Source organism: Crocuta crocuta, unplaced genomic scaffold, assembly GCF_008692635.1.
Source record: "Crocuta crocuta isolate KB4526 unplaced genomic scaffold, BGI_CrCroc_1.0 scaffold619, whole genome shotgun sequence".
Taxonomy (NCBI): Eukaryota; Metazoa; Chordata; class Mammalia; order Carnivora; family Hyaenidae; genus Crocuta; species Crocuta crocuta.
The window spans coordinates 3,276,666-3,407,040 of NW_027533395.1; the positions used below are offsets into that span (position 1 = coordinate 3,276,666).

At 38.6% G+C, this 130,375-nt stretch overlaps 2 protein-coding genes across 5 annotated transcripts; one reads left to right on the top strand and one right to left on the bottom strand.

The window, feature by feature from the left end:
* The first annotated feature begins 5,213 nt into the window (after positions 1-5,213).
* SFR1 (SWI5 dependent homologous recombination repair protein 1) lies at positions 5,214-9,118 on the top strand. 4 transcript variants are annotated; one of them, XM_077748391.1, is made up of 4 exons: positions 5,214-5,285; positions 6,025-6,149; positions 6,744-7,151; positions 8,464-9,118. In XM_077748391.1, the coding sequence occupies exons 2-4, from the start codon at positions 6,051-6,053 to the stop codon at positions 8,653-8,655; spliced, it is 699 nt and encodes a 232-aa protein (XP_077604517.1). In that variant the 5' UTR covers positions 5,214-5,285; positions 6,025-6,050; the 3' UTR covers positions 8,656-9,118. The 4 variants fall into 4 exon arrangements, with proteins under 4 accessions (XP_077604517.1, XP_077604516.1, XP_077604518.1 ...); XM_077748390.1 differs by having other exon boundaries at positions 5,230-5,300; XM_077748392.1 differs by lacking the exon at positions 5,214-5,285 and adding an exon at positions 5,408-5,627.
* Positions 9,119-13,984: 4,866 nt separating this feature from the next.
* Positions 13,985-119,660, bottom strand: CFAP43 (cilia and flagella associated protein 43). Its single transcript, XM_077748466.1, has 38 exons — positions 119,596-119,660; positions 118,175-118,428; positions 112,948-113,044; positions 108,305-108,472; positions 105,556-105,706; positions 100,034-100,196; positions 93,925-93,992; positions 91,822-91,953; positions 90,773-90,889; positions 87,888-87,968; positions 84,401-84,549; positions 81,853-81,956; positions 78,006-78,146; positions 77,018-77,190; positions 75,795-75,944; positions 73,357-73,487; positions 71,322-71,469; positions 70,213-70,314; positions 69,404-69,481; positions 51,599-51,724; positions 47,844-47,948; positions 46,539-46,655; positions 45,415-45,645; positions 43,004-43,210; positions 41,277-41,366; positions 40,898-40,978; positions 39,915-40,040; positions 32,610-32,729; positions 29,792-29,899; positions 27,996-28,082; positions 27,171-27,259; positions 25,426-25,639; positions 23,933-24,045; positions 22,814-22,973; positions 16,601-16,765; positions 15,185-15,265; positions 14,426-14,579; positions 13,985-14,225 (listed from the first exon to the last, which is right to left on the bottom strand). Exons 1-38 carry the CDS (start codon positions 119,658-119,660, stop codon positions 14,059-14,061), a joined length of 5,013 nt encoding a protein of 1,670 aa, XP_077604592.1. The 3' UTR covers positions 13,985-14,058.
* Between the last annotated feature and the right edge of the window lie 10,715 nt (positions 119,661-130,375).

A 130,375-nucleotide genomic window follows, 5' to 3' on the forward strand; every position in this document is an offset into this window, starting at 1 on the left:
AAAGACTGAAACAGTACTGAGAAGCAACGGTAGAAAACTGCATTGACTTCTTTGTCGGCACTTCAAACAGATTCAATACTGTGAAATTATCTTGGGAGTTGTTATCTCTCAAACTTCAGGTAGTTAAGGATGATTATAAGACATGTTCTGTTGCTTAAGGATTTGCTGACATCTAATGCCTTTTTTCCTCGAAATGAATGCAGCAGTGACATTTGAGTTAATAAAGGATCTGAGAAAGATGTGGCCTTTAGCTATACTTTTATTACCATTACCTTTCCACAGTCTTAACTCCTCCGCCACGACCCCCCCAGCCACCCACACCCTACCCCCTTCCTCACCATTATTAATCTAACCTGAATCACACTATTCTTCTCCAAGAGAACACACCCCAATAACAGCAGTGAATCATAGACACTCTTGGTTCTCCAGTCTCCAACAGACTTGACAAAATGCCAGATCTAATAAAATAAGACAGGAACTTCAGGTGAAAGGAGCTCTTTAAGGTTCTTGTTCAGTATACTACCCTCAATATTACCAGATGAGTTTTCTAGTTGTCTGGCAGTGGACAAGTTTTTATCACACTTAATGCTATTGACCCTCCCCATATTTTCCTGCTCTAAGCAGCCATCCTACTTAGTAAGGCAACCTCTCAGGCATGCCTAATAGCTAACTAAGTCAATGGCTCTTTCGTCTTGAAGTTGAAAATAAAATGTTTGGGGTGCCTGGGTGGCTTATTTGGTTAAGTATCCAACTTCGGCTCCGGTCACTATCTCATGGTTTGTGGGTTTGAGCCCCATATCTTATCAGGCTCTGCACTGAATGTGGAGCCTGCCTAGGCTTCTCTCTTTCCTTCTTTCTCTGTGCTCCTCCCCAACTCGCTCTCTCTTTCTCAAAATAAATAAACTTTAAAAAAAGGAAAGAAAATCAGTACTTGTAGGGGCGCCTGGGTGGCTTAGTCAGTTAAGCATCCGACTTTCGCTTAGGCCATGATCTCGCGGTTCGTGGGTTCGAGCCCCGCGTTGGGCTCTGTGCTGACTGCCAGCTCAGAGCCTGGAGGCTGTTTCAGAGTCTGTGACTCCTCTCTCTCAGACCCTCCCCTGCTCACGCTGTCTCTCTCTCTCTCCTAGAAATAAATAAAAAAACATTAAAAATTAAAAAAAAAAAAAGAAAATCAATACTTGCTTAATGTAGCTAAGGAATGTTAAACAGTTCTTCCACAAAGGTCACACTTTGATTAAAAAGTCAATTACGGGGTGCCTGGGTGGTTCAGTCAGTTGAGTATAAGACTTCAACTTCAGGTCATGATCTCGCGGTTTGTGAGTTTGAGCCCCACATTGGGCTCTGTGCTAAGAGTTCTGAGCCTGGAACCTGCTTCAGATTCTTGTCTCCTTCTCTCTCTGTTCCTCCCCTGCACACACCCTGTCTCTCTCTCAAAATAAATAAACATTAAACATTTTTTTAAAGTCCATAAATTACACATTATAGAGTTCCATATGTGATCTTTTGATAATAGAGAAAAGAAATAGAAATAGTTTGTCAGTTACTCAAAGGGAAATTTATAAGATGATAGAACACTAAAACACATCTTCTTTACCATGGATAAATCTATGAGAATCGAATTCATGGCAGAGGAGAGTTTTTGAAGATTTTCAACTTATATACAAATGTCAGAAGAAATATTGAAAGCTACTTAAGAGAATTTAGTAGACTTTTTGTTAGTGTTATAAATTTTTATTAAATTTTGTTTAACCTGCTCTAATGGACATTATAAATCAACTTAATTGTGTGGATTTTACACTATACCTCACCCAAATGGATTTTAATCCTGGTTTTAAGAATGTGCATTTATATTTTTCATTGTTAAAAAAATCTATAGATACTAGCTGTTTCTACATGATATAAAAAATTATGTTAACACACAAAAGTCAATGGAACGGAATTTAGGTCATCCTGAAATTACTGTTAAGATTTTTAAGATAATGCTATCGCCAAAAATTTCAAAAATAAACCCAGTGAAATGAAATTTTAAATTGTGGCTTAAACCTGTGTGTGTGTGTGTGTGTGTGTGTGTGTGTGTTTATATTTATTTATCTTGAAAGGGAGACTATTTTCTTCTTGCTATTAAAAAAGAATAAAAAAGCCTCATAAAGATTTTTAGGCCTATGTCATCATCCCACTGACAATAATCACAGACAAGAACTGGAAGAAGTATTTTACCACTCCCTGATGAATAACACAGTAGCTAACAGTAGCCTTGGGTATTGGAGAAATTTTAAAACACAGAGAGAAAGCCTGCCTTAGGTTAATAGTAATTACTATCATCACCGAATTCTATTGTTCAAATTGTTCTCTATGGTAGGGTAAGGAGTCCTCCTTGCCTTCTGGCTCTCAAGAGCAGTATTTTTCCCAGCCTGAAAAGTGTCAAGTAACATGCAATGTCCTGTGTCACAAAAGACAAACCTCTTATAAGCCAATTGACTAGGCTTTATCTAACGGTACAATGAAAACTATGGGGGCTATATTCCAGACTCTCCACACTAAGTTGAGAGTGGAAGGTATGTTTCTATTTGGGGATGTCATGAGAGTAAGTAAAACACCAAACTTAAACCTGGGAAGACCATTCAGTTCTAACAACACATGGAAGTCAGAGATATAGGTCAACAAACGTGCATTTCTGAAATACAGGTTTTCCTGAGTACTTATTCCGAAGTTCTTTGAAAATCTGGCCAAAACAATCTCATTTAATATACCAGTTCACATAATAAGCAAGTCAGAACATTTGCAAGGCAAGATGTTGTTTTCCTTTGTGCAGCCAGCAAAAACGCAGCTCTAAGCCTAGGCTGTCATGATAAAACGATTTTGGAGCAGCTGATTTTAGAGAATCATAAAAACAACCCAACCTTACGCCCCAAGGTAGAAAGAATATGCAGAGTCTGCACTGTGCTTCTAGCATCAGGACGAATCATTCTGCCTCCTTCAGTGCAACTGATGCCAATGGGTGAGTAAAGGGAGAAATAAATCTGCAGATAGACTTGTAGCTTGGTGAGGTAACACCTGTATCAGAAAATCATGAGCTCTCCCTTTCATTTTGTAACTTCCTTGAGGTTAGTCTATATAACTTTTGAAAAATTTTTAAGTGGAATATATTTTATTAATTATATATGGTGGCGCCACATTTTCTGCTATTTTTTGGCTTAAATTATGTAGGATCTTATAGATTATAGCATCTTTTTAAAAAATGTGGCCTTTGGGGGGAGATAAGTGAAAGGATGAAAGAATTATGTGATGCATACGTTTTTTAAGTTTACTTATTGTGTGTGTGTGAGAGAGAGAGAGAGAAAGGAAGAGGGAGACGGAGAGAGAGAGAGAATGAATGAGTGGATGAGGGGCAGAGAACAAAGAAGGGAGAGAGACTCAAAAGCGGGCCATGTGCAGTCAGCCCTGAGCAGGATCTGGAGCCTGAACTCATGAACTGGGCGAGATTATTACCTACCTGAGTGGAAACCAAGAGTCTAACGCTTAACAGATTCAGCCACCAAGGTGCCCCTATGACACACACCTCTGTAACAATTAGGGAATGGTGAGTACAGTTGCATACATAAAATAACAACTATTCAGTGCTTCCCCCACTTCATGAATTCTCATTTAATCCTCCAGTCCCCAGGAAGGCGGTACTATTATGCCTATTTTCCAGATGAGGAAACCAAGGCACAGAGACACTACCTTACCAAGCATATAAAATAATCTCAGGATTTGAACCAAGGCAATTTGCCTCCCAGGTTTGTATCCTCAATGATACAATGCACTGGGTTGTCTTCAGATTCTATATTTGACTGCTTAGGACTCAGTTAATTCCTCGGGGTCCTGGCTACTTCTAAGCTCTGAGACATTGGTAGAGACAGTGTCAACATTTACAATGGCCATTCATTAGGGTTGAAAACACCAGCTCCTTAAATATTCCCAACTTCCATGTGACTCAGAAATTACTAATGGTCTCTCCCCAAACCCAGTGCTCCACCCAAAGTATTTAACTTGGCTGTTGCACAGCAACAGAACCCCACCACCGGGAAGTGAGGATTCTTTTTTTTAACGTTTTATTTTTTAATAGTAACCTCTGTGCCCAACGTGGGGCTCAAACTCACCAGCGCGAGATCGAGTCCCCAGAGTCCCACGCTCTTCCCACTGAGCCAGACAGGCACCTGGAGGAAGGTTATTTTTTTTTATTTATTTATCTTGAAAACGAGAGAGATTAGAAACTCTTGACAGCAGAAAGCCACACCCGGGACTCGAACTCACGAACTGCGAGGTCCTGACCTGAGCCAAAGTCGGATGCTTAACCAACCCGAGCCACCAAGGCCCGTGGAGGAGGATTATTTTAGAGGAATGCCCTGACCAGTGTTCAGCAAGGGCCATATCTGCCTCAAAATATCGGAATTCTGGACCAATGGTCTGCCTCCTGTATAGCCCAAAGCGGCTACATTCTCACAGATTTGACCAGACTTGAAGCCAAGTTAAAGAAGTTAAATTTTTGAGGTTTTCAGTAGAAAACCCATGACGGAACCGCCGTTTGCGGCAGCAAAGGCTGGAAATTAGCTCCACTGCATCCGCAAGGCCTCTCGGGAGAGATTTCTAACATGTTTGATTCTCAACGGGCCGCGCTACCCAGCGCTGCTCTTTTGTGGTCTCCGCCTCAGGGGCGTTTGCAGCCGTCAATTGAACCCACAGCCGGCTCTGCGGCTTTTCGTCCGTCCCGCCACGTCTGAGGAAGGACGTTTCCTGTGGGGAACGAGGGCATAAACCAACGAGAGGCCGGAAAACGGAGGGGTGAGGGGAACAAAAACCAAAAAGCTAGGAAGCTGGAAAGGAAGGCGAGGCCACGCAAAAAGAGAGACAGGACGCCCGGGAAAGAAGCACCGCCCGCTCGGAATCCGTCAATCTTCCCAAGCTCAGCCCCGCCCGCCCCCGACGCCTGCGCAGGCTCGCGGCCGCGCGCGCACGAGGCCGCAGCTCTCTGGCGTTCGGCGGAGCAGAGCTGCGAGCGGCTCCGACCGGGCCAATCACGCGTCTCTGCCCGCCCAGCTCAGCCTCCACCCGCTTACAGGAGCTTGTGGCCGCGCGCGCGGAGTCCCGCCCCTCTCGGGCGCTGACCCGCGCAGAGCTGAACGCGTCGGTCAGTCTGGCCAATCGCACGTCTCTTCCGCCTCCCGTGCGGCCCCGCCCCTGGGAGGAGACCGGCTGAGGCCGCGACTGCGCGCGTTTTCTGCTTTGGGGGAAGGCGAAGGGAGGTAGCGTGCAAGGCGGCAAGTGTCGGAGAGAGGGGCTGTTTCGCGAGTCGGTTGTGGGGTCGAGTAGAGCTCTCTTTCCGCGGTCAGGGGACCTCTCAACCCCCCTCTTAAGTGAGGTCTCTCGAGGGCTAGTGTGGGTTTTCTGCAATGGTGGGAGGAAGGAAGAAACTCCTCCCTTTCCCCACCCCCCTGTAAATTTGATGCCTTTGTTTGAGGAAAGAAACTTAGGCCAACTCTCCTTTTCAGGGTCTTTTCGCTACTTGACACAGACGTATATTTATCTGCGCTTGTGTTGCTGTTCTTCAGGCCTGGTTCTAGTCACAGAGCATTTTAGCGTTTAAGGTAGTGTGACAGGTCTGATTATGTTTTTCGAGCCAAGATTTCAGTTGTATTTCCATTCATTATAAAGCTGGTGTTAAGAAACTAAAAGAATTCCTGAAGAATTCCAAGGTGGTGGTTCTCCCCAGCACCTATATGGGATCTTTGAGAATGGAGAGTGTTTATACGAGATGCTAGTTAATTTGTCCTGAAAAAACTAGTAGTCACCATGTGGACCAACACAGCCTTACTTGGGAAGGTAAATGGATAACTGCAGAAAGCCCAAAAATGAATCACAACTAAGTGAAATTGTTGCTGGCTTACTTGTGGCTGTTAGATGTACAACAATAAGTTATTTTTATAAAAATTGAGTACATAGAGGTACGGGTTAATTTTATTTACATTCTGATTTCTTTTTTAGAGGTAAACCAAGATTTAATTTTCAAGATGGAAAGCCCCTCCGACTCAGCTGCTGTGATTTTACCTAGCACTCCACAGAACTGTGCCAGTCCACCCTCTTCCCGTACAAGTAGTTCAAGAAAACAAGTATGAATATCTTAGTTCTTCCAGTGGAGCTAGTCTGTATTTCTAGGTATTGTGCCTGTAGTGGGTTTAATTCTGCTGAAGACTGTTAATTTGCATAATGTGTAGATCAATAGGTAGATATTTTAGCAGCTATTTAATAATTTTAGGTCTTTATCCTAAGCTTATGGATTTGACTCCCTGCCCCCCAGATTTTCATCTTGAATCAATTATTTTCATTTACTTTCAGATCAGGTTACTACAAAAGTCCAAATTGAGGAAGTTTGAATCTGCCGTATTCTGAAGGTCTTTGGTGGCAGGATCTAGGTCTTTTCCTTAATTTTTAACTCTGAAGCACTCAGTAGTGTCAGGCATGTGCTAGTCGCTGAACAAATGATTGGGAAGACGGGGATGAGTGTCTCAACACTAGAAGGGTGCTGACTTTGCTAAAATAAAAAGAATAAAATGGGGCTTGCAGGAATTAAAGACATTTTGGGATTGTTACTTTAGATATATGGAGATATAAAGCCATCTAGTGGTGTCTCCTGTAGAAATGTAAGGTCTTTGTTTATTTACACAAGAATGATTTTCTTAATTAAGGTTTTGTGCTTTTTTCAGCCTATGAGTGCAACACTTAGAGAACGATTAAGGAAAACTAGGTCTTCATTTAATTCCTGTGATAGTGTGGTAAAACGTCTTAAAGTAGAGAATGAAGAAAATGATCAGACTGTTTCCAAGAAGCCAGCATCTTCAACAGAAGAAAACTGTTTGGAATTTCAGGAAAATTTTAAACACACAGACCGTGAGTTTGAAAGTACATATTTAAAAAATACCTTCAAGAATATCAGTGCATCTGAATCTCAGTCACTTGATACTAAGTCATGCAGTGATCTCCAAAGTGACTTTGTGAATGAGGATCTTCCCAAACAAGGATTAAGTGAAGAAAGAGCAAAACTGGTGAAGCAGATTGAGGAGAAAGAGGACCTTCTTAGAAGGCTAAAACTGGTCAAAATGTATAGATCTAAGGTGAGAATAATTTTAGAACCATTTCTTTTTTTTTTTTTAGTTAAATGATAAGTAATTTCAGAGAGAAATAAGTTTATTTTAGCATAATGAGCAATAAGCCAAATATCCAGAAACCTAGCTTCTCACAACTGTAACTCAAATGTAAGTCATAGATTTAGAGGAGAGTTAGGTTTCGAAACACCAGATACAACTTTAAAAATTGCCAGCTCTCATTGAATATGCAGTTGAAGCTTGTCTCTCTAGTTGCCAGCCTGTAGTAAGTATTAGTACCAAATGATGCAAGTACAATGAGAACAGAAGTGACAGCTGCCAGTGAATGATTATAAAAGCTAAAAATGGGCCACAGGGGCGCCTGGGTGACTTAGTCAGTTGAGCGTCCGACTTTCGCTTAGGTCATGATCTCGCGGTTCGTGGGTTCGAGCCCCACGTCGGGCTCTGTGCTGGCTGCCAGCTCAGAGCCTGGAGCCTGTTTCAGAGTCTCTGACTCCCTCTCTCTCTGACCCTCCCCTGCTCACATGGTCTCTCTCTCTCCTAGAAATAAATAAAACATTAAAAAATTTTTTTAAAAAATGGGCCACAAGAGTACAATAAATGATACTTTTAGTAATAATCTTGTGTTCTTCCAAACTGTTAAAATGCTCCAGGTATTTTGTTTGGTAAAAACAACAAATATAAATTAGATTTTAGATTTCAGCCGAGATAGATTGAAATAAATAGAAGTTGGGCACTTGGAAGAAGATAACCTTTATTTACCTGGATCGCTCATGCGTATGTTGTTTTCTTCCTTCTTTCTCAGCACTGTGGAGTAAGTGGTGGGATAGTAAGTGGTGGGATAGTAAGTCTTATTTGCTGTCTTGAATTTTTAGGATTTTTCTAAATATAACTACTTGCGTTTTATGAGATAGTGAATGTTGAAAAATTATATTAAGTTGAGTATTTTATTTATATTCATTAAGTTGAATATTTTCATTTAAAAAAAATACAGCTACAATAGAAAAAGGTTTTTTTTTGTTTTTACCCATATTGTTGCTTCTCTACATAGTTTTTCCTTACTTCGTGATTTGATTTGTCGCTGAGGATAAGTAAGGATGATCTAGAGCTTGGACCAAACAGAATAGAACTCAACCTGAGTTGTCAATGTAACCATTCTACTTAAAACTATCCTGCTTTTGCTTGGGTAGAAGTCCCTATCCTGATCAAGTATGTTACCCCTTAAACCTACTCAGTTGACGAATATAACTACTTTAATTAAGTATGTTAAATAGGATGCCTGTCTACTTATTGATATATCTTTATTTTTTTCCTATTTCAGAATGACCTATCTCAGTTACAGTCATTAATACAGAAGTGGAGAAGCTGTAGCCAGCTGTTGCTGCATGAGTTGCAATCGGCTCTGTGTGAGGAGAATAAGAAACTCAGCCTGACTCAGCTGATAGACCACTATGGGTTAGATGACAAATTGCTACACTATAACAGAAATGAAGAAGAATTTATGGGTGTTTAATTCACAGTTTTTTTCCCCAGAATATTTTTGAGAATGCCCAATTAAAAGATACTTCATTCGTTTTAAGGGTAAAGTAGAAACCATTAGGGCTTAGAGAAAAGTATCTTGATGAATATCAATTTAGAGCACTCTTATATAAATCTAAAATAAGTTCTAAAATGAAAATGTACTATTTTGGATAAATTTGCCAAAGATAACTTGACATTTAAAGAAATGTGAAAATAATTATATCATGTTTAAAAAAACGGGCATTTCTGGAAGTAAATTTTAATACATTGTTTTGTTATATAAAAAAGTTTTGTTTTAAATGTTAAAAAATAGTTCAGTCTGGTGGATGTCAAAACCTAAAGTAGTCTAAAAATGCCTGCCTATCTCCTAAGTTTATGAACCTTGTTTCCATCCATTTGCCACATATTTCCATCTGGATGGTATAGCAAGTAATTAAACTTGTTCATATCTCCAATTATTATATTCTTCCTTGTCTTCAAATTTGCTTTTTGTTTTCTTCATCTCATTTAGTGAAATGGCCGTCTGTCTCTTGCAAAAAACAACATATCCTTATCCCCCACTTCAAGGCCTACAAGGTCCTTCACATCCATCTACCTTTATAGCTTCATCTTCTCAGTTTGTAATGACTCCTCAGCCAGAAACCCACCTTCATTGTGTTGTGTTTCTGGCTGCTGTGTTACCTGTGTCATTCTGTACACAGAATATGACTCAAGCTGGCCCAGTTGGAGAATTGGAATTAGGCTCAGGAAAAGAAAGCCCATCTCTTTTTGTGGCTGAAGCTGTTGTAGGTAAACTTGGAAGCAGAAAAGCTGAATATAACTAACACCAAGGTAGTGTGTGATCTTACGAAGAAAGGCAGAGATGATAAATGGAGAGAGAGCTCTGTAGATCAGTGGTTTGCTGGTTCTAGCTTCAAGTCCTTCCTAAGGGCCTTCTGGATTTTTGCTTTTGGATCCTTTTAAAGACTAAAACAGCTTTACTTGGTTAAAAACATCTTGAAAGATAGTACTTCCCTACTAGTAGGTAAATAGCCAATACCCTGAGGCCCTTTCTCCTCCAAGTGTACCCTATTTTTTAAAACTTGTAATTATTTATTTTTGAGAAAGACAGAGCATGAGCAGGGGAGGGGCAGAGAAAAAGGGAGTCACAGAATCTGAAGCAGGCTACAGGCTTTCAGCTGTCAGCACAGAATCCGATGCAGGGCTCAAACCCATGGACCATGAGATCATGACCTAAGCTGAAGTCAGATGCTTAACCACTGAGCCACCCAGGTGCCCCCAAGTGTACCCCATTTTTGACCGAGTCGTGCCCCATTATCTAACAAACTATTAATATTTGGCATAGCAGGAAATCTTCAGACCCTGGTCTTACAACCATTCTAATTGTTTGTGCCCACCTCCTTGCCACACATGTTTCTTTAAGCACACACACAAATCCCTGCCTTCCAGACACTGCCATTGTCATTAGCTGCTGTGAACCCAAGAGGACTGGCCTAGGCCTCTCATGGGCCTCCCATGACCCTGAGATTCCTGGATGAGCATCCCTAGGTACCTGTACTGTTTCGAGCCTATAAGCCTCCCCTGCTGCTTGCTGCTCAGCCAGAGGGCCTAAATGTGGCACGAGAAGCGGTTTCCCTAGCGATGGTGCTGGCATTTGGCTGCAGCTACTCTCTGTTGGTTGGCATGTCCTCTAAAATCACCCTTACATATCCACTTGGAAGAACTATAGCATCAGTGGGACTCTGGTTCTGGGAAAGTTGGGGAGAGCAGATGGGACATAGTAATGGGCGTTTCCAAGGCACTGGCTGGGTGCTCCGGGCTCTAGCAGCATAGTGGACATTCCTGCAACAGGAGGTGGGTCAAGAAACATGGATCAGGCTTATGGGACAGTTTGATGCCCTTGAGGCGGTACCCTTTTTGCTCATTTCTGTTGAATTTCACTTCTATTTAATGGGATATATTTATTAAAAAATCACTGAATACTATACTTAAAAATTTTTTTTAATGTTTTTATTTATTTATTTATTTAGAGAGAGAGAGAAAGACAGAATCCCAAGCAGACTCCTCCACACTCAGCAAGGAACCTGATGTGGGGCTCAAACCTCCAACTGTGAGATCATGACCTGAGCTGAAGTCAAGAGTTGGGCATTTAACCGACTGAGCCACTCAGGGGCCCCTGAATACTATATTTTTAATCATAAAAATGAAAGCTACCACTTAGCAATTGCTTCCTGCCAGCTTAAAAAATATATTAACTTGTTTGAATATTTAAATTATCAGCATCTAGGGGGCACCTGAGTTCAAGCCTGGCGTAGGGCCCTGTGCTGACAGCTAAGAGCCTGGAGCCTGCTTCCAATTCTGTATCTCCCTCTCTCTCTGCCCCTCCCCTACCCGTGCTCTCCGTCTGTCTCAAAATTAAATAAATATTAAAAATATATTTTTTTAAATTATCGGCATCCCAGTTTAAAGATGAGGAAATTTAAGACATAGTAGTTATTTAAAAACTAAGTAGTTATTGGGGTGCTTGGGTGGCTCAGTTGGTTAAGCATTCCAACTTCCTCCCAGGTCATGCTCTCACAGTTCATGAGTTCAAGCCCTCATGGAGCTCTGTGCTGACAGTGCAGGGCCTGGAGCCCACTTCGACCTCTGTCTCCCTCTCTCTCTGCTGCTCCCCTGCTCATACTCTGTCAGTTTCTCAATAATAAATAAACATTAAATTTTTTTTTAAAAACGACTTATTTAAAACCCTAGCAACAGAGCTCTACCAAGTCCTGTGCCTAAAACTGTGCCATATTTGACCCAATTAATTATCTTACTACTTTATAATATAGATAAATAATATTTTAAAGGACTAGAAAAATAGAATTGCCATTAGTTCAGCAGCTGAGCGGAATCAGTACCATGGACAGTATCAAGAGTGGGTTGGGGTAAAATGACCTATGTGATTTGCAAAGCCAACCCCCAAACCAGAAGATGTCTCCTGTTGAAAAGTGCTGCCACTAGAATATAGCTTGAGACCAGAGATTTCTGTTAATCTCCACTCTAAGCCTCAAAGCTGAGGCTTTCAAGCAAAGAGCTTGAATTTTAGTCACCCAGAGTGGGCACTTAGAAATAGGCTGTTAAGATCTAGGAATCCACAGTGAAATTTGTGGCAGTGCAGTTAATCTGGGTGACCTGGAATTGTATTACCGGGAAAAAGGAAAAAAAGAAGGCTAGTATAACCATGATTGACTCAGTCCAACAAGACAGAGAATTTCTGACAATCTCTTCATAAGTTATCAAGTATTTGTATTCTTTTATTCTTTTTTAAAAAAATTTATTTTGAGAGAGAGCATGCATGTGTGCTCGTCAGTGGGGGAGGGGCCCAGGTGGGGGGTGGAGAGAGAGGGAGAATCTCAAGAAGGCTCTGCACTATCAGCACAAAGCTTGATGTGGGCCTCGAACCCAGAAACCATTAAGATCATGACCTGAGCCGAAGTCAAGAATCACTTAACCAACTGAGCCACCCAGATGCTCCCCAAGTTTTTGTATTCTTTTTTTTTTTTTTTCTAGGAGAGAGAGAGAGACAGCGTGAGCAGGGGAGGGTCAGAGAGAGAGGGAGACACAGACTCCAAAACAGGCTCCAGGCTCTGAGCTGGCAGTCAGCACAGAGCCCAACGCGGGGCTTGAACCCACGAACCGCGAGATCACGACCTAAGTGAAAGACGCTTAACCAACTAAGCCACCCAGGCGCCCCAGGTTTTTGTATTCTTAACACACTTCTCCAGCCTTGGGTCCAGCCTCCCACCCCTACAATTACCTTCTCAGAGATAATTCTGAAGGCAAATCAACTACTTGAGGAGTCATTCTGGTACTAAGGAGGGGAGTCATCAAAAATGATGTTGAACCTCTGGGGTGCCTGGGTGGCTCAGTCAGTTAAGCATCTGACTCTTGATTTTGGCTCAGGTCATTATCTCACATTTTGTGAATTCAAGCCCCTGCATTAGGCTCTGTACCACACAGAGCTTGCTTGGAATTTTCCCTCTCTCTCTGCCTCTACCCCACTCATGCGCTGTCTCTCTCAAAATAAATAAACTTAAAAATAAACCAAAACGAAACATTGGGCCTACTATTTCTCTTACCATTCCCACTGATCAGTATATGGGTGATCAATTATGGTACTACCCTGGCAGTTTCTGAATAGAAAAATTTAAATCTCTTTAAAATTTTTTCTGTAAATAGGTTTTATAATAATAGCTCTCTTGCTTTACCTATACCAGTGCACATTGGATATGGTGTTGCAGATTAAACTTAACAATTCACAAATTTTGGAACAATGAAATCATGACATTACTTGGAGGTTGTAGTCAATGATCCCAATGGTATCATCTTGGAATGTAGCAGTCCACAGGCTATGGAAGGGCAAAGCAGCTTTCTGACCATTTAATCTTCTCATTATTTAATTATCACCTATTATAATGAATATGCAATGTAGAAGAATATGTTATGTTTATTTAGAAGAAAATATGCAGCTGCGCACCTGGGTGGCTCAGTGGGTTAAGCGACCAACTCTTGATTTTTGGCTCAGGTCATGATCTCACACTTCATGAGATTAAGCCCCATGTGGGCTTGTGTTGACAGTGTGGAGCTTGCTTGGGCTTCTCTCTCCCTTTCTCTCTGCCCTTCCCCCAACCCCTCTCTATCAAAGAAACAAACAAAAAAAAAATATATGTTGTACTTTTCAAATGATTTAAGGCTTGGTAAAAGTAAACAGCCTAGAATAGGATATGATCTTATATGTTCTGATAATTTTTTTTCTTTTTTAGAAAAGTTTATTTATTTTGAGAAAGAAAGAGATGAGCAGAGAGAGGGAAAGAGAGAATCCCAAATAGGCTCCACACTGAGTATGCAGCCTGATGCAAGGCTCGATCTCACAACCGTGAGATCATGACCTGAGCCAAAACCAAGATTTGGACACTTAACCAACTGAGCCACCCAGGTGTCCCCTGATAATTTTTTTTTCTGATTACATAAATGCTTGCTGTAGAAAACTTAATACAGAAAATATGAAAATCATTAACTCCTAAGTTTTATGGTAATTTCATAAAGTTAGAAATGCCAGTAGTGGCTAAGAAATTTTTGTCTTTATGACCAAAATTAAGACAAAATGAGTTAAATAGTAAAATAGATCTTGAATATTTTCAGTTCATTCTTTAGCAAAAACAACTCATGATACTTTAACATTCATGGAAGACAAACATTTTTATAATAATGAAAGTTAAAATTAAACAATTTGCTATTAAAAAATGCAATTAAGAAGAAACTCTACTTAAACGCCCTGATATGGGAGAAAAATCATTTTAATCAAATGAAATTATTTTTTAAATGACTGATTGTCGTTTCCCACCAGACATTTTTACATTTGAACAAAAGCAGGAAATGTCTTCATTCTTAATCGTTCAACTTCAGCCTGAAGTACTGAAAGCTGTTCAGCTTGTTGTTGTGAAATATTTGTTAACGCTTGTTGTTGCATCATGTTTTCATACCGTTCTTTAGCAATCTTTTCACAAGTCAGTTGAGACCCTATCCCAAAAATGAAGAAGAAAAGAATTCTTCATACTTTCAAATATAGAAACAGCACTGAGAATCAGTTAACCATGTGGAAGAAATGCTGGCAGCTTGATAACTACTGACCAGAATTCAGAAATAGAGATTACTTTTAAAGAAACTTAAAGTTGAGTAGGTTTGAGAAACAGTTGAGTAGTAAGAGAAACAATTCTTACCTATTGCATTACAGATGTCCTTTCTCTCTGAGACAGCCACCAGCTCTTCTCGTAAATTGCAGCTTAGAGTATAATTTGCTATGTCTTTTTGATTGCTGTACCTTCCCAGCTTTTTAAGTAGTTTTTTGCGGTTTTCCACATTCTTTTTGTGGGTCTGAAATTTTTGTTCCCATAACACCCCACAAAAATAATTGCGAAAAAAAGCATTTTATAAAAAGACATTTTAAAATTTAAATTCATTATCATCAAGATATCATCACCATATCCCTACTGCCTAACATAATGCCTGCACAGAGTAGTTAACTAAATTATTTGTTTAAAGATAGAATGATGCTTTAATACCAAATTTAAGAAAAAATCTAGTATATTCTTGAAAATGGGAGATTAAAACAAATCCCACATAACCTTGAGATTACTTTGTTTCCATCTTATATATACTATACAATCAAAACTGAGCATTTGTTAAGCAGTTATGAAAAAAGTTATGCCATGGAAAGACTATCAACACTTCTGAGAAATTGGAAATTCACGTACACTCAGGTATCTCCCACGGGGTTAATTCTAATATGAAAAGAATTATACCACACTTGTTATGGTTGCAAAGACACTATTTCAGGGGTCTCTAATGAGATCCTGAATATCAATAAAGGACCGTGATATTATTAGGTTCTGTTTGAATTCATGATTTGGAACACTATTACTTTGTTCAAATGATTCACAACTGTTGGGATTATAATGATCAATATCTTTCAGACCTACCTTATCCAAAACAGCAATGGTTTGCTCCATTATTCCAATCTGAATGGCAATCAGAGTCTCATAATTTGGTTCATTTAGGAACTTGGAGAAGACAAAAAACCCACAATATATGTAAGTATATTTTTCTCTATTCTTTCAATAGATAATAAAAAGTTCTTAGTTTTGAAAGTTACTATTGTCATAAAAGTTATCTAAGATTTGACTTTTGTGCCATAATATTTACTTGTATTTAGCTACCGATATATTCACATGTATATTAATAATTACAGATGCCTAGACATTATTTTCTCATTCATTTATTCAACTCACCAAATATTTATTAAGTATCTCATTTTGAGTCCTATATTAATATTGTCTGAATTAAAGATACTAAGGGAGATACAAAGATGGATAACATAACCTTAGCCTTCAAGAAAAAGAGAGCATGAAGATATGATTAGTTGCCAGAAAATAGATAAAGTGACTTACAAATTCAAAGGTGGCTTGAGAAGCCTATAAGAGGAACAGTGGGAATGAATTTGAAAAGTAGGGTTGAAGGATGTGGAATACCCACCTAAAGATTTCATAATTCATGTGCCATGTAAAAAGTTGCAGTTTAAAATGTTTGAGCAGAGGGGCACCTGAGTGACTCAGTCAGTTAAGCGACTTGGGCTCAGGTCATGATCTCGAGGTTCATGAACTCGAGCCCCACATGGGACTCTGTGCTGATAACTCAGAGCCTGGAGCCTGCTTTGGATTCTGTGTCTCCCTCTCTCTCTCTGCCCCTCTCCTGCTTGCACTCTGTCTCTCTGTCTTTCAGGTAATGAATAAATATTAAAATTATTTAAATGTTTGAGCAGAGTAATAATGTTATTGGAGGTGAATAGCAATATTAATCTGATAGCAGCATATAGTAGAGATTAGATAAGAGAAAGCCCCAAAGTCAAGAGACTAGTTAGGAAATTATTATACAATAATAATACAATTATTATACATGAAAAAGAAGAACTGAGCACGGGTAAAGGCAGTGGGGATAGAGAATGAGGGAATAAAGAAAGAAGCTAGGCAAGACTTGGAAGACAGGGGAGAGGGGAATCCCAGATGACAGCTGCAAGCCTGAGTGAGTGGTTGGGAAAGAACAGAAATAAGCACATTAGTAAGGGATGCTGGTGGGAGGTAGGAAGGCAGAAATAGAACTCAGGGAGGTCAGGAACAGAGAACTTGGATTGGACTTTTAGCAGTCATCACTGAAATTAAAAAAATTTGAGACCGTCAAAGGAGAGAGCATGGAAAGAAACTGAGCTAAAGGCAGCATCTTAAAACTACTGGCTTAGAATATGCTTGATATTACAGGGACTTCTGATTAAATACTGTTTGAACGAAGGAATGCATTAATGAATGAAAGTAAAATTATATGGTGGGGCAGGGAGAACTTACCTTTTGACGATCTCTGGAAAAAAATAGCATCTGAATATCCCAAGCCTTCTGATTTAGATCTTCCATTTCCATCTCCATTTTCTTATGTTCCCACTCAATCTGAAATATTCCTTTGTGGACATCTTTACTTTCCGTCATGCTAGCAACTTTCTTTTGTCCTTGAGTCTTGGAAAAAAAAAGTACATTCTGATATTCATAGGACTCTGCATACAGAATGCAGAATATCTGAAGCTGCTATTCTTAGAAAACACTTGGACCACAGAGATAATTGTATCTTCTTTTAAAAATGTAGCAGATATTTAAAAATTACTTCTTGGGCAAAATCTGATCACTAAAAAGCTTTATAGGTACTAAGTAGAAAAGATTATAAAATATATTTGAAGAGCATAGCCAGTTTACTTTATATGTTAAAATTAGGCAGGAACTCTCTTTTTGTTATCCCCGATAATGTCTACATGCATTTGTACCCCAACTCTCTGCCCTGCTTCCTGACACTATAGATAAAAGATTGTAGTTTAATGCAGCTGGGGAAAACAGTATCCAGTTGGTAGCTAGTGGAAAAGCAAAATAAATAAATAAATAAAGTGAGTTAAATATTTTTAAACACCTAGATATTTTGCACTTCACTTCAAATTGCCTATATTGAAGTTCAGGAATATTTTCATGAATTTGTTCTGCCAGATTGCTAATAGTGAAACTAGTATGTCTCTAAAATTAATTTGTCCAGGGGGTCCATCAGTTAACATTTTATATTTTTCCTCTCTTCAAAAATTAGCTTTCTAAAGTTCATGCCACTATATTATGCCATATGTCCTGGTCCTCTTTTTAAAAATTATTGGGGCGCCTGGGTGGCTTAGTCGGTTAAGCGTCCGACTTTCGCTTAGGTCATGATCTCGCGGTTCGTGGGTTCGAGCCCCGCGTCGGGCTCTGTGCTGACTGCCAGCTCAGAGCCTGGAGCCTGTTTCAGAGTCTGTGACTCCCTCTCTCTCTGACCCTCCCCTGCTCACGCTGTCTCTCTCTCTCTCTCTCTCTCTCTCTCTCTCTCCTAGAAATAAATAAAACATTTAAAAAAAAAAATTATTTTCATCTTCTATTCACTACTTAACCTCTCAATTACTTGAATTTCTCACTATCAGTGATTTTTTTTCTCCATCTCACTCAGCCACCCAACTCCCACAGTCATACCCTTGATCTTGTCATAACAGCTCCAAAATCTTAACTTCAGGCATTTCTCTAGAGCAGTGTTTGTCAAATATTGGAAATATTGCCCCGCCAGGGGAAATTAAATGATGTTTGGAGAAATTTTGGCTGACACAACTGGAGGGAGGTGTTGCTACTGGCATCTACTGGGGAGATGCCAGGGATGCTACTAAACTCTACGTTACACGGGACATCTCTCCATAACAAATGATCATCCGACCCAAAATGTCAGTAGTGCCAAGGCTAAGAAACACTGCAGTGGAGCTACCACATCTCCTCTCTACTCTCTTTTCATCAGTTTTTTCCCAAGATTTACTTATAGTCACTGTGTCTACCTCATTTCATATTATTTTTTCAACCATGGCCAGTTGAGCCCCTGCCCCAACCTTCTACTGAGACTGCTCTTGTCAAGTAATTGACATAGTACACAAGTCCCTTGTCCTTGGAGACATTTTTCTCATGGTTTTCAGGTTTCCTCTTTATTGGCAGCTCCTTCTTAGTAGTTTCCTTACATGATTCCTTCTCTGCTAGATCTGTCAAAGTCAGACTTGGGGCACTGGCCCAAACTCTTGTCTTCTCCTAAGTGGTCTCAAGCACTCTCATGGCTTAAACTATCCATTTGTAAATGTCTATAGGTAATAGTCCATATGTAGTTACCTGTATATGATGTATATAAAGAACACTCCTAAATTTGTATGTCAGCCCTTAAGTCTGCCCAGTTAATATTTCCACTGGAATGTTTTATGTGCATCTCAANGTCTTCTCCTAAGTGGTCTCAAGCAGTCTCATGGCTTAAACTATCCATTTGTAAATGTCTATAGGTAATAATCCATATGTAGTTACCTGTATATGATGTATATAAAGAACACTCCTAAATTTGTATGTCAGCCCTTAAGTCTGCCCAGTTAATATTTCCACTGGAATGTTTTATGTGCATCTCAAGTTTAACAAAGGCCAAAACTCTTTGTTTTATGTTATGAGCAAAGCTACATGTCTCCTGTTTTTCTCACATCAGTTAATCACACCATTATCTACTCAGTTGCTCAGAAGCCAGTGCTTTAGGATTTATTCTTGATCCTTCTCTTTACTACTTGCATTGAATCCATCAGCAATTTTGACAATGATTTTTGTACCTACACTAACAAAATATGAAGAATACTCTAAGAAAACAAAGCTGAGGGAGTCCATCATTACTGGACCTGCTGTACCAGCAGTGCTAAAGGGAGTCCTTCAACCTGAAACAAGAAGGCACTACACAGTAACTCAAAGCCTTAAGAATAATAAGAAACAAAAAAAACTAAATTAAAAATTTAACTACAAAGGTAGATATAAAAGTCAGAATTATTGTGTTTTGGTTTATAAATACTCTTTGTTTCCTCTATGATTTAAAAGAAAATGCACAGAGAAAAGAAAAAATGCACACAAAACTATAAATCTATGATAATGGACACATACTGCCTAAAGATATAATTTATGACAACAAGAACATAAAGAAGGGACAGAACTGTATAGGAGTTTTGTAGTTTTGTATACTTATTGAAATTAAGTTGGTGTTAATTTGGTTTGTTATAAAACTAAGATGTCAATCGTAATCCCTATGGTAACCACTAAGAGAACAACTAAAATGTATACAGAAAAGGAAAAGACAAGAGGATCAAAATGGTAGTCTGCAAAAAATCAACTGTATACAAAGGAAGGCAATAATGGAGGGATTGAGGAACCAGAAAATATAATAGAAAACAAATAACAAAATAATAAAGTCCTTTTTATTTTACCAGCAATTATTTTTATTTTTTTAAATATTTATTTATTTATTTTTGAGAGAGAGAGAGAGCGAGCACACATGCCCATAGCCAGGGAGGGGCAGAGAGAGAGGGAGGCACAGAATCTGAAGCAGGCTCCAGGCTATGAGCTCTCAGCGCAGAGCCCAACATGGAACTCGAACCCATGAACTGTGAGATCATGACCTGAGCCAAAGTCCAAGACTCAACCGATTGGGCCACCCAGGTGCCCCTCTAGCAATTGTTTTTTAATGTAAATGGATTAAACTCTATAAATAACAGGCAGATCCAGTGACACAAATATCTTGAAAGTGAAATGATATCATCCATACAAATTGTAATCAAAAGATAGCTGGGGTGGCTATCCTAACATCAGACAAACACATTATTTGCTGATAACAGATCATTCCTTTAAGAAGATACAGCAATTATAAACACATATGCACAAAAAACAAAGCCCCAAAATATATGAAGCAAAAATTGATAGAACTGAGGGAGAAATAGTATCAGGATCGTAATAGGAGATTTCACCATCCCACTTTCAATAATGGATAGGACAAGTATACAGATAATCAGTAAGGAAATAGAGGGTTTGAACAACACCATAAACTAATTAGACCTAAGAGACACCTATAGAACACACCACTCAATAACAGCAGAATACATACTCTGCAGGTACAAATGGAACATTCTCAAATGTAGACCATAAAATGAATACTAACAAATTTTAAAAGATTGAAATCATACAAAACATTTATTCTGACCACAAAGGAATTAAACTAGAAATCAATAACAGAAGGAAAACTGGAATAGACACAAATATGTGACTATTAAATAACACATTATTAAATAATAGGTCAAAGAAAAAACCGAAACGATATTAGGAAATACTGTGAAATGGGGTGCCTGGGTGGCACAGTTGGTTGAGTGCCCGGCTCTTTATTTCAGCTCAGGTTATGATCCCAGGGTCGTGGGATTGAACACCCTGTGTTGGGCTGCATGCTGAGAATGGAGTCTGCTTAAGATTCTCTCTCTTCTCCCTCTGCCCCTCTCCCCAGATCACACACTCACTTTCTCTCTCTCTCTCTCTCTTTCTAAAATAAAAAAAAAAGATTTAAAAAAATTAAAAAAAGAAAATATTATGAAATGAAAGTGAAAACATAACATACCAAAACTTATGAGATGCATAAAAAGCAGTGCTCAGAGGGAAATTTATAGCTGTAAGTACCTATGTTAAAAAAAGGAGAATTATCAAAGAAAAAAAAAAGAAAATAATCTCAAATCAATGGTCTAAGAAAATGGAAACCAAACTCAACCCAACTCCAGAAGGAAGGAAGGAAATAGGAAGATTAGAACAGAGATAAATGAGATAGGAAATAGGAGACCAGAAAGAATAAATGAAACCAAAATCTTTGAAATCAAAATTGACAAAACCGTTAGTTAGAATAAGAAAAAAGATAAAACACTCAATTTGCTAAAATCAGAAATGAAATCAAAGACATTACTACTAACCTGATAGAATTTAAAAAGATTATAAGAGAATACTATGAACAATAGTATGCCAACAAATAGATAAATCTAGATGAAACAGAAAAAATTCTAGAAACACACAAACTACAAAAACTGACTCAAGAAGTAACAAAAAATCTGAATAAACCTGTAGTAAATAAAGACTGAATCAGCATAAAAGACCTCCCAACAAAATAAAAAGTCCAGGACCAGAAAGCTTCACTGGTGAATTCTACCAAATATTCAAAGAATTAATACCAACACTTCTCAAACTCTTTTAAAAAATAGAAGAGGAGGGAACACTTCTAAACTCATTTTACAAGATCATCATTACTTTGACACCAGAGCCAGACAAGAACACCATAAGAAAATTATAGGCCCATATCTTTTTTTAAAAGTTTATTTATTATTTTCAAAGAGAAGGAGAACACAGGAAGATGAAGGAAAGAGAGAGGGGAGAGAGAAAGAATCCCAAACAGCTCTGCACTGTCAGATGTGCAAACTGATCCCACAAACCATGAGATCATGACCTGAGCTGAAATCAAGAGCTGGACACTTAACTGGCTGAGCCACCCAGTCATCACACAGGGCCAGAGCCTTGATAAACAGAGATACAAAAGTCCTCAACAAAATATTATCAAACTGGATTCAACACTACATTAAAAGGATCTTACATACATACACACACTCCTAGACATATGTTCAAACTGATGAAAAATTAGGATAAAGAGAATATCTCTAAGGCAGACATAATACATTAAGAGGAACAAAGATCTAAAAATATATAGCAGGCACCTTGTCAGAAACCGTAAGCCAGAAGAAAATGAACACCTTGAAAGTGAAAAGGATGAGAGAAAGAAAGAAACAAAACCTGCCAATCAGTGAACCTAGCAAACTATCTTTCAACAGCGAAGGTGAATCAAAGACAATTTCAGACAAAGAAAAACTTAGAGAATTCATTACAGGCAGATTTGCAATTCAATTCAGTTAAAAGTTCTTTAAGCAGAAGATACATGGAATAAGAAATTTTAATCCACACAAAGAAAGATCTCTTGAAATAGTGAAAATGAAAGGAAATAGGAAATGATTTTTTCTTGTTTTTCATCACTCTAAAAGAAAATTCTCTAAAGCAAAAATAGTAACAGTGCATTGTCGGTTTAGAATATTTGGAAAAGTAAAATGCGTGGCAACATTAGCACACAATTCCCAAATAGCATAAATTCCCCAAGTATTTGGAAATTAAATAACATTTCTAAATAGCCCATGAGTCAAACATGGAAGTTAATGGGAAATTAGAAAATATTTTGAATGGAAAGAAAATGAAAACACAAAATATCAAAATTTACAGAATGCAGCTAAAACAGTGCTTAGGGAAAAATTTATAACATTAAATGTTTATACTAGAAAATAAGCGAGGTCTGAAATCAATGATCTAATCTTATCTAAAACTATCATTACATGAGTAAATTGAGCCTAACAAAATGATAGCATATTACAATGAGCATTTAACCTTGTAGTTTTGAACTTCTTATACCTTAGAATCATCTGGGAAGCTTTTAAAAATACCCATGCTTAGGGGTGGGCCTGGACACATTTGTAAAGTTCTTTAGATGATTCTAATGTCTAGCCAGAGTTAGGAACCACTGACTTAACTGAATGAAAATGATTTATCATGGAAATGGGAAAATAATGAAAAAATTTGGTACAGTAGATTTGGGATTACCCGAATCACAGAATTCAAGTCTTCAATTATGCTCTTGTTGATGAGAATTGCATCAGGATACTCCAGCAATAATTGGAAATTTTCCAGCTCTACTTGTCCTTGTTTAAGGAGAATTTGGATTGTCAAATTCAACTGGAATCTCGCCTTCTCTTCCTGTAATCTACATTAAAAAGACTTCAAAGTAAGTAGTTATAATATACTTATATTTCAAATTTCATCTATTATCTGAGAATATAAAATCCAAACTTAATTTTCAACTTAAATTTCAAACTTAAACAGAAGGAAAACCAGCTGGAGATTAATGCAGAAAATATTTTCCCAATGATGAGCTTTCTTGGAGGTCTCTGTGATACCTCTTATTGATATGGAACTATACTGGGGCCACTCAAAGAATGGCATGGACAGAAATACATTCATAAAGCTATACGTTATGATTAAGAAAAGATTAATATGATTTTGGAAGAAAACTGAGATGCTACCAAATAACAAATCTATTAAAGTTCTGACTTCATGTATTGACTTCTAATGTTTCATTAGCAATGTTTAATCTATATGCTACTTATATCTATTTTGGGCAAATTCACATTTCTCTTAAAGCCTGGATCTGGAAATGATGTATAATGATGAATTTGGGAACATCAAAGAAGCATTTATCAAAGTGGCTGTAAGTTTGGATAAAGTGAAGTTAAGGACTTAAAACAGTATCCCAATCACTTAGCAAAATAGAATAAACTCTCCTAAAGAAAAAGATATTAGCTGGTTAGTTGTATACATGGAAAGTTCTTGGATATCTGCCCAATTTTCCACATTGTTTGTGTGGCTTGAGCCCAAAAGTGCTTATTAGCAGAAACAAGTTCTTTGTATTTTTATGTGGAAGGAGCAGATTAAAAAATAATAAGATTTTCCCCAAACTTGCCTATTTCTAATAAGAGCAATGGAACTTGTAGATAAGTTCCATTCTGAAGTAAGGTCTTTTGTAACAAAATGCACTTTTTAAAGAAGTTATAAAGCCCAGCAACCTAGACCATTCTGTGCCAGTTGTAAGCCATGATAACACAATCTAACTTAGCTTAGGCTTAGACTTTGTGTAAATGAACATGAATGAAAGGTTCAAATTACACAATGCGTTCGTGGAACACTTTTTCAATTTCCTGTTGTAACTTCTCGTCCTCTTCAGTTCTCCTCCGGAGGAAAGCCATCATTTCCATTAAGCCAGCCGCTTTCTGCTTTACCTGAAGGAACCAAACCACAAACATCTCAGTATATATGGAGCTTTAGAAATAAAAACGAACTAATTTTAAAGAACTTTGGAGGGGTGCTGGGTTGGCTCAGTTGATTAAGCATCTGACTTTGGCTCAGGTCATGATCTCAGTTTGTGGGTTTAAGCCCTATGTTGGGCTCTGTGATGACAGCTCAGGGCCTGGAGCCTGCTTCAGATTCTGTGTCTCCTCCTCTCTCTGCTCCTCCCTCAATCATGCTCTGTCTCTCTCTGTCTCTCAAAAATAAATTTAAAATGTTAAAAAAAAAAACTTAACAAAAAAAGAAAGAAAGAAAGAAGTTTGGAAAATATGTTTTAACTTAGCTACGAAAACTTAACAAACCCATTTTTCTAGGAGATTAACAAAAATTTAAATCCCTGCCATTATGTAATAAAAGACACCTAAAACTTACATGGTACATCCATGAATAATTTGAAAGGTATCCAATTTGCCTCTCACTGAAAATCAAATACTCAAGCAGCCACAATTTTCCTTATGTCTTATTTTAAAATTCATTCTCCTTATCTCAGATGAAAATATAAAATCATAGATTCTTTAGCAAAAATATACCAGTCTGATGCTTGTGGCTGTCAATTTAGGGAATTTGAGAGAGGGGATGCAGAGGGGGGTTAACAAACAATAAGAGGAAGGATTCTTCTCTCAAACATACCCTCAAATTGCTACCTTTGTCACATTAAAAGAATATTCTAGCAAAACTATAAAGTATGTTCTAGTGAAATATAATTCTAATCTTTGCAAAATGGGATGAGGACAACTCAAGACCAGGGTAGAGAGGAGAGGAAAGTTGTGTCTACAACAGTGCTGTCCAAGAGAAACACAATGTGAGCCATAAATGTGAGCCACACACTTAATTTTCAATTTTGTAGTAGCCACATTATAAAAAGTGAAATGAAACCATGAAATTAATTTTACTAATATGTTTTTATTTAATACAATATATCCAAAATATTATCATTTCAACCTGTAATGAATATAAAAAATATAGAGACATTTTCCACTTCTTTTTCATAACTAAGACTGCTAAATCTATATATATTTTCTACTTAGAGCATGTCTCAATGGGACTGGCCACATTATTTCAAGTAAACAGTAACCCCATGCGGCTAGTGGCCCCCATTTTGGGCAGTGTGGGCCTACAATACAGGCCTATACTTAGCCCTTAATACCACTATGGCTAATATTTTACCTCATTATTATTACTAACATTACTAACTACAATCATAACTGGAAAACCTAAATAATTAGCATTTCTGGAAGCCATGATCACTATAAACTATATATATTAGCACACTAATGAAATGAAATGAAAATGGAAGAAATGTTGTTATATACTTTCTGTTCATTTTCCACTTTCGCTCGTCTGGTTATGCAGAAATGATTCCAGACCAAGGGGTCCAAGCCTTCTGGCATGTTACTAATATTGTCCAAGTCATCCATGGCTTTCATTAACTGGGCAAAGGCATCCTTATTCAATTTCCCAGATTCTGGTCGCTCTCCAAAAGGCACAATACTGGATGTATCTGAGTGTATTTTCTGTTTGGGAATCCTGGTAATACCAATAAAAACCCATCAATCTTTTACATTTTCACACACAAGAAATCAATGTTAAATTATACAACCCTGAGCATCAGTATGACATTGCAAGACACTGTATTTTGGCATTTGGAGGCTGGTGGGTGGACTATTCCAAAGAAAAAAGCACCCACTTTGATCTTCTTGCATATTCCCTGGATACCCAACCATGACCTTGGCAGGACTACTGATGTTCTTAACTCTTGTCAGCACTGGTAGCTTTACCTGCACTGAAGAAGTCTAGCCCAAGAGGAGTGTGGATATTCCCTAGATATGTCCCATATATCCTCTAGCCTGGAATATTTCAGATATAAACTCAACTGGAGAAGTATCTTTTAAAATCTACATTAAGATATTAGTTTTGTTTCCCTGGGCTGTAGCTAGGAAGAAAAGAGAGATACAGAGATTTGTACCAGCCACTCACTATCAAGATGCTTTACAATATGATGTGAAGTTGTTATTGTTATCTTCTCTCTCCTGAGAGAAGCTGTTGGTCTAAGACCACAGGTCTGATAGATGGTAGAATTAGGACTTAAAACCAATTCTGTCTGACAATAAATCTTACGATTTCTCCACTGCTGCCTCCCATATGTAAGAAGTCTTCCTTCTTTTTTACAAGACTTACTATGACTCACTCCTTTAAAAATAGGGAAACCAAGATATGAGACCTGTTCTAGGTTGAATTCCTTGGGGTTGCATGTAACCTGCTAGGGGTGAGAGAATGAGTCTACATCTCAGACACAAATAGGCTTATACATTTGTAACAAATTACATGGTTTCTAGCTTACATTTGATTGAAAATTATGGAAATCTGTGGATTTCTATGGAAATTGTAAAAATTTGGAAATCTGTGAAATGTAATTCTAATGCTCCTCTCACTATAAAAAAAACAGATATTTTTAGAACCCTTTATGATAATGTTTATTTTCAACCATATATATACTGGCATTTTTCAAACTTTGTCTTAACACAATTACATGAAATGTTCTGAGTGCCAAATAAGTTTGGAAAACTCTGCTTATTCTGCTTTTTATACTTGGAGATCCAAAGGCCAAAAACAAGTTCTGAGAAGTTCATCAGTAAAGAAAACTGTTTAACTTTTTTTCTTTTAACCCAGTATTTCCCCCAAACTTATTTTGTCCTGGAAGACTTTTACATGCGATTCCAATTCATACCACAAGTTACTCATATTTGCTGGAAAATATCTTGGGAAAAACTATAAATCTGTATGCCATCTATAACTTAAGAGGAACTACTTTCATAGAACTAAAATAGCACAGTGCTTACCTAGGCATTTTCTGGACAAAATCATTATTCTTCATTGTTTACCTTAAGATGTAAGAATAATCTTTAGAAAACCCAGAGTTATGACACTTGAACATTTTCACATAAAAGATGTTATGCTGGATATTTCTATCTAATTGGGATTGAAAAAAATCTAATAATATTTCTCTTCACTTAAAAACTTTTTTTCTCAGAAACATGATGGCAAAGGAGAAACAAACCTTGGTCGGCGTTTAAAAAGTTTGTAGAGTATATCCACCTGATGACTGGGAATTTCAGAAAATTCTTTTTTAAAGCTGCGATCCAAAACCTAAGGACAGACATATCATTTCTGGGATTGCAAATGTGTTCAGAAGCCCTTTCTTTGTTGACAATACTCTTCAAAATATAGGATGGTATCACTGTGATTTTAAAAATCTATGAAAATTTGGTTTATAAAGTAGATTTGTTAAAGGGTTACCACTCACTCACTATGCAAGGATTTCTCAAAGATTTATTCTGAATCGGGAGTACCTCAGTGAATTTTAAATACTACTTCATATAAGGTTCTAGAAATCATTCAGAACCAAATTTCACAAAATAATATTTACCAGTAAAACATGCAAGGTATTCTATTCCATTCTATTCCATTCTATTCTATTCTATTCTATTCTATTCTATTCTATTCTATTCTAATGTTTTTCTATCCTGTTCTTTTCCATTACAAAACTATTGGTCAGGGGCACCTGGGTGGCTCAGTCAGTTAGGCATCTGCCTCTTGATATCATGACCAACTGATGGGGACTGCAACTTAAAGTTTGAGAAGCCCTAAAGTCTAGATGATCTCTCTCTCTCTCTCTCTTTTTTTTTTGTACAAGAAAATGTTTAAACCAGAGATGTTTTATACAATGATTATCAGAAATATACAATGGCACAGAATGAAGTTCACTGAGAATTATAGTAGTAGAAAAATCTATGAGGAAATTAAATTACATCCCTTTTAATCTTCCCCAAATCTAGACAGCAACTCTACTGCATTGGTGAATGGGTAAGACAATGGCTCTCACTTTGTCTTCTGCCAATAAGTTGTCATAGTGTTCCTTGTACACATCAAGGTTTTCTTTGGCTTTCTGGATGGCCTCTGAAGTCTGGCTCTGTAATAACATCAAGAATAGGCAACTGGAACTAAATTTTTCAGGATAAACAAAAATATTGGGGATATTAAAAATAACAAGAAATTTCCTAGTACAAGATAAATATGTCAGTGGAATATCCATTACAGATTCAGATTTGTAGAAGAAAGTAAATCAATTGGAGATTTTGAAACAACAAACATCTAATCACCTGTTTCTAAGTATAGCCAGGCCTACATGTGAGTGTGTTAAGTGACTAAAGGAAGTACAGATGATGGAAGACAGTCTTGGGATTCATATGGGCCTGGCTTTCGAGAGATTGAATATATATAAACAGACAATGGCCAGACTATCTATACAAACAGGACTCTGATCCACAACCCCTGTAGCAACTAGCCAGGAAGCTAAACCATATCCTCAGCAGTAATCAACCCCAAACTGCCAGGACTTGGTCACTAACTTTCAGTTTTCCTAATTTTTGCTGCCATTTCCAGTTTAGGACTAAACAGGGAAATCCAAATATGCTCCCCAAATTAATCAGAGAGGTTGCCTGTCTTCTAATTAACTTGCCCCTGGCTTCCCCATGTCAACAGCTTCTAATCAGAGTGCTATAAAGCTTTCCCACCCCGCTGCCTGATTCTGAGTGTCTGCCAAACACAAGAAATGGGGGCTGAACCCTTACTCTACCAAGCTCTGAATAAATAGTCTGCTTACTCTCATCTAGACAGTCTTCATTTATTTCCACAGTTCCAATTCCTGTTATTTTACATTCAAATGGGTGACTTAGGCATGTTACCAGCTTTCCTCAACTATGAGAGAAATCCAATACCCTGCAGGGTTGTTATGAGGAGGGCTGCATTTAAAAGGTGCTTTCCACGGGCGCCTAGGTGGCCCAGTGAAGCCTCAGAGTTTGGCTCAGGTCATGATCTTGCATTCACAAGTTCAAGCCCTCAGTCAGGTTCTGTGCTGACAGCTCAGAGCCTGGAGCCTGCTTTGGATTCTGTGTCTCCCTCTCTCTCACTGCCCCTCCCCTGCCCGCACTCTGTCTCTGTCTCTTTCTCAAAAATAAACATTAAAAAAATTTTTAGAAGGTGCTTTACCTATGTAATTTAATAGACAGCAAAAACTAAGTTCATATGTCATATATGACACTTTAAATCATTCATATGTAAATGCTCTTTATTAATACTAGTAATAAAAGCTGGTATCTTTTGAAAATTATGTGACAAGCATTTTACATTCATTGTCTCATTAATAAAATATATCTATTCATGCTCCTATTTATCAGAGATTTTCAGAAAATGACAGATTTTCATTCTATAAGCTAACCCTCTACTTACACATTTAGTAAAACATAGGGTTCTAAATGATCCAGAGAAAACAATACTCCCAGAGAAAAGCTTGCAAATAGCTTAAAAGGTTCTATGTCTTGTCCAAGGTCCCACAGCTAGTCAGTAGTTAGAAGTGGGTCCTTCCAACCATAAAGCTATATTGTCTCATTTTATAAATCATATGTCATATGAAAGTTACACAGTTCTTTTGACTAAATGGTTACAGGTGTGGAATCACATAACTTCATGAAGAGACTAGAGCAGGTGCTTTCACCAGACGCTGGAGCCACATCTCTGGCAGGGAGCCAAGGAACACACACAGCTGAGACGGATGTGCAAAGGAAGGAAGGGTCTAGGTGTATGAGCTCTTGTACTCAAGGTAACAGATTCTGTCCTTACTTTCTCCTCCTGTTTCCTCATAAGGTAGTTGTTTAGGAATGCTTCTCTGGAACTTATTTCTTCATCCAACAGCAAAGAAAAAGCAAGGTTATTTATTTTCAGTTCTTCCTGTAGAAATATTTCAAAAGATGGGGAAGTTGATCACTACTTCTATTTGAGAAATGATTTTCTACTGAGGGCCACAGGCTTGACACTCAGCAGGTTTATGACATACAAATAAGAGAAATTCTTTTCAAGAAAAAGGGAATATCGATGGCTGCACTAACTACTCAGTTATTCTACCTTTTCCATCTTTTCATTGTATGGTGAAATATATGTATATATATATACACACAGAAAACATACATAAAACAATGTACAGTTCGAGTTAGTATAAAGGTAAAACACCCTTGCAACCACTACACAGTTCAAGTATTAGAGCTTTCCCATCCCAGAAGCCCCTTCCATGCATCCCCTTCACAGTCTCAATCCCAGTAATAACCACCTTCCTGACATTCATAATAATCACTCTCTTGTATTTCTTTATGCTTTTATTACCCAAGTATATCTCTAGGAACTAACTAGTCCATTTAAAAAATTATCACATGAAAAAAATCTCCTATGATCCACAGATTCCCTTCCATCCCTTTCCTTTCCTCACACTTACTTGTAGTTTTACCTAATCTGGGCTTTGCTAACTGCATACTTCCAGTGAGTTCGTCAGTATCCTTCATCTCATGCACTTCCTGAAAACTGGCAGCTCATCAGAGGCCTGATCAGAGCCATGTGTGACCCTTTTGGCAATACCATAGGTGATACTATGTCCTTTGATCAGGAGACAGATAATGTCTGCTTTTCTGTGATGTTAGTAAGTGCAGACACTTCATGCCCTGGCCCAACTCTCCATGGAGAGTTGTAAGATGGTGATAATCTATTGCTATAGTCCCTTGTATTCACTTATTAATTAAAACTCTTTTATAAATCAACAGATGCTCCTCCTTATCTGCAATGTAGTTACCTAGTGGTACAGTTCATACAGGAAGGCAGAATCAATACTGGACACTTTCTTTCTATCAGTTTTTAAATAATGAATTGGTTGTTACCCTCTGAAGGTGAACGATAGGCATTTTTCTTTTTAAAATACCACAAACTCATGAATTTAAACAACTTTGGTGGGCTTCAGTTAATTGCAATGATTATCACTTTTGAATCTTAAATTATTCCCTTTAGAGGAGCTTTTAAAATTGGCTCCTTAGTCCTTTGCATATTACCTGGTAGTCTTTGATAGTTTCCTCATTATTTTGTATGAAAAGATGTTCTAAACATATCATTTTAAAATAATAGCTTTATTAATATATATTTCATACAATTCACTCACTTCATATAAGTCAAGTTTCATCCATGTTGTAGCATGTATTAGTACTTGTCATTGCCAAATAATATTCCATCATATGGATAAATCATATTTTATTTATCTATATGTAGTTGTTGGACATTTGGATTGTTTCAACTTTTTGGCCATTATGACTGTTCTTATGACTAGTGCTGGGCCATTCATTCCCAATCTCCCCCCACCCAACAACCATATACACACTCCCTCCCTGTGGGGCTAGTGAGTCCTCCCTGTGGGCCATGACTCCCCAGGAGCAGCGCTCTCTCAAGGCTACAGGTCTTGCTGGTAGTGGTAGTAGCTCCCTTCCCTTGCTTCTTTAGATTTAGAGATGTTATTGGCTTCCCACTGTTTCTAGTCTCTTCACCGTTCCTTGCTGTTTCCCTTAACCCTGCCCAGACCTCAGCAAAGAGCCCCTGCATTAAACTATTCAATGTAACTCTTTCAGTGTACCATTCCTATTGGGACCCCAAGGATAGAGACATCCTCCTGAAGGTTCCCTTATCTTCTTTCATCTTCTTTGGTTGACCCTCTGGCCTTCAGAGACATATATAAATTTTTAAGATCTTGTATTTCTCAAAATATCATTATTCTCCTCTTACACTCAAATGATAGTTTGGGAAGTATAAAATCCAATGCTAGGAATAATTTCCCCTTAGAATTTAAAGGCTTCACCTCTTGGTTTTCTTATCTCTAGTTACTGCATACTTCATTTATATTCTTACTGCTGAATCAAATTGAATCAGATATTTCATTGGATCTTTTGGGGCAGGTAGATTATTCATTCATTTAACACATAGTATGAGCCCAGCCAGCCCTTTGCTAGTTGCTGGAGATACAGGGATGAACAAGATAGATTTCATGGAACTTGTAGTTTTGGGACCATTAAAAAGTAATCTCATATAGATTAAAATTCAGTTGCAATAAGTAATAGTAAGTAAAAGAACAGAGCATATACTAGGAAGCTCTAACCTAGTCTGAGGAAGTGGCTTGTAAATTGGGACTTGACAAATGAGTAGAAATAGGTCAGGAGGCAGAGCTGGAAGGAATGGGCACACTGGTGTGCTCAAGGCACTAAAGAAGGGAGTGTGGCCAGTGAGGGGGAGATGCCAGAAGTGAGGCTGGAGCAGGAACCAGGCCCACATGAGCAGGAAGGGTGTTAGTCTTTTTCCTAAGAACAAAGAGAGGCCCTGGAGCCTCCTTAAAAGAAAAGTCATGGGGCATCTGGGTGGCTCAGTTGGTTAAACGTCTAACTTCGGCTCAGGTCATAACCTCATGGTTAGTGAGTTCGAGCCCTGTGTCCAGCTCTGCACTGACAGTTTGGAGCCCACTTTGGATTCTGTCTCCCCTTCTCTCTCTGCCCCTCCCCTGCTCATGCTCTCTCTCGCTCTCAACAATAAATAAATAAACATTAGAAGAAAAAGTTGTGTAAGTAAAGTTTTTATTTACCTGGTTGACAACTATCTCTGCCTTTACTCTCCTTTGAAAGAGTCTTTTCAAATGTTCGTCAAAATTCTGTGTGCTTTCTTGAATGGAATTTTGAAGTTTCTTCATTTCTGCTTCTAATGACTGAAAGAAAATCAATAGCAAAGTTAATGTTTAGGAACATCAAATGCTGCAAGGAAGTGGTGTTGACATTTTGCTGCCAGGGACGGGTAGGGAGAGGGCCGTCTGAAGTGCTCTGGGCGTTCTACTCTCTTCAACCAGAGATCTTCCCCTTGGACCTGTTTAATATGCTGTGAATCTGTGATTTTTGCTTTAAAAAGATTACACTAGAAAAAAAAAAAGAAATAACTGGTCATGGATAATGATGCAGGCAGAGATAAGGCCTAGTAAAACAAATTACAGCAAATCTTTCTGGAAAATTCTGACTCTATATAAGACAGCAATTTCCAGGCACACAATCTGACCCTAAAAAATCTTGATTTTTTAAAAAAATAGTTTATTGTCAAGTTGGTTTCCATGTAACACCCAGTGCTCATCCCCACATGTGCCCTCCTCCATGCCCATCACCCCCCTTCCCCTCCCCAATCTTGATTTTTTTTTATAAGCCATGAAATATCTTCATGGAATTTTTTAGATTTTAAGGAAATAAGGAGTGAGTATATAGATAAAGAAGTAGAGACAGAGAAAGACTTAGAGCTAAGCAACAGTAGGCAAGTAGAAAGCTATAAATTTATACATACATATTTTCATGGAAAATATCAGTTTGGTGAATTCATTTACTTTTTTAAATATAATTTATTGTCAAGTTAACTAACATACAGTGTATACAGTGTACTGTTTTGGGAGTAGTTTCCCGTGATTCATCGTTTACATACGACACCCAGTGCTCACCTCAAAAAGTGCCCTCCTCAATATTTTTTATGCTTACTTATTTTGAGAGAGAGAGAGCAGGCAAGAGAGAGTGAGCAGGGGAGGGGCAGAGAGAGAGAGGGAGAGAGAGAATCCCAAGCAGAATCCATGCTGTCACCACAGAGCCTGACACAGGGCTCAATCTCACAAACCAAGAGATCATGACCTGAGCCAAAATCAAGAGTTGGGTGGTTAACTGACTGAGCTACCCAGATGCTCCTAAAATGCTATTTTTAAAGAAAACAGTATCTGTAGTTCAATCCTAGACATACCATTAAAAATAATTTTTATCTTTAAACATTTTTGTAACTTTAAAATTTTGATATAACTTTAAACTTACAGAAAAATTGTAAGAAAAGTAAAAAGAATCCCCACATACTTTTTACCAAATTAATCAAATGCTAATATTCTGCCCCATTTGTTTTATCACTTGCTCAGTCCCTTCTCTCTCTTTCTTTCTCCCTATCTTCTATCTTTTTCTCAATGATTTGAGAATAAGCTGCAGACACTCAAATACAGGTGAGTCATTTTGTAGACTGTCACTCAGTTTAGGTCTGTGTGATGTTTTCTCATGCTTAGACCAGGTATACATTTCTAGCAGGAACACTACATAAATCATGTTGCACCCTTCTCAGGGCACCACATGAGGAGACATGATGTTGGCTTGGTTCATTACTGGTGATGTTAACTGGCCAAATATTGTCTGCCAGTTTCTCTATTGTACAGTTACTGTTTTTCTATTTGTAATCTTTTAATTTGTGGGAAGATACTTAGAAACCATGTAAAAGTCTTGTTCCTCATCAAACTTTTATCTACCAGTTTTAGCATCCACTGATAATTCTTACTTGAATAAATTATTACTATGATGGTAATAATACATTATTTTAAGTTTACCTTAAAAAGCTAAGTTCTATCCATGCTGGTTTAATGAAGTGAGAGACTAATTCTGGGGAGGTGATGGAGACAGTTTATCAAGATATACAGAGGCCCTTGACACGAGGAGAAACACCACCCAAATTAAGCTAATGAAGCAACGAGGAAATATTAAAATAAAACAAATACAGGAAAAGCACAATTCAGGGACAGTTTGCTTGTCATAATTTATGACACATTCATCAGAATGGAAAGATCCCACGAATTATGGGCCGGTAGCTGTCTATCAAGGCCATGTGTCCCTGGACAATGGAAGCACCATCACATGGCAAATGGCCGAGGCTCAGCCTGTCAAGACCAGACTGGCCAAGGGTCCCAGCCCACCCCTCTCTCCAGACAGAAAGGAGTGTTTTCTAATGTCAGAACAGACTTTTGCTCTGTGTTTCAAATGCCCCACATTCTTTTCATTGCATGCCCTTCTCATGTGCTTTTCCATCTGTCTGATCTCCATTCCCTGCTCTTCAACCTGTCATTTTTTCTCATTCTTCTACTGTGAGCACAAAAGCCACTTTCTCTCCCTTGGGGTCGCATCTTGGGCACTATCTTGAGCCTTAGAAGCAAAGCCTGAAACAGGATTCCAGTGTATGTGATTTTTGGAGGGAGTGCTTTTTCAGAGACATCTGTAAAGGGAGGAAGGGAAGCAGGCAAGGAAGGGGCAGGAGCTGAGCAATAATGTGCCCTTAGCTGGCCCAGCCTTTGCCTGATTCTCAGGGGTATAAAGTAATAAAGAGGCTCAAGGGGGCTGGACTTTTGCATCCCCAGGTCATATGTAAGTGACAGGCTGACTGGATAACCTTGTGTGGTACAACAAAGATTCCCCCTTGAGGAGTCAAGGGCAAGATGCCAGAGGTCCTGGGTCTGCAGCATGCATAGCGGTGAGGGGATGGGCACGCTAGCCTGTAAAGGGGGCCTGGTGAACAGCAGTGGCCCCAATCTAAGTCAATGCCTCTGTGTTTACTGTCATAAATGGCACCTGGACTTGTCTGTGCTGATTTATTGCATTGTAGTTAAATAACTATTTTGTGAATGTCCAGTTAATATGTAACTCCCTCCCCCATGAGACAGTGAGCACCATGAGGGGCAAGAGCTGTGTCTGTCTAGTCAGCAAGCGTTCCCCAGGATCTGACCCAGCACCCAGCCCACAGTGGGGGGTAAAGGAGTATTTGTTAAAGAATTGCATGTCACTTTTCCTCAAACATCCCTGGGAAAATCTAATTTTAACTAAAAATGTCTGCATCCAGTGCTGAGAAATGAGAAGCAGGGAGATGGGAGGTGGGAGACTAAAGAGGAGGGTATCGATGAACGAATCCATGAAACCAAGAATTTCTCCCAGTCCTGGAGAAACACGTGGCCTGCAATGTAAGAAGGTATTGTAGTTGGCCAGACTACAGGCTTGAGGGTGAAGGCGGTAGCCTTTCATCTGTGAATCCCCAGGTCCTAAGAGTGTGCCTGACACATAATAAGTATCAATAAATTTATCCATTCATTCAATAAATATTTACTGAGTGCTTCTTACAGGTCAAGCATAGTTCCCAAAACTTGGAATATAGTAAAGAGCGAAACAAACTGGCTCTCTTCCCTCACATTACACTCTAGCAGAGGAGGAAGGTAACCTGTACACAAGTGCAGGGGAAGTAGGCCAGGTGGGGACGAGCACTCCGGAGAACACTGGAGCAGGGTGTGGGGGACAGAGTGGGACTAATGGGGAGGGAGTTTGCCATGTTATGTAGGGAGATGAGCTGACGACCGAGTAGAGACCCAAGAGAGGTGAGACAGCAAGCCATGTGGCTAACTGGGGCAAGAGCACCCCAGGAAATGGTCATAGCATGGCAAGTTCCCCAAGAATGAGTTGTGGGTGTGGGAGACAAGAGCTCGCTGGGGATCTTTGAGGAATACCGAGGAGGTCCATGGAGCTGGCATGGGTGGACATACTTAAGGACCAGGAGAGTGGTGGGAGAGAAACTGGGAAGGGTACAGATCAGGAGAGGGGGAGAGCAGGGAAAGTGAATGCCATAAATCAGGTAAGAGAAGATACTGTTTGGATTACTGTGGGAGTTGTGAAGGTGCCCAGAGAGGAGCCTCTGGCAAATCATAAAGAAGGGAATTGAGGTGCAGTGTCAGGCAGTGCTGCTTCTGGGGAGAATGAGGCAGAGTGGAAGAGGGAGGTGCCTTCTGGAAACGTGGGGTGAAGAGAAAGAAGGAAGAAAGAAGTGGAACATTAACGGTTCTGCAGAAACAAAGAAAATCATGAAATCAGAAGACACGCTGGCCTCTTCCCCCTGAAATAAGAATAGCCCCACACGAACCACTTTATATCAAATTGATAATGTCCACACAGAAGGGAAAAAGAGGATTCGTCCAAATAAATTCTGAATATAATGTGCAGGTGGTCCACCCTCAGTGGGATATATACCAAGAAAAAAAAGAGATACAAGGAAATCTTAAAACCTACCATGAAGTTTTGCTTTCCGTAGAGGCATTTTATGCATATTGTAGGACTGAGCAAATGAATAAGTACATTTATATTTGGGGAACTAGAGTTTGCACTGAGAAAGGAGATCGAAATACTAAATTAGAGAAAAAGAGAAGAACCCCATGGTATGTTGAACTGAAATTGGAGGTAATAGTATGAAGTTTTAGTATCATATATACATAATTCAGGAGAAAAATATAAAAAACAAAAGCAATATTAAAAATTAGAGGGTATAGGTATATGGTATAGGTATACCAGATATATGGCATATGGGTGTACTATTGATATAGGTATATGGTATATAGATGGTACTACTCATGTAACATTTCTGTACATTTGAATAATTCTAAAATAAAAATTGGCGGGGCACCTGGGTGGCTCAGTCAGTTAAGCGTCCGACTTCGGCTCAAGTCATGATCTCCCAGTTCATGGGTTCAAGCCCCACGTCGGGCTCTGTGCTGACAGCTAACCTGGAGCCTGCTTTGGATTCTGTGTCTCCCTCTATCTCTGACCCTCCCCTGTTCATGCTGTCTCTCTCTCTCTCTCAGAAATAAATAAAACATTAAAAAATTTTTTTAAAAAAGTAAAATAAAATAAAAATTGGCAAAAAAGAATCTGGTGTTAGGAAAATTGGTGGAGGTATAAAACAAAATAAGGCCCAGCTTGTTGAAGCTGAATGGGGGAGGGGGGTCATTATACTATTCTCTCCACTCTTTCATATATTTGATATTTTCTTTTTTTTACTTTAAAGAAGTATCTAATTGGAAATACAAATAGTTCCCTTTATGTTCAACTTGACGTATACATTTCACTTACTATTTTTTTAATTTTTTTAATTAAAAAAAAATTTTTTTCTTACATAGTTTATTGTCAAGTTGGTTTCCATATAACCATAATACAAAGGCTTTTCTAAAAGATCGAGAGAAGAGAAATTGGAGACAATGAACACAGATTTTTCTATGGGTTTTTTGAGGAAACACTGGGCAGTGAATTGAAAGGAAAGTGGGGTGCAGAGAGTTATTTTTTTCCTTTTAACTTATTTTGAAGTACATTAAGACTAACTCAAAAGTCACAAGGATCATAGAAAGAATTCCAGAATCCTCTTCAAAGGAGTCTTTTTTCTTTTTCTTTTCTAAAAGATGAGAGATGTATCCATTGCATAATATTACAGCATGTGTCTATGCTGAAGGGAAAAACTGATGCAGGAAAAATGGGCAAACTGTGGGCATAATGATGTTAAATGGTAAGATGGTATGGGATCAGGTGCACAAATGAAGGACCCGCTTGGGCAGATGCAAAGCCATTTCATCCCTAAGAAACAGAAAGGTAGGAAGAGTCTATGGATTCCAGTACAGGCAGAGGATATGTGGTGGTGGAAGAGTAAGGGAAATCTCTTCTAGTTGCTTCTCTCCTCCCAGCGAAATAGACAATAAGGTAAGAATGCACTGAAGGGGTCAGGTGTTAGATGTTTGAAGATGGGGGAGAGCGTGTGAAGTGGTCCTCTAGGATCTTGCTACTTAGAGCACAGTCCTCCAACCAGTAGCAGCTGTACAACCAGGTTGCTTGTTAGACATCTCAGGATCCTTCCATTTCCTCAAAATGATAGAACTGAATCTGCATTTTTGACAAGATCCCCCAGGTGATGTGGACAAAGCTAGGGGAAAAACGGAATAGTGTCGATGAACAGCTCTAAGGACCCAATAAAGATTAAGGTCATTAGAGGGAAACCAGTCAGTAGATGTAGGTACAGAGAAGGCCAAGTACTGGCTTTAGTCAAGGCTGGCTTTTACCCATTGAGTATGACCAAGGAGAGGGAGGTGAGGATGTAAGCAGCAGACTAATTTCACAATACAAGACCATGTAATAAATGCCACCACCTTAGGCATCTACAGTCCCTAGTGCCTTGAAATTTTTACTGCATTCAAGACTTCTTGGATGGATACCATATGTTTGCATGTATAGGTGGATTAGGAGGAACTTAACGGAGGACCATGGGGGAGAAGAAGGGGAAAATAGTTGGGAAGAGGGACGGAGGGAGGCAAACCATGAGAGACTCTTGAATGCTGAGAACAAACTGAGGGTTGATAGGGGTGGGGGAGAGGGGAAGGGGGGTGATGGGCATGGAGGAGGGCACTTGTTGGGATGAGCACTGGGTCTTATATGGAACCCAACTTGACAATAAACTATTTAAGAAAAAAAAAACACTAAAAGAAAAGACTTCTCATTTTGGCTTTTTGGTAAATCCTACCTTAGGATGAAATGTTAGGGCACTGTTAGAGGACTGCCATGAATAAAAGCGGGAACAGGTTAACAATAGGTTTAAAGAAGTTGCTCATGAGATACAGCCACTATAAAGCTGACAAACTGTCCTGCCTCAAATGATGGCACGGTTTTACTTTCTTCACAGAGGAATAAATATTTTTTATTTGGTTGTATACCATCAGCTTTTATATCTCTATTATAATTGTAAGCAATTTTAATGTTGGAATGTTTCTTGGTGATGCAAGGAGATGAAAATAGAAGAACTGCATTGCAGGTATCTCAAATTAGAACTGTAAAGTATGTGCTATGTTGATTATGTCATTTTTTGTCAAGTCCTTTCCTTGAGATTGAAAGCGTATCAAGCAAGAGTACTACTGAATCGAAACAGATGTAGAAGACAGAGAGCAGTGCCTAGAATATACTATAATAGATGTTCACTAAACATGTAAAGAATGAATGGAAGGCCAAATGAATTGTAATAATGTGGGAAATGTTGAAATCAATAAGTACTTTAAAAAAAATCATTGCAATATGTTCTTTTTCTTTGAAATTGTGTTAACTCTAAGTTTATCTCTACCCACTTCTGCAAACTTAAGCTGAAACACTTGAGAATTTAAGCTGAAACACTATCCTGAAGCTACTAAAAGTACTGAGGGAATAAAGAATACTCAATTTGAAAAGATACTGAAATGAAACCTTGGTGGGGTACACTAATTCTTTGTTCTTCTGACCTTTCTATACTTATCTCTTTCTTCATTTAACTCTTTAACTTTCTTCTCATACTCTTTAAATTGTTTCCTCTCTTCTTCAGACCACATAGCATCAGGTTTTGCCATGAAAGCAGGTTGAGGAATCTCCTAAAGACATAAAGGAAAGCATATACTGTGGCTCAAACATAAATATAGCAGTACAGTGAAAGTTCAAGTTTATCATTACAGTTTAAATAAAGAGCCCTGGGGTACCTGGGTGGCTCTGTCAGCTGAGCATCTAACTTGATTTTAGCTCCAGTCATGATCCCAGGGTCGTGGGGTTGAGCCTCACATTGGGATCTATGCTGAGCATGGAGCCTGCTTGGGATTCTCTCTCTCTCTCTCTCTCTCTCTCTCTCTCTCTCTCTCTGCCCCTCCCTTGCTTGAGTGCATGCACATGTGCATGCTCTCCCTCTCTCAAATTAAATTAAATTTAAAAAACCCAGAGACCTTTAAAGAGATATAGTTCTTCACATTGGCAAGACAACGGCCTAACACTTTAACGAAAGGATATGAGAAAATGTTACAACTATTTTTCTGTGACATAAGGAAGAGTGGGCAATTTGGGATGTACACAGATTCTTAAGTGACAGGTTCAGAGGCACATGTTTATATCTTCATAGCTAGAACTGCATTTGAGCTCCAGAGACACCTGTGGCAGGTATCAAATGGAATGTTTCTTGAAATATCTAGAGAATTATGGGTGCAGTGTTATCCCTGTTTTCAATAGAGATCAGAACTACTATGGTTGCCTGTTTTTGTTCTTTTTTCTGCTTTATGTCAGATGGGAAAGCAAGCCTGGGGTTTCAAATTTCTTCTTTGCCTGATGTGGTTTGTTTATGAGGTACTGTATATTTGCAGCTGCAGAATTTCTAAGACTCAGGTTAATATAGACAAGAATGATCAAATATAAGTAGCTCTCTCTACCCCACTGCACCTTCCATAAGAATGTCTAGAAATCTCACCATTCTCAAAATATCTTCCTTCTTGACTTCCAGAACACCTCCCATCATGTCCATCAGGGCTCGCTGCCTTGTGTCAGAGCCCTGGAAAAGAGTCAGGGAGGGCAGGGAGGGCAGCTGAGGCAGATATCTGGCCCTCTGGTGGCACCAGAGGCAGCCTCCCACCCAATGTTAGAATGACTGCATTTAGAACTGGGGAGGGTGGCAAGTGGCATGGGAAGAGAGGGAAGGAGGCTGTGGAGATTCCAGTGACCTCTGACCATGATAAGTGCCTTGATATGTTTCTACAGTGGAGAACAAGTACAAGACTACTGAACCAAATTAGGAACAAGAATCCCTAAAGGAAAGGGGGTCTTAGAGTATGTTTGAGCCAAGTGCATACTTGTGTCAGAAGCTGTTGCTCCATTTCACGGTTCATAGTCAATTCTTTTTTGGCTTTTTTCCATGGACTAACAAATTTGTGAACTGTAATCTGAAAGAGAAAATGGAGTTTCCTGCTGTTATTCTTAAAAAATTCAAACCCAACCTTCCTTCCACACACCAGGGAAGAGGTTAGAAGGTACCAAGAGGATAAAGGAACCATCCAGATTTCACAACTCATTTCCTATCTTGGAACAAAGATGAAATCTAAAATGAGAGGCTTGGGAGAATTGATTGTTCCTTCTCTATTAGTTCTCAAAGCTGTTCTCTGCCACTAAAGGGATTATAACAGGGATCTGATTTAGAGGAGAGGGGCAGGAGAAGGATTCAGAGAAGTGTCCTCTAAGCCAAATCTTGCAGGATGGGGGTCCTGAGAGGCCAAACAGCCTGGAGCATTCAAGGAGTCATGGGAATGCAAGTGTGGATGGCCCAAAGCAAGGTAGTGAGAACAGCTGAAGAGGAACAGGCTGGGGTGGGCAGTCAGGAAAGGCCATGTTACCTGAAGTGAAATGAGCAGCCACTGTGGGGGTTGAAGCAGGGGAGGGAAATATAAGTTTGGCTTGTAACAAGCTCACTCTCCTGATATAGAAGGGATTAAAGAAGAGGTTAATTATCCATATACAGAGACTGCCCACAGCAGGACCTTGGTGAGAGCAGCAGAGTAAGGTCCTTGCTATCACCATGCTCCAGAGTCTTTGATTACATGGCGAGAGTCTGGTTCTGGAAGAAATGATATCCTTAAACAAGTACGGTGTACCTCAGAGGTAAGGATGTGCTCTGAAGGATAATGGTTTGCGTTCAGACTCCAACTCTGTTACTTACTAGCTCTGTAACTGTGGTCAAACTACTTAATCTCTCTGTGCCTCACTTACCTCACCTGTAAAAAGGAGGTAATATTAGTACCTTACCATAAAAGGTCTTATAATGATAAATTAGTCTCAGTCTATCTAGGGCACTTAGAATGGTATCTGGCTTTTAACAGGGGCTGTATACGTGTTTGGTATTATTTCTAAACAACACTATTACCTTTTGTCCCTAAGTAATGAAGTTGATTTCATATGGCCAAGGATTTTTTTAAGTATTTTCTAGAAACACTTTTTAGAAATAAAATATAGTTATATTTTAATTGTTTCTTTAAGCTTTACTTGTAACCACCTCAGGCCAAACACCTTTTAAGAAGGCTGACCAGTGAGCACCGTTCCTCTGGTCATTGCCTTAATGACCCAGATAATTCCTGGAGCTTCATCAACCTCTCTCCCACAGGGTGACCTAACCTTCTTTGGTACAGGCACTGGACCTACACTAGGTCAGGAACCTCTTCCTAGGCAAATATGGAATTGGGACTAAGAGATTCTAGTTGAGATCAGTTGTTTGCTTGGGAGGAACAAAGAAGCTGCTAGAGGAAGGTGAAACAGAGAGAAGTGAGCTAAGAGATAAAGAAAGGGTACTTCTTAACCCCCTGCAAGGTTCCAGTTTTTGTTCCCTTCTTCTTTCTAGGCTTGGTGTTCAAAACTTCCTTAGATTCCATAAGATTTGCAAAAGAAATTCTCATTATTGCTAAGGCAATGTCAACTGGGTTTTTTTTTTTTCTTGTGACTAAGACTGCTACCTAATATAGTCACTTCCAGTAGTGTGCACAAGAAATTGAATAAAAACATGGGGGAATGTTGTGAGAAAGAAGGGAAGTACCTCTTTGTCTTCCACAACAAGGATTCTCTCTGGCTTCTCGCAATCATCAAATTCTGGTTGCCAGACCACTTCTTCTAAGTCCAGATCTGAAATAATTTCTTGAATTCTTACGTTTCTTTCCTTCACACGTGCAACTTCAAACTCTTTTTGTTTATATGCGGCATCAAACTCATTGTTGAAAACAGTTTTCACCTTGTAAATAACATCCTGAAATAACAATATGATACTGAGCACACATCACATGTTATACGGTAACATGATCCCATGTTTTTACTTTCCTGCCAAAACCAATTTACAAATTGTCAGTAAGTTAATCGATCTCTTTTTATTTTCTTATTTATTAAAAAATGTGTTTAATGTTTTATTTATTTTTGAGAGAGAGAGAGACAGAATTCTAGCAGGGGAGGGGTGGAGAGAGAGGGAGACATAGAATTGGAAGCAGGCTCCAGGCTCCAAGCTGTCAGCACAGAGCCCAACTTGGGGCTCAGACCCATGAACCATAAGATCATGACCTGAGCCAAAGTCAGATGCTCAACCAACTGAGCTACCGAGGTGTTCCAGTAAGTTAATCGTTTTAAAAGACAATATATTAAGTCATTTCTTGGTTCAATAATCCATAGGGCAGTGGTAGGATTAAGGCAGCGGTATAACTGCTATACCATACTCTACTTCCTGAAATGTAAGCAGTAACTCAATGTGCATGCAGGTAAGTTGATAAATGCTCAAGTAGACAATGGGTACTGGGAGACTCTGGGCTATTCTCTCAACTTTTTTATATGTTCTTAAAAAAAAAATCCATACTAAAATGTTTAAAAAGCAATATGTGATATTTATATTGTGAAATGACTTTTCTTTGAAACCTTGCTTGGGNGATGGGTACTGGGAGACTCTGGGCTATTCTCTTAACTTTTGTATATGTTCTTAAAAAAAAAAAATCCATACTAAAATGTTTAAAAAGCAATATGTGATATTTATATTGTGAAATGACTTTTCTTTGAAACCTTGCTTGGGGGAGATGTGGTAAGGAAAGGATGGCCTATAGAGGTTGTTTGGAGAATTTCCCAGAAAAGCACAACCACACACAATATTCTTTCTCTGTATGGTCAGGTCATTCTCAGGCAGGAAGGGAAGCTAAGCTGGCTAGCTGGATCAGTCCACTGCCAAGGTGGCAGTGGGTCCAAATGGATTGTCCCCACCCTTGCTAGTGAGAAGAATGATGCTCAACTCAAAGTAGCCTTTATTTTACCATTAGAATTCAATCTGTATATCTATCCTACTGAAGATGGAAAAATGATCTTAACATCTAAAACCAGAATTTCTCTTGGGCTGAAATTAACCTTTTTATAGGAAAATGCCTTAATAAAACAGCAGAAAGGTGAGATACTGTGGGCACAGGCCAGCCGAAGCTGAGCAACAAAAGGGATAATTAAACAATTTTGGGTACAAATGCACAGGAAGTTCAGGGATTGGAGGAAGAGAAGGGAAAAAATAAGAAGAGGGAGCAGAGTATCATGGTAGGAGGCTGGAACTCAAATTGCAGATATGGCTGGAGGACTTTTAGGAATAGAAATGGCCGTCATTAAATTTCAAACTATCCACATTGGTGCGGTCTCAGTCATCAAACTTTCAAAACCCTTTGACAGGCATATACAGATGTGTTCTGAGACTGACTGGTTTGGTAGAAAGTAAGGAGTAGGAGCTTAGAGCTTGTGGGATGCTGTACTTTATTCCTGAGTTCCAGAAGAGAAGTTACGGAAATCTTAGAGAGGAAATTGTGTTTCCCCAGGTTAGGGGACAAATAGATAAGCAATCAAATCTTGATCTTACAATAAGGTTCTCTAATGGACATCTGAGTTACCTAGAAGATGGCATTAACAGATTTATTTTACCTTTGAGATTACTGAAGCTCTAAGTAGAACAATGGTTTGTTTGTGGTATCAGCCAGTGTAGGGTGTTCTCCAGAAAACCTGTTATCAGAGAACCAAGTCCAAATAGATGAAAGCAATGCTTGTATACAAGTTCTGTTTGAAGAACATGGGCATACTAGCCATCTGGGTATTTCTCTATGTACTTTTAAGTCATCGTTTGATTGGCATTAGATTTCTTTTTTAAAAATTCTTTTATGTTTATTATTTTTGAGCGAGAGAGAAAGAGACAGAATACAAGCGGGGAAGGGGCACAGACAGAGGAAGACACAGTATCTGAAGCAGGCTCCAGGTTCTGAGCCATCAGCACAGAGCTTTATGCGGAGCTTGAATCCACAAACCGTGAGATCATGACCTGAGCCAAAGTCAGACACTTAACTGACTGAGCCACCCAGGTGCCCTGGCATTAGATTTCAATTTGAGCCTTTGCAAGACACCTCACAGGGAGTTTTAGAGACTTTGGAGGATAAGGAAAATTTCACCTACTTTCAGTAATATGATTTGGTTGATTTTCTCCTCTCTGGAATGAAGTTCAAATTGGCTTGACAACAGAGAGGCATCTACCCCAAACTCAGTACTCAGACTGCCAAGCAGGTAATTGGGCAAGTTGCTAGTTTTTAGTGCCGCGTCATCCTCTTCCTCTTCTTCATCCTCCTCTTCACGATGCTTTTTAACCAAAGTAATTGCAGACTGAACCTCTGCAATTTGCTTCCATAGCTAAATATAGAAAAAGATGACACAGAAGTTATGCAATAACAAGAATTCTCAAAAGGGCAACTTTGTGACAACTTGATTTTTTCCCCAGTTATCTTAGACATCAAATTGTCTTGCCAACAACTGAACTCAAAGTGATGAGTAGATCCTGAAGCTGGTGCAGAAGGGGTTAAGCCTTGGAAACTGATAAACTGTGGATAAATTGGAACAGTGAACATTGTCCTAATCGTATTTAATATTTACATTTCTGTCAGGATGACACCTGCTTGTAAATATCTTGAGTCTTTCTTGGCACCTCAACATAAAAAAATATACCTTCTCTTCATGTTTACAAAGGAATTCATTCCCATAGGACTGGTGAGTATAGATTAAGAAGAGCTAAGTATGCCTTCATTTTATATTTGGATGCAAGGTTCTGGCCCCCCACTACACCAACAGGGCCATGTGTTTTTAGTGGTCTGACAGAGATTGCTGCTTGAAAACAAACGAAAAAACAAAAAGTTGGAACTGCTCTGGGAAAGCCACAATGCTACCAAAGTAGATACTACTTCATCTTTGGCCAATTACTTAAAATTATAATCTCTCATTATAAGAGACAATAAAAAGAGCAGGGTGGATGAAGACTTCTGACCAGAACAAGAACAAAACCCCCAGTGTCATTTTTTAAAAGTATATCCTCCTATTTGAGAGTTAGCCAGTACTGTATAGGATTACAAGCTTCTTGACTTCTTGTGTGGATTCAGCTCCTATATTTATTGAAGTATAGTCTACAAATTAATAAGGAATGAAAATATAAACAAGATCTAAACTTAAAGTGTATCTTCATTCAGATCTATATGGAGACCCTAAAATAAAACACATGACTTATATAAATACATATATATTTAAAATTGTACTTTAAGACACTCTGTTTCAATCTTCCTTTGCTGCAAAACTCTCTTCAGTTCTTTCAACTCTTTATCCGTGCGTTCTTTCATTGGGAAGTTCTCAACCACGTAAGGCATGTGAAAGCACTTAGAAAAAAAAAAGCAGGATAAAATAAATTCATTTGTAGTATAATTGTATACACAAAACTGGAGTGAGAGATGTTATCCCTGATATAATTAATTCACAGATTATCATTCATGAGTTAAACTTACAGTAGAAACTTTCTTTAAAATAAGACAACATAGGGTGGCTTAGTTGGTTAAGTGGCCAACTCTTGATCTCAGGATTCCTAAGATCCAGCTCCACGTGGGGCTCTGTGCTGACAGCTCAGAGTCTCCTTGGGATCTGTCTCAGTCTTGTTATGTACCTCCCCTGATTGCATTCTCATTCTCATTCTCTCTCTCTCTCCAAAAAATAAACATTTAAAAAATCAAACAATGTACATCATTAGTATTGGTGTGAACTGTGGGTAGAAATACTGTGCTTCAATGAGGATTTATTTCTAGAGCAGTGGTTCTCAACCAGAAGTGATTTCGCTTGCCCTGTTCCCCTCCTTTCCAGCCCCCCAGGGACATTTGGCAATGTCTGGAGCTACATTTGATTTTCACTAGTGGGAGTTTTAGATGCTACTGGGGCCTAGTAGAGAGAGGCCAAAACATCCTACAATCCATAGGACAGCCTCTACATCACAGAATTATCTAGCTCAAAATGTGCCACTCTTGGGAAACCCTGTTTAAGAGCAATGCTCAACCACAAATATGTAGGGTGATCATATAAGTGAGGGGGCATATTTGAAATGAGAAGGGTGCTCTTAATAGTTGCTCTAGGACCACAGGGATAAACTGGGACTTTCAGTCACCCTAAATGAAGAGGGAGATTGTGTTGGGAGGTATCTCACTGAAAAAGCACAAAAAACAGAACTTTAGAGGGTACAGGTAGAACTATGGACAGTATTATGTCTAGTTTTCCATCTGGGTGGAATGTGAGTGAAGCAGCCTTTTGGAACAGATAGATAACAAGACCGGATTCATGTAGTTGATGGAGGAAAGAGAGAAAATCCTCAGAGCTGCTGGCTGGGAGGTGCACAGGGACTGAGCAGAGATGGAAGAACGAGATGAGAGAAAGTGGTGTGGCCAGGTGGAATCTGGAAGGGCAAGGCATGCTCTTTTCTATGCATGCATATTCTTAAAATTATTTAAAATTTTTTCTGCCATGAGATTATCAATGAGAATTCTCATCAGCTAAGGTGTTGTACCTGGAGTTCTATCTATTACCTTAAGAGCTCGACCTTTCACAGTCATCGCGTTCCAGCATTCCTCTTTAATAAGTTCAGCCAAATAGGCCTTGACTAGGTTATGCATCTCCACATCCTTTCTTATCTTGAAGAACATAGATGAGGGGAAAAAACACGCATGAAAACACAGCCTCTTAAAAAAACAATCTGAATTGTAAATTCACTAATCAGTTGCGGCTGCACATTTAGTGGTAGTGTTGGAACGTCTTTCCCCAACATTCTGAGCTGCCCTGTGCTCAGATGCCCTTTGGGAGGACCATCTTCCTGTCTCAAGAACCTTTCTAGAGTTTAGTCTGGCGTCTTGGAATTCCCTTCCTTGAGTACCAGGGTGTCAACACAAATAGTTCTAAAGGCAGGGAGGTCCTCAACGTGAGTCAGGGAGGTGTGAGGACATGTGCGTGGCCATGGTGGGCTGGAGAGCTAAAATGCACACCATCACAGATCTGGCGGGTTGGTACAGAGCTGGAAAGCAAACCCACTATGCCGAGTCTTCCTTTTTTATTAGAGAAGCTTGAAAATTTGTATTTTTAATGAAACTACCAGATATCTAAATGCTGGCTTACTTCTTTTCAATGCATATTTGTAGGGCCAGTTTGTGGCCTCCGCCTTGGGGTCACTTAATTCTTCTATTTTTTATATTCACCATAAATAAATGCTCCATTACTCTTGGGGATCATATGCTTGACCTTTTCTCATTTAGAAACATATACTAACTCGATTAGTTTCATCTGCTTAAGTCAGCCAACTGCTTAACACTTAAGTGATTAAATATTCTTGTTTTAATGGAGTTTTGCTAAAAGATCTAACATGAAAGTGAGGACCAACAATCTTTAGTTCTTAGGACCCTCTTCAGAACCTCTATTGCATTTAGCTGTGTTGGTAGAGTTATCAACAAACTAGCTAAGAATAATATCCCCCAGATCAGAATATGTCTTGTTCATTCATTTGTGTTTATTTTATTCATTGTGTGATCAAAGGCTTTGTTTAATTTGCATTTTATTTCTTTCCTATCCACTGAGTTAATAGCTAATGCAGTTTTAAATTCATTTTTGCTTAAAAAAACAGCTGCTTTGGCCTATCAGTTGTCAGAACCTGCCTGATTCCCAGCCCACCCAGCTCTCTCCTCCCCACTGTTGAGGCTATTTGATCAGCCCCTTCAGATTCAGTTTCTAACTCCATGTCCAGTTTGTCATTGCTGGGCTTTGGTCTTTCCTCTGTTGTGGAGATCCTGGATGGTGCTAACTTTAGGACTGGGATCCCTGACTGTCAGGTAGCACTAACTTTTCCCAGGGACTAGTATTCTGTTCCCAAATGTGCTGAAAGCCTCCTGGGTTTATGGTGCCATCTGCTAACACTCTTCTGTGCTGGATCATCTGGCTCTGCTATCACATCTAATCTGGGGCCAATCTTTCTTCAAAGCCCAGAGCTCAAAAAAAAAAAAGTAAAGTATTGGGGAAATGAGCATGTGAAGAGGCTTTCTTTGCACCAAAGATGGCCTCAAAGGATCAAGGAGGCTTCTGGAGGAATATGCAGGAATTTGATAAGCAGCAAGGAGCATCTGGAGCAGAGGCATGGGGTAAGGAGTAATCAGGGTGGGCTCATCAGTGATCTGCAGGTCAGCAGGCCAGAGGGGCAGGTTTGTGGGGCCGAGTGGTCACACATTAGCTTGGAGAGAGAAGCAACTATGAGGACAGGGGTAGGCACCTGACCCAAATGCACTACAGAGAGGTCAAGTGATTCTAGGTCCATATCCTTAGTTTCCTCGAGTCAGGAAAAAACAAAAAACAAAAAACCTACCTTTTGTGGACAGTTCCAACCATCAAAATAAATAACATCCAAAAAGCCCCTAAAGTGGTGTCTATTTGTTATAATAAGAAATTGGGATCATGTCTAACAGCTTTCTGTTGAGTGTAAGAAAAGCCCAACTCTTTACAATGATGTATAAGGTCTTCAGAGCTGGTCTCTGCCCCCACCTCATTCCAGGAAGCTCTCTCTTTTCACTGTGCTACTGCCTTTCTGGCGTGATGTTCCTGGAGTAATCCAAGCCATTTTGTCTCAGGGTCTCTGTTCATGTTGCTTCCTTCATCTGACATCTCTTCCCCCAGCCCTTTGCATAGCTAGCTCTTTCTCTCCTTTTTGTTCCCTTTAAAGCGGTCTTCTTTGACCACAGAAGTAGATGCCCCATATCTATCACAGAATTCAGTTTGCTTCCATTGTACAATATAGAGAGATTTGTGTATGGTCTGTCTTCTCCACTAGGTTAGTGCCATGTGAGCAGGACCTATCTCTCGTAGGCACTGTATTCCTGGCACCAACAATACATGTTGTAACAGGTGTTCAATACATGTTGCAGAATGAATGGATGGATGGATGGATGGATGGATGGATGGATGAATTTTACCTCTTTGAGTCAGTCTGTGAGGTCCTCTTGGTCCCAATTCTGTTCTCCAATACATTTCCTCTCATTCTCAGCCTTACATCATTCACTAATTTGACAAATATGTTTCATTTCTGTATCTTTACCCCAGTCATAACAGGAGAGGGGCCTAGAGCACATGATTGGAAACCTCCCCACTAGAGGCATCAAATTATCAGCCTCTTTTAGATATAGTTGTTTAACCAATTATAATCAACTCAAACGTCCTTATACCCAGCAATATTTCCTTCTCTTCTTTACAAAAAAAACTTTTTTATACTTGCACACTCAAAAAATTAAACGTACTGTGCAGGTTGAGAAAGAGGTGGCTTAAGAACATTCTGTGTATGGGCACGTGGGTGGCTGAGTCAGTTGAGTGCTCGACTCTTGATTTTGGCTCAGGTCATGATCTCATGGTTTGTGGGATTGAGCCTTGCACTGGGCTCCACACTGACAGCACAGGGTCTTCTTGGGATTCTCTCTCTCCCTCTTTCTCTGCCCCTCCCTTGCTCATGCATGCTTGCTTGTGCACTCTCTCTTTCTCAAAATAAACAAACAAAAACTTAAAGAGAACATTCTGTGCAAACCACATTTAGGACTTTACCTAAAATAAAACCCATATGAGTAAACAATGTAATGTGACACAAAGAGATACAAAGGCTGTATTAATAGAAGTATAGTATCTAGAAAAATGGAGGTTTCAGTTTATGCTTTTCTCTAAACTGGGCAGATAAGAATTGGAATTCTTTTGCGGATGCCATACTCAAATATAATGAAGTCAGAGGAAAAATGCATGACATTCGATGAAGCTATTGAAACTACATTATATGATGGCCACAGGAGATGGGACAGCTAGCTTAGACAAGACACAAAGGGAACATAGTAACTGCTAATCTTCTCTGTTTTCAGAGTGGCCATTGAGTAGATGATGCTCAAAGGGTAGAAGAATCAGTGAATAAAGGAAGAAGTATTTCAATTCCAGTTAAGAAAGGGCTTACTGAATCAGAAGGTCCAAAGTTAGCATAAGGTGGCCGAAAAAACATTCACACATATGGCAGGAAATGGTTGGAATGAATGTCAGGGAAAGAGGGACAAACATCAGATGTGTGGCTGGCCCAGTCGCTCCTTTTTCCCCTAACTCCCAAGTTTAATAATTCTCTGACTCATTCCATTTATATGCACTAGGTTTGCTTTCCTCACATTGTGCTGGGAAGATTTTTGTTTTATTCACATTATCCTAGAAAAGTTCTCCTTTACATTTTCTTTTTTACTTCTTTCCTTATGTTTCTTTATGGTGCTTAAATCAGATTTTTCCATACCTTTGCCACTTCTTCCTCATTTTCATGGCGAAGCCTTTCCAGTTCTTCAAGATCCAGGCCAAATTCCTTTTGATCCAATTTTGCAATATGGTCTACTGCTTCATTTTCTTCCATCATAGTCAGAACCTGAATTTTCATATAAGAAAGAATGGTGACAAGTAAAGAATTAAACTTTATGGAAATGCTTTTCTGAGTCTCTTTCGACAGCAGTCAGTAAAAAAGAGATGTCTTATTTATCTAAGTGTAACTATTAAGTAAAACATTAGGTTATGGGCTTATTGGAGTCACTTAAGTTTTCAGTTTTAACCCTCATTCATCTAAAAACAACAAAAAATGTGTAAATTCATCACTTCACTGAATGAAATTAAGGGATTATTGATATTTAGATGTGCTGATGGTATTGTGGTTATGTGTCTTTAAGAGTTCTAATCTTAAAGATTAGAAGTAGATGTGCCTACTTAAATAAATAAAGATGAAATGATATTATATCTGGGACTTACTTCAAAATGATCAGGAGAGTGTGGGTTAGTCAGCTGAGCCTCCAACTTTGGCCCAGGTCACGATCTCATGGTTTGTGAGTTCAAGCCCCACATCAGGCTTGCTGCTGTCAGTGCAGAGCCTGCTTTGAATCCTCTGTCCTCCTTTCTCTCTGCCCTGCCCCTGCTCATGTTCTCAAAATGAATCTCAAAAATGAATAAACATTTAAAAAATCATCAGGAGAAGGGATAGTGGGTGAGGATATACATGAAATAATATTGCCATTGGATTTATTATTATTCTCTTTCCTTTTATATATATTTGAACATTTACAAAATGAAAATTATCTTTAAAAGTTTATAACTTCAGGGAAGCCTGGGTGGCTCAGTCAGTTAAGTGCCTGACTCTTTATTTTGGCTCAGGTCATGATCTCAGGGTTCATGGGCTTGAACTCTGCATTGACTCTGTGCTGACAGCACAGAGGGTGGTTGGGATTCTCTTCTCTCTCTGCCCCTCTTCTGCTTGTGCTCTGTTTCTCTCTCTCTCAAAATAAATACATAAACATGAGAAAAAAATTCTAATTAAAAAAAGTTTATAACTTCAGAAAATTTAGAGCCAAAGGACACACACTGCAACATGGGTGACAAAATATTAATATCTTCAGTATATAAAGAGCACTTAGAAAGCAATAAAAAATTAGAAAACAGAAAAATTGAGGACTTCAATTTCAAAATGGTTGACTGAGAATGGACTTTACAATCATCCTTTCCTGCTTCAATTCATAAAATTAAGAGAAAAGCAGTGTATGACAAATAGATAAATCCATTACTAACATAAAGATGGAAAAAAAGAATCAGTAGTACGGCAACTATAATTTCTTAAAGATGAAAATCAGACAGATCTAAATGATACATGATAGCCCCAAGCGTGTCCAAAAGACAATATCTAACAAAATGTAAAAGCTACACCAGATAGAGGAGCATGGAATAACCTATAGGTAAATGGCAGAGTGACTGGTTGGGGGTAGTACAATAGAAACAGGCAGTGGGTAGAACCTGCATGTGTATGTACCACCACTTGATAAATTCTTGGGGGCCCAACAGTAGTACCAGGGGTGTTTACCACCAGGTAGAGAAAAATGGAATGAATATTTGGATGGGAGAGATAGGGCAATGACAAGGAGTGTGTCAGTGCTAGAAGGAATTAGAGAACATCTCCCCCTGCCACAGGATAGGTGGCCAAGACATCTTCTAACACCACCCAATCCTTCTCATTTTACTGAAAACAGAACAATATACTTGCTGAAGTCAGATCTCCTGCACATCTTCCCAAGCAGGTTCAACTGGTAGAGTGGAATTATAATGGGGCATGTCAATAATTTTAAAGATGAGCATATAATAGTAAAAATAATAATACATTACCAATATTTGGGGAACAACAAGACCATTGAAGAGGGACAAGAAATTCAATAAACAAAAGATCTGTTACACAAAGAAAAGGAGTTAATTAAGCAAGAGTAGATTTTACAGTAGCTAGGGATACAAAATATTGTATCCCATAAAAGAAACAATATTATAGAACTTAAAGAGGTTGATCTTCTAAGTTAAGTTTCATCTTTGAAACAAAAATAATTCAATAGATGGGCTGAATAGCAAGATGGACACTGTTGAAGACAATCAGTGATCTGCAAGAATCGGTTAGAAATTCTCCTAGGGTGTAACTAAACAAAATAAAGAGGAAGTGTGAAAGAAAAGTGAAGGCACCGTATGATATATCTAGAAGGACCTACAACTACTATGACTTCAAAAGAGGGGAGAATAAAGAGAATAGGGGCCACAGTGTTTAAATGAATAACAAGGGAGAATTTTCAAAAACACAATACAGCATGAATACTCAAGACTGAAAGGGCCTAAGAAGTGTTGACCAGAAATGTTGTGAAACTTAAAAGCCAAATCTGAAACATTTCCAAAGTGGAAAAGAATATCATGAAATAGAAAAATCAGTCTTACATCAGCAACACTGGATGCAAGAATACAACGGATCAAAGCTTTGGATCAAACTTTTAAGGGGAAGAAAAACCTTGAACCTTTAATTCTGTATCATCAAACCATCAGTCAAGTGCAAGGTTAAAATAGAGTCATTTATAGACAGTTGGGAGCTCAGAAAGTTCACCAATACCCACACCTCTGAAAGGATTACTAAGGATGTACCAATGCTAGAGGAAGATGGGTGGAAAGACTTAAATCTACATATGATTTACATGTTTTTAGGAGTTTTTTAAACTAGCAATGTAGAGCTATAATTCCAAATTATATCATTGAGAGAAGGTGAGGGAAACACAGGGAGCTGAAAAAGTCAAAGTAACAACAACAAAACACACTGAGGTTGTTGCCTTATCTGGGGGATGGATATGGTATGATACACACTAAACCAGAGCCTCTCCAGTTTTAATGTGCCTCTGAATCACCTGTTAAAGAAGAGATTCTGATTCAGCACATTCAGGATGGGGTTAAGATTCCAGGTGATGTCAGTGCTGCTGTGCTCTTCCACTGACTACAAAGGCATCAGGCAAGGTAGAAAAATAGAAGGCCAAACATGCGGGTTAGAATTTTAAAAATAGAAACAGAGTTATGACTCCCAAAATAGTAAAGAAAAATAGAACAATAATTTTAAAAAATGTGTGAGCAACCCAAGAAGATAGGAAAGAGGGAAAAAGAAATAAGTTGAAAATACGTTAAATAGAAAACCAAAAATAAAATGGCAGGTATAATTTTTGTTGACTTTGGGAATAGATATTTTATTTTATTTTTTTTAAATTTTATTGTCAAATTGGCTACCGTACAGTGTGTAAAGTGTGCTCTTGGATTTTGGGGTAGATTCCCGTGGTTTATCGCTTACATACAATACCCAGTGCTCATCCCAACAAGTGCCCTCCTCAATGCCCATCACCTATTTTCCCCTCACCCCCATCCCCCCATCCACCCTCAGTTTGTTCTCTGCAGTTAAGAGTCTCTTATCGTTTGCTTCCCTCCCTCTCTGTTTGTAACTATTTTTCCCCCTTCCCTTCCCCCATGGTCTTCTGTTAAGTTTCTCAAGATCCACATATGAGTGAAAACATGATATCTGTCCTCTGACTGACTTATTTCACTCAGCATAATACCTTCCAGTTCCACCAACGTTGCTGCAAATGGCATTTAATTTTTTCTCATTGCCAAGGAGTATTCCATTGTATATATAAACCACATCTTCTTTATCCAGCCATCAGTTGATGGATATTTATGGATCTTTCCATAATTTGGCTATTGTTGAAAGTGCTGCTATAATCATTGGAGTACGTGTGCCCCTATGAATCAGCACTCCTGTATCCCTTAGGTAAATTCCTAGTCATGCTATTGCTGGGTCATAGGGTAGTTCCATTTTTAATATTTTGAAGAACCTCCCCAATGTGTTCCAGAGTGGCTGTACCAGTTTGCATTCCCACCAGCAGCACAAGAGGGTTCCCTTTCTCCACATCCTCACCAGCATCTGTAGTTTCCTGAAATGTTCATTTTAGGCACTCTGACTAGTGTGAGGTGGTATCTCAGTATGGTTTTGATTTGTATTTCCCTGATGATGAGTGATGTTGAGCATCTTTTCATATGTCTGTTGGCCTTTTGGATGTCTTCTTTGGAAAAGTGTCTATTCATGTCTTTTGCCCATTTCTTCACTGGATTATTTGTTTTTCGGGTGTTGAGTTCGGTAAGTTCTTTATAGATTTTGGATATTAACCCTTTATTTGATATGTCACTTGCAAGTATCTTTTCCCATTTTCTTGGTTGCTTTTTAGTTTTGTTGATTATTTCCTTTGCAGTGCAGAAGCTTTTTATCTTGATGAGGTCTCGATAGTTCATTTTTGCTTTTAATTCCCTTGCCTTTGGAGATGTGTCAAGCAAGAACCTTCTGTGGCTGAGGTCAAAAAGGTTGTTGCCTGCTTTCTCCTCTAGGGTTTTGATAGTTTCTTGTCTCACATTTATGTCTTTCATCCATTTTGAGTTTATTTTTGTGTATGGTGTAAGAAGGTGGTCTAGTTTCATTCTTTTGCATTTTGCTGTCCAGTTCTCCCAGCACCATCTGTTAAAGAGGCTGTCTTTTTTCCATTGGATACTCTTTCCTGCTTTGCCAAAGATTAACTGGCCATACATTTGCAGGTCTATTTCTGGGTTCTCTATTCTATTCCATTGGTCTTTGTGTCTATCTTGATGATTATACCATAATAATCAATACCATACTGTCTTGATGATTATAGCTTTGTGGTAGAGGCTAAAGTCTAGGATTGTGATGGCAGGAATAATTTTAAACATCAATAATCATAATAAACAGGACTAAACTCACCTATTAAAAAGTTTAGATAGGATTTACAAAAAATAATCCGGCTATATAGTGATCAGCAGACAAAAGAAAGTTGGAAATAAAGGACTGGAAAAAGATATATAAAAAAGTGCTAACAAAAAGAAATACAGCAAAAACATGAATATAAGAAATTAAATGTAAAGTGAGAATATTAAAAGAGACAAAGACAGATATTTCATATGGACAAAAGGAATAATTTATTGAGTAGATCTGTTCTGCACATTTTGACATCTAACATAAATACTGATGGAAGTAGAAGGATAAATTGACAAATTGCTAACCATATCCTAGGTAATAACAGCTCAAACAGGAAAAACATAAATATGGATATGAAGAACTTGACACAATTAGATTGATCTAATAAGAATTTAAAGAACAGTATTATCTACCCCTACTCCCCTCCCCGACCAAAAAGACCCAGAGAATAAAATATTCTTTACAAACACACATATAACAGTAACAAAAAGTGACTGTATACAAGATGACAAGGACAATCTCAGCAAGCTTTATTTACTGACCACAGTGAAATATATTTCAAAGTTAGCAAAGAAAAGATATACAAAACAATCTATAATAATATACAAGGCAATCTGAAAATTGAAAACAGACACATACATACACTCCTCTAAGAAACCCTTTGGTTGATGTATTCAAAACGAAATTAAAATGTTTACAACTAAGGAAAAATGAGAAAATTACTTACCAAACCAATGCAATATAGTGAAAGTGGTACTAAGAGGTATATTTACAGTCTTTCATGCACATTGGAAGATAGAAAATAAACCTAGTTTTCAACTCAAAAAAGTAACAAAATGAGGACAAACAACCCTGAAGGAAGTAGGGAAGAACAAATAAAATTCTAAATTGCTAAAACCCTATACTGGCCAAATGTATACATATAAAATTATATATATATAATTCTCTTATAATAATAGAGTCATCAATAAAAACTGTACCATATTAATAAAATGGAAACACTGTTATAAAGTATGAACAAAAAAAAAGATCAAAGGCATAAATATACAATTAAGAATAAAGAGAGAGCTATAACTGAAAAATCAGAGAAGACTTGAAATTAGACTATTATATAAATATATATTATATATTGAAAAATCTAGATGAGATGAACAATTTTCTAAGAAAATATAATTTATCAAATCTATACTTGAAATAGGAAACCTGTAAGAGAAATTAGGAACAGATGGTTATATATGTGCTTGTGAACTTTTTGTTTCTCTTTTAACCAAAACTTAAAGGAGAATCTTTATACAAGCTGTTACAGAGCATGGAAAAAAGTAGAAAACTATTTAAATCACTTTACAAGGCTAGTCTAACCCTGATATATTAGACAAAGAAAGTACAAGAAAATAATATTATTTACGGACAGAGATATAAAAATCCTAAATACAAATAGAGATACAGAAATCCTAAATGAAATATTAGCAAATGGAATCTGTGTACTGCTTAAAATGACCACTGTCTACCAGAGGAACACAAGGCATTTGATAAACTTCACAATAAAATTCACAATAACAACTCTTAGGTAACAAGGAATAGAAAGCTAGTTTTTTTAATGTTTTTTATTTATTTCTGAGAGAGAGAGAGAGAGAGAGACAGTGCGAGCAGGGGAGGATCAGAGAGAGAGGGAGACACAGAACGTGAAGCAGGCTCCAGGCTCTGAGCTAGCTGTCAGCACAGAGCCCGATGCGGAGCTCGAACCCACGAACTGTGAGATCATGACCTGAGCCAAAGTCGGATGCCCAACCGACTGAGCCACCCAGGTGCCCCTAGAAAGCTATTTTTTAACTAGTGAAGAAGGATATCTAGCAGACGCTGAGACAAGTATCACACTGAAAAGTTAGAACCTTTCCCCTTAAGGTCAGGAATAAGACAAGCATGTCTACTCCTATGACCACTATTATATTAGAAGCCCTTGACATAAGACAAGAAAAAGAAATGAAGTATAAAACTTGATAAGAGACATGATTTTCAGAAGATATGATAGTTTACCTAGACAATCCAAGAGAATCAACTGACAAAAAGCAGAACTAAAAAGAGAGTTCAGCAAGATGATCATATTATAAAAGATAAAATTAGTAACATTCATATATACTAGTAGTAACAAATTAGAAAATGTAATAGAAAAATATTCCATTCACAAAAGTCTTTAAAAAACCTATAAAATGTCTAAAATAAATGTAGTGAGAAAATTATACAGTCATTTTACACTACACTGAACAAACTAGATTTTAAAAAAATTTTTTAATGTTTACTTTTGAGAGAGAAACAGAGCATGGACAGGCAACAGGCAGAGAGAGGGGGAGACAAAGAATCCGAAGCTGACTCCAGGTTCCTAGCTATTAGCACAGAGCCTGACATGGCTTAAACCCACAAACGCAAGGTAATGACTGGAGCCAAAGTTGGATGCTCAACTGACTGACCCACCCAGGTCAACAAACTAGATTTTATTTTTTTATTTACTTTTTAAAATATAGTTTATTGTTATTGTTATAGTTTCCATATAACAGCCAGTGCTCATCCCAATAAGTGTCCTTCTCCATGCCCATCACCCATTTTCCCCTCTTCCCCACCCCTCCATCAATCCTCCGTTTGTTCTCAGTATTTAAGAGTCTTTTATGGTTTGCCCCCTCCCTCTCCATAACTACTTTTTTTCCCCTTCCCCTCCCCTATGGTCCTCTGTTAAGTTTCTCCTGATCCACATATGAGTAAAAATATATGGTATCTGTCTTTCTCTGCCTGACTTATTTCACTTAGCATGATACCCTTGAGTTCCACCCACTTTGCTACAAATGGCCTGTAACAAACTAGATTTAAAAAAAAAAAAAAAAGCCTGTAACAAGAGATGAAGAAGGCCAGAGGGTAGGGAGCTGTTTTTGCTTGTGGAGAGAGGATGGAGACACAGGGGGAGAGTACAGGAAAAGCATTCCCCCAGAAAGCAGCTAGAGAAAAGAGAAAGAGTGGAAACACTGCAGGGACTGAACAAGAAAGGGAGAAAGGAGAAAGAAGAGGGGTTAAATACCAATAATACATGGGATTGCAGAGTCTAAAACTCCACAGCTTGATATGTGGTGGAGCTCAGGTGGGAAGGGCAAATTCCCAGGAGCAGACAAAGAGGTCCAAAGGGTCCTTGGGCTACATGTGGGGAGGCTGTTCCCCTGCTGGGAAGACACTGGTAGAGGCTGTGTGGCCTCCCTACAGGCAAAGGTCCCAGTGGACCCCGGAGAACAGCCATGTTAGGTGGTGTTGGAACAAGGATGTTAAGGGTGAAGCCTGGCACCAGGTGTGTGTTGTGATTTACCATAATCCCTGAAAAACTGCTGCAACATGATTGAATAAACTCTTTCTGGGGCAGGCTGGCACCCAGCTGCAGTCTCTGAGCATCTGCAGCAGCACAGTCATGCAAACGTACCACTGCTGGGTGAGACCCTCATCCATTGGGTCTGAGAGGGCCAAAACTGTGGGGCCCTCAGATGTGAGGGGTTTGGAAACACAGCCCCATCTGAGATAAAACTCATGAGGGAGGTACCGCCTGGCAGGCTGACAGCTTGGTCAGACATTGTAGAAGTGGGGAGTGGACAGAAGCTGGAGACAAAGGAGGGGTGCTTGATTGCTCCTTGGTGAGAGAACAGAGTTCTGGTACTAGAGACAGAGTAGCTGGGTGGCACCATTTTCACCCCTCCTATGCATATGCATACATGTGTACACACACTGCAACAGCAACGATCGACCCCAGTAAACTAAGCAGTGACATCTAGTGGAGAATGGAGCCATTACACCAAGCCCCATCTGACTGGGCCAACTATGCTCTTGAGGAATACCATAAGTCTCTCTGCCTGCCTAGTTTACAGACTATAAAGTGCATTATAGCTTGACTTCTAGGGGGAAAACTGGATGTCATTTCAATCGTATTTCATTCTTTTCACTGGTGCATCTATTCAATTCTTTTTCTTTTCTTATTCTTGAATACAGAAAGAGAAAAAAAATATTTTAATTTTAATTTTTATAAAAAGAGTTCTCTTTAATTTTACTCTGCTATATTTTTTATTTTTCTGTAAAATTTTTAAATTCTATTTTACTTTCATCATTTAATTCTTTTTATTATATTGTATTCACTTCTTTAACTTTCAAACGTTTTCCTATGTTTCCTTTTCTTTTACTTCCCTTTTTTTCTCCATTCTATCAAGCTTCTTTCAATAACCAGACCCAAACACACCTATGATCTAGCATCCTTTTATTTTTTTGTGATGTTTTTAATTTTTAAATTTTTATTTATTTATTTTATTAATTCTTTTTCTTCCTTCAAAATGATGAAACATCAACAGATGAATGGATCAAGAAGATGTGGTTTATCTATACCATGGAATACTACNAATAAAACTCTTTAAATGTTAAAAAAAAAATGATGAAACAAAGGAATTCACCCCAAAAGAAAGAATGGGAAGAAATGACAGCCAGGGCCTTAATCAACACAGATACAAGCAAGATGTGTGAAGCAGAATTTAAAAGCACAATAATAAGAATACTAGCTGGGGTTGAAAAAAGCATAGAATCTCTTTCTGTGGAGATAAAAGAAGTAAAATCTAGTCAGGATGAAATTAAAAATGCTGTAACTGAGATGCAATCTTGAATGAATGCCCCAGCGGCAAGGAAGGATAAAGCAGAGCAGTGAATCTGCAATATAGAGGACAAATTTATGGACAATGATGAAGCAGGAAATAAAAAGAGGGAAATTAAGGCAAAAGAGCATGATATAAGAATTAGAGAACTCAGTGACTCATTAAAAGGAACAACATCTGAATCATAGGGGTCCTAGAAGATTAGGAGAGAGAAAAAGTGGGAGAATGTTTATGTGAACAAGTCATAGCAGAAAATTTTCCTAACCTCAAGAAAGACACAGATATCAAAATCCATAAAGCACAGAGAACTCTGATTAGATTCAACAAAAAAGGGGATGGAAAATCATCTATCATACTAATGGTCACCAAAAGAAAGCCAGAGTAGCCATACTTATATAAGACAATCTATTTTAAAATAAAGATTATAACAAGAGATGAAGAAGGGCATTTTATCATAATTATGAGATCTACCCACCAAGAAGATCTAACAATTGTAAATGTTTATTCTCCAAAAGTGAGAGCACCCAAATATATAAATTAATCAATCACAAACATAAAGAAACTCATTGATAATAATACAATAATAATAGAGGACTTCAACACCCCACTTACAGCAATGGACAGATCATCTAAATAGAAAATCAACAAGGAAACAATGGCTTTGAAGACACACTGGACTGGATGGACTTAAAAGATATATTCAGAGCATTTCATCCTAAAGCAGCAGAATACACGTTCTTCCTGAGTGCACATGGAGTATTCTCCAGAATAGACCATATACTGGGATACAAAAAAGCCCTCAACAAATACAAAAAGATTGATATCAAAAGTATGCACATTTTAAGACCACAACGCTATGAAACAAAATCAACCACAGGAAAAAATTTGGAAAGACAACAAATACTTGTAGACTACAGAACATCCTATGAAAGAATGAATGGGCTAACCAAGAAGTTAAAGAGGAAATTAAAAAGTACATGAAAGCCAATGAAAATGATAACACCACAGCCCAAAACCTCCGGGATGCAGCAAAGGTGGTCATAAGAGGCAAGTATATAGCAATCCAATAATCAATCTAGCAATCTTTAGGCCTTCCTCAAGAAGGAAGAAAGGTCTCAGATACACAACCTAACCTTACACCTTAAAGAGCTGGAAAAAGAACAGCAAATAAAACCCCAAACCAGCACAAGACAGGAAGTAATAAAGATTAGAGCAGGAATTAATGCTATCAAAATTAAAAAAAAAAACAAAACAGTAGAGTAGATCAATGAAACCAGGAGCTGGTTCTTTGAAAGAATTAACAAAATTGATAAACCCGTAGCCAGTTTGATCAAAAGGAAAGGACCCAACTAAATAAAATCAAGAATGAAAGAGGAGCGATCACAACCAACAATGCAGAAATACAAACAGTAATAATAGAATATTATTAGCAATTATATGCCAATAAACTGGGCAATCTAGAAGAAATGGACAAATTCCTAGAAACATATAAACTACCAAAATTGAAACAGGAAGAAATAGAAAATTTGAACAGACCTATAACCAGTAAAGAAATTGAATTAGTAATCAAAAATCTCCCAAAAAACAAGAGTCTATGGCTGGATAGCTTTCCAAGGGAATCCTACCAAACATTTAAAAAAGACTTAATACTATTCTTTTGAAGCCTTTCCAAAAAAATAGAAATGGAAGGAAAACTTACAAACTCATTCTATAAAGCCAGCATTACCTTGATTCCAAAACTAGACAAAGACCCCGCTAAAAAGGAGAACTACAGACCAAATTCCATGATGAACATGGGTGCAAAAATCCTCAACAAGATACTAGCCAACTGGATTCAACAATACATTAAAAGAATTATTCACCATGATCAAGTGGGATTTATTCCTGTGGTGCAGGGCTGGTTCAATCCACAAAATCACATCAATAAAGAAAGGACAAGAATCACATGATCCTCTCAAGAGATGCAGAGAAAGCATCTGACAAACTATAGCATTGTTGCTTGATAAAAACCCTCAGTAAAGTAAGGATAGAAGGATCATACCTCAAGATCATAAAAGCCATATATGAAAGACCCACTGCTAATACCATCCTCAATGGGGAAAAACTGAGAGCTTTCTCCTTAAAGTCAGGAACACAACAGGAATGTTCACTCTGACCACTGTTTTTCAACATAGTATTGGAAGTCCTTGCCTCAACAATAAGACAATGCAAAGGAATAAAAGGCATCCAAATCAGCCAGGTGGAAGTCAAACTTTCACTCTTCGCAGACGACATGATACTGTATATGGAAAACCCAAAAGATGCCACCAAAAAACTGCTAGAACTGATCCATGAATTCAGCAAAGTCTCAGGATATAAAATCAATGCAAAGAAATCAGTTGCATTCCTATACACCAATAATGAAGCAACAGAAAGAGAAATCAAGGAATCAATCCCATTTACAATTGCACCAAAACCCATAGATACCTAGGAATAAAACCTATACTGAAAACTATAGAAAGCTTATGAAAGAAATTGAAGACACAACAAAATGGAAAAATATTCCATGTTCATGGATTGGAAGAACAAATATTGTTAAAATGTTGATACTACCCAAAGCAATCTACATATTCAATGCAATCTCTATCAAAATGACACCAGTGTTCTTCACAAAGGTAGAACAAACAATCCTAAAATGTGTATGGAACCAGAAAAAGACCCGGAATAGCCAAAGCAATCCTGAAAACCAAAGCTGGAGGCATCACAATCCCAGACTTCAAGATGTATTACAAAGTGTAATCATCAAGACAGTATACTGGCACAAAAACAGACATTCAGATCAATGGAACACAAGAGAGAACCCAGAAATGGACCCACTAACATATGGCTAACTAATCTTTGACAAAGCAGGAAAGAATATCCAATGGAATAATGAGTTTCTTCAGCAAATGGTGCTCAGAAAACTGGATAGTGATATACAGAAAAAGGAACCTGGACCACTATTCTACACTATACACCAAAATAAACTCAAAATGGATGAAAGACCTAAATATAAGACAGGAAGCCATCAAAATCCTAGAGGATAAAGTAGGCAAAAACCTCTTTGACCGCAGCCACAGCAACTTCTTACTCAACACGTCTCTGGAAGCAAGGGAAACAAAAGCAAAAATGAACTATTGGGACCTCATCAAAATAAAAATCTTCTGCACAGTGAAGGAAACAATCAGCAAAACTAAAAGGCAACCAATCGAATGGGAGAAGATATTTAGAAATGACATATCAGATAAAGGGTTAGTATCCAAAATCTATAATGAACTTATCAAACTCAACATCCAAAAAACAAATAATCCAGTGAAGCAATGGGCAAAAGACATGAATAGACACTTCTCCAAAGAAGACATCCAGATGGCCAACTGACACATGAAAAAATGCTCAACATTACTCATCATTAGGGAAATACAAATCAAAACCACCCTGAGATATCATCTCACACCTGTCAGAATGGCTAACATTAACAATTCAGGCAACAAAAGATGTTGGTGAAGATGTGGACAAAGAAGATCTCTTTTGCACTGCTGGTAGGAATGCAAATTGGTGCAGCTATTCTGGAAAATAGTGTGGAGGTTCTTTAAAAAAATGAAAAATAGAACTATCCTACAACCCAGAAATTGTACTATTAGGTTTTTAGCCAAAGGATACAGGTATTCTATTTCGAAGGGACACATGCACCCCAATGTTTACAGCAGCACTACTGACAATAGCCAAAGTACGGAAAGAGCCTAAATGTCCATCAACAGATGAATGGATAAAGATGATGTGGCATATATATACAGTGGAGTATTACGCAGTAATCAAAAAGAATGAAATTTGCCATTTGCAACTATGTTGATGGAACTAGAGTGTATTATATTAAGCAAAATTAGAGAAGAAAATTATCATATGACTTCACTCATATGAGGAATTTAAGATGCAAAACAGATGAACATAAGGGAAGGGAAGTAAAAATAATATAAAAACAAGGAAGGGGGCAAAACATAAGAGACTCTTAAATACAGAAAAAAAACTGAGGGTTGCTGGAGGAATTGTAGGTGGGGGATGGGCTAAATGGGTAAGGGCTTTAAGGAAGACACTTGTTGGGATGAGCACTGGGTGTTACACATAAGGGATGAATCACTGGAATCTACTCCTGAAATCATAATTGCATCATATGCTAACTTAGATGTAAATAAATAAATAAATAAAATTATATAAAAAAATAAATAAAGATTGCATTTCTGGGAGGGGAGAAAACAAAACAGATGAACACATGGGAAGGGAAGAAAAAGAGAAGAGAGGGAAACAAACCACAGACACTCTTTTTTTTTTTTTTTTACAAATAGTTTATTATCAAATTAGTTTCCACATAACACTCAGTGCTCATCCCCNGTATGTAAGTGACAAATCACTGAATTCTACTCCTGAAACCAATATTGCACTGTATTTAACTAACTAAAAAAAAAACTTCAATAAAAAATTTTTAATTGAATACAGATATATATTATTTACATATAAATATTATACTTATATAATACATATTACATATAAGATTTATATTATAAATTTTCATAAATTATGGGACACCTGGTGGCTAAGTTACTTGAGCATCGTGATGATCTCGTTACATGAGCAACGTCATGATCTCGCCGTTCCCAAGTTCAAGCCCTGCATTGGGCTCTGTCCTGATAGCTCAGAGCCTGGAGTCTCTTNTAAAACAGCCTCCATGTTTCAGATTCTGTGTCTCCCTCTCTCTCTGCCCCTCCCCCACTCACACTGTCTCTCTCAAAAATAAATAAACATTAAATTATGTATATATACAAACTTTCAGATAGTAAATAAACTCTTACCCAAATCAAACATAAGCAATATAGTCTCAATCAAAGTCCAATCAGAGTTTTTCATGGAGATCGACAAACCAATTTTAAAATTCAAATAGAAAAATAAGTGTGCATAAAAAGGCCAACATCTTTCTTTTGTAAAAGTATAAAGGGAGAGGGGTGCCTGGTTGGCTCAGTCAGTTAAGTTTCGACTCTTGATTTGGGCTCAGATCATGATCTCTGATCACAGGATCAAGCCCCATGTTGGGTTCCACAATGAAAGCATGGAGTGTGCTTATGATTCTCTCTCCCTCTCTCTCTGCTACTCTCTCTCTCTCAATAAATAAAATAAAAATTTTTTTAAATTAAAAAGGATTCTCTCTGCCCTTGCCCCACTCATTCACAAATGCCTGCTCTCTCTCTCAAAATAAATAAATAAACATTGAAAAAAATAATTAAAAGAATAAAGAGAGAATTACTTTCAAGGTATAAAATTATTTTATACAGCTATAGCTATCAAAATAGTTTGTAGTTGGCTTGGGAAATAATCAACACTCAATTTCAGAATAAAGTCCAGAAACAATACTCTATACACGGAATCAAGGGATTGATAGAGGCGGCTCCACAAGTCAGTGCAGAAGGGGTGGCACATTCAGTAAAAAGCCCTGGCAAAATGGGCTATTTATTTGAAAAAATAAAGTAAGATCCATACCTCATACCATTCATGAAGTAAATTAAATAAAGGAGTAGATTAAATAGTTTGGAAGACCTTTTAAAATCAGAACACAAAACAAAATCTCTAAATAAAATATCAATAAATTTGGATCATAATTTTTAAATTCTGCATTTCAAAAGGCACATTATAAAAGTTAAGACACTGAGACCCCAATGTTCATAGCAGAACTCTCCACAATAGCTAAAACATGGAAAGAGCCTAAGTGTCCATCACNAAGACAAAAAAATGTGTGTAGTGTATTAGGTTGAGCCATGTAAAACTGTGATTTCATGTGGTTCAACCTACTAATAAGAGCCGCCTCTCGATTTTTCCCTTGTATCTCTGTGCTCCTTCTCCTCCCAGCTAACTGTGGTGAGACCTAGCAAGGCGACCTTGGACACTTTGTGTTGAAGACAGCTGCATTTCTGCCACCTGCCTCTCTGAATGACTGCACGGACCTGAGCCGCTAATGACCTGAAATAACCTTCTAATCTCTATGCCACTATATTTTTGGAGCTTAGTTATTATCACAGTTTAACTAACCTTAATTATCATAAATAAATGTAAGTTAAAATAAAAATAAAGAACTCCTACAATCAAAAAGAAAAAGGCCAACAACTCAACAGAAAAATAGGCAAAGGGTATGAACAGGGAATTCCCAGAAGAGGGACTACAAAGTCTTTGAGAGTTATGAAAAGATGTGCGACCCAATTAGTAATCAGGAAAATGAAACAAAGGAGAGGAATTTCCCAAAGAAAACTTGAGGACATTTCCCAGAACTGAAAGTCAAAGTTGTTTTTTTTTTTAATTTTTATTTATTTTTATACTGAAAGTGCTCACCAATGCCTAGCACATGGAAAAGACAAAGCACACAAACTGGGTACAAAACAGATGACACAGTCACCTGGGATTACTGGGTAGAGGGACTTTTACAAAAGTATTGTCAGGGTAAAGGAAAGCAGCTGGGCATGATAAAGCATCTCGGGCCGGCAACCACAGAAAGCTATCATGGTTCCACTGTGAGAAGGGCAAGGGTGGGGAGTAGTTACTGGAACCTGGAGAGATCGGTAGCTTTGAGAAAGGCCTAGCTGTCACTGCCAACTCCTGATACCATGAAGAGGCCGCTGAGGAATAAAGGCCCTGCCCTCTGATCTCCTGCTGATGGCACTCACTGGTTACACCTAACCAGAAGCCAGAGGCAAGGCAGTACATTGATGCTATCCACACAGGCCAGCTTCTTGGGGCTGAGAACAGGGTAGAAAAGGGTGGAGAGTATATTTGCATCATCACACCAAGAAAATCCATCAAATCTTTTGATGCACATAATTATGAAATTTCCTAACAGCCGGGATAAAGAAAACATCCTATAAGTTTGCAGAGACAAGAATCTGATTACATACAAAGAATTGAGAATCAGAATTGAGAATCACTAAAGTGAACAGTGAAAGCTAGAAGATGATGGGGCAAGCCTTCAAAATTCTGAGGGGAAATCTATGAACCCCTAGGCAAGCTATCAAATGAGCACTGACAGTAGGATAAAGACATTTTAAGAAAAGCCAAGACTTAAAAATGTCCCTCTCACATGCTCTTTCTGAAGAACAGAGCCAAAGCTCTTGTACAACTCTAGGGGGCAGGCACCATTCATATAGTATTACATTTAAGTGGCATGCCAGAAGCACAGCTATCTGATAAATGATGTCTTCAAACATGGGAGAACACAGTAGTCCTGCTTAGGAAGCTACCGGAAGATGTACATCAAGAAAACAAAGAAAACTACATGGGGCCCTGGAAAGAGGGGCTCCCACTCAGGGGGCAGGTGAGAGGATTTCCCAGGAGAATGGACAAGATAAGTCCCTAGGACACAAGCTCCCTAGACCATTTGCCAGGTGTGGGGGGCAAGGTGCTTAGAGTGGAGCTGGAAGATGGAAACGCGGGTCATAAAAACAAACAAACAAACAGACAAACAACAAACTAACTAAAGCATGATAGCTTGTTTACCTCAGGTATTTGACTGTATCAGGAAGAGTTTTTAGCATTTTGAGAGTCTGAATAGGTAATAGGTACATAGAAAGACTTAAACTAAAACAAAGCAATTATTAATTCCAGGAAAATTATAATTATAAAATGGAAATGTAATCACAACACACCATGTGGCTCAGCTTTGAAAAACATTTACACAGCTATAATAGTGTGCATATGGAGTATGGATTTATGTGTTTGCTGTACTGATGGGGATGTAAAGGAAACTAAATACCACTCTTCCATGCCAGGAGGCCCACCGTTAATGTCAAAATAGAAATATCAAGAAATAGCAGTATTAAAAAGACTATTTAGAAAGATAGAGATAAATATCCAAACAAAAAAGCTGAAAGAATTGAAAACATGTACCTCAGGAGTACAGGAATCCTTGTAAAAACAACTAGAGCAAGGGCTGCTTTAAAGACATTACGCTTTATTATATAACTCATTATTTAATTTTTAAAAGTATAAACATGTAACTTTGATAAAAATAAGTATTAAAAAAACAAATAAGACCCAGCATTTCAGGAAGACGAAGAAAACCAAAGTCACCGTTTTATATCTAGTGTGGTATGGTAAAAATCTCACCGTGTTAAAAGCACCTCAGAAAACTGAGCTTACTGGCAGAGGAGGAAATAATGAGTATAGCTCCTCATGCTGTGTTGGATAAAATAAATGTAGAAAGTAACTTTAGACGGGAGGCCAATGTATTAGTATATGAAATCACAACACTTACAGTTTTAGCAACTGCTTTGATTCCTGCTTTTATCTCTTTCCTTTTGTTGTAAAACAGTTTAACTTCCCTTCTGATGGCCTGAAATGGAACAAGTATATCTCTTAGACAGGCAAGAGAAATATGACAGATAGGTAGATACATATACACACAGATACATAGATAGCACGCCTCTAGAAATAAAAAAATATTTAAAGACTAATGATACAAAGTGTACATGAAATAACATCACTGCAATCCCTTGCTTAAGTCAACTGCTACTATGTAAGTGGCCATCAAAGTAACTTGCAACTGATGTCATTTATAAGGCCAATGGAAAGAAGATAAATAGTAAAAAAATTAAATACAGACTAGTTGACAAAGGAAACCAATTTGCTATTTTATGGGGAACTTGAATGGGACTAACAAGCTAAATTCAGACACGAGCCACTACCTTTGTCACCTGCCTGCACATCTGAAGCCACCATGTCCTTTCTCCTGTTTCTGGACCACTCTTTTTCTTTAAATCAACTTTGCAGTGTCCCTCAACATTCACCCCAACATGAGGTATCTGATTATTCTTCAGTTTGGCTCCTGTAGACATTTTTTTTTCTGTTTCATATTAGCTTAAGAACACTTCTTAAAACTCAAAATAACCTAATCTAAAAGACTGGGCTAGTTTACGGTGTTTGCTTTCAGGAAAGTCACACTTGTAGGGTACAATGCTCTGCCTAGTAATATCTCACTCTACTTCCTAACTTCCCAATGGGTTTTCATAGGAAACTAGTCTATTTGGCACATTTTTTCAAACCTCTTCCATGTTTTATAAATACCTCCTGGTTTTTCTGTTGTATCCAGGGAATTTCCTTTGAATTATCAACTAGGATTAATTCCTCTTGTGATGAATCAATGCTTGGGTTCGTATCTTCATTTATCTTAGAAGAAGACAGATATTTCTTAAAATTAAAATTCCTCTTCTCCCACCCTACTTCATATAATTGCTTTGGATCCCTGTGCACTTGTTGCATTTTTTAAAATAATACCAAAAAATTTTGCCTGCCCAAGCAGTAATGTTTTATTAATTTAATTCCTGCCAATTTGTCCTTATATCAGCCACACTTTTCACTGAGAACAGAAATGATCAAACAAGTCACACATTTACCACATCCCTCTTCACCTCCTTCCTGTAATTGCAGATCCGTGCTCCCCTTCTTCCCTATTCTTGCCCTCCTGACCCCACCTTTGTACCCTCTTTTAATTTAGATCTCAGCTTACAAGTCAGCTCCTTAGAGAGGTTACTCTAGCCAAACACTAGCATTTTTATTTGCCAAATAGGTCTTGTTACTATCTAATATTTTCTTATTTGAGTACTTATCTCTCCCTGCTCACACCCAACTCTTAATTAGAATGTAAACTCCATGATTAGAGAAAATGTTACTCTCTTGTTCATGCCTATATCCCCCACAGCCTGGCACTTTGTAGGCATTCTATAAATATTTAAGTGATTGAATGAAAGAATGAATGAATGTTGTTCTCTGGCTAGACACTTCCAGAATAACGTATGTAATATAAAAGTAAAGAGAGACTGGTTTGATCAAGCACCAGAATTAGGGGTAAGATTTGTTTCACAGGCAAGCCCAGATATTGTATTATGGTTTAAATAAAATCTGAGATGTAATATTTGCTTTGAAAATACTGCTTTGAGAAAGGCTGAATATTTTGTCTCAGCTGTAGTTCATGCTCTTACTGAAAATCATGGGGTACCTGGATAAAGGGAAATATTATTAAATATCTGCTGAAGGAAAACCACAAACTGAAAACTGATATCTGATTTAGAAAGGAAGAAAGAGTGGGTGGGTAGAAGGCAGGGAAGGAAGGGGAGGAAGAGGAAGAGAGGGAGGAAGTGAGGGAGGAAAGGACAAACACTATATTGAAACTCAACTGTGTGTTCAGATGTTGATCCCAAATTCAAGGACTTTCTTTGTAATATACTTAAATGATCATTCTCCTTATCCATGGTGTTGCTCAGAGACATTAAAAGTTTCTGGCAATATTCAAGAATATCATTGGCTAAGTTTCCTCCAAATCGCCTATATTAATAAAATAGAGAAAATAAACAGGCTACAAAATCACAGTTTTAAAAATTTACATTTAGCAGCATTATTTCCAGATACCTAATCATTTCTACACAAAGAAATATGGCGGCCAATTCTTCACAGTGCCCTCTAGTTATTAGAGCTCTACTTAGAGGACAGCACTTTCATGTGCTCTGGGACATGAATAGCCTCTTGACCTCTCTGAGGTGACCTCTCCTCACATGTCCCTACATGTCCTCTGTACCCACCCACCTTCATCACTGCACAGAAGAGCCACTTCTCTGGCAGCATCTTAGGATGTACTTGGCATTGCACTGCTTCATGTATATAATTACATTGTCCCCCTTTAGTCCTCAATACCTGCGCCCATCATTGAGGGAAGCATTACTTCCACTCAGTATACATCTCAAACTTACACACATCACCATCGCCTGGAGGAGAGTTTGTTAAAAACAGATGATTCCGTTTCAGAAATATGACTCAGAAAGTCTGGGTGAGGACCAAAAATAAGCATTTCTAACAAGCTTACAGTTGCTGCAGAACCCCACCCCCACCCCCGAGTAACAGTGTTGTAAACAATTTAGAGAGGGTGTTATTATGTGCCTAAAGGTCAAAGTTAGTAAGTCCTGGACCAAAGTTTCCAACTCAGCTTTGAGTCAGAAGTCCATGTAATTACCCATGAGTGGAAATGTCCTTATTTCTATAAAGAGGTCTCCAGCACTTGTTTGCTGTTGCCTGAGATGCTGTTCGTTCACTTACTGTAAAGGGTATATTAATTAGGACTTACATATGAGAGACAAATTAGTATTTTATTCAGATGCCATGCATAAACTGGCCCTGATGTTGCAGTGTTCAAATGAGTCTTTGAAATAAGTGACTACCACAATTATTAAAATAATTATATAAAATTTTCATTTACCTTTATTTAACATTTACATATATTTAACATTTTCACAATGTCACTGGGGAAAGGCCATGTATTGTTACTGTTTTAATGGCAGGAGGCACCATAAGATACTGTTTTTGTAAAAATAAATTGCACATTGACTAGTTCTATCCATTGAAAGATCAACCAAGGCAATATATAAAGTCTAGGCTGTCACTTCCAGGCTTTCTATCCCCTGGTCATCATATACATGCTTGAGTAATATTTTATTTAGAACTTTAATTTTAATCTAAGCAAAATCCAAATTAATATTGTCTAAACTAAGTCTAACTAGAGAAGTATATCTACATGTGTGCAAACACACATACGTAGCTATGTCAGGTTTTTAAGGGATGAAGAGGAGTTTTTAAAATTACGGACTCTTCAGAATTATCCTCATTCCTTGAACTCCTCCAACGGGTGTTATGAAAGGGAAGACTAATCATCTCATATGTACTAACTCTGTCTTGTTATTTTTTGTATTTTGATGCTTTGACATCTGGGGCTTTGGCCCTTCCAGTACTAGCCAGTGGAGCCACCTTTAAAATGCAAACTACCCAATCCAGAGCCCACACTTCCAACTCAGGGTTACTATTTCCCTGCCCTATTCACCCCTGGACCAAGTACCAGACAACCAGGGCCAGCCCCCATGCCCCAGAACCTGCTGAAATTATCCAAACTAGCAAAACCTGTCTGCTCCTTCCCATGAAAATCAAAAGAGGCTCTTGCCCACGTTTCCTTTGTTCCCTCTGCCTCCTGACCCACCCAGGGGCTTCCCCATGTGGTCCCGCCACAGAGCTTGCAAACCTCTTCCTCTTGGGAACTGTGGGTATAATAATCTTTTCAATGGCAACTGTCTCTTGTTATGGTGGTCTTGCTGTATATTTGTAATAATAACAAAATCTTCATTTTAAACACTAAACCATATGAAGTTGCTTATTGTATACTGTACATACCTCCATCTGAGGTAAACTAGGGTGCCGTCATCTCTCCCATTCACTAGAATGTTTTTTCCATCAATTGAAATTCTCGCTGATTGAATCCCATGCCCCTGGTGAGAATGACTCCGGCTTCGAGCAAACGTTTCCTTAATAGGAACAAAGTGCAGAAATTACAAATGCAATTCCACCACGTAGTTTTTCTAAAGGGGGTTACACGCACTTTCACTTGTGGGTAAATCTGTTTCTATTTGTTCACAGCATTTTATTTGGCGTGGAAGTAGCCTCTTAGTAATACATAGTACTGAAAATCCCTAGTTCAAAACACATTCACCAATATTGATTTCTCATTTGTGTAGAATGGAAGGAGAGGGATTGTTATCACCAATTTATAATAGGAAAACCAGACACACAGAGGCAAATTGCTGAAAGCTTCAAAGTTAGGGAAGGAGACTTGAGCAAGCAGAAATGTCAGATTCAGATGCCTTCAAGAGTCAGGTAAGTTTCATTTACACGTAATGAGTTGTTGAGAGAGGGTAATAGGCACTGTGAAGAATGGAGGGTACCATGCCCCACATGGAGGATGCTAAACCAGTTCAAGTAGAACCCACACAAAACACATCACTGATTTGGTACACAGGGCAACAGTTTAAGCTCTTTGACTAAAAACTGGAATTTATATGTCACACTGGTTCTCAACCATGGTCTTTTTTTAAATTTTAACTTTTTGAATAGGCAATATATTCAAATGTTTCAAAATTCAAAACCAATGCTGTGAAATGTCCTTTCTGTCTCCATTCCCCAACCACCTCCAAAGCCAGTGTAATTAATACTTTTAATATCCTTTCAGATGTCTTTTAGTGCATAGGAGCAAATTTTTATGTAATTATAATTTTTAACATAAACTGTAGCATAATACATTATTATATTATGTACCTTGCTTTTCCTTCTGACCATAGACCTTGAGGTTTTTTCCATACTGTGGCATAAAGATTTTCTCATTCTGCATAACATTCCATGTTTTCTTGATGTATTGTTTATATACAATTATTTATCCAGTCCTCTATTGATTGTTATTAGGTTGCTTTTACAAACAGTGCTGCCATGAATAACCTCATGTATGAGGTGCTTTGCACAGAATCACCTAGAAGAACTTTGTTGTCTTGCCATGTCATGGCACCATCAACTGTAGCATGTTATAAATCACTTGAGGGATGCCTGGGTGGCTCAGTTGGTTAAGCATCTGACTCTTGATTTCAGCTCAGGTCATGATCTCACAGTTTGTAAGTTCAAGTCCTGCATCAGGCTCCATGCTCTGACAGTGTGGAGGCTGCTTGGGATTCTCTCTCTACCCCTCCCCTACACGTGTACTCGTTCTCTCTCTCTCTCTCTCTCTCAAAATAAATAAATAAACTTTAAAACATTTGAATAAGAGACAATATAGCAAAGTTTGCAAATAGTCCACTTCAACATAATCTGTAAAGGATTCAAGACTTTTCCTGTACAATAATAGTATCAGTTTTGTCCAACTGTATTCCAAATATGCTTTCTTACACAGATGAGTGAGGAGAGCGGGATGTGCACACCAGGGCCCGGTTTACCGGGTTTGTAGGTGGTTGCAAGGCTTCAGGTGTGTGAGGAAAAACCCTGGGTAAGAATCACTGACCTCACTAAAGTATACTGAAAACCAGTACGACCTGGTCTCAAAACCTAGAAAAGAAACCTACACATTTTTGGAAGATGAAAATATTTTCACTTTCTCGATACAAATCAGAAAATGGCAGCAATATTGGTGATGTTGAGGTTGGTCTGCAAGGGATGAAGGAGAACTCTCCCTACTGCTCTTCCAGCATCACTTGGAGAGTTGGGTAGGGGGCAGTAGCAACCAGCCCAGGTCCCTAGAGGCCAGGGAGATAGGGGTAATAATCCCTAGGTTTGCAGAGCAATTCACTATTTCCAAAGCATTTTTGCATACACCCTCTTACTGGCTCTCTTTTTTTTTTTTTAAGTGTAGTAATTTATTTAGTTTTTTTTTTAATAGTTTATTGTCAAATTAGTTTCCACATAACACTCAGTGCTCATCCCCACAANTGAGGGCATGGAAGGTTCTCCGAATTTTACAAATGAGCATCTGAAGCTCACTGAAGTTCAGTGAGTCTCCTAGACACACAACTAAGTGGTGATGGAGGTGGGCTGAAGCTCATCTACAGTGTCTGGGTCTCATGCTTATTATATGCAGAGAACGGTCTACTGGTTGATGTTTCCTCCCTTGGAGACTCAAACCCTCAGCACATAAAAACACTGGTAAAATGTTGAAGTCAATACTACCGCCAGTGGTGAATAAGTTATGAGTTAATTCACTTAAGAAAGAAGTACAATTCCTTCCCTAAGGGCTTTTGTTCCTTACATGAGATTAAGATAAACATCCCCAAGATTTAAAAAAAAAGATTGTTTACCAAAGTGTGAACATCTCGGATACACAGAATTCCACCTTTAGCTATTGTTGTGAGCCACAGTCCATGCGGAGACAAAGAGAGGATGCCAGGTCCATAGTGTTTGCTTTGCACTTTTTGGTATGGCTTAAGAATGCAAATACCGCTATGTTCCTGCCAATCAAAGAACAGGACTCCATTATAGAAAAGAGCAAGGGAGCAGCACCAAAGGGTTGGCAGTTGTGGGTATATGGTCAGATTAAAATCTGCAAATGCTGTCAGTGGAAATGAACTGATACGCCACATTTCTTGCACCACATTTTCATATTTGTAAATTAAAGTTTATTCTGACCAACTAAGAAAAGTCATTATGCATTAGCTACTATTAAAGATCCCAGCCTACACTGACACTATTTCCTTTTTACTAATCCTTTTCACATACCCGTAGGCTCAAGACAATTAAGTGAGTCAGTATTCCCTCATGTACTCCCACCTCCAAGCCCCTGCACATGCTGTGACTTTAGTCTGAAATGTTCTTCTCCACCCCATTCCCACCAGTCCTATCCCCTCCCTACCTCAGCAACCTCCACCCCCTGCCAGAATTGTACACAATATTTCTCCGTGTCTAAATCTGACCTATTATTCAAAGGCCAGTTCAAATATTACTTCATTGGCGAAGCTTTTCTTGAATCCTACTTGCCACAAATATTTCTTCTTTCTTGGAATTTCTGTCTCATACCTTGCTGACTTTGGCTTCCCTGGGAGAGAAGAGTTTAGAGAGGAAGGGTGGTAGATAATCCGGGCCAGTGAGTGTAGCAGGAGTGATAGGATAGAGGTTTGAATAGAGTGTGGTACAGGATGGCAGAAACACAGTTTATCTGCTCTGCACAATTTTGCTTATGGCTTACATGCAAAGTTCCATGGAAAACCATAGAGCCTGTAGCCCCTGACACCTATGGAATACATGCTCTAATGCTACACTGTTTTTAAAAACACTAAACTAATAGTGTTACCTGCATGTTTATCTGATGAGCATGATGCATGTAGCACAAGTATGAGGTTGCTCAAAGGTATTTATGATGGATTAACAAATAATACTAATAATGTATCTAATTCAAGAAAATTATGTTACTATAGCAAAGCAATTTGTTAACTGGACTATAATGTTAAAGCATGGATCATGTCTAATTAACACAACACATCAATCTTGATTGTTAAGATAATAGCACGCTTAAGTTTTGGCATACGTCTTCAGGAAGAAGGTAGCTGCAGATGTATGGCACATGGTTACAGAAGCCATATACTTGGTGACTTTGATAGTCCAACACGGCAGAGGACAGGGGGTGTTCTATCTCATACAGATACTTGTGAATGAGTTCATCTCTCAGCCTCCCTCTTTCATCAGCAAAGCTTGTAGAAACTGTTAAGATGTGAGGAAGAAAAGAGATCATTTGCACCATACAGTGATTTTATTCTTTAGTCATAATAAATAACTATGAAAAGCAAAATAAAAAATTTAAATGCTCATTGAAAATACAGAGGCTATTAGTGGACGAAAAATGATTTAAAACAACATGGATCCACTAGAACTACTCGAGTATTAAGCGACTGATAGTAAAATATCTTTTATAAGGCCTTGGTTAATTTAATCAATTAGGCAGAGACATATTAAAAGATATTCATGATGATCTGGAGAGTCTTAATTAAGACACAAGAGTACTTTGAGGTTTTCAGCTCTCTTACACTCTGTAATTATGTATTTACAATATAGCTACTCAGATATATTTGTTATCTAAGACAAAGAGTGTCTATTTTATCAGACTTCTTTATCCAAAAAGCTTTCTTTACAGTTTTATCAGTGAAAGTTACTACCCAGTAACCTAACTGAATTTAACTATGTATATTTAAAGCTACACAACAAGACATATCACAAGACACATCAATCTGACAAAAGCACCAGTTGATCCTGGTCCTCTTCTCAGGGAAGAAGATAGATTCATATGAATGACAAGGCCTTGAGGAAAGTCTACATTTCACATCATTTAGCAGCCACATCATTTTCACTTTGTAAGATGTATAAAAGATGGCCACTTTACCTCTTACATGTTAAGAGGGAAAAGATGCAATCACCAGAGAAAAGAAAGAAAGAGAGTGGGGGGAAGGAAGGCAGGCAGGCAGGCAGGCAGGCAAACAAGCTAAGCAACTACTCATCTGGGTTGCTTGATTTTTCTTTACCTTGTGGTAATGTTTTAGGCAGAGTAAATATTTCCAATCTGCTTCTTCCTGTTTCTGGAAGTGGCGAAAGCACCATCACTTCTACTATGTCTGTTTCCAAAAGAGACACTGTGGATATTTGTAAACTGTCTTTGCCCACCTCTAAAAGCAAAAGGAAATCATCGTAAGTCCTCATTCATAAGTTTAAAGAATCTTTTATCTTCTCAAGTAAGATACCACATTATAGGATTGCCTTCAGTAAACCTTTAGATTTCAATTTATTTATTGCATATTTAAAGTGACCTTTTTATTTTTTTTAAGTTTATTTATTTTGAGAGAGAGGGAGAGAGAGAGAGTACGCATGAGTAGGGGAGGGGCAGAGAAAGAGGGAGAGAGAGAGAATCCACAGCAAGCTCTGAGTTAGCACCTAAAGTGACCTTTAAATATAAGTGATGTGGGGAGGGGGTGCCTGGGCGACTCAGTCGGTTAAGGGTCCAACTCTTGATTTTGGCTCAGGTCCCCCATGTTGGGCTGTGTGCTTAGAGCCTGCAGTGGATTCTCTCTCTCTCCCTCTCTCTCTGCCCTTCCCCTGCTCATGCTCTCATTCTCTCTCTCTCTCTCTCTCCCTCTCCCTCAAAATAAATGAATAAACTTAAAAAATAAATACAAGTGACGGGGACATTTTAGATGAACAATGAGGGATTCTCATGACTGGATATCTGGGTTGATAGATTCAAGCCAGCTCAGTTGGACTGAGTTTCTTTCCCTGTCAGAGAAGCCTCAGGAGTTTGCTGTGTTCACCCCACCCAGCAACACCTGCCAGCTCTGGCCCCTTCATTGCCCACGGTGGCCTGTTTGCCCACTCCTGGTATTGGATAAACTCTGGCATCAATGTTCTCAGCATCTGTAGTCAAGACATTGCAGGTATGGTGGAAATACCCTTGACTTTATGAGTTTTCTTCTCTGGAAATCGGGCCTCTGAAAGGTGGCATGCCTGGGGCACACCTTCAGTTCTTTCCAGAGTCACCACTCCCCCTTTCCACAGGGGCTGTTCTATATGTGCCCACTTTCTCAGGCCCCCAGTATCAGCCCCTCCCCTCAGGTATTCAGCTGGTAGCAATTCCTCCGACAACAAAGAAGGCCAAAGACATCTGATACAAAGTGGACCTTAATGTTCTTTAAAAAAAAAAAAAGAAAAAATATGTATGTATGTATGTATTTTGAGAGAGAGAGAGAGTAAGGGAGAATGAGTGGGGGAGAGGCAGAAAGAAAGGGAGAGAGCCTGCTCCATGCTGTCAGCACAGAGCCTAACGTGGAGCTGGATCCCACAAACTGTGAGATCATGACCTGAGCCAGAATCAAGAGTCAGAAGCTTAAATGACTGAACCACCCAGTCACCTCGACCTCAATGTTCTTATTCAGAAGACATTTTTGTATCAACAAGATGGAATCATTTACATCTCTGATTTTGAATCCACGCCACCAATCATTTACTAGATCATGTCCTCTCAGGACCTCATTGTATTTGCTTGTGTCTTTTATGGTTTCTTCTCTTCAGCTCTCAAGACTACCCAATCTTCAGATTGGGACTGCAACTCTACTTTCCCACTGTAGCTGTTGTTCAATTCTATTTCTCCACTGGAAACTTCTTAAAACAGGAGTGGCTACTTATTGACTTCATTTTCTGACCGCCACCCCTTCCCTAATCTCTTTGTCCCTCTATTCCAAGGAAGCAGCACTTCCAGGAGTTACCGGCTCATGGGCACATGCATGAGGGCCTCATCCCAGCCCTCACTGCATTCACATTTCTGCCAGTCCACACCCTCATCAGCGTTCCTCCTTCAAGCTCTTTCTGGAGTGTGTGACTCCCAGTGCTCTCATTATATGGCCTGTCCTCAGTTTTCTTCACTGCCTCATCTTCCTCTGTCCATAACTGCAATGGAAGTTGCTTTCCCCATCCCACAATCTGACCAGATAGGTTAAAAAAATGGAATATTTAGGCAAGATGTGCATCCACTGTGAGGGAAGCCATAGGTGCTACCACAGTCTGTATCTTCGAATATACATATTTAGCTTACCTGTTTGGCCTCATTAAGCAATTAGATATTGACCTCCACTCTGTCTTCTTAAGCCTTCTCATGAGCTTTCATAATTTCAAGATCAAAATTCTATTATTAAAACTTGAACTACAAATTTCCATTTCCAAACATTAGCTCAATATCCCCAAATAAAGAGCTTATTAGCTTCAAATCTACACAAGTCTCGTCAGCTCACGCTATCCCTCCACCTTTCTAACTTCCTTTTTTTCTTGAGTTTTTACTTCATTTGATGACACCATAAACTTCCATCATCCAGGCTAGAAGTTTGGGAGTCATTGCTGATCCTCCTCTTTGACATTTGATGGAATACCAAAGGCCTGGCAATTCCATCGCTCAGAGCTGTCCCCTCCTTTCTCTTTCAGTGACTGCTGCATGGTGTGTGCGCCGTGGATAAGAGCATGAGCCTGAAGACAGACTTCTGAATTTGAGTCTTGGCTCCACCACTACTTAGCCGCATGACTGAACAAGTACTCAACCTCACTGTACCTCAATTGCCTTATCTGTAAATTGGGATAGTAATAGTCTCTACCCCATAAAAGTTGTAAGGATTAAATGAATTAACACATGCCAAGTTCTTAGAACACTATCATATGGCAAAGAATCCCTCAATAAAGGTTGGCTATTGTTATGATTATGTCACCTCCGGCATGGGCTACTAGAATTGTTCTCTAACTCCTCTTTTCTATTCCATTCTCTTGCCTTTCCGCTCCATCCTTCACACTTGTGGCAGAGTCATCCTCCAAAGTCAAATCATACCAGGCTCATCTTGAAAACCTCTGATGATGTCTCATGATCCACAGAAAAAAGTCCAGACTCCTTGCAATGTAATTCAAGGCCCTCATCTTCTTTCTGACTTCACTGCCATGATCGTAGTCTAGTAAACTCTTCTGTTTACCTATTACACCAGACTTCCTGCCATTCCAATGTGCCTTTGCTCAGACTTTTCTCTTGAGCTGGAATACTAATATGCCCCATTCTCTACTACTTAAACCCTCAGAGAACTCTCCCCCAACCCTCTGCACCTCCTTATCTGGGGCCCTCTTTGCCTCCACTCCTTTCCTCATACTTGGCATTTTTAATTGCTTCTTCCTCTGAGACTACACAGCACTCTGCTTATTCCTCCACCATGAAATTGTCTCCTTGACCTTTTCATGTCCCCACTGACCTAGGTTCAGCATTTTGGACCTAGTAGGCACTCACTAATCTTAAAAAGTTAATGAATAAATTTAAAATGTGTTTGGGGGAAAATATACCAGATCTACCACATAACTGCTACCTCACCTGCCAGGTCTGTGGTTTACCTAGACATGTGGATGACATTACTAACATTATTTAAAGAGCAAATATTAAAGATGCATGTACTAAAACTTTCTTTAGCTATCTCTAGTAAATAGAGATCAAGTATTTTAAAATATATTTCAAGGATAAACCAATCAAACTACTTTTTGTGATAACATTAGAAATATCTAGCATTGTATATAATATATACATATTATATAATATATAGTGTGTATAATATATATAACATACCATATATAATATCTAACATGAGGAATATCTAAATTAATTCATTAATTTAGTTAAGAAAGTTTATTTAGCTCAATTATGTGCCAAGCAGACATACCAAAAATCCTGTAAATATGATGCAGGAATTTTCCTACATAACTTACAGCAGTTATTTAAATGTTTCTTTTTTAAAAATACACTAGAGCCCCATTTTCACAACTTTAAATTCTTTGGAATAAAGAGACCAATATTCCATGTTGTACCTACGAATCCAAGGATCTGAAACAAGCTTGATGGATTGGCATTGATAATAAAGATGCATCCTTCTGATGTTCCAACTAATAGATATATCCCTCGCTGGTCATAACTAGGAAAGAAGAAATATGAGGCTCAGATTTTGTTTGTTTCACCAATAATATGGTAAATAAACTTATTGACTAACAGTGTGGAGATACATTCAAAACCAGTTATTCCTATGGCTTGTGATTTTTAACATTATCTCATCTTATAAAAAGCCAAGTGACTATAGGTAAAAACAATCATTACATTCTAGGTTAATATTATTTCCAAATTGTATCTTGAAAGTGCACAGTTAAGAAGATGCAGTAGTAGTTCATTGTAAGTGAATGAAAATATGACACCAGAGCTTTCTTGGTATTGCAAGTGGAAATAAACAATTCTCAAACTAGTAATCAGTGTGACATCTCAGCACTCTTCAGTACTAGCGCCCAGCATGGAGAGGAAGAATGTAGTGAAATGTTTCTGTACTTCTTAAAATTAGAAAAATGGGAAAACAGAAATTATAATAAGAGAAAAGGAGCAGCGAAAGAGGAGGTGGCAAAGGTGTAAATGGAGCAAGGTTACAGAGCCTTCCCCTTAGCTGGAGGGAGCCCTGAGCAGGACAACACAGCAGGTAGAAACCTGACTCCTCCAGGAACTCGCTAGGCAATCCTTTAAGGGCTTCTCTTAATTTCTCTGAACCTTAAATTTCTCATTTGTGGAACAGGGACAAGCATGATACCTCTCTGACTGGTGTAGTGAGGTTCACATTTAGTAAGCTACAATATGTGACAGTACCTCAAACTATAAAGGAAGGCACCAATGTCACTTATTAATATTTGCTATTCTGATAAATTATCAAAAGAAAGAATAGTAACACAGGAGTCTAAATCCAATGTTTCTATGCTGTCTTCTAAAGAGCATTACTTCAAAAGATTTGAAATCATCTAGATGCCCATCAATATAACCTTTGGGCCACCTAGGTGGCTCACTTGGTTAAGTGACTCTTGATTTTGGCTGAGGTCATGATCTTACTATTGTGAGAACGAGCCCCATGTCAAGCTCTGCACTGGGCATGGAACCTGCTTAAGATTCTCTCCCTCTCCCTCCATCCCTCCCCTGCTTGCTCTCACTCACTCTCTCTCTTTCTCTGTATAAAACAAAATAAAAACCAAAAAACCCAGTCTTTTAAAAATGATGGTATATTGGGTCTTTACCCAAAAAATACAAAAACACTAATTCAAAGTGTTACATGCACCCCTAAATTTATTACATCATTATCTATAATAGCCAAATTATGGAAGCAACCCAAGTGTCTATCAACAGATGAATGGCTATATGTGTGTATACACACACACACACACACACACATACACACACACACACAGGAATATTACTCAGCCATAAAAAAGAATGAAATCTTGCCATTTGCAATGACATGGATGGAGCTAGAGAATATAACATTAAATAAGTCAGTCAGAGACAAATACCAAATGATTTAGCTCATACATGGAATTTAAGAAACAAATGAGCAAAGGAAAAAAAGAGAGAGAGAGAAACCAAATAGACGTTAACTGTGGAGAACAAACTGATGGTTACCAGAGGGGACGTAGGTGGGGGTATGAGTGAAACAGGGGAAGGATTGAGAGTACACTTATCATGATGATCACTGAATAATGTGTAGAAATGATCAATCACTATACTGCACACCTGAAACTAATATATAAATATATATATAAACTAATATAATAATATAACACTGTATGTTAACAACACTGGAATTAAAATAAAAAATGATGGTATATTTACATAATGGAATACTATGTACCATAAAACAGAATAAGGAAGGTCTTTATGTATAGATTAGGAAACATTGTCCAAAATACACCATTAAGTGAAAAAAATGAGGTGTAGAACATTGTATATAGTTTGCTACCCATTAAAAGCAAAGATGTTTAAATAAAAACTTGAAAAGAAATAAAAGCAAAGGCAGTGACTCTGGACCCCCACTACTTGGGTTCAAATCCTGACATTTGCCACTTACTATCTGTGTTAAAATTAAGCAAGTTATTTAACACATTGTGCCTCATGTTCCTCCTCTGTAATGGAGACTACAAGTATCCACCTCAGGCAATAAAGTGTATAGCACATTCTAAGTGCTTGATAATTACATGTATAATTAAAAGGAAGTACTTTCCTTTTTTTTTTTTTTTTTTTTTTTTTTTTTTTTTTGAGAAAAATANTTTTTTTTTTTTTTTTTTTTGCTTATTTATGGATAGAATAACTCTGGAGAAAAGACATGAGACACTGGTAACAGGCTGCCTCCAGGGAGGGAGAACTGAGTGTTTGGGGACAAGAGTGGGAGTCTTTTCACTATGCACCCCTCTGTACTTTTTGAATAGCGACCTGAGGCAATGTATTAATTTTTAAAACAAAGCATGTAAAATCTAAAGTTAAAAGAAATTATGGCTTCACTGGAATTCTCAACAGACAAGACTGACAATGCTGCTGCCAGAAGCAAGAAGTACTTACATGAGGTGCTGCACAGACCATTTGGAGGGAAAGGCCTTGAAGATTGGCCGAGGGGCCTCAGGATTCCTGACGTCGAGGAAGTGGACGAAGCCCCCCTGGGTGCCCACAGCCACAGAGAGGGAGGAGGGAGAGCAAGCCAGAACAGTCGACTGTTTAAAATAATACCAGATGCTTAACTTCCTTGCACCAGAACACAAAGTCTGCTCTACTACACATAAGAATCTACAGTTTATTTGAAAAGCCCTCAGAATGAGGACCTTGGCAAGTGCTGTGTGGTATTACAAATTAGACATGCAGCATTCCTGAGCTAGTCAAGTGCATAAGTCACAGGAATCTGTACATCTTATTCTTTTTTTTTTTAATTTTTTATTTATTTCTAGGAGAGAGAGAGATAGCGCGAGCAGGGGAGGGTTAGAGAGAGAGGGAGACACAGAATCTGAAGCAGGGTCCAGGCTCTGAGCTGGCTGTCAGCACAGAGCCGGACGCGGGGCTCGAACCCACGAACCGCGAGATCATGACCTAAGCGAAAGTCGGACGCTTAACCGACGAAGCCACCCAGGCGCCCCTGTACATCTTATTCTTTAATCCTAAAGTTAGCATCATAAAAATATAAAGAGATTTCTCAAGCTTTAAACCATAGCTTCATTTTTATCCCTAAAGGATCATGAAATGATTATGCCAATAACAATAAAAAAATAAAATAAATTTAAAATACGTTCCTAGCACTTTTGGACATCTTTATAGAACGTTAGTGATTTTTTTTAAAATCAGCATTCATCTATTGGCTAATGGTAGATCCTGGGATGCTGGTACAATAGAGGAAGACTGAAGAAATAATCACATCACTGCACCGTGGATTCAGTAGCCAAAGACATGCATTGCAGATTCCTGCTTCCCTCACAATCATCTACAGAATATGAGGCCTAGGGGAGTAAATTTGCTTTCATGACACTGAAGCAATCACATTCATTCCTCTATAATTATATTTTGTAGGCTGTTTTGAATAAGATCATAGAACATTAGAAATAGAAAAGACCTTAAGAGATAATCATTTGGTAGAACAGAAAATGGAGGGCAAGAAAAATGTAGCAATTTGCCTCAGGATCCCATAGCTGGCAACAAAGCCATGAACTCATTAGCGTGCACAGGTGTCCAACCAAACATGTTTTTATTTTATTCTTACAGGTGAATTTTCCAAGGATGAGTCTTTATTGTAGTATCTCAGTGTGAAACTGGAAACGAAATGGTGTGAGTTTTTCTTTTTTTCAACTGAAAGTCTTTATGGGGTGTGTGTGTGTGTGTGTGTGTGTGTGTGTGTGTGTTCTCAAAATAATCAGTTGCCATTCCAGGGCAATAGTCGGCTAGGTTAAAAATATACAGTGATATCTGGAGGGGTCTTATGGTCTTATGTGCCATCAAGGGAAGCTGCTAGTGTCTAGACAGCCTCCCATCATGGTGCTGGGCTCGGGTATCTGCCTAAAATGTTCATGGGGAACACAGTCCTGGGCACAGGCAGGAGACCTGGCCTCATAGTGCCGGGTCAGTGCACTTATCAAATACCCACAAGGCAGCAGTATCCTTCAGGGAGGGGCAACCACCAATTGTCCCCAGCGTAGCCTGAACCATGTGAGGGTACCATGCCTGGTTGGGAGCTCAGTGAACATCTGTCAAAGTAACTGTGAAAGCTGTTTGAATCTCTCCCCTCTGGTCTGGTGAAGGGAAGATCTGGTACAGAAATCAAGCCGTCTCATAGTGCCTATATCTCTCCTTAGCCAAAAAGAATAATGTAAGCCCTGATTATAGAGACTCTTGGGTGAGTTGTTAACCATTTGTATGCCTCTCATCTGTAAAAGGAGATGTGATGAGATGAGCTTTAAGATCTCTTCTAGCTCTAGTAATTCTAACAGAAATGAATACATACGAGCTCTTGTCACTAGAACATGCAGTCTACCCACATTTCAGTCTTTTAGGTAAGAATTTTCATGTTTATTTATTGGAGTGAGTTTTATATATTCCATTGAATTATGTGCCTTTTGTATCTTATGTGAGGTGTGATGTGTCCTCTTGTCATATGATTGAGATTTTAATTTTATAAAGGGAAGGACTGTAACTTCCCTATTACCAAGATCCATATCTTATCTAGAACTGTATAATACATCAAATGATGACAATTTCAGAGAGAAGTAGCATTGCCATTGTTTCTTGGTCTTTTATGTTTTATAAATGTTACTTTATGTAAAATGTACTATGAACATAGCAGAAATACTGGGATCACCTTGTGGTGAGTGTTGTGAGCAACTGTGGTTTTCCATCAGCATCCATACACCTTCCTTCTATAAAATTTCTTGAATATCTATTGAGAAACCATCTCTCCTATTTTGGAGGTTCAGTGAAACAGATGTGACTCTATTATCAAGGCTAACCTTAAGCCAACTAGCATTTCTCATTCCCCTGTCCACAGCGAATAATTCAGGGATGCTAGCAAGACATTAGAAAATGGGACGCCTGGGTAGCTCAGTCAGTTGAGCAGCTGACTCTTGATTTCAGCTCAGGCCATGATCTCATGGTTCATGAGATGGAGCCTCATGTCAGGCTCTGTGCTGACTGTGTAGGGCCTGCTTGAGATTCTTTCCCTCTCTCTCTGGCCCTCCCCTCTCACTTTCTCTCTATAACACAATAAGTAGATAAGCTAAAAAATAAAAGACATTAGAAGACATTTAGCCTTGTAGAAAGGAGAAACTTCTTTTCTCTTCCTCCTCCTACTGAAGGAAGCTTTCTTCCCTGATGGTCTGACACCCAAGAGGTTGACACATGTGGCATTTGGGTACCACTAAAAGAAGCCTGGGATGAAACTAAAGACATAGAGGAAAAAACAAGATCCTTCATAATATTTGAGTTGCTAGACTGAACCACATCTGGGGCTGGACAAGTTCTATAGTTTATAGTTAATTAAGCCAACATCCCCCACTTCTTTCATTTTGGCTCAAGCTGGTTAGAGTGGAAATTTTCATTCATTTCTAACTGACCTCCTTGAGGTTGGATGGGACCATTTAACTAGTTATGGCCAAGGGGGTGATTCATTTCTGAGTTAAAGCACCTAACTGCTAGTTCTAGACCCTCTAGCACTCCCTTCCCATTCCATGGCACTGACGAGCTCTCTCCGCCTGGCTCCCTGAGAGAGAGACTGCGTGGAGCAGAGACCCTGCCAATCCACAAGGGACTTACAGCACTAGTGAGCTATAAACCACTAGGACTTCAGAAACAATTGCCACCACGGAAAACTTTCTTATACACCAATATCGTACCTTATGTTCTACCTTTTGGGCTGCAGAATATACTTTATACACAAGAATTACTCTACATACAGAGGGTAAAAATACAATAAGGCATCTGTAACAAGTATTTCCATAGACTATTGACATGTAAATATGAAAACATAGATTGGATTAGAATTCAATATTTTAACCCATTTCTGAGGCACACTTACTGGGGTATTCAGGTAAATTCTGCTGGCACAAGTACCATCTTCTAAACACCAAACACAAACTTCCCCTGAATGTGTGAGTGTCTGTAAAAGAAAGAAAAATAAAACTCTAAATGGAAAACAAGACTCCATTATAGAGGCATATTTTAAATACCTTTTTAGTATGTCAATAACTCTGATGATTTAGTATAATACTCTATTTTACTTGTGTGGATTAGGATGACAATTACAACACCACTGTTTCTGATTTAAACAAAAATTAACTGAAAGTTATCTTTAATACAATTTAAGTAATGCATAATAACTAATTGGGATCAGAAAAGTGAAATTAAAATTTTTTTCCATGTAACATAATTGAGTTACTTGGAAATTCAATGGGATTACTGCTTAATGAATACAGTTTGAAATAAGAAATTATAAATTTTTAAAACTAATAGACCTTGGTCTTAAGAGCAGTTTTAGTGTTATAGAAATTTTGAGCAGAAAGTAAAGAGTTATCCTCCCCCTCCCCCCACCACACACATATAATTTCCTCTATTATTATCTTGCGTCAGTATGGTACATTTGTTACAAATGATGAGCCAACACTGATACATTATTATTCACTAAAGCCCATAGTCTATATTAGGGTTCTCTTCATGTCACACATCCTACAGGCTTTGACAAATGTATGATATGTATCCACCATCACAGTGTCATACAGAATAGTTTCAATCCCCTAAAAAATTTGCTGTGCTCCACCTCTCTCTTTCCCACTGAGTCCAAGGCAACCCCTGATCTTTTTACTGTCTCCATAGTTTTTCTTTTCCCAGAACATCATATACCACTTTCTCAAATTGGCTTCTTTCACTTAACATTATGCATTTATGGCTCTTCTATGTCCTTTCATAATTTAATATATATTTATTAACTATATTTTTATTTAATAATAATAAATTTCATTTATTCTTAGTGCTGAATATAATTCCATTGTATGGATGTATCACACTTTGTTTATCCATTCACCTATTGAAGGACATCTTGGTTACTTTCAAGTTTTGGCAATTATGAATAAAGCTGCTATAAACATTCATGTGTAGGCTTTTGTGTGGACATAAGTTTTCAACTAATTTTAGTAAATACCAAGAGGCCCAGTTGCTGAATCATAAGGTAAGAGTATGTTTAGCTTTGTGAAAAACTGCCAAACTTCCACCGTTACTGTACCATTTCAATTCCTACAGGCAATGAGTAAGTGCTTCTGTTGCTCCATATCCTTGCTAGCACTTGGTATTGCCAGTGTTTCAGATAGTAGACATCCTAACAGATGTGTGGTGTCATCTCATTGTTTTAATTTCCAATCTCTAAGTGATAAATGATGTTGAACATACTTTCATATACTTATTTGCTATCTGTATATTTTCTGTGGTAAAGTATTCCCCAATTTTTTGCTCATTTTTTTAATGGATTTGGTTATTTTCTTATTGTTGAGCTTTAAGAATTCTTTGCACATTTGGGAAACCAGTCCATTATCAGACACATGTTTTACTAAGATTTTTCTCCCTGTCTGTGGCTTGCCTTTCCTTTCTCTTGATATTGTCTTTCCCCCAGTGTGCTAGCCTTTGATTTTAATGAAGTCCAACTTGCCAGTTTTTCCTTTCATGGATTATGTTTTGTATTGTGTTGAGAAAGTCAATGCCAAACTCCTATGCTATTTTCTGAGGAGTTATAGTTTCATTTTACATTTAGGTCCAGTGTGAGTTAATTTTTGTGGAAAGTGTAAGGTCTGTGACTAGATGGTGACAATAATGATGACAATGATGATAATTTTGCATATGAATGTCCAATTGTTCCGGCATCATTTGGTTAAAATACTATCCCTTTTCAATTGAGTTGCTTTTGCTCCTTTGTCAAATGTCAGTCGGCTGTATTTGTGTGGATCTATTTCTAGGTCCTCTCTTCTGTTCCATTCATCCATTTGTCCAGTCTTTCACCAATACCATACTGTCTTGGTTACTCTAGCTTTGTAATAAATCTTGAACTTGGGTAGTGTTAGTCATATATTTTTTCCTTTAATATTGTATTTGCAATTCTGGATCTTTGCCTCTCCAGATAAACTTCAGAATCCATTTATTCATATTCACAAAATAACTTGCTGGGATTTTGATTGGGATTGCATTGAATCTTACTAGACTGTGGTGGGCACTGATAAGGTAAATTTGGAAAGTTTGGAAAGAACTGATACCTTAGCAATACTGAATCTTCCTATCCATGTACATGGAATATTTGTCCATTTATTTAGATCTTGTGTGATTTCTTTCAAGGGAGTTTTGTAACTTCTTTCATATAGATATTGTACATATTTTGCTACAACTCCCAAAATTTTAATGGGTTTTTTGATTAATCATATGAAAAATGAAATGTTTCTTGAGATCAATAACAGGTAAACAATTAATGCCAGGGGAAAAAAGTTTCTTTTCTGAATGTAGCAGTTGGGTTTTATTTTTCTTAAGTAGACTGAATTCATATTTTGTACATGGTGAGTATTTCATTTTCATCCTCAGAGGGCCTGTACCACTCTGAAAGAGGGTAAATACTACTAGTTTAATGAGTGTTGATAACTCATGAGCGATGAACATGTTTAAGCTCAGGCTTGGGAAACTTGGGTGGTGAATATAAACAGGATGGCTTCTCAGACTTTAATTGCTCTGGCTGTTTTCAGAGACTTGACATTATGAAGTCACAATATAATGATGTCATTCTAACTGGGGAGTAGATTCGATGATGGAAGTGGTTGGCATTTCCATGATATCCTTAAGAATATCCTTTGACTCCCATTTGTGTAAGATTGCACAGAAACTTCCAAAAGCTTATTTTTAAATCCTCCTGTGAAATGATAAAATATTCCTTACCATGCAGTATTCATTTCCAGGTGAGATAAAGTCAACTGACTGAAATTTCCCATCACAAGCCTCTAGGACATTATCAAAGGTTGGCTCCTCACCAAAAGTGTAAATATAAACAGATCCCTGTTAAATATACCAAAAAGAAAGAAAGAAAAGAAAGGGAAATAAATATGATGTAATTGTTATGTGTGCAGTTCAGCAACTATTTATTAAACTGTGAGCAAGGTACTGTGTGGGAATAGGTGAAGGGAAATTAGAGATCAACACCAGTAAGGCCTTGACCTTGAGAAGCTTAATTTGATTATTGATTGACTGATTAATTCATTCATGCATCATTTTAAATAATCAACAAATAGGACTCTCTTCTCTGATTCCAAGCATTTGTTTTTCAAGTTATAAAACATAACAAAACATTTCTTCCTGACTTCAAAAATAAGTCTATTTATACAAAAAATCAGGGAGATATGGAAAACCAGAGAAGTTGGTAAGGTGAATGAATAAGTCTTATCACATACTAGACCATGGTGGGCATGGATAAAAATGTTTAAATAAGCCTTTGTGGAGGTGTGGCTGAAGCTGTCACTTTATGACTTATTTATCATTCTCAGCTGCCAAATTTGCCTCTCAAAAAAAAATCTATCTTATAAGTTATGACTCTCTGCCATGTACCTGTAATATGGTATGGCACTTAACTAGCAATAAGAAATTGGCTTTCAACTGAAGACAAGTTCTTCATGTTTACTTGAATTAAACATGAATACTTCTGTTCTTGTTGGTCTAGAAAATACAATTCTGTAGAGTCTAAATTTGATAGATACTTACTGGACTCAGGGCCTTGCCCTTTTAGTTACATGCACAAAAACAAACAAATGAACAACAACCAAAAAACCCTTTGTTACTTAAGCCTTTCAAGTTGGGTATTTTTTCATTTGTAACCTAAGAGGTCCTGACTAGTAGAGTATCACTATGCAGCATTATGCCCATCATTCCTGGAGAGCAATGATAATAATGATAATACTTGAAAAGTGTATATTAATAAACACAATATAGCATACCTTCTCTGTTTGAATCAGCAACATTTGGTAACTTGGAGAAAACTTCATATGTTCCACAAGCTCTTCAATCTGAAGAAAATCCTCTACTCTGTAATGTAAATCTTTAATAATAAAAGAATACACACAACCATCCTAGAGACCAAAAACAATGAGATAAATACAGAAAGTCAGCCTCAGTCAATGCATAGTATACTTCCATGTCAAAGAAGCTCAAATGTATTGACTACCACCCACAGTTTATGTTGGAATCATCATCAATGTTTATATTATCTCGAATGCCCTCTTAATTTTATTTAGGCAACTTTTAACCATATTCCTGGTCTAGTTTCAATTTTATCTCTTTTGTGCCACAAAATTTTGTGACCTGTAAAACTGTACTGATCTCTCCTTTCTTTGAACTTCTTTAGTATCTATCTTTTTACCAAATTCTTCATTATACATGAGGTGGGGCAAATGAAGCAGTTCACTGTATAGCTTACATATAGCAGTCTGCTCACTTCAAGGAACACTAGTCTCAATGTAATTATTTAATCATTATTATATGCATTTTCTCCTTAAATGATCCAAAGGTAGGGTGTGTGGTGTTTATTTCCTTTATATCGTCGAGTTTCTCTCACAGCGCTACACCCAGTAAAAATGGGTTGGTTGGTTATAAATGGATTTAGGTTAATTTAACAGTAGTTATTATTATTATTATTTAGTTATTTTTACAGTAGTGAAGAGGCTTTGGGCATATTCATCCATCATTTCTAGACTAGATCCCACTGTAACTAAAGTATATTCGTTAGTCAGATGGCTGGATTCCGATACTTGAGATCTGGGGGATAAAACCTACAATGTACTTTCTCCAAACTCATCACCATTCTCCATACTTCATGGAGCAGATGCTCCCACCACTCCTTTAAACTAGGTGTTTTGTTTTTTTTTTTTAAGATTTTATTTTTAAAATAATCTCTATGCCTGATATGGGGCTCAAACTCACAACCCTGAAATTAAGAGTCACAGGCTCTACTAATTGAGCCAGGCAGGCACCCCTAAATTTGGTTTTGAAAAATGCCAAGGGTGGCCTTGAGAAGGACAGAGTCATAAAAGTCTCTAAATTCAGACTAAATGTAGGAGGTGAGGGAGCGGGGATAGTCTGTTGCAAGGTTGGTGGGGGGATTACCAGCTGAGTGTAGGTTTATGAGCTCCAAACTGCTCCTCATTGGTGGAGCTACATTTTTCACCCTGAAATCATTGCCTAACTGCCATCAGGGTCCTGGTAATATGATCTGTGGCAATGGAAGAGACAAAGCTAACAGTGGTCTTGGGACATCTACCAGTAGACCTGAGATTTTAGTGTAGGTTAGCTCCAAACTCTTAGCACTAATTACAACACCATAGAAAAGCAATGTGGTCTGAGCCCTTTTCATACTTAACTGAGGCTGTGTGCTCTAATAAAGGATAGCAAAGACTTTGGAGTTGGACATGCCTGAATTCAAGCCTCAGCTACTCCATTTACTTGGTGGTGAATTCTGTAAGGCTTGACTCCTTCCTCTGTGTAAGGAGGATGTCAATAGTTCCTACTTGACAAGGTCGTTATGAAAACCAGGAAGATAATACAAGGAAAGCACTTAGCATGATGCGTGGCACCAAGTAAGCCCCAAGTAAATGAAGGCCATTAATGCTAATTCTAATGTGAACATTAACAATATGATACATGTAAGCTAAATGGGTATGCACCAGAAGTTAAGCTGAAGCTTAGACAAAAGGTTCCACATGTATCTGACAACCTAATATATTAAGTGCACAAACAGGCATGAAGTTGGGTGACAGGTATTAATTAGGTGTTCTGGGGGACTTGGAGTTTTTAATTCTATTTTTGATTATTTGCAGTCATCTAGCTACATAGTAGTTCATTATATTGTTCTACTTTTATATATATCTAAAACATTCTTCATATAAAAAGTTCTATAATAGCATCCAAAAGGGAAACAATTTTAATTAATAATCTGACAGAACCTGATGTCCTAAACTATGGCTAATAATAGTAAGTGGCAACAAATGGAAGCCATATATATATACTCTTAAAGGCAATTAATTTTGAAGAAAAAAATACATTACAATTCCAGAAATCAGCACGCCTCCCTTCTGATATGCCATGGTGATTGGATTAATAAGATGACTTCCCTCTTTTGGAAAAGAAAAACAAGGTATAACAAGTGACACATAATTAAAAGAGCAATACAAAGCAATTAATTTCATTTGCTTTCCTAGGACTAGTCATTTCTTTGTAATCTTTTCCAAAAATCAACTTTCTATCAGAATATGTGCTGTGCTGCCTCCCAAGCAAAGAATCATAAAAGCTGCTCGGCACTGATTACTAATGTAAATTGTAGGAATTTTTTAAAGTTGTGTATCATCAAATCTGTGTAACTAACACTGTAGAATTATATAGCAAATATATTTCCTTATTTTAGGAAAGTATTGTCAGAGATTTTAAGATGCCAGGAAAAAACAAATAAAACCAAATCTAATAAAACCTTATTATTAAGCCACATACTTAAGGTTTGCACATTTTATGGTATGTATATTTATACCTCAGTAAATAAATAAAAACAGATAAAAAGAAATTAAAAAGAAAAATATTATATAGGAACAAATGTTATTAATAAAATATTGTCCTTGGGGGAAAATAGCAAAAGTGTATTACCTGTTATGTAGATAAACCATGACAACTATAAGATCAAAAGCTCAGACAGCATCCATCAAATTACTTGTTTACTGTATGTTACATGCTTGGCATTTTGCCAGATGCTAAGAAGCATACTATCCTTTCCTTCAAAGACTGTTCACCTCCGAGCAGCTCCTTTCTTTCCAATCCAAGTGCCTCTGGATCCCAGGTCCTTATGACTCCTGGCTTAGTCTAGGCTCCTGATGCTTATAGCCACTTGCTTCTAGGACTATCCTTTCTTGAACAATGGCTAAACTGTTCTCCCTATGCACAATTCCAGTTAGGGTACATCTCCAGTCAGGAGTTTTTGATGTCTGCCCACTGTCACCTCAATTAAGTAGAAACACCTTAGCTGGACATTCAAGATCAGACATGGTATACATGTCCCTTTGTTCCTCATTAGCCCTGTGTAACACCCAATGATTCAGACAAACTGGACCACTTCTTGTGTCTCTCTACTTTCCCCAGTTTTTCTTGTCTATGCAGATACCATTGCCAGAAACTCCACCTACCCTCATCTCTGCTTGTGAACCCATCCTTAAAGGACCATTTCAAATGCCACCTTCAAAATGACCTAATTTGGCCTATTTCCCTTATTTGAATTCACATAGCACTTGGTGAAATTTCTCTTTAATGAAATTATCTAAGCCTAGCTGGCTGTAATTGTCTACTTGTTTAATTCTCTTCAATAAAATATAAATCTCAAGGATAGAAATTATAAAATCAAATATTTGCCATTTATGTCACCCCTGAGGCACCTTGTGCAGTGTCTTCCATAGTGTAGAGGCAAGAAAAATATTTATATGAAACCATTTATAATATACCATGAAAATTAGTATTTGAGAGGGAAATAGTGAACAATATAAGACTATACATGATTAAGGCCTAAATTTTGTATAACAGATTACAAATGTCACAACAGTTTGGAAATGAGGAATACTGCTTTAGAATTCTTTTTTTTTTTTATTTTTATTTATTTCTAGGAGAGAGAAAGAGAGAGACAGCATGAGCAGGGGAGGGTCAGAGAGAGAGGGAGTCACAGACTGAAACAGGCTCCAGGCTCTGAGCTGGCAGTCAGCACAGAGCCCGACGTGGGGCTCGAACCCACGAACCATGAGATCATGACCTAAGCGAAAGTCGGACACTTAACCGACTAAGCCACCCAGGCGCCCCTTTAGAATTCATTTTAAAAGACATATAGGGGGGCACCTGGGTGGCTCAGTCAGTTAAGCTTTCGAGCCCTACATTGGGCTCTGTGCTGACAGCTCAGAGCCTGAAGCCTGCTTTGGATTGTGTCTCCCTTCCTCTCTGCCCCTCCCCCAATCATGCTCTGTCTGTCTCTCAAATAAATAAATGTTAAAAAAAAAAAAAAAAGACACACAGCTAATCTGTAACAATCTCTGGGATTAAACTCTGGAGCCAAAGGATGAGTAAAAAACAGTTCTTGACTTCAAATAATTGATGTCTAGTGGGAAACACAGACATGCACACAGGATACTGTGAAAGCACAGGATGAGGCTCTACCAAGGGAGCAATTCTCATGGGATCCCATACCGGGTCACTGAATTTCACCCTAAGGCTGGGGTGAAGACAGGGAAGGCTCCACCGAGGATGACCTCACCAGTTTGACCAGAAAGAGAAGGGCATCTTAGACAAAGGTAACTACAAATGCCAGTAGGCAGAATTTGAAGACACCACAGGAATGATGAGAACTTCTCCAGGGCTTCTGTGAGAGAAGCTGGAACCGGGAAGGTAGGCTACAAAAGGGTTTCACTTTATAGAGAGCTTTGGGATGACACTGTGGATGCAAGGTTAGAGAGAACTTAGCCTAGAGGATACAGGTGACACTGAAAGGAAGCCTAGGGCAGGAAAGTCAAACCTAATGGCCTCGGTGAAGCCTGAGCCAGGGAATAGGAACAGGAGTAGATGAGGGACACTGTCCTGGCAGAACCTTGCTGTAGGTGGTGGTATTGAGCTGGGAACTCAAGCATTCAGAGAGTAAATTGGCAAGGGGGTGGTAAGCTAGGAGGCAGGTTTGTGAAAAGACAGGAAGAAATGACTGGCTAGATCAGAAAACTCAACTTGGGGAGTAGAAGGAAATAATATAAATAGAGCAGATAGAATTCAGATTAGAGAGGGAGTGGAATCAAGGCAGAGCAGTCACTGAATTGCATGTTAAAATGAACTTCAAGAAGGACAGTTTGGCAGGGATGAGATGCCTGCTGTGGGTTCATGTAGATTAAGGCCAATGAAGTCAGTCCTAAGATTGCTGCAGAAATCAAGAAGTGAAATAATAAGAGGAACTGGAATGGAGAGTGCATTGCACAGACTGAGGAGTTTGCAATGACCTGGCTCCCTTCTCAAAAGGTCTACACCTAGTTCCTATTGAGTGGATATTAGCTTCTGTGAGCAAGGCCCAACCCTGCCCACAGCTGATGGGATCAGGAATAGACACCAGATTTAAGGAAAATAGATCCAATTCTCTTAGAAATTCTAATCAAGGAACACAAAGATAATTTTCAAGATGGCAGTTAAACTTAAAAGAGAAGGGCATTGTAGAAAAAAGCCTTGAAAAGGGTGGAGGGCAGGAAAGGGCATAATTTGCCAATTAAACAAAACAGGCATATATATGGGAAAGGATACAGCATAGTAGCTAAGAACTTAGACTCTGGCAATCCCTATCAAAATAACACCAGCATTATTCACAGCTAGAACAAACCACCCTAAAATTTGTATAGAACCAGAAAAGACCTGAATAGCCAAAGCAATCCTGAAAAAAAAAAAAAAAAAAGAGAAAAAGAAAAACCCAAAGCTGGAGGTATCACAATTCCAGACTTCAAGCTGTATTACAAAGCTGTAATCATCAAGGCAGCATGGTACCAGCATAAAAACAGGCACACAGATCAATGGAACTGAAGAGAGAATCCAAAACTGGACCCACAAACATACAGCCAACTAATCTTTGACAAACAGGAAAGAATAGCCAGTGGAAAAAAGACAGTCTCTTCAGCAGATGGTGCTGGGAAAACTGGACAGCAGCATGCAGAAGAATGAACCTGAACCACTTTCTTATACCATATACAAAAATAAACTCAGAACAGATAAAAGACCTAAAGACAGGAAGCCATCAAAATCCTAGAGGAGAAAACAGGCAAAAACCTCTTTGACTTCAGCTGCAGCAACTTCTTACTTGACATGTCTCCAGAGGCAAGGGAAACAAAAGCAAAAACGAACTATTGGGACCTCATTAAGATGAAAAGCTTCTGCACAGCAAAGGAGACAATCAGCACAACTAAAAGGCAACTGATGGGATGGGAAAAGATATTTGCAAATAACATATCAGATAAAGGGTTAGTATCCAAAATCTATAAAGAACTTGCCAAACTCAACACCCCTAAAAGCAATCCAGGGAAGTAATGGGCAAAAGACATGAATAGTCACTTATCCAAAGATGACATCCAGATGGCTAACAGACACATGAAAAGATGCTCAACATCACTCATCATCGGGGAAATACAAATCAAAACCACGATGAGATTATCAACCTAATACCTACCAGAATGGCTAAATTAACAACTCAGGCAACAAAAGATGTTGGTGAGGATGTGGAGAAAGAATGCTTTTGTACTCCTGATGGCAATGCAAACTGGTACAGCCACTCTGGAAAACAGTATGGAGGTTCCTCAAAAAATTAAAAATAGAACTACTCTACGGGTCAGCAATCACACTACTAGGTATTTATCCAAAGGATACAGGTGTGCTGATTTGAAGGGGCACATGCACCCCAATGTTTATAGCAGCATCGTCGACAATAGCCAAAGTATGGAAAGAGCCTAAATGTCCATCGACATGGGGCGCCTGGGTGGCTCAGTCAGTTAAGCATCTGACTTGATTTTGGCTCCGGTCATGATCTCACTGTGAGTTTGAGCCCCACATTGGTCTCTGCCCTGACAGTGTGGGGCATGCTTGGGATTCTCTCTCTCTCCCCCGCCCCTGCTCCTACCCTGCTCACACCCTCTCTCTTTCTCAAAATAAATAAACTTTAAAAAAATTAAAAAATAAATGTCCATCAACAGATGAATGGATAAAGAAGATATGGTGTGTGCATGCGCGCGTGTGTGTGTACAGAGAGAGAGAGAATTACTTGGAATCAAAAAGAATGTAATCTTGCAATTTTCAACAACATAGATGGAATTAGAGTGTATTATGCTAAGTGACACAAGTCAGAGAAAGACAAATACCATATGACTTCACTCATATGTGTACTTTAAGATAAAAAACAGATGAATGTAAGGAAAGAGAAGCAAAAATAATATAAAACCAGAGAGGGAGACAAACCATAAGAGACTCTTAAATACAGAGAAAAAACTGAGGGCTGCTGGTGGGGTATTGGGTGGGAAGGTCGGTTAAATGGGCAAAGAGCCTTAAGGAGGGCACTTGTTGGGATGAGNACATATGACTTCACTCATATGTGTACTTTAAGATACAAAACAGATGAATGTAAGGAAAGAGAAGCAAAAATAATATAAAACCAGAGAGGGAGACAAACCATAAGAGACTCTTAAATACAGAGAAAAAACTGAGGGCTGCTGGTGGGGTATTGGGTGGGAAGGTCGGTTAAATGGGCAAAGAGCCTTAAGGAGGGCACTTGTTGGGATGAGTGCTGGGTGTTATAATCACTGAAGTCTATTCCTGAAATCTTTATCACACTATATGTTAACTTGGATTTAAATTAAAAATAATAATAAAATAAAATAACTTGGACTTTGAAGTTCTTTTAAGTAGGCTTCATGTCCAGTGCAGAGCCTAATGTGGGGCTTGAATTCATGACCCTGAGATGAAGACCTGAGCTGAAATCCAAGTCGGACACTTGGAGTGCTTAGGTGTCTCAGTCAGTTAAGCATCCAAGTCTTGGTTTTGGCTCAGGTCATGATCTCATGGTTCCTGAGGTTGAGCCCCACATTGGGCTCTGTTTTGACAGTGTGGAGCCTGCTTGGGATTCTCTCTCTTTCCCCCCCTCTCTGCCCCTCCCCTGCTCATGCACTCTCTCTTTCTCTCAAAATAAATAAGCTTAAGGAAAAAGAGTTGGACACTTAACTGATTGAGCCACCCAGACACCCCTCTGTACTTCTGAAGTCTTATTGCCTGTGTTCAGGTGTCTGTTCCACAGTTTACTAGTTATGTTAATTTGGGAATTTTCCTTAACCTCTCAATGCTTATGTTTTTTCATCTGTCTCATGGAGATGAAAATGTATATCTTTATAAAGTTGTTTTGAGGATTATATGAAACATACAGAGTATAGCAGAAGGCTCAGCGCATAGAACACTAGCTAGGAGGAACATCACAGGACTTGGTAATTAACTATGGGATAAAGGAAAAGAAAGAATCCAAGGGGTCTCTAAGTAAGAGAAAAATAAGGAACAAACATCCATTTTCAAGTGTAAAACCATCATCAATGGCTACATTTCTGGGAATAATGAAGCAAAGTAGTTTCTCACCCCTTGATGTTGTTGTATCTTCTGTCTTATTAAGTATAGTCACTTTCAAGGTTTCTGCATTAACCATTAAAAGATGACCCTCTTCACAGGTGATATATAGGTCACTTGTTGCAGTCCAGCAATGCATAATTGGATGAAGTGAAGGATATATATCATCTTTAGGCTTTAGGAAAAGATTAGAAACCTTGTGTTAAGACAACATTGATGGTTGGGGCACTTGGGTGGCTCAGTCAGTTAAGTGGCTGACTTTGGCTCAGGTCATGATCTTGTGGTCTGTGAGTTAGAGCCTGGCATCAGGCTCTGTGCTTACAGCTCAGAGCCTGGTTCCTGCTTCAGATTCTGTGTCTCCCTCTCTCTTCCCCTCCCCCACTTGCACTCTGTCATTCCCTCTCTCAAAAATAAATAAACATTTTTAAAAAAGACAGCATTCATGGCTTAAGAGCCAGAGAAATACTCAACAGAATAACCTCCAGAAAGAAACAAAATGAATATGGACTTACATACTTTCAATTCATTGGTCCTGCCATTTGCCAATAGCTAAGTGAACTTATCGATCCTTGCTCCATTTATCTCTTTATATTTTAATTCACTAAGAATATATAAGATGGTCTTGCCAGCATATTTGGAGTCCTATTGTCACAGGATTTCATGAAAATTTTGAGTAAAAACTTCTACACTCCTTTTGGTAGACTTTGTTGGTGTCTTGAATCTAAGAAAGTCATTGTCTAGCTAAAATCACCCTTTCTGAGGAAAGACATTAATCAACATTTCATTCCTCCTGATTCTGCAGGAGGCAAAGCTATGATTTTCCTTGAGTGGCTATGGAGAGGTTGGCCCAGATACTCTGCTTGGTTAGCTTTTATGGGAAATGAAAAGAGAACATGTGCCTGATTTTGGTGGCCTCTCTAATTTGGTTCATGAAACATCATATGTGATTTTGATATCATGGAAAACTCAAAGAGAAATGCAGAAAATCTATGGAATGTACCTAAAAGAAAAGCTGGCTTTGGGGAGTAAAAATAATATGGACCAAAGATCTAAGGCAAACTTTTCTTGTAAAGGACCAGGTAGTGAATATTTTAGGCTTTGTGGACCACATTGGTCTCTGTCACATACCCCTATTATTTTTTTAAACACTTCTATAAAAAGTGCAAAAAATATTCTTAGCTTGGGGCCATACAAAAACTGGCCATGATTTGTTGATCTCTGCCTTAGATGGGAATACCTCAGTGGTCTGGCCCCTGCAGCTTTAAATGCTCATGTCCCACAGGGGACACCCTCTTCTGTCAGTATACAGAAGTTTAGGCCTCCCTGCTCTCCTTCTGGAGGTCAAGGCAGCTGTGGCAGGTATTTTGGGCATATGCCCCACAGCACTGATTAAAATTCTGAATTCAGAATACCATAACACAGGACTCCTTCCTTTCTATTTAAACAAATCAAATGTACTAGTTTACTTATTTATTTATGTTGAGAACATATCATTTAGTACTACCTGAACTTCTGGTTGTGCTAGCATTGTTTAGAATTGCATTAGCTATAATGTTTTTGTTATTGTTAGGATCCTTACACCCATTGGAACAGAAAAAAATTTTTAATAAGCAAATGGCCAAATTAACAGAATTTTTAAATTCCTTGAGACCTCTATGTTTATTTCATTCTTTCATTCACTCTTTCATTCATCTAACAAAATATTTATTGGACACTTACTACATTCCAGGTACTATTCTAGGCACAGGGATGTGGCAGTGAACAAAACAGACAAAAAAAATCTCTGCCCTCATGGGGCTAACATCCTGAAGGGAAACAGAATAAAAATAAGCTAGGAAGTTAACTGTACGGAATATTATCTGTTGACAAGTGCTGTGGAGAAACATAAAGCAGAAGTTGGAACAGCTTCTACAGGTGGGGAATACTGTGAACCTATTAAACAGTAATTTTTCCATTAGAAACTCCTCAATATATACAAGCCACCTTTCTTAATACTCAATTATTTACTGAATAATGTATTATATACTATTCTTTTAATTTAGAAATGGTTTGTAGATCCAAGGTAAAGCAAGTATGCTGCTGTCAGAGTATTTCTACTAGATTCTCAAAGATATAAATTTGTTACATAACTGATGTTTAAACAAACATTTACTGGATGTTGGTTATATATACCAGGCATTGTGCCAAGTCCTAAGGGATCCCTCTTCTCAACAGGATGGTCACTTAGTTGAGGGAAGAAGTACTAACAAATATCAGAATCAGAAAACATGGTAGGTTATAGAAGAAGAATGTTTAAAAATCATGGGAGGATTGATGAGAAAGCAATTGGTTCTTCTTGGTGGAGTGACAGATGTATGGAGGCAGAGTTATCATTCGGAATGGGCCTTGAAGTCTGACTAAGGCAAAAATCCTACATAGCAGCAGTCACTGTGATAATTTTTTAAATGGATATATTGATTTTGGTCAATGATTGATCTATTTCATGCCCTCAGAGCCTTGGAGTGTTGAACAATAAATACTGAATTAATAACCTGGCCACCCTATGGGCCAAAATAGGGGTGCAAAACCACCCAAAAGGATTAAAGTACTGCTGATTAGTGACATGTTTGTGGTGTATAATTGAGATTTGACTGATAGGGTTGAGTTACTCACTGAATGTCATTATTTAATCACAATTATTTAAGTTTCTTGTGTGGGGGGGCACCTGGGTGGCTCAGTCAGTTGAGTGTCAGACTTCAGCTCAGGTCATGATCTCACGGTTCGTGGGTTCGAGCCCCGTGTCAGGCTCTGTGCTGACACCTAGCTCAGAGCCTGGAGCCTGCTTCAGATTCTGTGTCTCCCTCTCTCTGACCCTCCCCTGTTCATACTGTCTCTTTCAGAAACAAATAAAACATTAAAAGTAAAATAAGATAAAATAAAAGTTTCTTGGGTTATCTTGATGACATCTAACCTTAAGCTACATATTACAAAGGGACAGACTTTTATCTGGTACGGCAATGGGCTGAAAAATCTTTTAAAAACTCCACACATATCTGGTTCACACACCAGTTAATCTATGTGTATGCAACAGAAAGTGAGGATTACAACTTGGAATTTTCTGTCCTTAAAATGTTAAACTAGTATTTTGTGTGGCTTTTCTTACTTAAGATAAATATGTTCTGTGCCACTGAAAAATGAATGTGATATTATATGGATTATGTGAGCAGAAACAAGAATTTTAAATTCTAAAAGTTCTAAAAATGTTAAAAGAAAAATGTGCCAATAGTGTTTAAAAATATTTGTTGATAATACCACCCCATTGTTCAGCTCTCTGGAATCATAAATCAAAAATTTTGATCACTTAATAACTGAACATGAAAAATTTGAGTCCAACTTATTATTGCTTTAGAAAATGTAAGCATCCAGGAGTGCCTGGGTGGCTCTCAGTCGGTTAAGCACCCCAACTTCAGCTCAGGTCACGATCTTGCAGTTTGTGAGTTCTCACTGCCCCTTTCCTGTGCATGGGTGCCCTCTCTCCCTCTCTTTCTTAAAAATAAATAAACTTAAAAAAATTAAAATATCAAACCCTAGCATTAAAATTCTGTTTTCAGGGGCACGTGGGTGGCTCAGTCAGTTAAGCGTCTGACTTCAGCTCAGGTCATGATCACACGGTTCATGGGTTCGAGCCCCACGTTGGGCTCTGTGCTGACAGCTAGCTCAGAGCCTGGAGCCTGCTTCAGATTCTGTATCTTCCTCTCTCTCTGACCCTCCCCTGCTCATGCTGTCTCTCTCTCTCTCAGAAATAAATAAAAACATTAAAAATTACATAAATAAAATAAAATAAAATTCTATTTTCAGAAAAAAAGTTAAAATTTACTGAGTATAAAAGTCCTAGGAAAGAAAAATGTCTGTTTATTATCAGAATTTTTTTAAAAAATGGTGACTCCACATTTAAGTACTTACTGAAGGCATTTCATAGCATTTTTCAAATAATAAAGACAGGTGCCTGAATTTTACATATTTTATGTAGGGTTCATCCTGCTGGTGCAGATGTGAAAGATGAGGGCTCCTACAGACATTTACTGCAGAAGAAGACTCAAGGTAGTTGAAAATGTGGGTTTCTAGGCATCAAATACTAAACATAGAAATATTTTTTCAAGTTGTAAACCTTGATGGTTCATCTATTTGTATTTACTTTGCTGCCCCATTGTGGCTGAGTGTGGTGGTGTTTCCAAAGCTAGGATTTGTCCTATTAAAAGGAATTGGTCGTTTTCAGTACTGAAAAAGTGAGTAATTGTCATCCTTTAAAGGACATACTAAGAGCATACACAACCTTTTCTCTCAGTTGCCAGAAACTTTTAATAAACTAATTGCCACATTGAATTATTTTAAACACCTACATCTTAATTCTCTTCGGTGGTCAAAAACATTTGGAAGCTTCACTTCCTTCATCCTTGGCTTGGAGCTTTTAACTCAATCACTAGGCTTAGCAGAAGGAGCTCCTCACCTTCATGCCAAGGCCCCTGCATGTGCTCCCCACCTACCTCTTGACCTGCATCCGCAGGTCCCCCTCATTTACTGTGCTGTAGCCACCATGAGTTTTCTTAGCTCTTCAAACACACTGATTTATTTTCTTCCCCCAGGGTCTTTGTACATACAGCACCTCTGACTGAACATTCTTGACCCTGTTTATAGCACTGAGTCTCCTTGTCCTTCAGGTCTCAGTGTAAATGTCATCTCCCAGTGGCCTTCCTTGACCACTGTTAATCTCTTCCTCACTTCCATCTCCTCCCCCGTTTATCCCATTATAATAATTATTACATTTTGCAATGATTTAATGTATCTCTTTATTTGTTGATGTTTTTGTTGCTGTTGCTGTTGCTCTGTCTCCCTGATAGAATATAAACTCCAAAGGGTAGAGATTATGCCTGGTTGATCATCATGTGATCCCATTGCCTAAAACAGTGGCCTGCTACATAGAAGGAGCTTGATAAATATGTTGGCTTGAATGAGTGTGTAGCTGTTAATAAACTCCCTTCAGAAACTTCCTTCCATGGCCTTGTTCTCTCTCAGATTTGTTCTTACATCGGTGATTGTTCTTTCTCAGACTCTTCTACTAACTTTGAACTCTTAACAAATCAGTTTCCTCTCTGGCTCTCTTGCTTTTCTCTCCTTTCTATCATCCCTCCCCTGCTCCAGTGCTCCACTATTCCCTCCATGGTAATGACTCTGGCTTCTGTGTTTCCAGCCCTGCCTTCTACACCCCAGCAATAGATCTGCTTGCCCAATTCCCACCCGGCCCCTATATCTGGATGCCTTTCCAGCACCCCAAATTCAATATGTCCAAAAATGACATCAGATCCGGGCTCTCTGTTTCTATGATCAGTACCATCATCCTCCCAGTTGACCAAACTCAAAACTCCAGAGACTTCATTTCTCATGGTCTCCAGGGCTAATCTGTATTAAAAACGAGGATGATCCTCTCTATCCTGCATGTCTTATGAGATGGTTATGAGAATCAGATAGGCAAACAGGAAGAGGTGCCAGGTAATTACCCTGAAGGTTTCTGCCTCTTCTCCTACTAGCCCAGCAATGGCGGACAGTGGGAGCACAGGTCCATAGATAAGATCCTTGGGCAACGAGGTGGGGAAAACTACATCTGTTTCATTATAAAATGACCCATCTTCCATAGGTAGTTTTATTGGCCTTTAGGAAAAAGAGAAATCAGAATAATTATTAACAAAAACTAGTCACGATGCTGTAGCTACTACATATTGGTGACAAATAAGGTGGGGAGGTATTGCAACTTATAAAAAATAAATAAGCAACCAAACCAGATAAACACCAAATAGTAGACTTAAAAATATATATCACAAAAGGACAAGTTATATAGTTATAAATTAAGCACACAGGTATTTTCAAAAGTTTTCAAAGTTAATATCTAAAGCAGGAATTGTATAGGCAGGGGTTAGGCAGACGATGCACAGCCAGGTGGGGGACTATGGCAAATGCGAAAGTGTGTTCCCTCCAAAAGGTGGTAGGTGTCACTCAGTTCCAGCCAAGAGGGCCTATTGAGAATTGTGGTTCCAGAATTTCAAGAGACTATCATAATCTGGATATTTATGAGGAATCTCTGAAGTACTAAATATTGGCAATTAATTCAAATAAAAATCAATGTGGGCCAAAATAAACATACAAATCTTCCTTGATTTATGATGGAGTTATGTCCCAATAAAGCCATCCTAAGTTGAAAATATCCGAAGTCAAAATGCATTTCATACATCTAATCTACTGAACATCACAGTTTAGCCTAGCCTCCTATAAATGTGCTCAGAATACCTATATTAGTAGGCAAACTACATTAGCTGCTAACCTACAGTTGGGCAAAATCATCTAACACAAAGCCTATTATTTATTTATTTATGTTTATTTATTTATTTATTTTGAGAAAAAGACACAGACAGAGAGGAGAGGCAGAGAGAAGGAGAGACAGAATCCCAAGCAGACTCCGCACCATCAGCGCACAGCTCTATGTAGGGCTCAAACTCAAGAACCTGTGAAATCATGACCTGAGCTGAGATCAAGAGTTGGATGTTTAACCAACTGCACCATGAAGGTGCCCCCACAAAGCCTGTTTTATAATAAAGTGGTGACTATCTCAAGCAACTTATCTAGTATTATAATGAAGGTAAAAAACAGAATGGTTGTAAAGGTGCGGGAATGGTTGTCAGCGCACAGGCTGTTTACCCTGCGATCACGTGGCTGACTAGAGGCTGCAGCTGCCACTGCTTAGTATCTTGAGAGAGTATTGTGCCACGTATCTCCAGCCTGGGAGAAGGGCAAAACTCAAAATATGCAGTATGGCTTCTATTGAATGTTCATCACTTTGGCAATTATCCCAAAGTCAAAAAATCTGAAGTAGAACCATCCTAAGTCAAGGACCATCTGTACATGCAGGTTGTGTTCAGCTACCTTTGCAAACACCAATATCAAGAATTCATTTTCAAATCTACAATATGTCTACTTTTAATCCATAATATGGCTATAAAGGGGTGTTTGAAGAATTCATGGTTTTATGCATTAAATTTAAAACTTCCTTGGTTATATTTTATGAATGATAAATAATTTTAAAAACTGATATGTAAAAATAGTACCTACTGTTTAAATAAAAGACTTCAATGTTTTCTAATCCTGTTGGCTTTCTGAATCAGGACAATCCACTCACTTTGCCTCTCACTTGCAGTTTATAGAAAAGTCACAACTCAGCATTCAGAACTAGAAGAGAATATTCAAGGCAAGCAAAGGGAGAAAATACTGGGACAAATGACTTGCCCACCTTGGCAAGGATTTGATAGAGACATTACCCATTTTATGAACGTCTCTGCCTAGAGACAGATTTGACTATTCACTGGGTTCTTATAAAAGTGAAATTGAGACATAAAGGGTACCAAACAGAAAGAGGTGTCTTTTTTAGGGTTCCATTTAGAAAACTCTACATTTTTCTTAAGAAGGCAATTTTTCAAAAATTGCAATTTCAAGGATGTACATATCCAGCATCAACTATAAAAGTGAAATTGAGACATAAAGGGTACCAAACAGAAAGAGGTGTCTTTTTTAGGGTTCTCCATTTAGAAAACTCTACATTTTTCTTAAGAAGGCAATTTTTCAAAAACTGCAATTTCAAGGATGTACATATCCAGCATCAACTTAGTCTTTGACTCTGTGGAATACATTGAGAACAGTCAGTTCAGAGGCACCTTGAGTCTTTAAACTTTCTTTAACAAAGGCACCTTTATCATCAGCTATTACCAGGACATTGGTTATAAAATTTCTTTTTGACCCAGTTGTATTTAAGCAGGTAATTCCCATTCCTCCACTCTATGCAACTACCCTTTTGTTTGTAGATTATGTGAATGAAAGTATAAACCATATGCTTTCCATATCTAAATTTTTGAGATTCTAGTTGGACACCAAAGTAATAGGAGCAAAGATTCATAACCATCCTTTTTTTTTTTTTAATAAATAGGCATGTTTTGAAATAGTAAGGGAAATCAAATTAAACCATGTTGGAAAAAGCTCAAGGATGACTTGATATTTAAAAGAAATTCATTGGGAAATCAAGTCATAAAGAATCCTTTCAAAATGCAAGTAATCACTCCAGGGGAATTATATATGTAGAAAGATGTTACAGCTTAAGATGCTTAATATGTACATATAAAGCCAGTTAATTCATCAAATTGATGCAATCACATCACATGAATGCAAACTAAGACCAGCACTTTGTTGTGTAACTAAATCTCTTACTTTGCTTTTAAATAATGCTCCTGGTTGCTTTTTTCAATGGTCCACACAGTCACTGCACTTGGACTTGATAAGCACAGCTGGTGCCAGTTCATAGGGTTAAAAGTCATGTGGCTTACATCCACACCAGGTTGTGACTTCTTGCACAAAATGACACTTGATTCCCAGTTCCTTAGAGAGAAATTGTGTTTGGTAAAAAATAATTCATTTAATTTGACATCTTGAGACCATTTTTTATCTAATTACATAAAGTGAGTCTCAATTTATGATTTTTATTTAATCCATATAAATATCAAATTTATTAATAATTATGCCATACCCTTCTAAGAAAGCAAAATAACTGTATGTTGTGAAACTATTACCCTGTCATGTGCTATCAAGGCTATTTTATCTTATTAAATTTGAATTTAACTCATCCAAATCTAGAAAATGGAATATATCATCACACTTGTTGAAGTGTCTAAATCTCAACATCCTATATATGAATACTCCAGATTGATCTGTAATATACACATTGATACCAATTGATCATTCCCTGAATTTTAAAAATCATGGTACTAGTACTTTAAAATATTTCATTCATTTACCCATTTGAGAGACGATCCTGAATCCCTACCATGGGCAAGGTCTTCTATTAGATGAAATGGGAGGAAAAAATAAATGTGAACTATCTACTCCTCCAAGGAGTTAGCACTCCATTTGGACTTCTGACTGGGAAATGGAATTAATATTTACTGAGCTCACCTTGCCTTCTGGCACCCTCCTGCTCTCACCTCCTTCACCTCAATCACAAGTGTTCTGTCCCTCATGTCAGCCATTTTCTTACTGGTATCACTGGTTCCCTGAATCTTTTGACTTTCCGCCTCAGATGCCTGGATAAAACATCAACCCTGATGGATACAACTGAAAGCCCAGGATGCTGGAGACATTGGAACAAAGATCACAGGACTGTGTGTGTCCACGACATTATAAATTAATGGCTACTGTCCCTACTAGACCTCAATAACCCTTGGATCCTGCTGTGTTTCTGAAGTCCATTCTCTCCCATTTTTAATATTCTCCATTCTTCTGAAGTGTCCAACCTCTCTACCTCTTTCTTCCTCGCTGTGAAGAGATCCCATTAAGAAGATAGAGGCTATCACCTGGAAATTCTCCCCAAATTTCTGCTATCAAGCAAAGTAACCTGTCAGGACATGCATCTTACTTTCCTTCTCCTCCCCTGTTACAGAGGAAGGCATGTCCTTCCTCTGACCTAAGGCTAATTTCACCACCTGTGTATGAGGTCCTTGCCTTTTTAAGAACATTGGTTTTTCCATTATTCATTCTCTTCTACATCTTCAGACTCTCCCTCTCTCCTGACTCTTTCTTGTCAACGCTTAAATGAAGTGCTCATCTGTGCCATCTTTTAAAAAGGCTTCCCTCAATCTCAAACTTCCATATCTTTCTGCCCTCCCCTGTGAGCCAAACTCCTTGAGTTGTTCTAAAACCTCTGCCTCCTCTTTCTCACTCTGGCTCTCTGTCATGCCTGGATACCTGCTCCCTGTCACTAGCACTAGTCACTGACACAGTTCTCTCCAAGACCCACCAATATCCACCTTCATCCTAAATCTAACAGGCAGTTCTCATTCCTTGTCTAATTTAACCTCTTCAGGATTTGACTCTGCTCATAAACCTTCTGGAATGTCTCTTAGAATCTCTGTCACACACCTCTTAGGGGACATCTCATGCCTCTCACTTTCCCACTGTTTGGGGCCTTGAGCACCTGTTCTGCTTAGCTGACTCAGTGGCTGTCTAACTGTGTAGGCTTTGACAAACTTCATGTAGGCACACCATACCTGTGCCTCACATCATGCTTGTTCCACATACCCAGAGTTTCCTATGAGGTTTCTCTTCCTCTTTCAGATCCTTTTATTGGTGCCCCTCTAGGTTCAGCCCTAGGTTCTTTTTTAAGTGTTCTTACCCACTTCCAGCATTTTGAATACCACTTTAACAACTCCCACACTTCACCTCTCTCTTGAGCTCCAGTCCTGTATATCTGTGGCAGAGGCATCGTGTTGCTCAAAATGTCTTCTCCATTTCTGTGACTAAAAGAACTCCTAGTTTCTGTGACAGAAACTGAACCTAAATCCTAACTGATATATCAGTTGCCCCGACTAGATATCTCCAATGATTTATCTCAGGCACCCTCACCTCAGCTTGTCCCAGCTGGTCTTCCCCCATTGCTTCTTCCAATTTCCCTCTATGTCCTGCACATCTTTCTGAGATCCACCATAATGACCACAAGTTGTCAAAGTCACATCTCTGGGTAAAACCCTCAACTGTCCCTCTCCCTAAGCACCACGCCCAACATTCAGTCACCAAGTACCATGGTACTGCCTCTTAAACACACCTTCCAAATCTCTCCACCTCCCTCTGTCCCTACTCCCACCACCCTATTCCATGACACAGTCACCTCTCACCTGGACCACCAAAGCCTACTAATTCATGGTCATGCCTATTTCCCTCCAATATACTCTCCATGACATGGCTAGAAGGAGGCTTCTTACACACAGATCTGCTCATGCCACATCCCTGCTTATAACCCTTTAACAGCCTCCCATCACCTTTAGGATAAAGGATGTGCCTATTAGGATGGCTTAGGCATAGGGTGAATATTCTCCTGGTTAAATTATTAACAACACCCCCTCTCACTCTCAAAAGTGTCCTGACTTGCATGATAAATTACATGGTCACTTATTTATAAGGCTGCTCATGAGCCAGCCTCAAACTGACCGCCCAGGCTTACCTCTCATGACTAATTTCTGGTTGCCATCATTATGATCTCTTAGTTAAATCTTCAAACTTGCCATATTTTCTCTGATCTCATGGTCTTTGCACATGCCTTTCCTCTGTTTAGAATCCTCTTCCTTATCTTCTTCACAAGGTTGATTCCTACTTATCCTTTAAGTATTGCTATAGGTTGAATTGTGTCCCCCCATGTTCATTTGTTGATGTCCTATCAGTACCTCACAATGTGACTGTTTCTGGAAATAGGGTTTTTAGTAAGTTAAATGAAGTCACTTAGTGTGGCCTTATTCCAAAATGACTAGTATCCCTATAAAAAAGGAAAGGGGAAACTTGGAGACTAATGTATATACAATGAGAACACCATGTGAACATGAAGACAGTTATTAACAAGCCAAGGAGAAAAGCCTAGAACAGATTCTCTCTCATAGCTCTCGGTAGAGTCCAACCCTGCTTACACCTTGATGTTAGACCTCTAGCCTCCATAACTGTGAGACAATAAATTTCTGCTGTTTCAGCTACTCAGAAGTGCTTTGTTAATGGCAGTCCCAGAAAACTAATATATCCATTAATAGGTTAGTGGATAAACAAACTGTAGTATATTCATTCTATAAGGAATGAAGTACTGATACACACAGCAGCATAAGAAAATGTCAAAATAATTATGCTGCATGAAAGCCAGACTCCCCCACCCCAAAAGATGAGTCCCCCATAATTGATGAGTCCCTGTATATAAAAATTCTAGAAAATACAAACAAATCCAGAGTGATAGAAAACACATCAGTGGCTGCCTGGACACAGGGGCCAAGGGTTGGGGCAAGGAAGATGTAAGTGTATGTGTGGAAGGGCTGATAAGGAAAGATCTGAACAAGCATAAGGAAACTTTTGGGGGTGATAAATATATTTGTTATCTTGATTATGGTGATGGTTTCATGGGCGTGTACACAAGTAAAAACTTATCAAATGATACTTTATATATGAGTTTTTTAATATGCCAAATATGCCTCAATAAAGCTGTTTTAAAAGAAACCGCATAAACTAAATGTGGTTCTCTGAACCTAGATTATTATATTTTTGCGTAAGAAATGCCAGTGTGTAAGGAGTATCTTCAGTCATTTCCTGAACAGTCTGTACTTCCCCTTAAAAGAAAAACTCCCTGCAATGGGCGCCTGGCTGGCTCCTGCTGGGAGCATGTGACTTCATCATTGGGATGTGGGCTTGAGCTCATAGTGGGCATAGAGATTACTTAAAAACAAAATATTTTAAAAAATATTTTTTAAAAAAGGAAAACTCCCCCTTGTGGAAATTTATATGATGGATGGAAGAGTGAGTACAGCTTTGAAACTAGACACATGAAATGACCCAGCAAACACCACAGATGTGTCTTACCCACAGGTATTTCCCACACAGCTGGCAAATGTGTTGTAATGTTCCACTCTCTGAACATGTAACTGTTCTAATGGCTCTAAAAACAATTACTTCAAATTGAGCTCTAATATAGAGAACATCTTAAATTCATCATTAGTGGAAAATACACAAACAACTAAAAAAACCAGTTGCTACCATTTATTTGAAGGAAAAGATGAAACTTTATGCAACTGTCATTCCTTAGCCAACAAAGGAAATATTACAACACATTAACACAAAGAGAATGGTGATAATTTTACTCTCTATTAGCTTTTGTCCTGCCAAGTTTCATGCCTAAAAGTAGCGACTATATTAAACTTTATGATCAACACTTTTATTCTTTCCATTTTTTCCTTGTTTCAGATTTTGCACACATCTGTCCTTTAATAAAATCCAGAAAGACAAGATTAAAATGTAATCCAGTGAAAGGAACACTACAGCATGCTGTGACTTACCAAATGGCCAGTTCAAATTCTGGGAGAGAGGAGTAACTAGCCAAGTAGGTGCCACAGTAACTGAACGAAAGTAAAGTGTAGTCCAGAAGAACACTGCCTAAAATTTAAAATCCGTTACAAGGATTTAATGATTGTGTTCAGATTAACTACAGTCTTAGGGTTTATTTCCCTTATCTAATGATTTTCACATAATTCAAAAGCATTCAGCTCTGGGAATAACAGACCTAGTAGCTAATTTCTAAGACTATGAACAGAAAGCTAAGAGCAAAGTTAAAATTCCTTTTTTTTTTTTTTTAACAGAGTTGGGGTGCTTTCAGCTGGGAAAGCATGCAACTCTTGATGTTGGGGTTGTAACTTTGAGCCCCATGTTGGGTGTAGAGATTACTTTTTTAAAAAAAAGAAAAAAATTAAAGATCTTAGAGTAAATTAAGACCATTAGGTACCGTCCCTAGACTTCGATCAGAACCAAGTGTACCATGTATGCCCTACTGTAATTTGAGATGACCCAAGAACTATAACATGCCCTATAAATATATGAAACTGTAATTAGAAAAGTTATTCAAACAACTTTAAATACTTTGGGGAGTTGTAAACATTCTAGCTTACTTCCATATCTCTATACCTTGGGCCACACCAGGACCCTTGCTTAATATCTTCCATTTCTTGGAATGATTATAAAAAGTTCTATCTCATTTGTCCCTGTAGTTGAAGACATGAAACACGATTTTTAAAACTTTAGTAACAATGTGTTTAAAATGTGTATCATGAGGATGCTAAGACAAGGAAGTGTCTGTTTCTGCCCTCCTGTATATAGAGATCTGGTTTCCCCACCATCTCTGCTGTCCTTCAATGTGGTTCCATAGGTACAAGTTCTGCCCTTCATGTCTTTTCCACATGAGTATCTCTATCGCTAGTTCTCTGTACTTTTCGTGGTTGTTTCCTGCTTTTTTTGTCCTTCTCACTTTAACTGACCAGAATATAATGCTAAACTTTGTCATTTATTGAATTTATTTAGCACAGTCCGATCAACAAAGAAAACTTGTATTTATTGAGCACTCAATGCAAAAATAAAAAGTTTTTTGTGGGATAGAGGCCTCAATAGAATAATTTTCTATCTTTGCTATAGACATTTCTTCCCATCACTGAAGATTATTCATTTTATATTTTATTTTAAATTTTTAAAAATGCATGGTGTTTGAATATTTTAAAAAGTTGTAAATGTTCATTTATTTTTGAAAAAGAGAGAGAGAACTCGCATGCACAATTGGGGGAGGGGCAGAGAGACAGGGAGAGGGAGAATCCCACACAGTCTTCACACTCAGCGAGAAGCCCAAAGTGGTGCTTGATCCCACAACTCTGGAATCATGACCTGAGCCAAATTCAAGAGACTGACACTTAACCAAATGAGCCACCAGGTTCCCCTTTCCCCCAATAAAAAGCTTTACACGAAAATATATCCTCTGTAATCTCACTACCAAATTTGGTAAATTTCTGGCATTTTCTTCTGTGCTTACTTGTCAATATACATTTTTTCCTTAAATAAAACTTTGAAAAAATATACAACATTGCTTTTTATAGCTATAACAATCATGGTTTAAATATTATATATAATAATAATTCATTTTAAAAACTTGGATCATACAGTGTTACTCCTATTGTTTACATTATATTGAGCATTTTGTCATTAATAATTCTTCAAAAATCTATTTTAAATGCTTATATAATACTCCTTTATGGGATGTTTTAACATATTTAACCATATTCATATTACTGGAGATGGAGGTGGTTTCCAATTTTTGCTATTATGATTACTGCTTTAACTCCTCTGCACACACATCTCTGACTTCCTGATTTCCTTAACACTGAATTTTAGTTCCTCAATTAAGTTTAACTGGGTCAAATATGGTAACATTTACTTCCCAGTAAGATCGTATCAATTATTCCCACCTTGAGCAAGAAATGGGATGTGGGGGGGGGGGGTTCCTTTTTGTTTCATAAATGCTCTAAAAATACCTGACCATATTAGTTCCAAATATCTTCCTCAGTTTATTATTTGCCTTTTAATTTTCATGGTATTCTGAATGTTTTTAAGTTTTAAATTTGGATGCAACAACAGGTCCATTTTCCTATTTTTAACTTTTTCTTTTGTGTGAAAAGTTCCTTCTCATCCTGAAATCATTTCAATATTCTACTATATTTTCTCCTGCTGTTCAAATGGGATTGCTGTTTATACTGAACTCTTATTTTTATCTGATATATGTTTTGATGTTCAGTATAACATGAGTATCCAATTTGATACTTTTGCTCAAATAGGGTTTTTTTTTAAGATTTATTTATTTATTTAAATAATCTGTACATCCTACACGGGGCTTGAACTCATGATCCTGAGATTAAGAGCTGGATGTTCCACTGACTGGAGCCAGCCACCCCTCAAATAGTTTTCCTAGCACCACTGCTGAACAATCTATATTATCTATTTTAGGGGAGGGAGGGCAAAGTATAGTTCCTCATATACTTAGTTTTTATATTTTCTAAGCTTGTTCCCAGTCTTCAACTCTTCCACTGATGTGGTAATCCCTACACCAATATCACACTCTTAATCACTATTGCATAATGTTAAAAGGACCTCTATCTTGCCATCATTCTCTTTCCAATTATTCTCATTCTCTACTTTTTGTTCTACTGGAAGAACTCTGGAATCATTTAAGTATTCTTTGCTTTCTAAAACATGATAAACTTAGGAATTATTTTCTATCAACTATGTAATAACTAGGCTTTCCATTCAGGAGTATATCTCTACATACTTAAATAATTTTTTTAAAGTTTTTTTAAAATGTTTATTTTTATTTTTGAGACAGAGAGACAGAGCTTGAGCGGGGGAGGGGCAGAGAGAGAGGGAATCACAGAATCTGAAGCAGGCTCCAGGCTCTGAACTGACAGCACAGAGCCTGACGTGGGGCTCGAACCCATGGACCGCGAGATCATGACCTACGCTGAAGTCGGCCGCCCAACCAACTGAGCCACCCAGGCGCCCCTATACTCAAATAATTTAAATCAATGATATTTTTGTAGGTTTCATTGAGGTTACTCACATTTATTCTTGAATCATTTCTAAGTATTTAAATCATCTAACTAGGTGAATATTTTGAAACCAGCATCTGGGGTGCCTGGGTGGCTCAGTCAGTTAAGCGTCTGACTTTGGCTCAGGTCATGATCTCGCGGTCCATGGGTTTGAGCCCTGCATCTGGCTCTGTGCTGACAGCTCAGAGCCTGGAGCTTCCTTCAGATTCTGTGTCTCCCTCTCTCTCTCTGCCCCTCCCCAACTCGTGCTCTGTCTCTCTCTGTCTCAAAAATAAATAAACGTTAAAAAAAAATTTGAAACCAGCATCTTACTGAGCATTCTATTATTAGTCCTAGTACACCACTGTATTACCCATGATCTTTTTTCTATAGCTATAATTTTTGTTTCATATTTTGTTGCATGGCTAGAAATTCCAGGCTGATATTAAATAACTGTGGTAATGACAGCTATCCTTGATGACTTACTCATAATTTTATTGTGAATGCCTTCAGAGTTTCATTATTTAATATAAATGTTGGCTCCTGGTTTGAATTTTTGAATTAACTTTTAATTGCTTTGACAGGGCTACAGTCAAAGTAACAAAGTTGGGGAAATTTTAAAGATGAAGAGGAGTTACGGTCCATATAGACAGTATGTATGAATGGGTGATGCTTTAAAAGTTGTTTTAATCTGTTGAGGACACAAATTTCCCCACAAGTAAAATACTATAAATTATAATGAAATTCCGTGACTTAACCCAAAGACTTATTTGACCAAAAGTCTAAAGAACTAAGACCAGTCTCAAGCTCTCCTGGGCTCTCCATGATGTGTTAAACGAGGGAATCATTAGATGGAAACTCTAGTAAATGTACAGCAGCCCATTGTGGGTCAGATTATCTATGAATAAGTCAATAATAATAAATGGTGGATAACAGTGACATATGTGTGTGTGATACTCATTCATATATTATATGTCATGTTGACAAATATATTAATATTATATATTATAAAACTTCATTTATTATCACTACAGCCTTAACAATAGATACTACCATTATCCCCGCACCTAAGGAAATTGACGCTCAGAGACTTTATAACTTGTATAACATCAATTTACTTGAATTTTCAATAAATCATAGAAGAAAAAAAAGTGTTCTGGAAAAAGGTTTCAAACTGTATTTAGTGCTGTAATAGTCTTCTATCTCAGTGCTTCCCAAGTTTAATGTATGTATGAATCACCTGGAGAATGTTACTAAAATACAGATTCTGGGGGCACCTGGGTGGCTCAGTCGGTTAAGCATCTGATATCGGCTCAGGTCACGATATCACAGTTCATGGATTCGAGCCCCATGTCATGCTCTGTGCAGACAGCTCAGAGCCTGGAGCCTGCTTCAGATTCTGTGTCTCCCTCTCTCTCTGACCCTCCCCTGCTCACGCTGCCTCTCTCTCTCTCTCAGAAATAAATAAAACATTTAAAAACATTTTAAAAAAATAAAATAAAATGCAGATTCTGATTCAGTAGCATGGGAGCAGTTTCTGTATTTATAGGAAACCTAGGTGATGCCAACATTGAAGGTAAACAGACCACAGGCTTTGAGTAGCAAGGCTGCAGTCCACTGAATTAAATTCTCTGTGATCAGCCCGATTTCTACTTTTAAAATGTGTATTTTTTGTGTGTGTGTGTGATTTTTCTTTCTTTCTTTTTTTTTTTTTACAAATAGTTTATTGTCAAATTAGTTTACACATAACACTCAGTGCTCATCCCCATAAGTGTCCTCCTCTATGCCCATTTAAAATGTGTATTGTAGGGTGCCTGGGTGGCTCAGTCGGTTGAGCGTCTGACTTCAGCTTAGGTCATGATCTCACAGTTCATGGGTTCAAGCCCCGTGTCGGGCTCTGTGCTGACAGCAGCTCAGAGCCTGGAGCCTGCTTCGGATTCTGTATCTCCCTTTCTCTCTGACCCTCCCCTGCTCATGCTGCCTCTCTCTCTCTCTCTCAGAAATAAATAAAACATTTAAAATGTTTATTATAAAAGCAAAAACAAACAAACAAACAAACAAACCCTAACAAACTAACAAACCAAAAACACCCTTCATTTGTAAGAACTAGGTTTGGTCACATAAAGAAATCCTTCAGTTATGGCAGATTAAAAGTCTTGCAGGTTACCTTTTAATTTGGTCCTTCTGGTCAATCCAGGAAAGTTGTATATGTAGATGAGAGGTTTTAGCCTCCGGTCGGAAAAAGCCACAACTTCATAAGGAACGTTAGTTGCCACAACGCCCACAATTCCATTCATACACTGAAGTACAGTCTTTTTCTTGGTTTCAATATTAATAAATATTACAAAATTCCCACAAGGGTAGCAAATGGTGTTGTCGTTGACAAAATGAACATTTTGCTTAGGGAATCCTTGCACCCATCTTTGGGGAAAAAACATGTCACCATCAATACAATACATTTCAAACACTTTTTTTTTTTACACAAACCAAACAAAAGAGCATCACAATATTTGAAACGCATCCCTTCTATTCTTACCCCCTTTCTGCCCCAATCTCTAACATAAAAGAAGGCATATGCTGGCTGTGAGACCAGTGTGGAGGCAGCCTGGGATTCTCTCTCTCCATTTCCTTCTCTCTGCCTACCCCGATTCGCGTGTTCACTCTTTCAAAACAAGAAACTTTTTAAAAAATAAGCTTTAAAAAAACAACTTTGAATAATAAGGCAGCCTACTTTGTGGTTTTGAGTCAAGTAGAAAACTGTTTCTTTACCAAGATGAAGTGTATACAGCTGTATTTTAGACGTAAAAAAAAAACCGGATAGAATGCAGAACATAAACAGAATTAAGTCAACATGAATGAAAAGGTTAGCACACAAAAGTAACATATTTCTAAGCAGAGAATGCGCGGTAGGTGTGTGCTAGAAAGAAGGAGAGTCTGATTCGACTTTTACTTAAATATTAAATATATGCTTAAAGATGTAGGGGAAGGCAGAAGTGCAATGGTTTGGTGAGAGACTTCGACTGGGGGTACAGGATATTGAATCAAATAGTAACAGTGCAGGTAACACTCAAGAATGTAGAAGGAAAGAAATACCAACTTATATCTGTGCAGCTGTTTATGCTTTTCAAAGACCACTAAAAATGCAAATAACTGCAAAGTTAGTGCATAGTAGAAGGAAGGGATTGACGACCCTAATTTAGGGAAAAACCCCAAGGATGATGAGGACAGGATGGCGGGTGTGAGTCGGAGGGTGGTTATGTTTGAAAGGTCAGGAGAAAACGGAATACTGAGTCAGAAAGAGGAGGCAGAAATGAAGAGTGGAGGAGAGCAAGCGTGGATAAGCAAGAAAGGGGAGGGTCGCAGAAAAATGAGGGGATGCAAACAGTTGGAGATGTGGTCATTAAGAAGTCACACAGAGAGGGAGTCTGCAGGAGGGCGCTTGGGGAGGGGAGGGGGGTAAAGGACAAGAGCTCGAAGTTTCCGGGAGAGCAGGTCTAAAGAACGCGAGGAAGAAAAGGGTAGGGAGGGGGCTAGGTCAGAGGGAGGTTTCCGAGACACCCGGCATGCGCTGGGCGGAGGACGCCGCACCTCACAGACAGGGACGCGCCGACGGGGGCGTAGGGGTTCTCCTCGCGCTCCCGGCTGTGGGCCATGGGCAGGTGTGTCTCAGCCTGGCCCTGGGCAGGAAATGCCCGAGCCCCTCTGGGGTCTGCAGACGTTCCTCTGAGGTGCTCTGGGGCAAAGCGTCCGTTGTTGCCACGGTATCCAGGAGACTGTAACCCCTGCTCTCATTGGCTATTCCCTGTGTGCCTGCCTCCTTACGGACCTAGCGGATTGGTGGAAGTGCTGCCGCGTCTCAGCCAATGGGAGAGCGGTGAGCTAAGAGTGGGGCGGACACTTAGGAGTGAGTACTGAGTGCCCCTTGCCCCGGGCAAATAATTACAATATTAATAAATATCAATAGCAGAATTAATATTGTATGCACCACGAAGACATCGTCTCATGCGCAACGCAGACATTATTTCATTTACTCTTCAAATCGCATATCAGCCTCATTTTATAGATAAGCAAAGTGAGGTAAGAATGCAAGAAGTAACTTGCCTAAGATTACAAAGTTGAGCGGGACTTAAAACCAGGTATTGGTATTGTCTAAATTTAGAGCTCCAAGCCTTTAATTACTATATTACACTCTCAAATAGACCCTCCGTACCTCAAGGAGGCACACAGCTCCAGGAAGTAACTCGATCGAAAGGCCAACATCTTGTCCTTGTTTCTTCCCTTTCCCTTCATATCTTTTTTCCCCTTTCTTCCTTTCCATTCCTCTCCTCCTCCCCTTCTCTCCCTTAGGTCTTTCTTCCCTGTCTTGCCACCTTCTCCCCTTCATTTCCTACACAAATATTTACTGAGTATCTCCCGTGCATGGTGCGAGTCACTTGAAACAAAATAATGAGCAAGAGAAAAAATGTAGTCCAGGAAAAGGAAAGACATCCACAGCATTACACAAATATAGAATCATAGGTTGAATTAAGAAGAAACGGAGCATGATACTGTGATCGCTTATGCTGAGGTCCTCACCTAGTTGAATGGGCAGAGATGATTTCTGTGCGCATGTGCCATTTTCACTGAGAGCTGATGAATGAGGAGTTATTGCTNAACAGATTGGATGAACTGGGAAGGATAATTGTGATTGGAGCAGAGGGAGATGAGAAGAAAATACTGAAGATGAGGCTGGAGAAGGAATGAATGATCAGGTAAAGGCCAAGTTGAGAATTCTTTTTCTCCTAAAAGCCAGTGCAAACCCATTAAATAACTTTAAGCAGGAGAATGACATGATCAGATTTATGTTTATAAAAGATTCTGGCTGCAGGAAGATTATCACTTGACTAAGAGAATAGGGAGAATAGAAATAGAAGACATGTTAGGAGCCTAATGGTCCCGACGGGTTAAGTAAAGCAGGATTTTCGGACTCACCACTGTTGGCACTGGAGGGTTGGTGGGGAGTGCATGCCGGATGTTTAGCAGCACCCCTGCCAGTAGCATGTACACAGTTGGGATAATCAAAAATGTCTAGGGGCACCTGGGTGGCTCAGTTGGTTAAGCGCCTGACTCTTGATTTTGGCTCAGGTCACCATCTCATGGTTTGTGAGCTGGAGCTCCACATTGAACTCTGCGCTGACAGTGTGGAGCCTGCTTGGGATTCTCCCTCTCTCTCTCTCTCTCTCTCTCTCTCTCTTTCCCGCTCTCTCTCTCTGACCCTCCCCCTCTTTGCGCACTTTTGCTTTCTCTCGAAATAAATAGTAAACTTAAATAGATGTTTATGGGTATTGTTAAATGGCCGTGGGGGTAAAATCACCCCTAGTAAAAACCAGTCATCAGTCAATGTATTAAAAATTACTTTAGAAGGTAAAAATCTATAGGATTTGGTGTTGGATTGATAAAGAGGGGTAAAAGAGAAGGAAGAATCAAGGATGATCTTGGATTTCTGATTATCATAGTCAGGCAGAGTGGTACCCTTCATTGAGATGGGGTGAAGAAGGATCAGAGACGTGTGTTTCTGCTCTAAAGAATTTTTTTTAATGCTGAAATGGAAGACAAAACACATGCAGTGCTTAGTGTTACAGAACTGCACAGAACTGGGTGACAAAATCCCATATTTCTCAGTCACAGAGGGAAGTGGCATAAAGAAAAGTAAAGCTTTCCCCTCTGGTAATTCCTAAACTCTGGACAGTTTCTGCTGCCACTCCCTCACTAGTTGGCTTCTTTGTGTTTTGACGAGCCCACCCTCCAAACATAGCTTTAACTACAACCTGAGCATTTTATTTTATTTTTTTAAGTTCATTTATTTTGAGAGACAGAGAGAGTGGGTGGTAAAGGGGCAGAGAGAGAGAGAGAGAGAGAATCCCAAGCAGGCTCTGCACACTGTCACTGAGGAGCCCAATACAGGGCTTAAACTCACTAACTGTGACATGACCTGGGTCAAAATCAAGAGTCAGATACTTAACCTACTGAGCCACCCAGGCCCCCCTAACCACAAAGTGAGCATTTTAAAGCCAACACCAGAGAAGAATGTGATGAGGCAAATCCTGCCACTGCTTGCAGGGTAAATAAATGGTAGGTAGAGGATATAAGGCAGGCAGGAAGTGTATACTCTGGAAAAGAGATACTGACCAGGCTGGCATCAGCCATTACCCTGGAAACCCTGAACTTGCCCAGTGTTAGAGCAAAAGAGAAATGGAATGGAATTAAACTGGAAAAACCAATCTTATGGCTATCTTACTGCCAGAAACCCTGACTGGAGTTTAGATTTTAAAAAAAGTCTCCAGCTAGGTTTCTGGGATATCTTGTTGATATTCAGGAAGAGACACCCTAATCTCTGTACCATCTCAGTTACAGGAAGATGAGTGACCTTTCTTAGTCTGGAGGGGGAAATCTAAATCTTCCCAGAAAATGGACTGGTAGGGGTAAATCAGGAATCTGTTCCAGTGCTCACTCTGAAAGATTTACAGATAGTAGGAACAAAATCTTTCTCTAGAAACAAGTTCTTTCTCTAAGCAGTGACCCCTACGAGCGGCCCTGAGTATCTTAAGGTGATAACCAGTATGTCCCATTATTTGGGGGAAGCATCCAACCCCTCCACCAAGTACAACCTACCCCTCTCAACTCCCCTTCTCCTTGCAAATCTCCACCCTACCACCATTAGACTAGTCCTGGAAAAAGTAAGCCTAATCCTCAGCATTAGGCTTTATACCTTTGTAGAACTCAGCTCAATGCTCCAAAAGAGCAGTGGTCAATTCAAGTTCATTGAACCCTAAAACCAAAACTTGTTCACAACCAGCCACGGAACAACAACAACAAATGTTTGTTTCCCACTAAGAGATTGTTTCATTCCTGGCTTCTCTTGGGTCCTAGCCAAACTATCTGAAAGATGAATTTTCACTAAGGTTTTCATCCACTAACTAGGTTTTCTAGGATCATTTAAACATGGGAAAAGATTATACAGCATACTGGAAAGCATTTCATTACATAGATGAATAAATTACCTCTAGCATATTAGCTAATTGTTTGCTTTTTGTGAAAGATAGCAATGTTTATACGAAAAGTTGAAAAAGCAAGAAATGAATATTGTTTCTCTGGGTAAAAAGAAATGTAAATAATGAGTGTTTTTAAGGTAAAGGAATAACAATTTGCAATAGGAAGTAGCTTATCTTTTGGTAATTGGCCCACTTTATAATAGTGATGATAATAAACCACAATTTCTTGAGCTCCTTTATTTGTAGAGACTTCGTAAAATCTGGATCTTCCCAACAACCATGGTATAGAGGAAACTGGAGTTAGGAGAGTTGAAGCATGTAACTCAAGTTTGCACACATGCTCTGCCCAGATTTCCTCTCCAATCAGCTCTAAGAACAGCAAACTCCTTTCTGCCGCTGCTCAGCATCTGCCACACTTTTATGAAACATGTATTGTTTTATCCCTATTGCTTAGACATGGAAATTGAGTCCCAGAAAAGTTAAGAATTTTGCACCGAGTATCACAACCTCAAATGGATTTGAACCCAGGTAGATTTAATTATGTGAAAGAACCCTTCTTTCCAGACATGTGCAGACTTGAAATTTTAAATCAAATTGGGCATTTAACTTGAATTGAGCATTTTTCCAGAAGAAGAAAAATAGAGACTCCTTCATAATTCCCAGAAGTTTTAGAATAAAGAATATGGGACCAGGTTACATTTTTATGGAAATTCTGAGCCAATTAGTAAAAATGGCTAAATGTTATTATTTTGTGCATTTAGTCTAACACATTTAGGTTTATTTTCACATTTCAAATATTTTGGTATTGTACGTAGAACATAGCCTTATGTTTACATTTCATGTCCCAAGTTGCTTACCTTGATCTTGATGCTGAAATAACTACATTTGGTTGTAACATGGAAGGATTTGTAATCAACATTAAGTAAATAATACGCAGGATATAGAGTGTTAGACAATGCTCTAAAGAAGATGACTGAGAAATTTAGTTAGTTTAAAGGGGGCAGGTAGATTTTCACATCAGGCCCATCTGAATTCCACAGCAAGAATATAAACAGACGCTTGTAAGCCATTTATCCAAGTATTTTAAATGATTTATTAAAATTTAAAAGTTGGAGTGCCCGGGTGGCTCAATTGGTTAAGCATCCAACTCTTGATTTTGGCTTGGGTCATGATCTTGTAGTTTGTGAGTTCAAGCCCCTCATCAGTGCAGAGCCTGCTTGGGATTCTCTCTCTCTCCCCACCTCCTCTGCCATGCCCCCACTTGCACTTGCTCTCTCTCAAAATACAGAAACTTAAAAAAACAAAAAAATTAAAAGTCAAAATACAAATTACAAGAATCAAAATTAAAAATTCAAATCAGGGGGCACCTAGGTGGCTCAGTCAGTTAAGCATCTGTCTGACTTCGGCTCAGGTCATGATGTCATGGTTTGTGAATTTGAGGCCCGCATGGGGCTAACAGCACAGAGCCCACTTAAGATCCTCTGTTACCCCCTCTTGCTGCCCCTCTCTACTTATGTGGGTGTCCTTTCTCTCTTGCGCTCTCTCTCAAGAATAAGTCAACATTAAAAAATTCAAATCAGGATTTTAAAATGAAGTCAAAATTGTCATTTCATTATCATAATTAAATCTCTTAAAATATATTATATCAAAAATTGTAATTCTAATGCTCAGTATGCATCTAGTCAAAGTGAAGAATTGGTGTCAGACTCCAACATGTTTCATCTAGACCTATGTACATAAATAAATGTAGGCATAATAAGGTTTGTATTATATTGTAAACCATTCCTCAATCTCACATGTTACTATTGCCAATACCACAGAATTTCATGAAGACCCATGGACCCACAAATTGGAACCCAAGAGAAGTAAGAAAATAGTCACTTGACTCTACTGGGAAAGAGTCCTTAGTTATGAGAGCAGCCTAATGCATTCATACTCTTAGCAGCGAAGGACTAGACACATTTATTATCTGTCTTTTCTTGTATCCAAGCATTTCTGCCACTCAGATCTTCCTTACACTCCTAAATAGCTTCTGCCTTAAATAGTCTGGTTTTTAGGACCTGGGGCAACAGTGGAGAAACCGGGGGCGGGAAGAGGGTTAGTCACTAAGGCAGATCTTTAGGGTTGCCATGGTTCTGCGAGAATGTGGAGTGCTGTATCTTGCACGCTGCAGGTGTGGGCTCTCTAGAGCCTGGGGTCCCTGGCAGGGGCACTCCTTGCTGTGTCTGTGGATGGTACAATGTCACAGATGTCTGACAAACTATGTAATGAAAGATCAAATAGTGTAGGAGGAAAGCTTTGTGGGAGATGATAGAAGGGGAAAGCAGTGGAATTTATAAGAGAGATGATAGGGGCGCCTGGGTGGCTTAGTCGGTTAGGCGTCCGACTTTCGCTTGGGTCATGATCTCGCGGTTCGTGGGTTCGAGCCCCGCGTCGGGCTCTGTGCTGACTGCCAGCTCAGAGCCTGGGGCCTGTTTCGGAGTCTGTGTCTCCCTCTCTCTCTGGCCCTCCCCTGCTCACGCGCTCTCTCTCCTAGAAATAAATAGAAATAAAAAAAATATATAAGAGAGATGATAAAAACATTACAGTTTAACAAAAAGTCAGGATGTTACCCCTGCAGAAGGTACCAGGCTGTGGAGAGCATGGAGATGGGCTGGGGGAGGCTTCCAAGGTTGCCTGGGGCCTTGGATTCCTGGCAGTTTTGCAGAACACTGATATCTATGGACTCTAACATGAACTTCATTTAAAGAAATCCGGGGGCCATTAATAGACAAAAACAAATCAATTTGCCTTGTGCCATAAATATCACTTAAAATAGCATTTTTGAAGAGTTTTTGAAAAGCAAGGTTTACCATCATTACATATTCAAAATTTGAGTTTGGATGTCCTTTTAAAAAGCTTCAAGGTTCATCCACATTAAACTCACCATTGTATCTTCTCATAAAAGTAAAAGCTTAAAAGCAGTAAAATCCATCAGTACATTCCATTTTATATTCTTTCATCTGATTTCCCTTCCATTTCCTTTGCCCACAGGGTCTTTCATATTCATGATACCTTAAACTAGCAGCAAAGAAGTGGTGCTTTACAAAAAAATACTTGTTCTGTGGCCATATGTTTTTACTGGTAGAAATCTGGCATGACAAGTTTAGAATTGGATACTTCATTGTATTCTATGACAAAAATTTGAGTCCAGAATGAGAAAGTGAAGATGAAGTGGTGAAAATACATATTTGAATTCAGATTATACTCTCAGAGGCTATGTGATTTAGAGAAAAGAGCCCCCAGCCTAAAAGTTTATGTTCTTATTCTATCTTGCTTCTCACTAGGTATGTGATAGCTGGAAAAACCAAAACACTCTGAAACTTAACTTCATCATCTGTAAAGTGAATCTGATATTTTCCCCTGCCTGCCTTCACAGGGTTCTTTATGAGGATCAAATAAAATGATATACATAAAAATTACTTTATATAAAATGTATATAAAATACATATAAATGTATATAAAATATTAGATGGTCCTTACATAGTTGCAAGTGGTTTCCCTCAACTACTGAGCCTGGGAAGGATGGTGATTTATATGCACACTGCAAGCAGGCAATGCATAGATTACTACTGTGAGCTAACTCTAAGAAGGAAGAAGATTATCAGGTTCTCTTATATTGTTCATTAGCATTGGTAACACGTTTGTGCTCTAGAGCAGTTATGGGTTGTAACACCTTAGCCATTTGTAGGATTTGTTTACTAAGTTGTGACCAACAGTTTTTTGTTACTGAAAGAACATCAACAGAAAATTTAACAAAGCATCCCACATGGTAGTGTAAATAATGTCTCAGGTGTGTGTGTGTGTATTTGATCACTTTAAAAATGTATTTTTTGGGGCGCCTGAGTGGCTTAGTCAGTTGAGCGTCTGACTTTCGCTTAGGTCATGGTCTCGCGGTTCGTGGGTTCGAGCCCCGCGTCGGGCTCTGTGCTGACTGCCAGCTCGGAGCCTGGAGCCTGTTTCAGTCTGTGACTCCCTCTCTCTCTGACTCTCCCCTGTTCACGCTGCCTCTCTCTCTCTCCCTAGAAATAAATAAAACATTAAAAAAATAAAAATAAAAATGTATTTTTTGGGGCTCCTGGGTGGCTCAGTCAGTTAAGTGTCCAACTTTAGCTCAGGTCATGATCCCGTGGTTCATGAGTTCGAGCCCCACATTGGGCTCTGCGCTGACAGCTAGCTCAGAGCCTGGAGCCTGCTTTGGATTCTGTATCTCCCTCTCTCTCTGACCCTCCCCTGCTCACGCTGCCTCTCTCTCTCAGAAATAAATTAAACATTTAAAAAATAAAAATAAAAATGTACTTTTTCCTTTTAAAAAGTCACTATGGTAGAGGTAACTGTGAGCAAGACATACTGGATTTCATCAAATTTCAGATAAAAATTATTAAGGGGAAAAATCTACCAAAAAATTACAAAAGAATCCTTTCCCATCACTCAGAATTTTTATTTTATACTTCTTGAAAGTGGTCTTTAAAACTTACGTTTTTAGGGGTGCCTGGGTGGCTCAGTCGGTTAAGCGTCCAACTTTGGCTCAGGTCATGATCTCTCGGTTCATGGGTTCAAGCCTCGTGTTGGGCTCTGTGCTGACTGCCAGCCTGGAGCCTGTTTCAGACTCTGTCTCCCTCTCTCTCTGACCCTCCCCTGCTCACACTGTCTCTCTCTCTCTCTCTCTCTCTCTCAGAAATAAAACCATTTTTAAAAAATTAAGACTTACATTTTTATCATAAAAGAACAAACTTTTCCAGAAATAGATTTTATCTATTCTGGCTCACTCAGTTAACCGTCCAACCCTTGATTTTGGCTCAGGTCATGATCTCGAGGTTCCTGAGATCAAGCCCTGAGCTGGGCTTTGCCTGGACAGCGTAGAGTCTGCTTGGGATTCTCCCTCTCTGCCCCTCCCAAATAAATAAACATTAAAAAAAAAAAAAAGAAATAGGTTTTTATCCTATATTACTCTTGTGTAAGTATAAACAAGAAAGTACAGGGGCACCTGAGTGGTTTAGTTGGTTATACGTCTGACTTCAGCTCAGTTTGCGAGTTAGAGGCCCTCATCAGTGCTGACAGCTCAGAGCCTGGAGCCTGCTCCAGGTTCTGTGTCTCCCTCTCTCTCTGCCTCTCCCCACTCATTCTCATTCTCTCTCTCTCTCTCTCTCAAAAATAAATGAACATTAATAAAAAAAGAAAATAGAAATGACGTGATAAGATTTTCCTACAACTTGTTCACTTTTACAACCTAGCTCTTTTGAATAATTTTTCAAATCAGTCATAGGTGTTCATTTACCCCACCTCACCTGCCACCACCATCCCCCACCCCGCACATTGTCCTCTGTGCCAATAAGAGCATTTCTTTTAATAATGGAACAAGAGTGTCCACTTATTATCTCTGGGATTTTCTTTCAAGCCATTCACATCCACCCTGCAAGTTCAAGCACAAGCAATAACATCCATGTCAGGACTGCACCCAGCCTTATAGTAATTTCAAGATAGAGCCCAATTTTCACAAGTGTTCAAAGGTGGAGAAATGTACAGCTTAGAATCAATGAAATATGGCAGTAGTTAAGAGATCAGATTGTGATGTTTGCTCAGAATCAAAAAACCCGTTCCAACATTCAGAAGTATGTTGCTGTTGGAAAGTCACTTAATTTCTGTCCCTGAGTTTCCTCATCAATGAGATGGTAATATTAACAGTATTTAATTTAATTTAATTTTTATTTAATTCTTCACGTTGTAAGAATTAAAACTTTTTCATGTAGAACATTTAGCAGACACCAGGCAGGCAGAATGCATTCACCAGATGGAATTATCTCCTATATGCTATTTTACATTTTCATTTAACATTATACCTTGAACATATTTCTGCATCAGTATATATAGAACTACTTCATGCTTTGGGGGAGGAAAATTTTTTCTGTATCCTTCTAGATTCTTTTGGCTGGTCTAAGAATTAAATTGACATAGGAAAGATTAATAGGAGAAAATCAAATTTAATTACATCGTTTGGGGAATCCACACAAACATGAAAGACTCCGAAAATAGGCAAAATAAGGTAGATATGTCATCCTGAACTGAGAAGAAGGGGGTAGGGATCTGAGGCTTTAAGGGAAGGAGGAGACAATTTACAGAAAGATGAAAACAAGCAAATGCTTGGTAAACAAATGTTTGCTGAGCCATACAGAAATAAGAGACACAGAGGAATTTAAAAAAACAGACTTTGCTAAGTTTCTTCCTGTCTGCCACAGCTCGTTCATTTTATACTGTTATTTATGATGATAGCTCCCTTCCTGGAACAGGTCCTTCAAGTAAATTCTTTTAGGTACTCAGGGGGAAGTTCAAAGGTTCTTCCTGAGCCTTCTTAGAAATAACCAGCCTAAAATAATCCATATGCCAAACATATTTTGGGGTGGCAAAATTTTCTCCTCTACAATACCTTTCAAGGGTAGTTAGGGGGGCACCTGGGTGACTCAGTCGGCTGGGCGTCCGACTTCGGCTCAGGTCATGATCTCACCGTTCGTGGGTTCGAGCCCCGCGTCGGGCTCTGTGCTGACAGCTAGCTTGGAGCCTGGAGCCTGTCTACTGATTCTGTGTCTCTCTCTCTGTGACCCTCCCCTGTGCACGCTGTCTCTATCTCTCTCTCAAAAATAAATAAAACATCAACATTTTTTTAAAAAAGGGTAGTTAGGTTGGGGCCACCTGGGTGGCTCAGTGGGTTAGGCAGCCAACTTGGGCCCAGGTCATGACCTTGCCCTTGCCCTTTGTGAGTTCCAGCCCCACATAGGGCTCTCTCAACACAGAGCCCGCTTCCGAGCCTGTCTCCCTCTCTCTGCCCTTCCCTTGCGCACGCCCTCTATCTCTCAATTCGTTTTTATTTTTTACCTGTCCTTATAAAAAATCAATTTGTTTCTTTCTTTTCTTTTTTCTTTTTTGATCCTCCATGGTCTGTGTTGTAGCTTCACTGCCTCTCACTCGTCAGAAACCTTATAGACACGATACAGGAAAATCAAATCCCCCTCTGCCCCCGACTTGCCCTGGCATGTCTGCAGTCATTTTGGCTCTAAATGCTTTGGATGTTCCAGACCTTTGCCCCGTGCGGCGGTCGCAGCAAGCGGAAGTGCAGGGCTGGCTCGACCACCCCGACGGCGTCGCCTCTGCGTTTTCTAAACGGCCCGGGCAGCGAAGCGTTTCCGCAGGGCCTTGAACTCCCGCGCGCGCAGAGGTCCTTCGTCAGCGGCCTCCCGGGGCTGTGGCGCCTGCACGCACCTGGGGGCGGCCGCGGCCGTGGCCCCACAGGTCGCTGGCGTCCA

What these genes read in the sequence shown, in the direction of transcription:
- SFR1 (XM_077748391.1), top strand. Translation starts at nt 6,051, where the DNA reads ATGGAAAGCCCCTCCGACTCAGCTGCTGTGATTTTACCTAGCACTCCA. An exon ending in CAAGTAGTTCAAGAAAACAA is followed by an intron (nt 6,150 to 6,743) that starts GTATGAATATCT and finishes TGCTTTTTTCAG; the next exon opens with CCTATGAGTGCAACACTTAG. An exon ending in TCAAAATGTATAGATCTAAG is followed by an intron (nt 7,152 to 8,463) that starts GTGAGAATAATT and finishes TTCCTATTTCAG; the next exon opens with AATGACCTATCTCAGTTACA.
- CFAP43 (XM_077748466.1), bottom strand. Translation starts at nt 119,660, where the DNA reads ATGGCCCACAGCCGGGAGCGCGAGGAGAACCCCTACGCCCCCGTCGGC. An exon ending in TGCTGATTCAAACAGAGAAG is followed by an intron (nt 90,890 to 91,821) that starts GTATGCTATATT and finishes TATATTTAACAG; the next exon opens with GGATCTGTTTATATTTACAC. An exon ending in CAGAGATAGTTGTCAACCAG is followed by an intron (nt 29,900 to 32,609) that starts GTAAATAAAAAC and finishes ATATTTCTACAG; the next exon opens with GAAGAACTGAAAATAAATAA.